The 144,179-nt window shown below is 40.9% G+C and overlaps 2 protein-coding genes and 1 long non-coding RNA gene across 3 annotated transcripts; all 3 read left to right on the top strand.

The window, feature by feature from the left end:
* Positions 1–12,691: 12,691 nt before the first annotated feature.
* On the top strand, positions 12,692–32,712 carry RIMKLB (ribosomal modification protein rimK like family member B). The gene is made up of 5 exons (XM_068971943.1): positions 12,692–12,866; positions 24,745–24,975; positions 27,412–27,498; positions 28,511–28,714; positions 32,249–32,712. The coding sequence occupies exons 1-5, from the start codon at positions 12,692–12,694 to the stop codon at positions 32,710–32,712; spliced, it is 1,161 nt and encodes a 386-aa protein (XP_068828044.1).
* A 2,754-nt stretch (positions 32,713–35,466) lies between these two features.
* On the top strand, positions 35,467–41,773 carry LOC138079226 (uncharacterized). Its single transcript, XR_011144835.1, has 3 exons — positions 35,467–36,782; positions 39,520–39,679; positions 41,697–41,773. It is a non-coding gene; the product is annotated as an uncharacterized lncRNA (long non-coding RNA).
* A 26,948-nt stretch (positions 41,774–68,721) lies between these two features.
* Positions 68,722–118,550, top strand: A2ML1 (alpha-2-macroglobulin like 1). The gene is made up of 35 exons (XM_068971672.1): positions 68,722–68,786; positions 69,899–70,082; positions 70,585–70,747; positions 71,480–71,532; positions 76,705–76,725; positions 77,459–77,618; positions 78,776–78,860; positions 79,550–79,676; positions 80,545–80,659; positions 81,438–81,547; positions 83,188–83,355; positions 85,233–85,457; positions 87,862–87,922; positions 88,449–88,594; positions 89,264–89,413; positions 90,482–90,676; positions 92,191–92,288; positions 92,692–92,790; positions 93,731–93,959; positions 94,503–94,629; positions 96,439–96,560; positions 97,516–97,567; positions 97,932–98,015; positions 101,027–101,203; positions 101,368–101,449; positions 102,222–102,378; positions 105,261–105,335; positions 107,170–107,332; positions 109,231–109,445; positions 110,683–110,898; positions 111,294–111,421; positions 111,591–111,681; positions 112,187–112,255; positions 117,409–117,511; positions 118,510–118,550. Exons 1-35 carry the CDS (start codon positions 68,722–68,724, stop codon positions 118,548–118,550), a joined length of 4,356 nt encoding a protein of 1,451 aa, XP_068827773.1.
* Positions 118,551–144,179: the final 25,629 nt, after the last annotated feature.

Below are 144,179 nucleotides of genomic sequence, written 5' to 3'. Positions count from 1 at the left end.
CAGAATGAATTGTTCCACACTTTGAGACATAACACTTTCCTCTGGGGAGCAGACAGAAAGCTAAATACAGAAAATGGGTGAAGAAAGAGCTTCTGTACCCATGAACAACCCACGAAGAGAGAGAAAATTGAGTTTTAGTGTATGTTGTTTGCTGATAGCGGTTTTCTTGGTGGGGGCGTACTTAAGTGAGGTAGATTTGTAGAGACTTTATGGCTGGTTAGTTTTTGAAGAGTGCTCTCTGCAAGTGGGACTGTCATAAGCATTTGAGAAAAGAACCTTTAGAAATGTTATTTAATTGAGGGGGTAGATAATGATAAGGACAATGAGAAAAGTAGTATTATCTGTACTGGCATGTGCAGTTGTTTCAAGAGAGGTTGAATAGGGGAGATTAGGCACAGAAGCTGGGTAAATTGTCTTGCAGTACTTGGGAATTTTCCTGCTTGTCATATTTTTAGGGTCATTAAGAAATAATATCTTCAAAAATATCTGTATATTATATACTTTAGATTTATGTGCCGTACATATCTGTGTAAATGTTCAGCTTGCAGAAAAGGACTGATTTTCTGGCTTCATGGTAACTGATGCCATGGTGTTAGTTTCAGTGTTTTCTTTTCCAGTGTTTTTTCCCTTTCAAAATTGGCTTGGAGGACAAAAGCCACAGAGCTAGCCAGCTCTACTCCCTTAGAGTCTGATCTGCATGGAACCCTGCTTATATCTGCTTATATCTTTTTTCCTCTCCTTTCTGACCCTAACCCTAGTCCCTACTTTAATTGTTAACAAAAGTAATTATTTCAATATTAGTTGTGTAACAAGGATGGGAAGTAGCAGTAGGTTTGGGTTGTTTGTTTCTTATGAGAAACTGAAAACTTAAATTTCTAACAGTTACATTTAGATATTATGTGGCACAGTTTGCTTGGTGTTGGTGTTTAATATTGAAAATAGCTATGTTTTTTTTCATCTCCAGTTATACTTCAGTATAACAAACTCCTTTAAAGTAACTCCCTGACTCTTAACCATGTCCATTCTGAGTTTCTGTGCTTCCCATTGGGGATATTAGTAGAGAATAAAATAGATGCGGATTCTGTCCTCGTAAAGTATATAGTTTTATTTCATTGTTCTCTGTCCTTTGCCCTGTCAGTCACTCTCTCTTCAATGTCTTGAGGAGTCTACTCTATCTGTGAATTGATGAGTTAGAAAACAAATTTGTGTGAATATTGTTATGCCAGTTGTTTTTTTTTTACTACTTCGCTTTCAAAAGTGACAGCGCACCACAAAATGTGGTAAAAACAAACAAACAAACAAAAACTGCCTCTTAAATGTTTTTGTTCAGTTCATCTTCTTAACAGTCCTCCTTTCTCTCTGTCTCTCTCTCTTAACCACTTCTAATACTAGCTCTTACCTTCATGTTATTAGAAATACAAAGATAGAGCATGGATTGGTTGTATAAGATCAGACCTTACTGCTCTGCTGTCCCATATTTGGCATTATTTCAGTCTTTTGATACTTTATCAGAAAACTGCATCTTGAAAATACATGTGAGTTTGCCCAATTATAGCAGCATTGGAATTCTTCCCTGATGTTTTGGAGTTCTCAACAGTTTCCCAATTGTTTTTTTCAATATAGTGTCCAGAAAGAAAATTTGGAAAGGCCCAACATTTAACATGTTAAATGTGATGAACTTTGAACTGTACTGTGCATTGCATCTCAGGAAATTTTTGAAATTTTGTGCCACGTTCCAGAGATACTCTGATGTAACATTTCTCTGTTAAGTGAAATCATTAGAAATGTTATTTGGATTCCAGAGAAAACATAGGTTTTCTTTATACCACAAAGTATTTTAGGAATTTTAGTAACTAACCTACAGATTATTTAACGGTAGTATTTCAGGCCCTTTAGTTGGGAATGTGTGAACATTTGCATGTTAATTTGTTCATGACAGTTTTTTCTTTTTCCAATTTTCTTTTTACGGTATAGTATACACCTAAATTTTACCATCTTAAAAAGTTAGTGGTACTCAGTACACACATATTTTGCAACCACCACTATGGCCATCTCCAGAACTCTTTTCTTTGTCCTGCATTATTGACAACCTGTACCCATAAAACATTAACTCCCCAATCTCTCAGTGCCCCAGCCATTAACAACCACCATTATGCTTTCTGTCTCTATGAGTTTGAGCACTCTAGTACTGGAGCATAAGATTCATTCATGTTAAGCATGTAACAGAATCTGATGTCTTTCAAAGGCATTGTGTGTATACTGCATTTTTATTTATTCATCTGGCATAAAGGTGGCTTGCATCCACCTTTGAGCTCTTATGAATAGTGTTGCATGTGTGTACAAATACCTCTTTAAGACTCAGCTTTCAGTTCTTTCGGGTATATACCTAAAAGTGGAATTCCTGGATTGTATGTTGATTCTATTTTTAATTTTTTGAGGAACTGCCATACTGTTTTCCATAGCAGCTGCACTATTTAACATTCCCACTAACAGTTTGCAAGGCTTCCAGTTTCTCCACATCCCTCCCCAACACTTGTTATTTTCTGTTGTTATTGCTCTTTTTTTTTTTTTTGATAGTAACCATCCTGTGTGTGAGGTAGTTTCATGTTTTTGTTTGCATTTTCCTAGTGCTTAGTCATACTGAACACTGTTTCTTATTCATGACATTTTAACATCAGCTCATTTTTAGTTCTCAGAGGGCTGGGACTTCATTTCTTACCATGATTTTCAGTGTCTTCAGATAAAGTGCATAGTAGATATTCATTAATTAAATGTACTGTGCAACTGAATGTTTAGTTTTGTATATTTAGTAGTTTATCTTTTTTGACTATAAAGGAATCCCCAGATATCTTTGACATAAGTTAAACTTATTTCTTCCTCATGAAAAAGAGATAGTAAACAGTTTAAGGCTATGACACTGTGCAGTCAAGTTCTTCTAACATGTAGCTGTGCTTTTCTTAGAGTTGACTTACTCCAAATGGATGTTAGAGATACATAACAACTTTGGAGCACGGACCAAGGAAGAGTACGTCCCTTTAGTATGCTTCCTGGAAGTTGGAGTGCAGTACTTTGACTCAGTGCTTTGATCATATTTAGTTGCGAGAAAACCTAGGGAATACAAATAAAGGTTCTTAGTTCTATGGCACTTTGCTGAGCTAAATATCAGATACATTATTGCTGAGGAGTAAGTAGATAGTGGATATTGGAAAGCAAGTGGCAGTCTCTGCTATCGAGTATGTGAAATTTGAAGTGACTCTGGGCTCTTCCTCTTTCTAATTTAGACAAGTGACCTCTCTGCTAGTTTAGCTTCACCTGCCAAATGACGATAATAATGTTTCATGAGGATGATTGTGAGGATTAAATGAGAAGATACAAATAAACTGTCTTAACATCATATTTGGTACATGTAATCACTCAAAAGTGAATTTATTTTCTTTATTTAAATTCCCTTCGATATCTTTAAGTATCAAAATAGTTCAGAGAAATTAAAAAACCTGAATCCTAGTCTTGGATCTGCTATTGTGATATCTTGGGCAGGTCGTTCCTTTAGGATGGGATATGTTATGTCTGTGTTTCTCACATAATTATGTACGGACTAAATGACAATCACATAATTGTGTGCAGATTAAATAACAAAATATAGGGACTTCCCTGGCAGTCCAGTGGTTAAGACTTCCCATTTCAGTCTAGGGGTGTATGTTTGATCCCTGGTGGAGAAGCTAAGCTCCCACATGTCTCTCCACCAAAAGACCAAAACATAAAACAAGCAATATTGAAGCAAATTTTCAATAAAGACTAAAAATAGTCCACAACAACAAAAATCTTAAAAAAAAAAAGGCAAAGTGGGAAATGTTTTGTGAACTATAAATGGAGAATGTTTTTAACCCCACTTGTATGCATTGTTTTGCTTTTGTCTTGCATGTTTCTTTGTATAAAAGGGGGAATTTATAGATGCTTGTTTATATATTCCAAAGTGTTGCCTTTCTTTATTACCTTCATTGTTTTCTGTTTCTGTGTAGACACTCAGTGTTTTAGTGTTTCTCTTATGTCTTTTGATGGAGGGTCCCTATTGAGTCTGTACAGAAAAATGGCTATCCTCTCATTTTTTCACCCTCCAAATCATATATATATATATATTTTTTAAAAGGGGTGTCATAGGTTAAAGAGCTAAATGGAGAGAGTGTGAATGAGTGTGTCATATAAAATTTGGAAAATTAGCTATTTGCTCTGTTTTTGAGGTATACGCTTTCAACAATAAAGAGGGAACTGTCATACTTTTCTATCACTGTAATCTTTGATTAATACCTAACCTCCTGCTCCTGCTTTCAAAGCTTTTCAGTCTACCTTAAAGTTAATGTGCTGATGAAAATGGTGTCCAAACAGTGATATTATTGTTAAAGTGGCACCTTAGCTAAAGGATGAGATTGTAGAGGAAGTACCTCTACAAGTTTCAAAGGAACAGTCGTTTTGTGGGTAATGGGGTAACAGGCATATAACACTTCAGAAAACTATATTCATTGATTTGGCTGCCCTGGGTCTTAGTTGCAAAAGATGGCATCTTTAGTTGTGGCATGTGGGATTTAGTTCCTTGACCAGGGATTGAATCTGCACCCCCTGCATGGGGAGCACAGAGTCTTAGCCATTGGCCCACCAGGGAAGCCCCCAGGTCTAATACTACTAATTGATTGTTTGAGACTCTTCTGAGATTTTCATTTTATCATTCATTTTCCTTTGTCGTGGTTGTTCAGTCTCTTGAGTTGTGTCCGACTCTTTTAGGCCCCATGGACTGCAGCACCATGCTTCACTATCCTGGAGTTTGCTGAAATTCTTGTCCGTTGAGTTGGTGATGCTATCTGACCATCTCATCCTCTATCGCCTTCTTTTCCTTTTGCCTTCAATCCTTCCCATCATCAGGGTCTTTTCCAATGAGTTGGCTCTTTGTATCAGGGTAATAAAGTATTGGAGCTTCATCTTTAGCATCAGTCCTTCCAATGAATATTCAGGGTTGATTTTCTTTAGGATGGACTGGTTTGATCTCCCTGCTGCAAGGAACTCTCAAGAGTCTTCTCCAGCACCACAGTTTGAGAGCATCAATTCTTTGGTGCTCAGCCTTCTTTATGCTCCACCTTTCACATCCATACACGAATACTGAAAAGACCATAGTTTTGACTATTTGGACCTTTGTCAGCAAAGTGATGTCTCTGCTTTTTAATATGCCGTCTAGGTTAGTTATAGCTTTTCTTCCAAGAAGCCAGCATCTTTTAATTTCATGGCTGCAGTCACCATCAGTTCAGTTCAGTCTCTCAGTCGTGTCTGACTCTTTGCCACCCCATGGACTGCAGCATGCCAGGCCTCCCTGTCCATCACCAACTCCTGGAGTTTTTTTAAACTCATGTCCATTGAGTTGGTGATGCTGTCCAACCATCTCATCCTCTGTCCTCCCTTTCTCCTCCCACCTTCAATCTTTCCCAGCATCAGGGTCTTTTCAAATGAGTCAGTTCTTCCCATCAGGTGGCCAAAGTATTGGAGTTTCAGCTTTAGCATCAGTCCTTCCAGTAAATATTCAGGACTGATTTCCTTTAGGATGGACTGGGTGGATCTCTTGAAGTCCAAGGGACTCTCTCAAGAGTCTTCTCCAGTACCACAGTTCAAAAGCATAAATTCTTCAGTGCTCAGCTTTCTTTATAGTCCAAGTCTCACAACCATACATGACTATTGGAAAAACCATAACTTTGACTAGACAGACCTTTGTTGGCAAAGTAATGTCTCTGCTTTTTAATATGCTGTCTAGGTTGGTCATAACTTTTCTTCCAAGGAGCAAGTGTCTTTTTAATTTTCTGGCTGCAGTCACCATCTGCAGTGATTTGGGAACCCAGAAAAATAATGTCAGTCACTGTTTCCATTGTTTCCCCATCTATTTGCCATGAAGTAATGGGACCAGATGCAATGATCTTGGGTTTTCTACATGTTGAATTTTCAGCCACCTTTTTCACTCTCCTCTTTCACTTTCATCAAGAGGCTCTTTAGTTCTTTGCTTTCTGCCATAAGGGTGGTGTCATCTGCATATCTGAGGTTATTGATATTTCTCCTGGCAATCTTGATTCTAGCTTGTGCTTCCTCCAGCCCAGCATTGTTCCATGTCCAGTTCTAACTGTTGCTTCCTGACCTGCATACAGATTTCTCAAGAGGCAGGTCAGGTGGTCTGGTATTCCCTTCTCTTTGAGAATTTTCCACAGTTTATTGTGATCCACACAGTCAAAGGCTTTGGCATAGTTAATAAAGCAGAAATAGATGTTTTTCTGGAACTCTCTTGCTTTTTCCATGGTCCAGCGGATGTTTGCAATTTGATCTCTGGTTCCTCTGCCTTTTCTAAAACCAGCTTGAACATCTGGAAGTTCACAGTTCACGTATTGCTGAAGCTTGGCTTGGAGAATTTTGAGCATTACTTTACTAGCGTGTGAGATGAGTGCCATTGTGCGGTAGTTTGAGCATTCTTTGGCATTGCCTTTCTTTGGGATTGGAATGAAAACTGACCTTTTCCAGTCCCGTGGCCACTGCTGAGTTTTCCAAACTTTCTGGTATATTGAGTGCAGGACTTTCACAGCATCATCGTTTAGGATTTGAAATAGCTCAACTGGAATTCCATCACCTCTACTAGCTTTGTTCATAGTGATGTTTCCTAAGCCCACTTGACTTCACATTCCAGGATGTCTGGCTCTAGGTGAATGATCATACCATTGTGATTATCTGGATTGTGAAGATATTTTTTTGTATAGTTCTTATGATTATTCACCTCTTCTTAATACCTTCTGCTTCTGTTAGGCCTATACTATTTCTGTTCTTTATTGTGCCCATCTATGCATGAAATGTTTCCTTGGTATCTTTGATTTTCTTGAAGAGATCTCTAGTCTTTCACATTCTGTTGTTTTCCTCTATTTTTTTTTGCACTAATCATTGAGGAATGCTTTCTTATCTCTCCTTGTTATTCTTTGGAACTCTGCATTCACATGGCTATAGTTTTCCTTTTCTCCTTTGCTTTTTGCTTCTCTTCTTTTCACAGCTATTTGTAAGGCTTCCTCAGACAGCCATATTGCTTTTTTGCATTTCTTTTTCTTGGGGATGGTCTTGATCACTGCGTCCTGTACAGTGTCACAAACCTCCATCTGTAGTTCTGTAGGTACTCGATATCAGATCTAATCCATTGAATCTATTCCTCACTTCCACTATATAATCATAAGGGGGTTGATTTAGGTCATACCTGAATGGTCTAGTGGTTTTCTCTACTTTCTTCAATTTAAGTCTGCAGTCACCATACACAGTGATTTTGGAACCCAGGGAAAGAAAGTCTGTCACTTTTTCCATTTTATCCCCATCTTTTTGCCGTGAAATGATGGGACCAGATGCCATGATCTTAGTTTTTTGAATGGTGTGTTTTAAGCCAGCTTTTTCACTCTCCTCTTTTACTGTCATCGAGGGGCTCTTTAGTTCTTTATTTTCTGTACCTTTAATAAATCGCACCCTCCACCACCACATATACATACTAAAGTGTTTCTTCCTTACTCTCATCCTTTTTGTCCCTGTGCCTCTTATTCCCACTCTTATTTGTAACAGTAATACAGTCCCACTTGTGGGATGGGTGACCTTTGGATAAGACAAGGAAAGGACAAAGGATAAATTTCATATATATTCCAAATTGTCTTTTGTTGGGTTTGAGGGCGTGGAGGGAAGCATTAGAATTTTTTTTTTTTAGCATTAGAATTTATTGAGAGAAAAGCATTGATAATCAGATCCTTGGTTAAAAACTTTAAGCATAACACAGTAGGTGTTAAAAGTTTTAATTGAAGTCAGTATAGGTGGATAGTATGATTTGGAGGGAGGCTGTTGGGACTGAAAGAACATCTTTGGAAATTCAGGCTATGCTATTTAGTATCACTTAATAAAGAAAATACATGCATTTCTTAATTGTATTAACATACATTTCTTAATCTGTAAATGTTTACTGTAGTCAGTTCAGTTTAGTCGCTCAGTCGTGTCTGATTCTTTGGGACCCCATGGACTGCAGCACGCCAGGCTTCTGTGTCCATCACCAACTCCCAACTCCCTGAGTTTGCTCACACTCGTCCATCGAATTGATGATGCCATTCAACCATCTCATCCTCTGTTGTCCCCTTCTCCTCCCGCCTTCAGTCTTTCCCAGCATCAGGGTCTTTTCAGATGAGTTAGTTCTTCCCATCAGGTAGCCAAAGTATTGGAGTTTCAGCTTTAGCATCAGTCCTTCCAATGAATATTCAGGACTGATATTGTTTAGGATGGACTGGTTTGTTCTCCTTGCAGTCCAAGGGATTCTCAAGAGTGTTCTCCAACACCACAGTTCAGTAGCATCAATTCTTCGGCTCTCAGCTTTCTTTATAGTCCAACTCTCACATTCATACATGACTACTGAAAAACCATAGCTTTGACTAGTAATACCCAAGGTTTAATTTGAAGTAGTGTTCATTTAACTTTCAGTTTTAAAATAATTCATTATTCAATTTGGAGTTTGATAAGGCATGCCATTCAATATCTTTAAACATTTTGATTCTATTAGATCATCTGTTTATAATATATATTATCACACACATACACAGACAGAGTTAACCCTTGAACAGCATGGCTTGGAACTGTGCAAATCCACTGATTCAATAAATATGTACTATAGTTCTTTGTTTGCTTAACTGAGGCAGTAGTGGGAGGCAGTGAGTTAGGGATGCCCATTAGGCACATTAAAAGAGGATCTGAAATTCAGTTCAACTTCTGGTTGGAAAAATATATTTAGTAGGTCAATGATAGTAGTTGAAACTGGGCTGAGAATGACTTTTCTAGAGAAGGGAAAGAAAGATTTAAGAATGAAGCCCTGGGGATTATGTACAGGAGGAGAGCTGACAGGAGGAAAGAGTTAGAGAAGATAATAGGCAAAGACTGACTGTTCACACATTTGTTATTTGTCTGTATAAACCGGATCCAGCTCCTGTATTTCACATCCAGAACGGAATAATGTCATTGAAAGCGCATCTGTGGTAATTGCCAAATGGAGTAAATCCTAGTTTTTATGTAAGTGTATATATATATATATATATATATTTCCAACATTTTTTCCTTTTCTGTGTTTTTAATCTGAGTTCATTTGATGTATCTTATCTGGAATAAAGAATTTTTCTAGTAGTAAGAGATGTCCTTAATATTATCAGATGGTAGACTGTGATTTTGCTTTTTCCTTAGCAGAATAATTACCACTGGGAAGAGGCCTCTCAAGAAAAATGAATGAAGAAGCATCTTAGGATTCTCATTTAATTAGCCTTGCCTGGACTATTGGACGATAACAGATAAAGATAAATTGGTGTGCTTATCCATAATTTTCACAGGAAAACTCTCTAATATAAAATTAAATTTTATAAATTTCCTCTATTTCAAAAACACTATTTTAGAATTCACTTAGTATCTGATATTTATATATCATTTTCCTTGGTACTTTTAGATGAAGAGGATGAGAGTTAGTAGATCTGATTTTACATTCTAAGAGAAAAAATAAGCTCCTCTGTGTATGTGGACATTTGCAAATGCTGTGTTTATCTTACACTTTTGGAGAATAAACTCTTCTCATACAGATATGTTATTGGGTAGCCAGACTTACTCAGTTAAATGTCAGGGGAAAAGGGGGAAACCATTTTATTTTACAACGGACCCTTTCTTGTCATTGATAAGTTTCTGTGTGGCACAGCTTGTAAGTTCTTAGTTACCCAACAAGCGATTCACTCCGTGCCCCCTGCAGTGGAAGCAGAGTCTTAACCACTGGACCTCCAGGGAATTCCCTCCTGTCTTTTAAAATAGTGAATATGATTTGAACTTCAAGGTAGTCCTTTTATTGGCATACTTTGGGATCCTAGGCGGTGTAGATTTACGGTTATGCTTTTGACTTTTTATCGTTTTCCTTCATGTTAAGAGTTTGGGAAAAAGAAAAGTAGATGTTTTAAAATGATAGGGAAGGAGACACCAATCTATTGGTCTCTGGCCCGTAGGAATTCGTTGGTGGCCTCTCAGGCCAGAAGGGGCCATATGGGTGGGGACAGTTGGGGACACAGAGTCTGTGCCTTTGTGGTTGGTGTCTTCACCTGCCTGTTTCCTGGGTTACACTGTCACATGGTTAGATGTGGATTCCAGTGGAACAGCCTGAAAAAGACAAACAGCCACTGTAGCAGCATCCCTGAGCACCAAGCCACTTACCCTCCTATGAAAACTGGAGTGGATCATTGGGCAAAGAAGAGGTTGTACCCTTTCACCCGCTGGCAATAAGTGGTCTCTGGAGATGACTAAGATTATAGTAGATAAAAATCTAGACAGGTGTCATTTGAAGATACCAACACCATTGGAACAGTAAGCTACGGATGGTTAAGCACACTTTGCCTTTTATAACCTGGTGATGCTATTTTCTTGGTGTACAGGAAGACTGAGTTGGAACACAGTGTTGCCACATATCTCTGTAAAACTTTACAAGAAAACCAGGGTATAACATAATATTCTGAAGATTTTTAAGTATTCTGCATGAACATACGTCAGTGCAGCACAGGGTGACAACCCCCATGTTGCCTGCCACTCAGGTGGGCTTTGAGGAGCCATAGCCATTGACATCATCAACGTAGTCTCTACCTTCTGCAGGGTAATAGCATTCTTCCAGTTCTACATTAGGGGGTTGAGGCACCCCTTCTTGAAAAGCTGGGGTCCAGTTGTGGCAGTCTTTGCTTCACCTCACCCAGACAGAGAGGGAACATCGTTTTCTTTCTTAAAACCCTGGGTGCAAGAGGATTTAGAGCCTCTTCTTAAAAAAGAAAATGAAAAGAGATAGGGAGCCTAATTTGAGCATGTAGTTAGTTGTTGGTCATGTACCAGGATATAAATACCCAAACTTTACTACATGAGGCTATCAGAGCTGTGGCCATGAGGCCAGACAAGATGGGTATGCTCACAAGCATCATCTCTTAGGAGTCTGCAAGACTGTATGAGACTGCAGTCTTGGGATGCTTTTTATTGTGTGATTAAAGAATCATTGGAAGCATCATGTGTATTACTCTTGTGGCCTGGGCATTTTCCTGAAAGCTGATTTACCATAACTGCTTCCCACTTACCAGTGGCTACCACAGCCCCATCCTGATTTCTACTGGGGCCACAACTGAACTAGTAATGCAGGGCAGTTCCAATCATAAAAATAGACAGTGGTCAAGACTTCAGCGTGAGTGGAGGTACAGTATTGGAGGTCAATGAGTGGGTGTTTCGAAAGCTACCCATTGTAAACACTTTAAGGGCATTTTTATATTAATAGTTTCCCTCTCAGTGGAGACTGGGCATCTCTCTGGTGTGACTTGTGGAGCTTTTTCTTCTGAGTGAGACCTTTTCCAGTGGTCTGGAAGGCCACATTCCATATTCCTAGTGTGTAAGTTGAGCTCAAAACTCAAAACCCCTTTCTTGTGCTTATTTACTGGTGTCAGTGACTGATGCCTTTGGGTGGGTCCTGGGGTAGGTGGGTCAAGGTCTTGACAGAGTGGGTAGTGTGAGTGTTTTTTGTGTGTATGCAAATGGTAGTGCCTCTGTCCCATGATGTTCTGCTCTTACTGTGTGCATCTGTGGAGCAGGCCCTTCTGGTTTAGACTGGCAAAAGCCCACGAATGGTACCAGTTCCAGCTGCTATGAAGCAGTCTTATCTGTAGGGCCGTTGCTTCCCCTTGTTCTTTCCTTTTGCGTTAGTTTTGCCATGTCATATGTAATAATACTAGAAATATTTTATTTGTTAAAATCACCTATTAATGCTTGTTAGTAAAACTTGTAACTTTTTGCTACTTTTCATGAAAATGATTTCCAATTCTGTTACTCATGATATAAACTCTTGAGAAGTAGCACTCTCTTTTTTGGTGGCATTCTAGTAAACAAGCTATATTTGTTGAATAAAATCATTGAATAAGAGCATGCTGTCTCTTGACTGAAAAATAAATTGTACTGAAGAGCTTTGGCGTTTATTTTGATTATTTAAAAATTTTCCGCCATGTTCTCAAATTTTTCTTTTGATTAAATGGTGATTTTCATCAGTAGTGATGCTCATTTAGTAATATAGGTACTACCTTCTCATTTTTAAACATACCTATAAAGATGTTTATAATAAATTATACATGTGCTGTGTGTGTGTTTAGTCATGTCCAACTCCGCGACCCTGTGGACTGTAGCCCACCAAGCTCCTCTGTCCATGGGATTCTCCAGTCAAGAATACTGGAGTGGGCTGCCATTTCCTCTTCAAGGGGACCATCCCGACCCAGGGGGTAGAATCCAAGTGTCTTGTGTCTCCTGCATTGGCAGCTGGGTTCTTTACTACTAGCTCTTCCTGGGAAGCCCAGCAAATTATACATACACGTATGGAATAAGGAAAGCAGTTGAACAGTAACTGCACAAGTGTACATTATTTCTTTGAGTTTGTAGTGATGGAAAAGATACAGGGATATAGTTTTCCCTATTTTTTTTTATGGTTAGTATATAATTGTGTTTATTTGTGTGTGTGAAAGGAAAAAAAAAGATTTCTTGATTTATTTTTTGTGTGTATTTTCTTTTCCATCTAGGAGGAGTCTATATTCAGGACGAAGTAATCCCAGGAAAGGAAGAACAGCAGATCAAGATGTGTAGCTCTGTGGCTGCCAAGTTGTGGTTCTTGACAGATCGTCGAATCAGGGAAGACTATCCCCAGAAAGAGATCTTACGAGCGTTAAAGGCCAAATGTTGTGAGGAGGAACTGGACTTTAGGGCTGTGGTAATGGATGAGTTGGTGCTAACAGTTGAACAAGGAAACTTGGGTAAGTCTATAGTTAAGTAATGGTCTGGATTTTTACCTAGAATTTGGTGATTCTTTTTGTTTTAGGAATAATTAGGTCAAAGGATCTGGTAATAGGCTTTATCATTACTAAGTATCATCTAGTCTAAATATCTAGTATATCTTACAGAAGAAATGAAAACAGCAGTATTTATTAAACCCCTCATTGTATTATTTATTAAATAGTTGTGAGGGAAGTTAAAGATAACCTACTACTTTTTCCCCGTTATTATTGTCTTCTAGTTTTTAAAAAGCTTTGTTTTTAAGATGCCTCTAAAGGAACCTGTACTCCAGTCAGGGGTCCGTCTAGTAAATTAATCAAAATCCATGTGCGATTCTTCTTTTCTTTAGCAAATACTTTGTATGTATAATGTAAAATATTAATAGTATTTTTAATGAATAAAAGGGTCTTAACTGAGTTTTTAAAAAATATTTCTAATAGTTCATATTATTTTTGGATGACTAGGGGAAGATATTTTGGAAATGTGTTGGAAATTCTTTAGGACTGTCTTTCAGAAATCTTTCAGGACACTGTTCCTTTGGAAAAGTTAGGATTTGTTACAGCTAAATTGGTCACCTCTGTTAGGGAAAGGTGGTTATTGGTGGCGCTAGTGGTGAAGAATCTACTTCAACTCCAGTATTCTTGCCTGGAGAGTTACAGTCCATGGGGCCACAAAGAGTCCTGCTTGACTGAGCAACTGAGCTCGCACAATAGTAAGGCAAAGTACAGGTCTGCTATTGTAGGGTAGTTTCATTCATGAGCTAGTTAATAATAGATCCAGAATCTTGCCTGATTTATACCATGATATCGGGTTTAAATAAGTAGAATCTTTTAACAATCACTGTCTATCTCAGTCTTCTTAACATTTTTTATTGCACCCTCATTATTTTTTGGCAGTTATTGTTTCTTTACAAATAACTGCATTAGAAATATTTCTAAATTATTTCACTTGAATTAATAAGTAGCTACTACCTTTATAAGAAGAATGCATGCCATGTTAATTCAGTCCAGTTTTTTTTTTTTAATACATGTTTCCAGTTGCAGCACCTTACATGGATTCAGAAAAATATGGGATAGAGCATGTGTCATTCGTTCATTAAATATTGAGTACACACTTTGTGCTAGTTAATTGGTATGGTGTATAAAATTAGACATTAACATTAATCAGTTGATCACACAAATAAATGTAAAATTATTATGAAAGGAATTGGATGTCACTGCAACTTCCTGTACCTATAACAGATAGATTTCCCTTGAAATCTTTTATGTAGTATCTATTACATGCTTTTACAACTTGATAATTGTAAGGTCCATACAACTGTTGTTGAAAATAAAAACTCAGGATACTTTATGTTAGAAGCATATTCTTGAAGTCTGAGTGAGAAGAGATCTCAAGGACAGTGTGGTATTTTAGCTCACTAAACACAACTTCCACAGGCTTCTGGTATATGTTTCTATGTTTTAAAGGTTGAAAGAGTCCCCTGTGTTCCTCATGTGACCTAGCTTCTGTCAAATAGGCACATTACAGAAAGATTTAGGAGGTTAGAAGATCACTATTTTTCAGCAGTTTTGTAGGTTGAAAACCATTGTGCTTGGTTTTTTCTTAGGTGCCTAATGGACATTTTTACTTTGTTCTCAACTGTTTTCCATGCCAGTCTGTCAAAACTGAATCCATGTTTTCCCCCTAAAACAATCTTCTTATTTCAGTTTCTCTGTCTCTGTAACATTGCCTTTTGGCCTTTTTATCCATTCATAATAGCCATTTATATGACAAAATATTGTTGTTTTTTCCTTCTAAGCCACAGCTATTCTAACACAACAGCCCCATATCTCTTTTTCACAGTCTTTCTTCTCCACCCTCTCTCATTCACAAATACTACCTTTATCATTTTAACATGATAAAACCTTGAGAAATGCTTGTTTCCCCATAACATTGAATCTAATTTTATATTAAAGACTTTTCACTGATGTACATCATATGAATCCAGGAATTCCTAGTTTTTGTTGTTTTTTTTTTTCTTCACATTTTGTATATTTTTTAATTATTTAAATCTCATACCATCTTGTAAGGAAGGTAATAGTATCATTTTATAAATGATGAAATAGATGAGGAATTAAGTGGAGAAATAATAATAAACACTATTTATATATCTTTATTGAGAGATTTATTTTTGCATACTACTTTGAGTTAACTGACAAATGTCCTGTCTTTTCACCTTGCAGCTCATAAACTCATTCAGTATTTGCTTTTCTATGAATGCCTTTTTTTTGAATTAGAGTTTTGCTGGGTATAGGAGTCCTAGTTGGCAGTTTTTTCTTTCAGCATTTTGAATGTATTACCTTCCTATCTTCTGGCCTCCAAAGTTTCTGATGAGAAATCTGCCAGTAATTTTATTGAGGATCCATAGAATGTGGTGATTTGCTTCTCTCTTGCTTTTTTCAGAATTCTCTTTGTCTTTTGAAAGATTGATTATAGTGCATCCCACCATGTGTCTGTCAAAAGGTGGAGATTGTTGAGCTTCTTGGATGTTTATGTTCACATCTTTCACTGAATTTGGGAAGTTTTCAGCCACTATTTCTTCAAATATTATCCTCCCCACAGTCTTCCTGGGACTCCAACAATGCATAAGTTTATTGATCTGTCTGCTCAAATCCACTTTGAATTCCTTTACGTCAATTTTCATTTCTGTTACTGTTCTTTTCAGCTCCAGAGTTACTTACTGGTTTCCTTTTATGTGTTCTGTCTGCTGATATTAACATTTTGTTCACACATTGTTTCCTTGCCTTTTTTCATTCTTTGAGTATCTTTAAGGTAGTTCCCCCCTTAAAAAAATTTTTTTTATTAGGTATAGTTGATTTACAATGTTGTGTTAGTTTCAGGTATACAGCAAAGTGAGTCAGTTATATCATATATAAGTATATCTGCTCCAAATTTATCTCCCCTGCCCCCCATAGTTTCTTTTAATGTCATTGTCATGCTCAGTTACTCAGTCATGTCCAACTCTTTGCAACCCCATGGGCTGTAGCCCGCCTGGCTCCTCTGTCCATGGGATTCTCCAGGCAAGAGTACTGGAGTGAGTTGCCATGCCCTTCTCTAGGGAATCTTCTTGACCCAGAGATCAAACCCAAGTCTTTTATGTCTCCTGCATTGACAGGTGAGTTCTTTACCACTAGCACTACCTGGGAAGCCCAGTGGAGAGAGTGGTATAACAAAAAGTACTGTGGCCTCTTTGTCTGCACCTTTGTGATCAGAAGCTGCATGCAGCCATCAGAGCAGAGATCCCAGATATTTTGAGGGCAGGTCGTTATAGTCACCCTGACTCCTGTAGGGTGTGTCAGGTGCACCAGAACCAAGTGCACAGTATGGCTAGAGAATGGGGGATGAGTAGTTGCTGCTGTTCTGAAATTGATCAAAATTAACTGCATTTATGATCCCAGTCTTTTTCTGAAAGTTGTGGTCGTTCAGCAAATTGACCAGGAGTTGTCTAGATGGCAAGACAGAGTCCTGATGCTTCCTACTCCTTGATCCTCCCAGAATCCTCTCTATACTTATTTTTGATTGAGGTGTATCTTTTTGTTTTGTTGTTTTATATTTTGGGAACAAGTCTCTTACAGGATTATGTGTACCATGGATATCTTTTATCTGTGGCTTGCTTTTTTCACTCTGTTAATGACATCTTCTAGTCAGTAAAAGTTTTGAATTAAGTACAGTTTATATTTTTCCTTTTTTTGATTGGTGCCTTTTGTGTTGCAGTTAAGAAAGCTGTGTGTGCCCAAGAGTCTTTATTTTATAATACATGCTGAAAATCTATTTGATAAAACACAGCATTATTAGGTGAAATTATTAAGAAAAGGGCATTATAGTGTGGTACCATTTTCTAAGGATAGGTGAGTGTTAACTTTTGCTGGCTTAAGAAATAATTAATAAAAGGATAATTTTCTAAGTATGGGCTTCCCAGGTGGCTCAGTGGTAAAAAATCCGCCTGCTAATGCAGGATATGCGGGTTTGATCCCTGGGTCAAGATGATCTCCCTGGAGAAGGAAATGGCAACCTACCCCAGTACTCTTGCCTGGAAAATCCCATGGACAGAGGAGTCTGGTGGGCTGTATAGTTCATGGAATCACAAAGAGTTGGACGTGACTTAGAGATTAAACAACAAGAACAACGATGATTACCTTTAGGGAAAAGAAAAGGATCAAGAGGACAGGGATGAGCAAGACTACTCTGACAAGTTTGGGCATGTATTGATAATTTTTGAAACTGGGTGATAGTACATTGGATTTATTATAATATTTTTATTTTCTATTTAGAATTTTCCTTAATAAAAAGTTGAAATGTTTGACCTGATGAAAGTTTGTTTGACTCAAGGTTAGAAGGAGAAATTTTGGAATTTAGTTATTTTTGGTATGGCACCTTGTTGAGTTTATAAGAAGCAAGTTCTTCTTGCTTCCTGGATTCCCAGAATTGCCCTGGTATTTTTTTTTACCCTGGTTTTTGCATTATTATTATTTTTTTTAATTCTGTGCATGATCCTATATACATCCATTATTATTTTTCCTGCTCAAGTTAACGAGAGATATTTTAATTGCTTACAAATCAAATAAGCTTCCCCAATACAAAAATTAATTCCAGAGAGCATGTTGCCAACAGTAGTCCTTCAGAGACTTGGTTACTTGGCATAGATAGGGCAGAAATCAATTAAGACTACCTTTCCAGAATGGGATTCTAATAACCCAAGGCACACAGTGGTGAAACTGGAGATTAAGTAATTACTTTTATTCACTTGGAACCATGGCCTCTTGATGAAAGTCAAAGAAGAGAGTGAAAAAGTTGGCTGAAAATTCAACATGCAGAAAACTTGCAACATGCAGATCTTGGCATCTGGTCCTGTCACTTCATGGCAAATAGATGGAGAAACAATGGAATCAGTGACAGACTTTATCTTTTTGGGCTCCAAAATCACTGCAGATGGTGACTGCAGCCATGAAATTAAGACTCCTGCTCCTTGGAAGAAAAGTTATGACCAACCTAGACAGCATATTAAAAAGCAGAGACATTACTTTGCCAACAAAGGTCCATCTAGTCAAAGCTGTGGTTTTTCCAGTAGTCGTGTATGGATGTGAGAGTTGGACTATAAGGAAAGCTGAGTGCTGAAGAATTGACGCTTTTGAACTGTGGTGTTGGAGAAGACTCTTGAAAGTCCCTTGGACTGCAAGGAGAACAAACCAGTCAATCCTAAGGAAATCAGTCCTGAATATTCACTGGAAGGACTGATGCTGAAGCTGAAACTCCGATACTTTGGCCACCTGATGTGAAAAGACCCTGGTGCTGGGAAGGATTGAAGGCAGGAGGAGAAGGAGACGACAGAGGATGAGATGGTTGGATAGTATCACCTATTCAATGGACATGAGTTTGAGTCAACTCTGGGAGTTGGTGATGGACAGGGAAGCCTGACGTGCTGCAGTCCATGGGGTCACAGAGAGTCGGACACAACTGAATGACTGAATGGAACTGATGGTCTGTTGAAGATAAACCTTTGCAGTCTGTTAGATACTGCTGCAGAAAACTTTCAGTTTAAAAATTATATTTCTTTTTACAAACACGTTAGTTTTTTAGGAACCAACTTTTATCTTGGCCGTTTTTTTCTTTAGATTTTTAGTTAGTGTTAGTTACCCAGTCATGTCCAACTCTTTGCAACCCCATGAACTGTAGCCCAACAGGCTCCTCCGTCCCTCGAATTCTCCAGGCAGGAGTTGGAGTGGGTAGCCATTCCCGTCAGGGGATCTTCCCAATGCCAGGGATCAAACCTGGGACTCCTGCATTGCAGGCAGATTCTTTACTGTCTGAGCCACCAGGGAAGCCCCAAAAGAAAGCTTGTTTCTGCCTGGCTTCAAATTGAGGACCTTTCAAGTGTGAGGAGAATGTGATAACCACTCCATTATGGAAGCACAGTTATTTTGCTGAACCTCGCCACATGCGGGACCTTAGCTCGCTGACCAGGGAGTTTGCTTTTAGTTCATTAATTTCTGTTCTTCCTTTTTCTTACATGTTAATATGATTTGATTTACCTCTGGTGTTTGAGTTATTTACATCTTGTTTTAGGCAGTTATGTCTTCAGACATTAAGTAAAACACATGCTCTGTGTCTTAAAAAATGGTGAGCAGAATTTCCCTGGTGGTTCAGTGGTTAAAACTCCAATGCATGGGGCGAAAGTTTGATCCCTGTTTGGAGAACTAAGATTCCACATGCCAATTTGTGTGTCCCACCCCTTCCATGGTGAGACAAGTTCAAATTTCAATATAATAATAATTATCTACTATATTCCAGGTAGTGCTGGGGGATGTAGCTTTGAACAAGATAGTATTTCCTACTCTAATGGGAATTTCTGTTTATTCTGACTCTCAGTCTCCATTGTGCAAAAGAGGAAGGTGGATGTCAGAAATGATTAAAAATTATTAAGTGCTTATTATTTGCCAGGTACTTCGAACTAATGTTAACAAGGTTAATTCTCATCACAACTTTATAAAGGGAATTACTTCTACTATTCTTATTTTAAAGAACCTGTGGCGCAGAGAGGTTCAGTAACTAGCCTGGGGTTACACAGTGGAGAAACAGTAGAGCTTGGGTTTGAATCAGATATGGGGTCGTTGTTGCTTTAGATCTGTTCACTTTCTGTGTTTGCCTTTGCTGTCCTTTCATTATCTACCTTTGATAATGAGCGAAGAACCTTAGTTTACTTACTTACCCTGTTGGTTTCTTCAGAGTTTTCTGTATTCGATGAGTTTAACACTGTTTCCTTCTTTGTTCTTTATTATTCTATAGCTTTAAATTTTATTTAAGGTTATATAAATATATATTTTGAATTTTACGTCAAAAAGTTCCAGATACCATGTAGTTATTTATGTCACCTGCTCTACTTTGCCAAAGTAGGTTGGAACAGACTTATACATTTGACTGTAACCTGGAGCTGTTAAAAAGTTTACTCTTTTTCAAAGTGGAAAGTGAGACTTGACATTTAAAGGACACCAAAAAGATACTTTGCTTCCCCTCTCCCCTTGTCTATACTAGTCTGTTGCTGGAAAACTTCAGTAAATTTTTATGACTGGTTTCATTAATAGTGATTAAAATGATACACTTCCCCACTTTTCTTTTCGCTCCATATATATTTTTAACTGTTTCCGAGTAGATTGCTATCTTATGAGGGGAAGAAAATGTATAGAGATAGTATTTCATACTTGGATAATAGTAAGGGAAAAAACTTCATAAAACTTTTCATGCTAAGTGAGAAAAATATGTTTATATCTTTTTGCTTCCAATACTGAGACCTTATGCATCAAGTATTAAGTAAATCAGGTTTGCTTGGGAGCTGAATACAAAGGGGGATAATCAAGTTCCCAAGATATATTACTAATAACAATTAATACATGTGCCATCAGGCTACCTCATCCTACCACTGTAAACTATAGAAAAGGTAAAGAGAATGTACTCTAACATGCTGAGCTTGAATACCAGCATTAAAATTTAAGTTTAATTGGAAGTATTTAGCAGCATCACATTTTTCTGTATTTGTTATATCTTACCTCCTTTTGGGGATAGAGTTGGTTATCTTCACTCCAGATTCTATAGTTTTTAAAGGCACTTAGAGTAGAAGCTAGCCAGTCATTGCCTTCAATAAAAGATGTTTTTAAAAAAGACAGTCATAATCTGAATGCTTGTTTGTTTGCTTCTACTTTCCTCATCTCTTTCTCCTTTTCTCTCTCTCCCTCTCCCTTTTTTTCAGACACATGACTGTCAGCTGCTACACAGCAGTGCTCAGTGATAATGAGGCACACTGTTAAAGTAGTCTTTTGTTTCTTTCTGGACCACTGATGAAGGACCTGGGAAAGAAATGTTATTAGTTCCTAGTCATTCTCCAAAGAGGACATCTTTGGAGAAAATTTGTTTTTGCTATTTGGGATTAATAGTGAGACAAGTCTTAGAAACAAATTTGAGGGGGAAAAGGATTACTGAGGATATTAAAGAGGGATGGTTTGATAGGAAACATAAAATTTATTTTGATGGGTAGCAGGTGAACAGATAGGAAACACATATATATTCTCAAAATAATGGATTCTTAAATTATGCCTGGTTTTTGATACTTGATAATTTCTAGATGTGTGAGTTCTAACCCAGCCTTAATAAAGATTTTTAAAGTATTTTGTATAACTCTTGAGAATCGTTTGACCCTTGGCACTACAGAGTTACTAATTGCCCTATTCTCCTCAAAATTTGGGCAACGATTTCTTCCTACATTTTTGGGACCTGTGGGGCAAATAAGCCAGTGGTTTTTTTTTTTTTTTTTTTCCTTTAAGTTTAAGAAGACCTTTCTGATGTGAAGATAGACCTGCATTTATGATGGGCAGCAGTCCAATGTGACCAAAGCCCTCTTGCTGCAGTCTTTTTTAATGTCCTATTTAAAATATTGAAAAGTAGATTTACAATGAGTTTTTTAAAGCATTCAGAATTATGTGGTTTTTTTTTTTTTTTAAGATTTTACATGTGGTGAATTTAATAGCTTTGTCAAGTAATGGATTCTAGGTTACTGACCTAAACAACTGAATGTGAATTTAGCAGGGTGTAGGGAGTGCTCAGAAGTTATGACTCTGTTATCCTGCCTACTTGCTATTTCCAGGTAGAACTCACAGCCTGAGAAAGAATATGTTAGATTTCTGGTCCAAAATTTGTTTTCGACTACCCCTTCCATTCATGGAAGCCCTTTCAGGCTGTCTAATGTTGTCATAATTCATCTGTCTTAAATCTTTGAGTGCTTCCTTGATTTTTGGCACAGAGATTATGTGGCTTTTAAATCATGTACAAATAGCACCTTCATTTCCAGTTAAGATACTTAAAGTTATGTCAGCTTTAAAAGATTCCTGAAATCCTGATGAATACTCCTGAACTCTAAAGGATGGAAGAAAAAAAAATGCCAGTCAGCAGGGAGCTATCAGTTGTCTGTTTCTTATTCCCTGAGGATAAAAACACTTAATCATGTAGCCAAACTAGACTCAAAAAGCACAGGAGTAGTGAGATTTCCCACTTAATTACTGGCAAGGAGATTATTAATATCCCAAAGGAATCTTTCCACTAGGAGAATAATCAACCCTTAGCACCTTCTCACTTTGCTGTGACAAAGCGGCAGCCTTTTAATACATAATACACTTTATACAAAAAATATAGGAACAGAAATTTTTCCCAGCCCCATTGCTATTCTAAGGTTAACTCATTACTGACTTTTGATGTTTAATCATATACTTAATTCAAAACTTACATCTAAAATATTTATATAGAAATCTCTATCCCAGTACAAAGCAAAGTTAGATGAATAGCATCATAAGTTACCATTTAAGATGATAAGCAAAAAAGAAGTTGAGTTGAAAGAACTGACTGGTGGCACATTCATTTGGAATGAATAGCTGTGGCCATAATAAGTAGAGTGCAGTTGTACCTGTGTATCATGAATAACAGAGATCTAAGGAAAAGAGTCATTTGCCCCATATTTCAGTTTCATAAGCTCTACATCAAAGATAAGTTGTTATTTACTGAAAGTACCCAAGAGATCAGTAGTACTTTGCCTTTTTTGGGGATTCACATTCATCTGTACCTGCCCCTGTTTTTCTGGGTAGCCTCAGATCACATTCTGCTTGCCTGGAGTAATAAAGTATTTTTGTCACAGGAGGCATTGAATTTTTTTCCATCCTCAGTAATATCCATTATAGTGTACTATGCAGATCTGACTGCTTTGGGTAAAGTACTCCCGTATTCCCAGTTTCTTTTTGGCAGCAGACTTAGAGTGAAACACTTCCATTCCCTTCTTTAATTCCTTTTCTTAAAAGTAGCAAAAACTCCAGTTTAGGGAAATGAGAAGATGAATTTTCTTTGGACAATTAAAGTGTCTTTTTTCTGCTCACTCTTCTTTTTACCTTTCATGTAACAAATTTGATTTTCTTCTGGTAACACTGACTTTTCTTATTTTTCATAATAATATTTAAGACTAGATATTTTGAGTTTTTTGACTGATTTTTCTTCAGATTTTTGCTTCTTTCTTGTTGCTGAGATTCATCAGGTCTTGGTCCTAGGAATTTCCATTTTTTCTTTTTCATTTTTCAGCCTATATGTCCCTATTTCTTAAGTCTTGGGCTGATTCCTATAGGTGCACATTCACACCCCACCTACCAGGTATGAATTCTGTATACATATGTGTATAGTTCCTATCTATACTTCAACTATTACAGAATAGTTCTACTTTGATGTCCTTATGTTATCACCAAGATCGTATCTATGATCCAGAGTCAGCATCTTCTGCCCTAAACTGAATTCCCTTTTCACCTTTTTTCATTTGGTCACTAGGCTTTTTTCTGATTTCAAGGAAAATGCTGTTTAGATCTTGCCTGTTGAGGCAAGTCAGCACAAAAGCCAAAGAAATGAGAAAATGCAGGATTGCAGAAATTTGCTGCTGCTGATCTCTAGCAGCATGATTATGAGGAGAACGCCTGGAGCCATTGGCCAAAAACCTCACATCTGCTGATGACCACAGCGCTACCCATAGCTGCCCCCAGAGAATAATGACTGCTACTTTGACCTTTAAAATTGTGTGTGATTATCTTTCATTGGTGAATTCTCCAAATTGGAATCCTGCTGGTAAGGGGGTCTGGGAAGTGTGTCTAGCCTCTGCCATATAGGAAAGGATTAAAAGATAAGGATGTATTAACAGGCAATGTCAAGTTCATTCCCTTATCAGAACAGATATAGTCTCTTTGACTCAGAATTGTGGATCCAGCAGTTTCACTTCTGAATATTACTTAAGGAAAACAAAATCACTATCTTGAAGATTTATCTGTTACCCCCATGCTCATAGCAGCATTATTTGTAATAGTTAGACATGGAAACAAAGTTAATGTCCATTGACAAATCAGATGAGTATATAAAGAAAATATGGTGTACACACACACACACTCCCTGTCTTGGGTATGTAATGTGTAGCATGGTGATTACAGGTAGCTGATATACCTTATTTACCAATCTTCCTAACTTTTAGAAAAGAACCTGACACATAGTAATTAATATTTATTGAATGGATATTCATGAGTAAGGGGTTGATTATATGGTGTATCTTTAAGTATAATTCCATTGAGCCCAATAAAGCTATATTTACATTGGCTTAGATGTCTGGTATAATGTTACATGATGAAAGAAAGTGCCACAAAATAATACAAACAAAATATTTGTCAAAATTACCTGCATATTTTTCTTTACTTAGTTAACATTAGGGGAAATACTAATAATAACCTGGGATGTTGGATGGGATAAATGTGTTATATTTTTATATTTGAATGTTTTAATAAGCATATATTTTTTAATGACTATAGGTTTTAAGAAGCAACTTGAGTACCTTGTTCCATTATTTGGGACCTTTTCAAAAAATAGAATGGTACTGGATAAAACTGAAGAAACTGCTCCTTTAAAAATTCTTTTTTTGTACTAAAAGCATATGTAAACACAAAGTTATTTGCTTTTTGAAAGCAAATCTCGACATGTTTCTGTCTTCAAACATAGCGATTTATGACAGTCTTTTTAATGAATACATAATATTTCATTGTATTGGCATATACCAGAATTTATTACCCAGTACATAAATTCTTCTCATTAATGTTTTTTTCTTACAAAAGGAAATCATTTAAGGAGGAATGTGTCTTTGTCTCTGTAAAATGTTAGCAGAATAGTAAATTTAGTTTTGAGACCTGAACTTTGGTCTGTATCTATTTCTTTGTTTTATTCTATATTCTCCTTTGATGGTTTTGGTTTTATTCCTGTGTATTTCAGGTCTGCGTATCAGTGGAGAACTAATCACTGCCTACCCGCAGGTGGTGGTAGTGAGAGTACCAACCCCTTGGGTGCAGAGTGACAGTGACATCACTGTTTTGCGGCATCTAGAGAAGATGGGATGCAGGCTGATGAACCGACCTCAAGCCATCCTGAACTGTGTTAATAAGTTCTGGACGTTTCAAGAGTTGGCAGGTCATGGTGTTCCTCTGCCAGATACTTTTTCTTATGGTGAGTTTACTAATAAGACTTTATTGCCTTAGTTTTAGAGCACTGATAATATTGAAAGCCCTACTAAACTGATAGGGTTATATGATACAAGGAAATTTGTGAACATGAAAGAACTTCTTATAGAAGTGACTTTAAGTTTTAACAAACTAGGCAGGAGAATTATGAGACTTATCTTTGGTATGGAGAAGGAAATGGCAAACCACTCTAGTACTCTTGCCTAGAAAATTCCATGGATGGAGGAGCCTGGTAGGCTACAGTCCATGAGGTCACAAAGTTGGACACGACTGAGCGACTTCACTTCACTTCTTTGGTGTAGGTAGAATGGACTTATCACACTCTTTCTGTAAAGGGTCAAATAGTGAATAGTTTTGGCTTTCGAGGCCATATGTTCTCTTTTGTGACCCTCAGTAAAGCTATTGTATTGTGAAAGCTGCTGCTGCTGTTTTTTGTTTAGTTGCTAAGTCGTGTCTGACTTTTTTGTGACCCCATGGACTATAGCCTGCCAGGCTTCTCCTGTCCATGGGATTTCCCAGGCAAGAATACTGAAGTGGGTTGCCATTTCCTTCTCTAGGGGATCTGTTGACCGAAGGATCGAACCCATATCTCTTACATTGGCAGGCGCGTTCTTTTACCAGTGAGCCATCAGGGAAGCCTGAAAGCTGCAGTAGACGAAGCTTAAATAGTAAATGTGGCTATTTTGTAGTAAAACTTTATTCCAAAAAGGCTATGAGCCAAATCTGTCCTCAGTTTGACAAGCCCTGAGGTAAAATAATCTGATAATCGTTCTATAGTTTCTGACATTTTCATGTTAATGCTTCATAAATATTTTCATATTTTGAATGAAAGAAAATGACACTAGATATGCTTTAAACCATTGCTTCTGAAGTCATCTGTGGGAGAGGACCTTTTTTATTTTTAAAAAAATTTACTGTGGCTTTCAATACTATAGTGCTCTAAAACCAATTTACAGTATGCATAAAGTACTGTAAAAATATTAGAACAATGTCAAATTGTTTTCTTGTGTTTACTCTTCTTATATTTTTCTGGACACATATCAGCAGCAAAGAAGTCACAGAGCCAGGGGTTCTGGACCACACTTGATGTAGCACTGTTATAAACATTGTTGTTTTAATATATTCCTGACTTTCCAGTTCTTCTAGTTTGGACAGAATCAGGCTTACTATAAATCACTATAGTTTTTCATTAAAATGTCCAGCCGAATGCTTGAAAAGTTGGAGAGGCTTTAAAAAGAAATTCTTGTCCTCTTGTTATTTTTAATATTTTAAAGAAGGGAACTTTGCCAGTTTGTATGGCATATGTAGATACCATTGCTCTTTTTAGCAATTGCACAAGAAGAGACAATATGAATAGTTCTTTCTTCCTCACAATTCTTCTTTTGAAATGTTACAGCTTACCTCATCAGTCTACAGTACTGATTTTAAGAGAATGGAAAGGAGCAAATTATATTAACCAAATCTGGCTTAAAATGTGGAGACTGGCTAATCATAATTTCTCTTAAGCTACAAATTTATGAAATTGCAGTTGTTTAATGAACTTTTCTTAGTCTGATTATTCTGTCAGCCATGCTGATTTTTTGCAACTACAATCCATTTTTGCTCTTTATCATTTGTTTCTAGGAAGTATAAACAGAAAGAACAAGACATAACCTGTGGGTTACCTGAATAGCTCATGGTAGAATGAACTCTGTTTTATAATAGAGAAAAGAAAATTTAATTTGTGTATTTGATAAGAGCGAGAGCACACACACGCATGCATGTTAGCATTTTTTCAACTTTGGATGAGTCTTCCCCAGTGACTCACTCTTCTTTCTTAATCCAAATAGAATGCTGTATACTAAAGTTGATCTTAGAGCTTCTATTACTTGTGTGGTAGAAGAATAAAGGATGAAATATGAAAAATAGAACTTCATTGGTGGTACAGTGGATGAGAATCTGCCTACCATTGCAGGGGACAGGTTCAACTCTTGGTCTGGGAAGATTCTACATGCTGAACAGTAGCTAAGCCTGTGTGGCAGCTGCTGAAACCTATGTGCCTAGAGCCTGTACTGTGCAACAAGAGAACCCACAAAAATGAGAAGTCCTACAATGAAGAGTGCCCCTTGCTTGCTACAACTAGAGAAAGCCCACACACAGCAATGAAAATGGAGTGCAACCAAAAATAAAAAATTAGGAAAAATGTTAATAAAACTAGGAGACTTTGTTTTAACTTCTTTGATTTCGATATTAGAATATTTATAGTTTAATAGTTTTTATCCATTTAAAAAGAAGTAGTTGTTTTAAACTGATAGTTAACTGAAGACAAAATTGAGCCATTAAGTTCTTACCTTCTACCTTCTTTGTCTTGCTGACTTTAGATAAAATTTATCATAAAACACCTCTGCTGCTATTCTTAAATTTTATTTTTTGCTCAAACCAGGTGGTCATGAAAATTTTGCTAAAATGATTGATGAAGCAGAAGTATTGGAGTTCCCAATGGTAGTGAAGAATACACGTGGTCATAGAGGTGTGTATGGGTTGTTGCTATTATACATAATATTGAAACTATTCTTCAGAACTTCTAAAGAATTGTAGGGAAATTGCTAGGTGTGTGGTACCTCAGACTTGTGGAAGGCTTTTGTGAGTTGGTGAGTTTTGCTCAAAGCTATTTCTGTTCGTTAAGTGGTTATCTTGGACATTTTAAGGTGCATACTTAATTTAGACTGAGTCTCAAGTTAATGATCTATCTTCTTTTTGAACAGTACAAGGATTCTAGATCACTAACACCATCATCCTCATCCCAATTTATGTTGTTTGAAAACAGTATATAAAATATCTTAATAACTTTGGATTAATAGTGATTTTTTTTAAGGTGTAAAATGATTCATAAATCCAAGTACTTCCAAGCTTTAGTGCCTTGACAGATAACTGGATGAGAGTTCAGCTGGGACTTTAATGCACTACTTCTACCTGACTTCTCCAGTCAGCCAAGAAGTCTCAGGGCTCTTACAGTGACTGCTCCAGGGAACAAAGAATCTGTGTGACCTTTTACAACCTAGCCTCAGAAGTCGGATAGAAGTCCTTACTCTGTATTCTGTTGGGTGAAGCAGTTACATCCCCTCCTAGATTCAAGCAATGGGACATAGATTCCCTTTCCTCTTAATGAGAAAACTGTCAGAGTATTTATAACTATGTTTTAAAAACAGACACTTCTATTGGCACAAAAGTAGTAATATACTACTATCTTACTAAATGCAAATATAGTATCTTAATATTGCATAATATATAAAACATATATTTTAACTCAGAAAAATGTTTTACTGATAAGTGAGGCTAGTATTATTGGCTAACCTGAAGAAATACAATTCACAAGAACCCAGCCTCACAATAAATTCTGTTAAGAGATTGGGGAATGCGAGAGTGACCATAAACAACTGATTCTGAGAAAGTAGATTGGAACAGAAGAAGATACAGGTAGCAGATATCAACTGCTCATAGTCTGATGACATACTCATTTCTTGCTCTTCTTTTGGTCACAGGCAAAGCGGTTTTCTTGGCTCGAGATAAGCACCATTTGGCTGATCTAAGTCACCTTATTCGCCACGAAGCTCCATACCTGTTCCAGAAGTATGTTAAAGAGTCTCATGGAAGGGATGTACGTGTCATTGTCGTGGGAGGCCGTGTGGTTGGCACCATGTTACGCTGTTCTACAGATGGGAGGATGCAAAGCAACTGCTCACTAGGTAAAAGCAATGCAGGAGTTTTTCTGTGATATAAAGTAGTATTATTTAAGCTTATTCAATGAGTATTTGTGTATAACTCAGATCTTTTACCTAATAAGTTGAAAAATATCTTTCATATGTAAATATCATTAATAGACTTAACATGAACATAATTTATGTATGTATAAATTTGCTTTCACCCAGGCTCAACTTGTAACCCAATTCACATATGTAGGAAATGTCTACCAGTTTCCCTCTTTGGTTTTATATTGAATTCGCCAAAAGGTTCATTTGGGTTTTTCTGTAAGATGTTACTGAACAACCTTTTTGGCTAGCCCAGTATTATTTTCTGTATAATTGAGGTTCATTTAAGCTGTGTCCTAACCTATTTAACTTGTTGGTCCAGATAATATTGCTGATTTTCATTTGTTTAAATGTATATTTTCTGAGATCTTTTAAGTGCCTCAGAGCATAGTCTCGGTGTTTTCCTCTTCTGTGTTTATTTTACTTTCTTAGTAATCTTACTTAGCTCGTGGCTTTAAATGCCATTTATTTGTTACTGTTTTTAAATTTATCTCTCCAGTTTAGGCATTCTTCTTGAACTTGGGCACACATATGTCACTGCTTGTCTGTAGCACCATATAGATAACTGTTAGAGATTTTAGTCTCAACATGTCCAAACCTGAACTCCCCATCTAGCTACCTCTTCCAGTATGTCCCACACACTGTTATCTCCTTATTGTTTATTGGCAGCTATATCTTTCTAGTTTAGACTAAATCCTTGGAGTCATCCTTGATCCCTTCACTAGTATAAGACTTCATGTCCAGACTCCTTGAAATCTCTACTCTGAAAATGTACCACCTATTATTCCCTCTCTCCCCCAGTGAGAGGATTAGAACAGTCTTACTTTACTTCCTGCTCCCCTCCTCTTGATTCATGTATTCACTGAACAAATATTTTTCAGCATCAAGTACTGTTTTAACAGTATTTTGTATATAACATTGTACAAAACAGACAAAAATTTATGCTTTCCTGGGTTTATATTCCATTGTTCTGGTAAAACCATTTAATAGTTTTAGTTCAAGTATGGATTAGAATTTCTTTTATTGAGTTATCTCTTCTGCTTCAAGAATCAAGCGCTTACTTTATCCATTCCCAGGCTGTGTTTATCTATTTACGGTTAATTGTACCCATATTGGGGCTTCCCCAGTGGCTCTGTGATGAAGAATCCACCTGCAATGCAGGAGATGTAGGAGACACAGGTTCAATCCTTGGATTGGGAAGATCCCCTGGCGGAGGGCATGACAACCTACTCCAGTGTTCTTGCCTGGAGAATCCCATGGACAGAGGAGCCTGGTGGGTTACAGTCCATGGGGTCCCAAAGAGTCGGACATGACTAAAGCAACTGGAAATGCACACACACATACCCATATTGCAAGAATTATTACTCATCACTCTTTATTCCCCAGCTGCTCCTTCCCATATCTTGAGTTTTCAGGATGATGTATTGGCTGAGATAGAATTCTGAAATTGTAAAAGTGTTGCTTCAGTTCTGCTGGTTTATAGTTGATGTGTGCATGCTTAATCATGTCCGACTGTTCGTGGACTTATGGACTGTAGCTTGCCAGGCTTTTCTGTTCATGGAATTTTCTAGAGAAGAATACTGGAGTAGGGTGCCGTTTCCTACTGTGAGTGATCTTCCCGACCAAGGGATCAAACCTCTCTCTTGTGTCTCCTGCATTAACAGGTGGATTCTTTACCACTAGTGGCACCTGGGAAACCTGCTTTATAGTTTACACTTTTACAATTGAATGTCCAAATCTACTCTGATTGGGCAGCGGGGGTGAAGTGGGGGGGGGGGTAGGTAATGTATATTCTTTGTAAGTTTTTTTGTTTTGTTCTCTTTTATTTTTGGTTGTTTTACTTGAAAAGCTCAATATTTTGTCAGGATATTTTTAGATATGTGTCTCTTCTCAGTCTGTCCAACCTGGATTTTAGTAAGCTGTTTCTATCAGACCTACTTGTTTTAAGCCTCAGGAAAACTCTTCTTTCCTTCTTGGGGAGGAGTTTTTCTGATTCAGTTAGCAAATTTTTTGTTTGTGGCTTCACCTCAGTGTTTTTGTATGTGCTTCAAAATATTTCTTAAGCTAGATTTTCCAAGTTGGAAGTTATACTCACAAAAGCAACTCTCCTTCATTTCTGCTACGGAAGTTTTTAACTTGGGTAATCATTTTTGTTTTAGTTCAGAGAGTTTTTTTGTGCTAAACTTGAACTTAATGCTTTTCTTTTATTCAAGTTGTAGGTGGCTTGTTGTTTTTGTTCTTGTTACTATCCCATCACATCAGAGTTCTGCTCAGGTTATTTGGAGCATTGCAGATGGTTTCAGAGCATTAAAGATCCATCAGTACTGTGGGTGCCGAGAAGCAGTCTTTAATTCGTTGACTAGTGTGTCATTCCCTTACTGAGGCAGTTACATGAAGCCCTCTTATTTCCTGGGCTTCTCTCCCTTCCTCTTCCAGCCTCACTGGTGGTGGTGGTGATGGTGATAGTGGTGGGCAGGTGGGGAGGGGTACCTGAATCCTACTCATGTGTGCATTTCCCTTTTGGTCTTTTCGGGGTCAGGCAATACTCACATAGTAGTGAGGTCAACTTTCCTTCTGTTGAGCTCTTAAAGCCAAGGTTTTGTCAGAGTTCTTTTGCTTTCTGGTCCTTATCTAAAGCTTCCTGAAGCTGGTCACCAAATTAGAAAATCTAGTTCTAATTCTTTACTCTCAGATACCAGCAAAGAGTTCCCCTCTACTCAGCCAACTGCCTTAAGCCCCAGGATCCTTTCAGCTTAGGGATGACACATAGAATAGGGGCTGTTGAGCAAGAGAACCATGTTCCTAGATTCTGTTCCCTGTTGCTGCTGCTGCTGCATCGCTTCAGTTGTGTCTGACTCTGTGCGACCCTAGAAACAGCAGCCCACCAGACTCCCCCATCCCTGGGATTCTCCCGGCAAGAACACTGGAGTGGGTTGTTGCCATTTCCTTCTCCAGTGCATGAAAGTGAAAAGTGAAAGTGAAGTTGCTCAATTGTGTCCGACTCTCAGCGACCCCATGGACCACAGCCTACCAGGCTCCTCTGTCCATGGGATTTTCCAGGCAAGAGTACTGGAGTGGGTTGCCATTGCCTTCTCTGAGTCTCTGTTACGCATCTCCATTATTTTTACAAATTAAAATCTGGAACTGATAGAGACCAATAACAATATTAAATAGTTAACTGTATTTTTGCAAAAGTTCCATGTTATTGCAAGTAAGATAGGCTTTAGTCAAAGTTCATTGTCTTCAGAAAATATAACATTGAAAAAGTACTCACTCATCAATTTCAAAGGGGATTCCCTAATGAAGGAGTCCTAGACCTCAGAGTCCCAGTTTTACATTAGCATAGCACTTTTGTTTTTGCTGTTGATTTAGAAGATTTTGAAGAGATGGTTAACCTTAGCAGGGTTATTTTTAAGGTCTGCTTTAGTTTTACTCCAAAAATTTATCATTTCTTTTTTTCTCTTTTGTCAGGTGGTGTTGGGATGATGTGCTCATTGAGTGAACAAGGGAAGCAGCTAGCTATCCAGGTGTCTAATATCCTAGGAATGGATGTGTGTGGCATTGACCTGTTGATGAAAGACGACGGCTCCTTCTGTGTCTGCGAGGCCAATGCAAATGTAGGTTTCATCGCCTTTGATAAGGCTTGTAATCTAGATGTAGCTGGTATCATTGCGGACTATGCCGCCTCCCTTCTGCCCTCTGGCCGGCTCACCCGGCGTATGTCCCTGCTCTCCGTGGTGTCCACGGCCAGTGAGACTAGTGAGCCGGAGCTGGGTCCCCCAGCCAACACTGCTGTCGACAACATGAGCGCAAGTTCCAGCTCTGTTGACAGCGACCCTGAAACCACCGAGCGAGAGCTGCTCACCAAGCTCCCAGGGGGCCTATTCAACATGAACCAACTGCTAGCCAATGAAATCAAACTCCTGGTGGAGTGATTCCACTGGTAAATAATTAACCAACAAAACCCTTGTAAAACTTTCTTTTTCTTCTTTCCTTTTTTTCTTTTTTCTTTCTTTTTTAAACCAACTTGCAATGCTGTTCATGAAAAATGCTCAGGAAGATGAGTAGGAGTAGTTAGGAGGGGAAAAGTGGGAGATAGACATGATCTCTGCTATTAAGATGTTACTTTTATTTACAAATGCTACAGATAGAGAGGCAGAAGAGGTGAGACACAGAAAAATGTCAGGCTCTTGTAGTTACTCTTTTAAGTTACTCAGAAATGTGTAGGCTCTCAGGCCATGAAGATCATAATTTTTTTCATGGCCCTTTTTGTTTTTGTACAGTTGGTACAAATTTCACAGGAGTGTAATTTCATATTGTGTTTTAATGGATGAGGTAAACATCCACCTAAATTATAATTTTTTCTTTTTTAAAAATCTGAAAATTCAGCCTATACAATATTAACTAGCAGCTTTATCTTCATATTTACGAAATTCTAAGGGACTCTCTTAGCGACTTTTTTCAACCCTTGATATGGGTGGGAGGGCAATGTGAGTGTGTCCCAATAAAAATTTCCTTTAATGACAAAATTGGCATGTTTGCATGATAAAAGGGAAATGAACAGTATTGCAATGTCTGGCACACAAAATAACATTTACTCCATTGTAGATAAAATTGCACTAGTTAAAAATATGTGCATTGACTTGTATTTGTTAGTGTTTTAGCCTTTTTTGAAAGACATATGCTCTGTTAATGTTGCATTTTTTTTAATACATGCTAGTCTTAACATTCCCTGATCTATGCCTGCATCTTTAACAATGGCCAAAGTGAAGAAAATGCTACCTTTTTTGTTAACAAGACACTGACTTGAAACATGTGCATTTAAGCCTTTTATTTTTTCCTTTTTTCTTTTGGTGGTTGGGCATTTAAAGAATAAGGACAAGGTAAAATGTTTTGGGGGGGCAAATCAAGGGCCTATAAGTTCCTGAGTATAAAATTGAAGTGATTCCATCATTATTTATTTGCATTTTTCACATTTTAAGAGGGTGTTGTGTGTGTGTGTGCATGTGTGTGCATGTGCTTGCACACGCATGGATGTTTATGTGTTTGCTTTTTGTTTACACCAACCATCAAAAAGGATAGAAACTAGAAAATGGAGCATGATGGGAAACACAGTTTTTTACTTAAAAAAAAACAAAACAGTCAAGTTGTTTTCATAACTGTACTCTGCTGGGTAGAGGTACTCACCTGAAAATATGAGGAGAATAGATGCTTTTTAGGCTTTTGTGTATATGTGTGTTGTTTGCTTTTTTTCTTTGATTCTAGACTGTCCAGTGTATGATTTATTCAAGGCTACATGCTTTCCCTCTGCTTCTTGCTGTGCATTTTTTCCTATTACACATAGATTTTGCAGTGGGGTAGACTGAACATTTTTTGTTTGGGGACTTAGCAGTCTCTTATAGCCCTACTCTGAAGCCTTCAATATTCTCTTTATATTTCTTTATTTCTGAATTCATAAAAGCCCCCAAACTGCATATAATATGAGCCTTTAAGCATGGGAAACTATTCCAACGAATGGTTTGGAAGGTGTGTTAAGAAGTAGAGATGATCCAGAGTTCAACGTAATTTTTTTAAGCAGCAAGTTCCATCTCCCTACAATCCTCTGAAGCTTTTTACCCAAGTCCTTTCTTGCCTCTCCAGTGCTTTTTTTCCTTCAGATGGACCTTAAACATAATTTCTTGGACACTTACTAGAGAGACTTCGAGGCAATAAGATCAGTATTAACCAGTTCTAACAGAGGTTTGATCATGCTTACTTGTACAGTTTTTCCCCATTTAAAACAAAAAAAAGGAATGTAATAAAATTTGTTTTCTTTTCCATAGAATTAAATAATATTAAAATGGAGTGAAAGGTTGATTGTTGACAAATAGAATAGTACCTCTAATCTGTGCAGTGTCTCATTTCACCTTAGAAAAAGGTGTATAAGAGGAGTTTCTGGTTTACTTTAGGATATTCTAATCTCATCTAAAAAAATTTGACTTGTACAAGGTTATCGTGGGACATACTGTGGCATATATAAGTACCTCTGGCTCACTTGGTACTTGTTTTACTGAATGACCGTACTTTGGAAGATGCACACTATTTGGGATAGAGAACTGAAAAGGGAGAACTTTAATTAAATCATCATTCATATGTGTATAGAGACCATCTGGTTGCCACATAGATTATGACACATACACTTGGAATAGTTACATACTACATGTATATAGGTCAGTTAATTTTAAAACACAAGTAGAACAGCCTCTCTATTTGATGAAAAACTCAAGGTTTCTGTTGGATGGGATAAGACACCAGGAAAGATATAGGTGTAGCCTTGTAAAAAATTATCAAATTGACCAACTACATTAGAAAAAGTATCTGAGATTATTTCACTGTTACTTTTGCTCACTATCCATCTTTTGTGCATTCACACTCTTATTAAAACATAGCCTTACCAACCTACTTCTAGATCATACACTCATATGTTAGAATGAGAAGGGCAAGGATGGTCATCTTAGAGTTAAAGAACACAAATATCCTTTTGAATTCTCTCAAAAAAGTAAAGACTATGAACAAACCATACTGGAAGAACCCAAATAAACCAGCCCAGATATTTAAGTGAAAGTTAAGTATATTTTCATATTGTTTAGTAAATTTCTTAAAATCTTTATTGCTATTATGAGAGTTAAAAATGTGTATTAGCCAAATATGTATAGTTGTTATCATGCAAAAATCTGAATTATTGTAAAACTATTATATATTGTTAAAATTGTATTCTGAATTGTATTTAAACATAATTCTTTCTGATATTGCTTTTATGTCACCCATGATGAAAAGCGGACTATATATATATATATACACAAACATACAGATATGAACTATTCCATTTAAAAGTTTTAATAGTTATTTTCTTTTGATTGGTCATTTCTGCTGGCTCTAACTCCACTGAACTTTGAAATATTTCTGTATATGCTATCAAATAAGAAAACATCCTGGAATATTTAGGAAAAAATCCATTGAGAGACTTGTTTTCATCAACCACTTTATCAGACTTTTGAGAAGGTATTGAAGACATTGAAAGAAGTCATTGACTTTCATGATCATCTCTTCTTTTTCTCAAGAAGAAAACAAGGAAAAAGAAATTCTCTTCCTTCAATGAATCCCCAGTTTGGGGTCTGGGGCGCTTAGAGACGTTGTGAAATCCAATCTTGTGTTACATTTTTCTCCTGGCTCACTCACTCTTTTTGAGAAGGTTTATGGGCTATATGGCTGGTGAGACACGATCCCCTCCTAAGAAAATGTAGGTGCTCAGACAGGTAACCTCTGCTGCTACTGTTTTTATTTGTTTGTTTGTTTGTTTAATTTCTTTTAAAATTTGTTTTTGTTGTACTAGGATATTTTTTAATGTAATATATTGCAGGATTTATAACCAGGTACTGCTTTCTTTCTTTCTTTTTTTTTTTTCTTAAAAAACAAAACAAAACAATTTCATTTAAGATACATTTAGGCGCCTTTGAAGCTTGGATTTTGGAATGTTTCAGTAGTGGACAGAAATCTGCTGTTGGAATCTCCTAGTCTTCCAGGTTTAATTTGAAATGTTTTTAGTTTTGTTTTGGATTTTTGTGTGGTATTTTATTTCCTTTATACCAATTGCCCTTTTGCCATGCTGTTTTGGGGTGGCTGCCTAACTCTAGTGACAGCTCTTTCTACATTAACGAAAATGTGGTGTTTTAAATTCCATAATGTTTTGCATTTTAAAAATTGTTTTTAAAGAAATATTCTAACTGCTTGCACTATTACTGTTCTTTGCCAGCCTTTTCAGGAGCCAAAAAAACAAAAACAAACAAACAAAAAAATACCCAGAGAAAAAACTTTCCTTCTTCCCCCTTCCTGATGATGAGTGAGAAGTATTGAGAACTTTCGGGGTCAGTGCCCTTCTAAACTCCCCTTCCCCCAATAATGCAGCTGTAGAGTGAATGGTAAATGCAGCGGTTTGGATTCAGGCACAGCCCCAGCCTGCTGGCAGGTAATTTGATTCTCCTTTTTTTTTTCCATCACAAGGCTAACCTTACTTTCTTTTTAAAAGTTCCTTTCTTTATGTACTTTGAAGCACCCATGGGTTTGTAATTACTTTTGTTTTAAAAAACAATGTGTAAATTCATCTAGCAAATAATTTGGTTATAGAAAAACCTTTGGGGGTAAAGTTTGAATTAGTTGGGATGAACTCAGAACTTTCTTGGGGGATTTGCTTTAGCCATTTAGATCTTTCCATTTCTTGCATATATGTCTATGATTATTTCAGAGTGTGACTTTTTTGGCTTTGTTTTTGTTTTGGGTTTGTATGTTTCTTCCATTGTGCTACTCTGGCTTAAGCTTTTTCAGAGGTTGGTGTTCCGAATACACAGTGAGCTCACAGTATAAAGACATCAATTAGGAGTTGACAGGTATGGAAAACTAGAGTTTTGAAAAGGTAAAATTAGGTTCTAGGTTATATATATGGTAAAAACTCATCATAGCCTTCAGTTGACCGTAGTAGTGCTTCTCTTTCTCTGACTTCATTATAAAAGTGAAAGGTAATGAAACCAAGATAATAGAGAGTATTTATTTCAGGAGCAGCATGATTTCAAAACAAATGATTTTAGTGTTTCTGAAACACTAGTTCTCACAAAGAGGTAGATGTCAGCAGACATCATAAAGTAATAGTTTAAACATTCAAACAGTTATAGGTTGAATAGATTGGAGGGCACTTCTGAAGCACAAGATCTTGAAGCAATTTACTAAAAAAAGTTAGTGGCAGAAATAGGAATATAACTTAGCCATTTTAACAGCCTTCCTGTTAGTTAATATACTATCCCCTCCTCTGTCTATCCCAGTCCACCTACCCTTTTCCTTTTTCCTGTCCTTCCTGAAGTTTTACCTCTAATAGGAGTTTTGGGAGATAATCCTCTTTCTAATAGGTAGGATTTTAGTGGCAGAAGTCAGGACCTTTCAAAACTTCTCTTTGGATGTCCTATCCAAGCAGGCTATAAATCTGATAACCCGCCAGGTTAGTGAATAGGGAATCCTGGCTTGTAATGTGGTTTCTACTGCTAAAGGCATATAAGAAGTTACTAACTTGTTTTGTGCTTCAGTTCATTCCTGTGAGGTAGGGATAATCATTCCCGTAGCATCTTAAGATTTAAAATATTTATCTCTTGAACTGAAATTTACTAACCGAGGAATCCCACTGCACTCCTGCAGTAATTTATGATGTATACTAAATAGGCTTGAATGGAAGGACCTTGTTCTGTTGCTGATAAGAATGGCCAGCATTAGGGTGTATGCACTATGTGATTACTTGGAACGTGGAGGATTTGTGAACCTCCATTCCACTGCCTTCCCCACTTCCCCCTCCCTGAAGATCACTTACCTGTTAAGAATGATTACTTTCAGATTTCACCATATTCAAACTATATTAGATGGTCCTTATATAGCGTATTACCTGGCTGCTGTTGTGGGGTTCGGGAACATGAGGGGTGGGGTGAATTGTTGTTGTTTTAGGTTTCAGTCAGACAGCCATCCCTGTGCCCCAGTTCCCAGAAGCACAGCAGGCCTCTAGAAGCATCCGTGGGAACGGCGCAGTCCTGACATCAGCAACTCTCCTGCTCAGGCTCATCCTATATACAGAGGTCAAAGGGTGGGGCTTGAGATGGGGGAAGGAATGAAAAAGAAGAAACAATGTCACTGCAGTGCCACTGTTGACCAGCCTTTCTTTAGTGCTTATGTCAGTGTTTGCTTTATTTTTTTTAAGTTAACCAAAAAAGATTTTACTTGGGAGTAAAGGTAGTGGGAGGGTGGAACAAAAACATGTCATTTTTACTAGTTCATTATTATCACTAGCTCATTCTTGCATATTGTTCTTTAGTAGCTAATAAAGAATAAATGAAACCTAGACCTCAGTAATAAGGGGAATCTGAATACAAGTGAATCTCAGGATACTAAAAAAGAGAAAAAGCATTTTTGTGGTATTAATTTCCAGTTCTACAACAGTTATTACATTTGTCACTGTGTCTCCCTTTTTTTTGCCCTAATTCTTCTATGTATGTTTAGAGTGTGAGAAAATGTGCCTTTTTTTTTTTTTTTCTTTTTTTGGTGGTCAGTCCTTTTAAAAGGACCTAATGAAATTACTCTTTTGCAAAAAAAAAAAATACACCCATTGCTTATATGGGCATACAAATGCTACCCTATTTTAAATGTAGGTGGCGTATGTGTTCGTGTTTTAATGTATTCAGAGCCATTGGGCAATAAGCAGTCCAGAACATTGAAAACTCAAGCAGGTAAAGCACCTAACACCCTTAGTTTCTAGAATTACTTTAAAATACTCCTTTATTGCTGCATCTTCCACAAGTCTTTTGGTAGTCTCTGAACTTAAAATTTGCAGGAGTTGTAGACTACCTAGTTAAAATGTTAAGTTATGCATTTATTATTTGTAGGGACAGGTGAAGAAGAAAAGTGTTAACAGACAAGAAATGGCTCCTTGAGATGGCAACTGCTGAGTGTCTGAATCTCTCCCCCTCCCCCTCCCCCAGCTTAGCATGAACATTGATCATACCTGTTTTGATTTTCTGTGATAGGGATTTTTGTTGTTTTAACTTTTGGCGGGGAGGTTTCAGGGAAACAGGAAGTTCATGCACATGTGAAAATATGAAATATTAAACAAAGGAAGCTTTCTATTTAATGTGACTAGTAAGCGAGAACCTTTTCTATATACTCTTCTGCTGCAGCAGAGAAATAAACTGGTAGGTGGCAGCAGAAGAAAGAATTCTTCAGATTGATGGCTACTAGCAGTCTGCATAGGAGAAGAGAGAGCACGTGACATACCATGTCCAGCAACAGGGCAGAAATGGAAACAGGACTGCAATTGCTGATCTTGACTCTAAAATGGTAAGTTAATTTCAAGAACGTGTTTTCAGTCCGGTACCAGTGTTACATAATTTACTGTGGTGTGTAACCATGAATGGCTATAAATTTTTGATGTGGAATGAATTTGTCCTAAGTAGAGTACTATCATTCTTTAAATTAGGGGAGAAAAATAGCAATATGTAAAATTAGAGATTTCCAGTATATTGATACATGTAAAATTTTTTAAATCTCAACTTTATTGAGGTATAAGTGACAGATAAAATTTTAAGAAAGTGTACAACATGGTTATCTGATACTTACTGTGAAAAGATTTCCCCCATCAAGTTACTAACATATTCTATATGGGGACTTTAATGATGGTAAAAATTTATGCTATCTCATGGTAAATATAACCTCCCATTATTAGGGGGATAACTACAGAAGTATGTAATTTGACAAAGTTTGGGGCTGAAAATGATCCTGCTATCTCTTTCCTTTCTAGTCCTATTTCTTTATCACTGTCTGCCCATCAGTCCCTCTGCACATACATCCGGCTTCTCTCTTGCTTATTTGGCTCTGCCTTCCCTCTCCTCTTTCTCTGGTTGTGCTTCCACTTTGCTGGCTTCATATTTCTCTTACCTCTGTCTCTCCATGCTTCTCCTTCTCACTCAGTCCCTGTGGATTTTACTTCATCTCCCCTCTGGCCTTCCTTTGTTTCTGTTCTGGGAAACAAAACAATCTGCAACAAAGATAGAACATTATATTCTGAATTTCTTTTTCTAACAGATTTCTAGGCTAGCAATGGGAGAAGTAGATAGTTAAGTAGACTGATTGTGTATACTTGGAAGAAAGGATTTACAGTAACATGAAGCCGAAATAACTGATATAATCGTTTAAATACATGGTGAATTTTATTTTTTAAAAAAATGGTATAAAAAGTCACCTATTAAAAATTGATTAATGCTAAACACAGCTTTACATATATTAGAATGGAACATAAGAATACATGGCTTCAGTTAATAAGATTACAATTTCTAAATTTTTAAAAAGAGTTCAGTCATATTTTGGTTAGTATACGGAGATGTCAGTGCTTTAGAGCTGAAAGAAAATGAACAGATTGGATCTTAATCAGAGCCAAAATTTATTGCTCATTGAATAACTTACTGAAAATGTAGTCTGGAGCACTAGAGGAAGAACCTTTTAAATTAAATTTTGTTTGTTCAGGCATTTTGTTAGAGTAACTTTCTGTGATATTTTTTCTCTTCTTGGTGCTGACTAAAATAAAACACTGTTGTCTATATGATAAGATTGTTAGGGAGTAATATTACTGACATACTTATTGTATAACTTATTTTTTAATTAATATAAAATTCAGTGTCTAAAATTAGGTTGATTTTTGTAAGATAGCACATGTCTTTATAAAGTGAAGTTGCTCAGTCGTGTCCGACTCTTCAAAATCTCATGGACTGTAGCCTACCAGGCTCCTTTGTCCATGGAATTTTCCAGGCAAGAGTACTGGAGTGTGTTGCCATTTCCTTCTCCAGGGGATCTTCCTGACCCAGGGATCGAACCTAGGTCTCCCGAACTACAGGCAGACGCTCTACCCTCTGAGCCACCAGGGAAGCCCATATCTCTATAGTACAGTTTAAATCGGTCACTAGAAAAATATGCTTACTTGATGTCTAACTGAAATAAGTCACAAAACTCCAGGGACAACAACAAAATTTTGGCTGTGGTGTTGGCAACATCTTGAAAAAAATAGATAAAATAATGGACAAATTCCAGGAAATAAGAATAGTTTCTCCTGAAGAAGAGTCAAGTAAATTTGAGAAGTAAGGATGATATACCTTAGACCTTTTGTCAGTTGAGACCACCAAGGTAAAGTGTGGTGATTACGGAAAGATATGGTTATGGTTTTTGGCAGCAGTCTAGACAATTTACTATTTTTTATTGTTATATTAGCTACTCTGTGTATCTTCTTTTTCTTTTTTCTCATCCTATTCATAGGTAGTGTTTAAATCTGTGGTTTGAGTGAGTTGTATGTGTTTTTGCCCTCTAGGTTCTTTTCATGTCACAGAATGGATGAAGATTGATCTTGACTGGATACTTTTTCAAATGGAGGATAGAAGTAACACAAAACAAGGCAACAGTAGCTCTCCAGTGTTTAGTTCAATGTGCTTTCTTTCTAAAATAAAAACACCAGAACTGGGAATGAAACAGCATGGGGTGTGATTCATTCTTCTTTCAGTTATCCCTGCCCACTACATTTTGTGTGAATTCACTTGAGTCCGTATTTCTAGGCTTGTTCCACATGGGTGATTCCTTGTTTCTTTTCTTCACTTTTTGCAAGCTGAAACTCCTTGGTTCTTGACAGACTGATCTCTGTATAATATATTCTGATATGGTTATTACTTTTGGCAGAAAGATAGACACTAAAACATGGATTATGTGGAATTTCTCCTACCTCTTTCATCTCAGTATATCTGTCCATGCTGAATAATTGTTGCCATGTTTTTGTCTCTGAAGAAGTGCAGCCTTTTTCCTGTCACTCTGACAAGGCTCTGGCGCACACCTGTCATAGCACTGCTCAGTACGTTTTAATCTTGTGACTGGAGACCATGTCTGACCTAGTTTATGTGAACTGTAGGAGATCTGATAACATACGTGTATATACAGAGGCAGCTGTCATACTTTTGGTAAAGAATGGCCTTTGTATTTGATACAAATTCTGATTTCATTACTTACTGTTTACATGGCCTTTGATAAGTCACCTGCAGGCCATAAAGGAGTGTTTATAAGAAGAAAAATGGAAATAATTGTACTTGCTTTACTAGATTAATGTCTAAGTAGTAGCTAAACTATAATACATGTATAATTCTTAGCATATAGTTGAGTATTTAATAAATACTGTCCTTGGATTCTATAAATTTTGGTTATTGAAATCTTATTCAAGACCTGCTGAATCTGAATTTTTCTTGCTTTCCTTTCAGTTTTATTATTTAAGCTCCTTTCACATGATCTTTTGGTTGGATCACTGTGTGTGCGCATATGTGTGTGTGAGAGAGATTTCTCAATACAGACAGGATTATTTCCACATTTCATTGGCTAAGGAATTTCATATTAAAGAAAAAAAAAAAAAAGCTTTTATCTTGGGACTTCCCTGGTGATCCAGTGGATAAGACTCCCGGTGCAGGGGACCTGGGTTTGATCCCTGGTCAGGAAACATAAGATCCCACATGCCAAGACTAGGCCCGAGTGCCATAATTACCGAGCCTGCATACTGCAATGAAGACCCATTGCAGCCCAGATAAATTAAAACACAAAATCCTTTTATCTCATTTTTTCCCCCGTTAGCTCATAACAAAAATATTCTTTTCTTTGGATTTGCCTGGTCATCCAGTGGCTAAGACTCCACACCCCCAACACAGGGAGCCTAGGTTCCATCCCTGGTCAGAGAACTAGATCCTACATGCTACAAGTAAGAGTTTGCATGCCACAACTAAAAGCCTGCATGCTGCAGCTGGGACCTGGCACAGCCAAGAAAATTTTTTATACTGTTTTCATTACATGCAACCAAAGAATTCTACTAATGATACAGGGAAGGAGATAGATTTTTCTTAGGGTAACCAATTGAAAATAATTTGAGCACAAATTCAACCTTGCTAGAAGAGTTAGTATTTTCAGGGGGTAATATGTATACAATGGTAAAAAATAAAGCACAATCTGGAATCAAGATTGCCAGGAAAGAGATCAATAACCTCAGATATACAGCTGACACCACCCTTATGGCAGAAAGCAAAGAACTAAAGAGCCTCTTGATGAAAGTGAAAGAGGAGAGTGAAAAAGTTGGCTTAAAAACTTCAACATTCAGAAACCTAACATCATGGTACCTGGTCCCATCACTTCATGGCAAATAGATGAGGAAACTGGCAGACCTTATTTTTTTGGGCCACAAAATCACTGCAGATGGTGACTGCACCCATGAAATTAAAAGACACTTACTCCTTGGAAGAAATGCTATAACCAACCTAGACAACATATTAAAAAGCAGAGGCATTACTTTGCCAACAAAAGTCCGTCTAGTCAAGGCTTTGATTTTTCCAGTAGTCATGTATGGTTGGTGAGAGTTGGACTATAAAGAAAGCTGAGCACCAAAGAATTGATGCTTTTGAACTGTGGTGTTGAAGAAGATTCTTGAGAGTCCCTTGGACTTCAAGGAGATCTAACCAGCCCATTCTAAAGGAAATCAGTCCTGAATATTCAGTGGAAGGACTGATGCTGAAGCTGAAACTCCAATACTTTGGCCACCTGATGTGAAGAGCAGACTCATTTGAAAAGACCCTGATGCTGGGAAAGATTGAAGGCGGGAGGAGAAGGGGACAACAGAGGATGAGATGGTTGGATGGCATCACCGACTCGGTGGACATGGGTTTAGGTGGACTCCAGGAGTTGGTGATGGACAGGGAAGCCTGGTGTGCTGCAGTCTATGGGGTCACAGAGAGTCAGACATGACTGAGTGACTGAACTGAACCCTGGAAAACTATTGCTGGAGCTTTCCATGGTTATGTTCAAAGAGAATCCCACAGTTTGGTCATGTGATTTATCATCAAAGGATGGGGTGGTAAACATGAGTTTTAAAAAGTAATGGCTCAAAAAAAAAAAAAAAAAAAGTAATGGCTCAAGTCCACAAGCCAGACAGATTATTGGATTGGCCTGAGTGACACTAGATCTGATGGAGGGTCACTGGCCAATAATAGGAATGTGGTAGGGTTAAAGAATTGCCAGATCTAGTTAATAACCAGGAAGTAAGGTGCCAATAGGGATGGTGAAGTCATTTGTACCAGTTAATAAAATCAGCTTGAGTATTTAAGCACACACCTGGAATATTTGCAACATCCATATTTGGCGTAATTAGGGTATTTTATACTAAAAGCGGAAAAAATAAAGTTGCCAGTCAATATTTCCAAAACAATTTTTATTATCTCTTTAAGTATGTACTCCCATCTACTGGAAAACCCATTTGAGTGAAAACATATGACAGCATTAGTCAGAAACATTAATATATATTTGCTAGCACAAGTAATAAGCTTTTTATAAATTCAATTTATGTGTAAATAAATGGATTAGCATAATTCCAGACCACTTTATGTAAGTCATCTGTGCCAAAGAGCCTGAAATGTACTGGGGCTGGTTTTCGCTGGGCCAGTCCTGACTTTGGATGACACGAATATATTATACCTAGAGTAGATTTATACAGATTTCTAAGTTCAAGGAATTTGCAATGAAGTGAAGTAAGACCAGTCAAGCCTATCATTTGTCCAATAAGTCTCTATAACCCTAGCCTAATCATTTGACAAATACTATAAAAGTCAAGTTAAAACAGTCTAAAATTTAGCTTTGCCACATGCTAATTCTGTGATTGTGGAGAATTTATCGCACCAATTTTTCCGTCTATGAAAATGATCAATGATAGGTTTTTCTTAGATTTGAAAGTAAGCCTAATAGCATTTGGAACTAAATACTAAATGGCTCAGCTAGAATTTCTCCCTTTTTCCCTTAACTATGTGATAATCTATAAAAGAACTATAAGTGATAATCTCTGTCTTCCATTATCCCAAAATTCAGCTGGAAGATGGGAAGAAAAGACACTGTGAACAATTAAATTTGCATAATATCAATAGTAGAAATGGGAGAAAATATTTGCAAACCTATATCTGACAAAGGATTAGTATGTAGAATTGAGAGTTTCTAAAACAACAGCAAGAACAAAAATCTAATTCAAAAGATGGACAAAGGACTTGAATGGACATTTCTCCAAAGAACATGGACGAGTGGCCAGTAAGCACATGGAAAGATGCTGACATCACTAATCATTTGGGAAGTGCAAAACAAAACTACAATGAGATAGCACTCCATTACAATGGCTCCCTCCTAATACGTAATAGAGGAGAAGGCGATAGCAACCCACTCCAGTACTCTTGCCTGGAAAACCAAAAGGACAGAAGAGCCTGGTAGGCTGCAGTCCGTGGGGTCGCTAAGAGTCAGACACGACTGAACGACTTCACTTTCACTTTTCACTTTCATGCATTGGAGAAGGAAATGGCAACCCACTCCAGGGTTCTTGCCTGGAGAATCCCAGGAACGGGGTAGCCTGGTGGGCTGTCGTTTCTAGGGTCACACAGAGTTGGACACGACTGAAGCGACGCAGCAGCAGCAGCAGCAGCAACAATACATAATTAAATGAGTTTTCCACAAGAATAAAAGGGAAAGAGGGTGGTTTTCTTCTCTAAAAGGAGCCAATGAATGGAATGAAAATGGAGAATAGTAATATAGAGATTATTTTCTTGTTTTACTGGCGATATAATATTTTAAAGGTTAAGACAGATTTAGAAGATTTAAGTGATCTTCCAATGGTTACACAGTAGCAAAGCCTAAGTATTTAAAAAGTACCCTTAGTCTCGGTTCTCATAGTGGGAATTTGAAGCATTTTGGTTTATTATATGAAGATCTGGTAAGTGGAAATGAATTGGAATAGCTCTGGATACTCAGGAAGTGAGAAGAAAGATATTTCTGCCATTAAGCCCCTAAGATTCCCACCCTCTGGTATGTATGTGTGTGTTAGTTGCTCAGTCTTGTCCAACTATTTGTGATGCCATGGACTGTAGCCCACCAGGCTCCTCTGTCCATGGAATTTTCCAGGCAAGAATACTGGAGTGGGTTGCCATTCCCTTCTCCAGAGGATCTTCCCAACCTAGGGATCAAACCTGGGTCTCCTGCATTGCAGACAGCTTCTTTACCGTCTGAGCCATGAGGGAAGCAAGCTCTTATTTCCCTTTCGTTTTTAGAAACTTTTATTATTTATTTGGCTGTACCAGGTCTTTGTTGGGGCATTTGAACTCTTGAGTTGCGGCATGCAGGATCTAATTCCCTGATCAGGCATCAAAACCAGACCCCCTGCATTGGGAGCACAGTCTTAGCCCCTGAACCACAAGGGAAGTCCCTATTTTTTTCTTAACATGTATTTATTCATTCATTTATTTTTGGCTGTGTCTTAGTTGCAGCACACAGAATCTTGTGTACATGCTTAGTAGTTGTGGTGTGCAGGCTTAGCAGTTGTGGTGCACGAACTTAGTTGCCCTGTGGCAAGTGGGATCTTAGTTCCTGGACCCAGGATCAAACTCATGTCCCGTCCATTGGCAGGCAGATTCTTAACCACTGGGCCACCAGGGAAGTCTATATTTCCCGTTCTTTAAATGGGACCTGTGTATATGGTGGCATAGCATTGTGTGATTAGGTTATGTTATATGACAAAGGTCCAGGGACTTTGTAACTATAAGACCTGTAATCAGTGGCTTTAAATTAATCAAATGGCAACCTAGATGTCCATCAGCAGATGAATGGATAAGAAAGCTGTGGTACATATATACAATGGAATATTATTCAGCCATTAAAAAGAATACATTTGAATCAGCTCTAATGAGGTGGATGAAACTGGAGCCTATTATACAGAGTGAAGTAAGCCAGGAAGAAAAACACCAATACAGTATACTAATGCTTTTGAAATGTGTTGGAGAAAACTCTTGAGACTCCCTTGGACTGCAAGGAGATCCAACCAGTCCATTCTGAAGGAGATCAGCCCTGGGATTTCTTTGGAAGGAATGATGCTAAAGCTGAAGCTCCAGTACTTTGGCCACCTCATGGGAAGAGTTGACTCATTGGAAAAGAGTCTGATGCTGGGAGGGATTGGGGGCAGGAGGAGAAGGGGATGACAGAGGATGAGATGGCTGGATGGCATCACTGACTCAATGGATGTGAGTCTGAGTGAATTCTGGAAGTTGGTGATGGACAGGGAGGCCTGGTGTGCTGCGATTCATGGGGTCACAAAGAGTCGGACACGACTGAGCGACTGAACTGAATTGAACTGAACTGAATGCATATATATGGAATTTAGAAAGATTGCAAGACAGCAAAAGAGACACAGAGGTATAGAACAGTCTTTTGTACTCTGTGAGAGAGGGCGAGGGTGGGATGGTTTGGGAGAATGGCATTGAAAATGTATATTATATGTGAAATGGATCACCAGTCCAGGTTCGATACATGAGACAGGGTGCTTGGGGCTGGTGCACTGGGATGACCTAGAGGGATGCGATGGGGAGGGAGGTGGGAGGGGGGTTCAGGATGGGGAACACATGTACACCCGTGGTGGATTCATGTCAACGTATGGCAAAACCAATACAATACTGTATAGTAATTAGCCTCCAAAAAAATAAAGTGAAAAAGAAAAAGGAGTTCACTAAATTATAAAATAATAATTCAGAAGTGAAAAAAATTAATCAACGGGATGAGATTAATCAAATGAGTCTGAGCCGACTCATGCCCAGACTCCCTACCCATTAACTGTGAGGTAATAAATGTGAGTTGTTTTAAATACCTAAACTTATGATAGTGAGTTATGTAGCAGAAGAAACCTAATAAGGACTTGCCTGGTTGTCCAGTGGTTAAGACTCCAAGCTTCCACTGCAGGGGGCATGGGTTTGACTTCTAAACAGGAAAATTCTGCATGCCTTGTGGTGTGGCCAGAAAGGAAAAGTAAAATCTACTGTACGTATACAAAGACTAGGTCTGAAAAGAGAAGCAGTAGAGACAAATTTACGAGAAAGATTGAGGCATGAGGACAAGATGATGCGGGGATGGGGAGATGGGAAAGAGAGAACTTACAGAGGTCAAGTCTGGAAATCAAGGGAGAAGTGAGCTTCTCCATGCAGCTGGGATGTGTTTTAAGAAATCAAACTTGCCAATTTGGGGCCACTCAAAGGACGACAGGCAATAAATGTTCTGTGCCTTTTATAACTCTGGCCTAAATGGGAACACCAATGTAATTGCTACCCTGAAAAGCAGAAATCATCTTTTAGAGCTTCTATGGGTACTGCATGCTCCTCTGTCTCCAGTAGAGACCTCAGCCCACACAGACTGCTGCTGGCTTCACATGAGGTGGCCCTCCGTGTAGAGCTCCACCTTTGTCTAGACCAGGAGAACTGGTATTGGCAGCCATCACAGAATAAAAGAATGGATGACCTGCCACGCAGCCTTCCTAGTAAGGTATATTTGAAAGAGAAATGAGATCTGGCGTTTTGGAAGGAGGTTGAGTGTAGCACACGTTTTTCTACTTAAACAGAGCTGTAAGCTTTTCTACTTCAAAGACAGAACACATGGAATTAGATGGGTCTCTGGGCTTCATTTACACTTTCTTCTGGTTTTACTTATATAACTAATCCCTTCAGGATACTGAAGGAAGAAGTTTCTTCTTAAGCCAACAATTATATACGTACATAAATACTTTTAGGAAAAAATTATTGTTGCACTTTTTTTTTTTCCTTTTAAGAATGGTGGTATTGGGAATTCTCTGGCGGTCCAGTGGTTAAGACTCTGAGCTTCCACTGCAGGGGTCACGGGTTGAATCTCTGGTCGTGGAACTAAGATCCCACATGCCTCAGTGGTGTGGCCAATAAATAAATGAGAAAACTGATCTTAAAAAAAAAAAAGGAGGGTGGTATTGAAACCGTCTGGAGATGGATAGTGGTGATGGTTGCATAGCAATGTAAATGTACTTACTGCCACTGAACTGGACACTTTAAAGAGGCTAAAGGGGTAAATTTTACGTTTCGTATAATTTAGCACATTTTTTAAAATAAAAGTTTACAGTTCTACCATTAGTTTCTAAGGCCCCCTTTCACATCTTCAGTGGCATTAAAAATCTTGACGAATTCAGTTTTTAAAGGAGCCTGATGGTATTATATAGCAAGTCTTCAAATATTTCTAGTAGGAATAATATTTTCCAAGTACACATCTGAGCTTCTCCTGAAGTTCTATTAGACATTTTTACCCTTTGAAGTTATATTTTTGAGGCATTTCAGGCTGAGCTTAATATCAGATCCTGCTTCCCACAGTTTGCGTCACTTAGCCCAATCTCTAGGTTAAACTCTGATCTCTAGTAAAAGCACATTAGATATCTCTGGTCCAACAATAACACTTGGCATCTAAGAATCTTTTTTTACTGGCCAGACTCTGATACTGTACTCCGTGTTTGATAACCAGATCTCTGTTTTGTCTCTTGTGGCTGAGTGTCTGTTCTGTAACCTTCCTAATACCCTGAATGCTCTATGATTAGGTTTAGAGTCTCATTCCACAAATATTTACAGGATCTACTACGTGCCGCACACTATTTTAGATGTTTGGGTTAAATCAGCAAAAAAAAAGAAAGAAGAAATCCTCATCATTTGCTTTATATTACAGTAGGGGAAACAGATAGTAAATGGTAAATGTTATTAAGCTGGAAGTGTGCCTGGAATGTTTGAGGAACAGCAATGAGGCCAGTATGGACGGAACACAGAGCAATGGTAGAAGAAAGGTAATTAAGGGCTAGATTAACAGGCCTTCAGAAAACTAGAGACACTGTTTTATGTTGTAAGAAATTGAGAAGCATTGAACAATTTTGAGCAGAGAAGTAATATGGTCTAACATTTTTAGGGTTTTTTTTTTTTTTTTTTTTTGGCTATGTGGCATGTGGGATCTTAGTTCCCTGACCGGGAATCAAACCCAGCCCCTTGCATGGGAAATGCTAAGTCTTAACCACTGGATGGTCAGAGAAGCCCCTACAAGGGCAACAAAAGAAGCACCTCAAATTATTAGTAGGAACAGTCCCCCAGGTCACAAAAGGACTTGAACAGTTTGTATTCCCACCAACCAGAATGGAAAACTCAAATATATCACGGGACCAAAAGTAGGGAACTCAGAAGTGTATTGCCTCAGCAGTGGGAAAAAAATTGCCGTGGTTTAAAAGCCATTCGACCACACTTTACAAAGCTCACCAATAAGCCTTACCAACAGGGACCTACTATATAGCACGGGGAACTCTACTCAGTATTCTGTGATAACCTATATGAGAAAAGGATCTTTAAAACATGAATATGTGTATATATATAACAATCACTTTGCTGTACCCCTGAAACTAATACAACATTGAAAATCAACTGTACTCCAGTGAAATGAAAATATATTTAAGGGGGAAAAAAAAAAAAAGCAGGTATTTTCCTCTTGGTCCTTTGGCTAAGACTCCATGCTCCCAATGCAGGGGATCCAAGTTCAATCCCTGGTCAAGGAGCTAGATTCCAAATGCTGCAGCTAAGACCTGGCTGCTATATAAAATAAATAGTGTTTTTAAAAAACCAAACTTTGATCATAGCTGGGGCAAACAATAGATTAACCAAAAAGCTAAAAAAGGAAAAGCTGAAGAGTGAATTACTCATAAGGGCTTTGAAAGCTTCAATATATCCTGGAATCTAGGAGGCCATATTCATGAGTCAGGCTGTACATGCAAGAAAGACCTGAAGAAGAAAAAAAGAAAAAGGGACCACCCTGGTGGCCCTGTGGTTAGGACTGGGCGCTTTCACTGCTGTGGTCGTGGGTTCAACTGCTGGTCAGGGAACCAACAACAGTGAACTGGGAAGAGGGGAGAATCTGGTTGCCAGAGTTGTTACATTATGTTATTTGATACACCTAGTTTCCAAAAAAATATTAACATATATTAAATTAGCTATTTGAAATATGTTCAAAGAACTAAGTGAAAACTTTGTCTAAAGAACTAAGGTTTGAGAACAGTATCTCATCAAATAGAGAATATCAATAAAGAAAGAAATATTATAAAAGGAGCCAGGTTACCTCGCGGGTGATCCAGTGGTTGGGACCCTGAGCTTCCACTGCAGGGGGCACAGGTTAGATCCTCATCTGGAAATTAGGATCCCGCATGCCCTGTGACCTGGCCAAAAAATAAAATAGAAGGAGTCAAAGGGGGACTCTGCCCTTGGAAAATGTAATAGCTGAAATGAAGCAAGCACTAAAGGAGTTTTAAGCAGAAATAAGAATCAACAAACTCAATTAAGCATAAAGGTAGGAGTTCAGTTCAGTCGCTCAGTCACGTCTGACTCTGCGGCCCCATGGACTGCAGCACGCCAGGCTTCCCTGTCCATCACCAACTCCTGGAGCTTACTCAGACTCATGTCCTTCGAGTCAGTGATGCCATCCAACCATCTCATCCTCTGTCATCCCCTTCTCCTCCCGCCTTCAATCTTTCCCAGCATCAGGGTCTTTTCAAATGAGTCAGCTCTTCGCGTCAGGTGGCCAAGATATTGGAGTTCAGCATCAGTCCTTCCAATGAATATTCAGGGCTGATTTCTTTTAGGATAGACTGATTGGATCTCCTTGCTGTCCAAGGGACTCTCAAGAGTCTTCTCCAACACCACAGTTCAAAAGAATCAATTCTTCAGCACTCAGCTTTCTTTATAGTCCAACTCTCACATCCATACATGACTACTGGAAAAACCATAGCTTTAACTAGACGGACCTTTGTTGGCAAAGTAATGTCTCTGCTTTTTAATATGCTCTCTAGGTTGGTCATAACTTTTCTTCCAAGGAGTAAGTGTCTTTTAATTTCGTGGCTGCATTTACTATCGGCAGTGATTTTTAAGCCCCCCAAAATAGTCTGTCACTGTTTCCATTGTTTCCCCATCTATTTGCCATGAAGTGATGGGACTGGCAATGGCACTCTTGCCTGGAAAATCCTATGGATGGAGGAGCCTGGTGGGCCACAGTCCATGGGGTCGCTAAGAGTCGGACACGACTGAGCGACTTCACTTTCACTTTTCACTTTCATGCATTGGAGAAGGAAATGGCAACCCACTCCAGTGTTCTTGCCTGAAGAATCCCAGGGACGGGGGAGCCTGGTGGGCTGCCATCTATGGGGTCGCACAGAGTCGGACACGACTGAAGTGACTTAGCAGCAGCAGCAGCAGCAGCAGCAGATGGGACTGGATGCTATGATCTTAGTTTTCTGAATGTTGAGTTTTAAGTCAACTTTTTTACTCTCCTCTTTCACTTTAATCAAGAGCCTCTTTAGTTCTTCTTCGCTTTCTGCCATAAGGATGATATCATCTGCATATCTGAGGTTACTGATATTTCTCCCGGAAATCCTGATTCCAACTTGTGCTTTGTCCAGCCCAGCATTTTGCATGATGTACTCTGCATAGAAGTTAAATAAGCAGGGTGACAATATGTAGGATAAAGGGAGTGGAGCTATGTAAGAGTAAAGTTTCTTTAAACTATTGAAATGGACTTTGTATTAATCCAAGTCAGATTGCAACCGATTAAAATGTTAATAATAATCCACGGAGCAACCATTAAACACACAATTTAAAAATTTGTAGGGAATTCCCTGGTGGTACAGTAGTTAGGAATCTCAGCTTTCACTGCCAGCGGCCTGGGTTCCATCCCTGGTTGGGGAAGTAAGATTCTGTGGCCAAAAAAATAAAATTACATAGTAAAGAAACAAGAACATTTAAGTGGCCCACTAGAAAGCTATAGCAAAGAAGAATGCAGTAATGAAGGAAGTGAGGAATAAAAAGAATAGTAAACAAATGGTAAACTGGCAGACATAAATTCTAACTGTTCCTTTAATACATCCAATGAAAGTAGATTAAATTATCAAAAAGCTGAAATTAGCATATGGATATATAAAAGGAAAAATGTGATCCAATTATATGTTGTCATGTTTGATTCAAAGGTGCAAGTAGATTAGAAGTAAAGGAGCAGAACAGGCTATGCCGTGAAACAGTAACCAAAAGAGAGCTAGAGTAACTATACCAATATCAGACAATGCAGTCTTGGAAGACAAAAATCGTTACTAGAGACCAAAAAAAAAAAGTAATGAAAAAGGTCAATCTATGAAGAAGAAGTAACAATTATAAACATATAACCTAAAACAGGTCTGAAAAATAAAAATGGACAAAATTGAAGGAAGAAATAGACAATTCAACAATAATGACTGTAGAATTTAATACCCCACTTTCAATAATGGTTAGAAGAAGTGCAAGGAGAATCAACAAGGAAATAGACTTGACCAACTTTACATCTAACAGACATCCATGGACTACTTCAACACCCAACAGTAGCAAAACACATTTTCTCTACTGCACACAAGGGCTTTCCAGGTGGCACTAGTGGTAAAGAACCCTCCTGCCAATGCAGGAGATATGAGAGATGCTGGTTTGATCCCTGGGTCAGGAAGAACCCCCTTGAGGAAGGCATGGCAACCCACTCCAGTATTCTTGCCTGGAGAATCCCATGGACAGAGGAGCCTCTAGGACACAACTGAAGCAATTTAGCAAAAACAAAAAAGGGGGGCATGTAAAACATTTCCCAGGATAGAATATATGTTTTTCAACATCAAAATCTCTATCTAGATCCTTTAAAATTTTTTCTCTCTTTTTCTCATTGTGGCTGCACCCTGCACCATATGGGATCTTAGTTCCCCAACCAGAGATCAAACCCATGCTCCTTGCATCAGAATCCACAGAGTCTTAACTACTGAACAGTCAGAGGAGTTCCCCAAACTTTCTCTTTATTGATATTCTCTGTTTGATGAGACATCATTCCCATACTTTCTTTAGTTCTTTAGATGTGATTTGATCACATTTAAAATAATTGGGGGTGTGCGAGGGAGGCTCCAGCAGGAGGGGACAATACTTACAGCTGATTTACACTGTTGTACAGTAGAAACCAACACAACATTGTAAAGCAATTATTCTCCAATTAAAAACAAAATAACACAAAGTTTTTACCTAGTAAGTACATCTGGACTTCCTCAGGACTATTTCTATTGATTTTTTTCCCACTGTGTATAAATGATACTTATTTATTTCTCACAAATTTTTTATTGAAAACGAAACATCTCAGGGCAGCTCTGCAAAGTAGATTCTGCTGCCTCCTTGGGGTTTATCATTTTGGTGCTTCTTAAACTTGTTATTTGTTTGTTCTGTGGTTTTTCAAAATAATTCCAAAGAATTTTTCAATGTCAGGCTTTTTCAAAGCCCCTATGGATACCTCATTCCTCAGCTTTTCTTTTTAAGCTTTGCGGTTAGTCTATTGTGTGTATCAACATCTCAGGCAGCTGTGATGTTGAAACATTCAGCAAATGCTCTTCCCTCGGTCCCCAAGGTGGTTAGCTCTGGACAAGTTTGTGTGAAGTTACAGAGCCTTGCCAGTGGTCTTCCAGGGAACCCCTAGCGAATAGATCAAATAATGACGTTTCTTTGGGAATAAGATCTTTTCTGCTCCCCCACCCCCAGGTGGCGCTAGTGGTAAAGAACCCCCGTGCCAAGGCAGGAGGCTTAAGAGACACCGTCGATCCCTGGGTCAGGAAGATACTCTGGAGGAGGGCATGGCAACCCTTTCCAGTATTCTTGCCTGGAGAATCCCACGGTCAGAGGAGACTGGCAGGCTAAGGTCCATAGGGTCGCAAAGAATCCAACACGACTGCGACTTAGCACGCAGTCACACACAGTATTAGAAATGCAGGCTTTATTTTTAAGGCTGCCACAGAACTGGGGAGTGGGGAGTGGGGTTAAGATAAGTTAAAATGCTGCAAAGTTCATTGCTGTTACCAGGTTTGGCTCTTTTTCTTTACTACATGTCCCTTGGATACATCGTTACCATTTGTGCCAGGCTGTTTTGGTCGCTTTTATGGAAGAACAAATTTTTGGAGGGTCTTACTGTATGATTTTTGCTGAAATTACCTTAATTAGGACTCTTTTTGTTCTCTCTTTTTTTTTTTTTCACTCTTTCATATTTATTAAATACCTCCCACAGCAAGACACTGTTCTAAGTGGCCTGAGGTTACAGCCTGTTCTTCCCTGGGGCTCACATATTATTAATACATAACCACAGTAATAAAATAGTGGTGGCTGGTGTAGAGTGTCCAGTATCTTGCTGTGAAGTGTATAGGTGCTATTGGTTCACTTCAGCAGTCAACAATAACATATTGAATGCTTCCTATGTGCTCGGCATTGCTGACTTTCTAGGAAAACGTTTGTTGTACTCTCGTATCAATCTCTTATAGTCTGTGCCTCCAGAAGGAAGGTTATGCTTTACTGGAAGCACTTACATCTGTTTTACTTCTCCTTTCTCTCCTTCCCCCTCTCCCAAATCACATTCAAGTAGAGTGGCTTAATATAGGTAAATCAATGCCTCATAGACAAAATAATATGGTTATAACTGAAGAGGAAGATCCTGTCTTTCAAAATGGAAGATGTTCTTTCTTTTTGGCTTTGGTAAAGGATTTAAAGTTAAAAAGTAAGAGTGATAGGGCTTCCCGGGTGGCTCAGTGGCTAAGAATCCACCTGCCAATCTTCCCTGATCCGGGAAGACCCTTCATCACACAGAGCATCCAGGCCTATGCTCCACACAAGAGAAGCCACCGCAGTGAGAAGCCCACTAGAGAGAAGCAACTGGAGAAAAGCCCGAGCAGCTACGAAGAGCCAGCATAGCAAAAAATAAATAAGTAAATAAAATTACATATAAAAAAATTAAAGGCCATAAAAGTCCAGTGAAAACCTGTATGAAAGAGGTTCCCTGAAACTTCTCAGTCACACACTGTGTTCCTTTGAACTTTTCCTTTCAACTCTAACCCAGCCCACAGATTTGTCTTCTAAACAAGTATTATCAGTAGCATGCTTTAGGTATTAAATCATTCCAGGGATGGAGAGGGAGCCCCCTGCAGTGGAAGCGCAGATTCTTAACCACTGGACCACCAGGGAAGCCCCACAAGGCATTTCTTTAGTACTTTTCTCATTAATTATTAGACTTTTCATGTGTACGATATGTTATGAGATATTTTCTTCGAAGTCAAAGAAAAGGTCTTCAAATACTTTCCCTATTATGTTTAACATGCTGAAGATGTTTTTTATATATAAATCAAATTCACGCACACACTCAAACACAATTTACAATTGGCTTATATGATTGTGGAGACATGTCCAAAATCTTTAGGTTCAGCTGGCAGACTGGACCCCATCTCCAAACACAGTCACACTCTGAGGTACTGACTGGGGATAGGGCTTCAGCATACAAATTTTGAGGGAGCTCAATTCATCCTATAACAGTGATCAATAGATATTTATTGAAAAAAAAAAAACCCTTTTCCTATATCTGAGCATGTGATCTCTCTGTTTCTCCTTTGCCTCTTGTAATAGGCACATTCAGTTTTCTTTCTTTTCTTACTTCAGGAAACTAAATGTTAGTTTAGGTACTGTCGAAGCTTGGGTGGGGTTGCGTGGGAACCACATTTGCCCTGATGCATTCATATCTGAACTTTGACACATTACATCCTTTGCTAGAACGGATTTGGAAAAGAAAAGAGTTGAGCTTATGATTAGTCGAGAAGGGTGGAGGAGACACAGAAGCAAGCAAGGAGTGGCCCAGCTCCGGGCGGTTCCTCCCTGCTTTTTCCCCAAAAGCAGGACTTAATTTAGTTAGTCCCTGATCTCCAGAGGTAGTCTCTGCTCAGCAGACTGACAGCGGGACAGAAACACACCCCTCTCTTCATTCTTCTCAAACGAGGAGAGCAAAACCTAGCTTGCTGAGAATACCATAGTACCAACATGTATCCTAGGAGACTAGCAAGCAAAGAAAGCTGGTCACATTTGGACAACGAAATTTTCAAAGAAAATGTTAGCAGATGGAAGATCAAAGAATATATGTGAAAAAGTGGAAATAACCTGAAAATGAGAAAGGGACATTTTGGAGCAGAAGGGTGTGGGATAAAATATAAAATATAAAGAAAAGGATTGGGAACGCTAGGATAACATAAATTTTAAAAATTCCCTACACACCAGAACAAATTTTTTCCTTAGCTGTACTGAGTACTTGTTGTTTAGTCACTAAGTCGTGTCCAGCTCTTTGTGACCCCATGGACTGCAGCATGCCAGGCTTCCCTGTCCTTCACTATCTCCCAGAATTTTCTCAAACTCCTGTCCATTGAGTCAGTGATGCCATCCAACCATTCATCCTTTGTCGTCCCCTTCTCCTCCTGCCCTCAATCTTTCCCAGCATCAGGGTCTTTTCCAATGAGTTGGCTCTTTGCATCAGGTAGCCAAAGTGTTGGTGCTTCATCTTCAGCATCAGTCCTTCCAATGAATATTCAGGATTGATTTCCTTTAGGCTTGACTGATTTGACCTCCTTGCTGTCCAAGAGACTCTCAAGAGTCTTCTCCAGCACTACAATTTAAAGCATCAGTTCTTCAGCGATCAGCCTTCTTTATGGCCCACCTCTCACATCTGCACATGACTACTGGAAAAACCACAGGTTTGACTATAAGGACCTTTGTCAGCAAAATCATGTCTCTGCTTTTGAATATGCTGTCTAGATTTGTCATAGCTTTTCTTCCCAGGAGCAAACGTCTTTTAATTTCGTGGGTGCAGTCACTGTCTGCAGTGATTTTGGAGCCCAGGAAAATGCAATCTGTCACTGTATCCAGGTTCAATACATGTAATGTAGGGACTTCTCTGGCAGTCCAGTGGTTAAAGCTTTGCCTCCCCATGCACAGGTTGCAGGCTTGATTGGGGGACTAAGATGCCACATGCTGTATGGCCAAAAACAAGCAAACAACAAATACTTGTAGTGTAGATCAGAACCCCTCCCTAGCCTAGGCATTACTATGTTTTCATTGCACAGTCAATATTTTACTGGATATGCAGCTAAATCATTCTTACTTCTTACCTGCCTCCATTCTCATTTTTCTTTTAGATCCACAGGGTTAGAAGATGTTCAACAAGATCCCACAGTTAATGAATTTTATCTACTAAAATCAAAGGGCCAGAGTAAGAGATCGTTGGCTGAAGAGAATGGAGGTGTATTTCTGGGATTTTAGAAAAGGAGAGAGAAGTAGATGTGGATAGTGGTAGGCTCTGACATCTTACAAAGGGAAGAAGTGGAGAAAAATTAAGGATTAGAAAATTCAAAGTAGGAGGAAAGAAGGAAGAGATACATGCCAGAGGGATTATGATAAGCAGATTCTGTAAAGTTTCTTTCTTCATTATTTATTTATTCGTTTTCCGGCTGTGCTGGGTCTTTGTTGCTGGGCGAGGGCTTTCTCTAGTTTTGAGGAGGGCGGGCTCCTCTCTGTTGTGGTGCAAAGGCTTCTTGTTGCGGCTTCTCTTGTTGTGGGGTACAGGCCCTAGGCACGCAGGCTTCAGTAGTTGTCACACAGGCTTTGTTGCTCTGAGGCATGTGTGATCTTCCTGGACAGGGGACTGAAGCCGTGTCCCCTGCACTGACAGGCAGTTTCTCATCCACTGTGTCACCAGGGAAGTACTCTTTATTTATTCATTTGCAGTCCCTTTGTTTTGACATGTTAAAAAGTACCTTACTCCTACATTACAGCTCAGAATGAATTATTTTTTGCTTTAGGCAGTCATTTGTCTTTTAGAGTGATTTAAATTGATCTATATGCCTTTTATATTTTGATACCATATCCAGAGATCTGCATTTATTTGTGCAGTTTTTGTATGATGTCTTATTCTAGGAGTCAGCACAGTTTTTCTGTAAACGATGAGGTATAAATAATGCAGGCTTTGCATGCCACATAGTCTCTTAATAATCCTTCAGCTCTACTACAGCACAAAATAGCCACTGATAATATGTAAGCAAATGAATATTACTGTGTTCCAATAAAACTTTATTTGCAAAACCTGTGAAAGGCTGGATATGAACAGCAGGCCAGTTTATCAACTCCTGTTTTATTTCTTCTGCCTTAATTAAGAACTCCCTTTAATGTGGTTTGTAGAATACATCTTCTGGCAATAAATTCTCTCAGCTTTTGTTTGTCTGAAAAAAACCTCTTTTCCCCCTTCCTTATTAAAAGATACATTTGCTGAGTACAGAATCCCCACCCCCTGCCGCTTCTTTTGATGCTTTAAAGATGTCAGTCCGTTGTCTGCTGGATAGTTATATTTTTCAAGAAAAGCTTGCTGTAATTCTGACCTTTGTTTTTTTAATATGCAATATATATAAAAATATTTTTTCTCCGCTTTGGCCACCTCCAGGACTCCTATTTATCTCTGGTTTAGAGAAGTTTGAACATGATGGGTTAGGTGTGTTTTACGTTGGCATTTATCTTGCTGTGACTCTTGGATTTAGTATTTGATACTTTTCATCACTTTTGGAAAACTCATCTGTTATCTCTTCAAACATTTCTTCTGCTTGTTTTTTTTTTCTCTTCCCCTAGGATTCTAATAACATGTACATTAAACGATTTGATATTTTGCCATAGCTCTTGGATGCTCTGTTCAATTTGTTCGTCCTCTTTTTTCTTGATGTTTCAGTTTGGGTAATTCCTATTGATTCAAGGGTCAATAAATCAAAATTGATTTATTATTTCCTCAGCTCGGTCAGGTTTACTAATGAGCCTTTAGGAGGAGTTGCTCATCTCTGATACCATAGGTTTTATTTTCAGTATTTTTGTCTTTTATCACGTATGTCTTTCTTTCAGAATTCCCTATCTGTTCATAGATGCTGCCCACCTTTATCATTAGATCTTTTGAAAAATCACTTATTTTTTTGGCTGCACTGGATCTTAGTGTGGCACGTGGGGTCCAGTCTCCTGACCAGTGATTGAACCCAATTCTCTTGTGTTGGGAGCTCAGAGTCCTAGCCACTGGACCACCAGGGAAGTCCTTATCATTAGATCTTTTATAAAATTTCTCCTAGCCATTTTAAATTCCCTCTTTGACATTACGAACACGTGGATCACCTCTGAACCTGGTTCTGTCAATTGTTTTGTATCTAGAAGGCAAGGGGTTTGTCTTCTTTGTTCTTCTTCTTTTGATAGATCATATAATATTTTTTAAATATGTATTATTTTGATTTATTTGTTTGACCAGGTCTTAGTTGGCCAGGTCTTAGTTGTGGTGTGTGGAATTTAGTTCCCTGAGCAGGGATCAAACCCAGGTCCTCTGCATTAGGAGCACAGAGTATTAACTCCTGGACCATCAAGGAAGTCCAGATCATATAACTCTTGACTGAATGCCAGACATCTTGTGTAGAATAGGAGAGATTTAGGTAAATACTATTTGTGCCTCTTCCCAGGCAGGTTAGCTTGGTGAATGGAACCATCTAGTTAAAAGGTGAGGTGGAATTAGGTTTTGCTATTGCCAAGATTACTTCTAGGGCACCATAAGTTTTAAATTCCTCTTATGGTGTCTTAGGCTTAGGGTGGGGTCTGAAATGATGGAAAGATTTCTCAATGTTTGTTCTCCACCCTCAATTCTCAACATTCTTTGTGTACCTTGTAGGCTTATACAGAAGTAGTTTCTCTCCTTGTTCTTGCTCCTCTGCCAGTGGCGGATGCTACTGCTCGTTACTTGGTGCTTGCTAGTGCTAGAGCAGTGGTGAGGGGGTAGGGTGGTTCTCTGTGGCCCTCTTCGTCTTCAGTCTTAGATGGCTTTTATATACCTGGGCCTTGGAGAATGAGGTTTCTCAGCATTCCTGCCTACCTCTGCTTTCTATCTGTGGCAGGTCTTGTGTGGGAAGGATTTTCTTGCCCCTCCGTCGGTTTTAGGAGATCTCTAAAAGCACCAACAGTGCTTAGAGTCCCTGGTGGTCCAGTGGTTAAGAACCTGCCTGCCAATGCAGGGGCAAACAGCATTCGACCCCTGATCTGGAAACTAACATGCTATGTGCCTCAGAGCAGCTGGGCCTGTGTGCCATGACTACTGAAGCCTGGGTGCCCTAGAACATGAGCTCTGCAACGAGAGAAGTCACCACAATGAGAATACTGAGCTCAACTAGACAGCAGCCCTTGCTTGGCACAGCTAGAGAAAGCCCGCATGTGGCACTGAAGACCCAGTGCAGCCGAAAATAAATAACATACATGTACATACATGCATAATGAATAAAAACACTGGCACAGAACTCTTCACTGAGAACTATTTCTTTTCCCTCCCCCAGGGTAGATTTTTTTCCCTCTTATTCCATCTGTTGGCAACAGTGGGTTTTTGCTGTTATCCTTCAGAGGCTTAAGACTTTTGAGAGAAGAGTAAGGGTAGCTGGCCCTTTCAGGCAGGGATAGATAATGCCTATACTATTAAGTGAGCCTTAATTTACTCTGTCATCCTCACTTAGTCTTTCTTGCGAGCACCTGGTCAAAGTCTCAGGAAAGAATCTGTGAGTAAATGCAAGTTCTTTTGCTTCTTTGGCACACAGAGATTTTTCACTGGAGTTACTCAAGCCCACAGTTCAGTTCAGTTCAGTCGCTTAGTCGTGTCTGACTCTTTGGGACTCATGGACTGCAGCACACCAGGCCTCCCTGTCCATCACCAACTCCCAGAGTTTACTCAGACTCATGTCCATTGAGTTGGTGATGCCATCCAACCATCTCATCCTCTGTCGTCACCTTCTCCTCCTGCTCTCAATCTTTCCCAGCATCAGGATCTTTTCAAATGAGTCAGTTCTTTGCATCAGGTGGCCAAAGTATGTGAGTTTAAACTTCAACATCAGTCCTTTCAATGAATTTTCAGGACTGATTTCCTTTAGGATGGACTTATTGGATCTCCTTGCAGTCCAAGGGATTCTCAAGAGTCTTCTCCAACACCACAGTTCAAAAGCATCAATTCTTGAGTGCTCAGCTTTCTTTATGGTCCAACTCTCACATCTGTATATGACTACTGGAAAAACCGTAGCTTTAACTAAATGGACCTTTGTTGGTGAAGTAATGTCTCTGCTTTTTAATATACTGTCTAGGTTGGTTATAGCTTTTCTTCTAAGAAGCAAGCATCTTTTAACTTCATGGCTACAGTTACCATCTGCAGTGATTTTGGAGCCCTCCAAAATAAAGTCTGTCACTGTTTCCACTGTTTCTCCATCTATTTGCTGTGAAGTGATAGGACCAGATGCCATGATTTTAGTTTTCTGAATGCTGAATTTTAAGCCAACTTTTTCACTCTCTTCTTTCACTTTCATCAGGAAGCTCTTTAGTTCTTCACTTTTTTCCATAAGAGTGGTGTTGTCATCTGGATATCTGAGGTTATTGATATTTCTCCTGGCAATCTTGATTCCAGCTTGTGCTTCATCCAATCCAGCATTACTCTGCATAGAAGTTAAATAAGCAGGATGACAATATACAGCCTTAACGTACTCCTTTCCTGATTTGGAACGAGTCTGTTGTTTCATGTCCAGTCTAACTGTTGCTTCCTGACCTGCACACAGATTTCTTAAGAGGCAGGTGGTCTGGTATTTCCATCTTTTCCGGAATTTTCCACAGTTTGTTATGATCCACACAGTCAAAGGCTTTGGCATAGTCAACAAAGCAGAAGTAGATGTTTTTCTGGAACTCTCTTGCTTTTTCGATGATCCAGTGAATGTTGGCAAGTTGATCTCTGGTTCCTCTGCCTTTTCTAAATCCAGCTTGAACATCTGGAAGTTCATAATTCATGTATTGTTGAAGCCTGGCTTGGAGAATTTTGAGCATTACTTTGCTAGTGTGTGAGATGAGTGCAATTGTGTGGTAATTTGAGCATTCTTTGGCATTGCCTTTCTTTGGGATTGGAATGAAAACTGATGTTTTCCAGTCCTGTGGCCACTGCTGAGTTTTCCAAATTTGCTGGCATATTGAGTGCAGCACTTTCTCAGCATCATCTTTTGGGATTTGAAACAGCTCAACTGGAATTCCATCACCTCCACTAGCTTTGTTCATAGTGATGCTTCCTAAGGCCCACTTGACTTCACATTCCAGGATGTCTGGCTTTAGGTGAGTGATCACACCATCGTGGTTATCTGGGTCATGAAGATTTTTTTTTGCATAGTTCTTCTATGTATTCTTGCCACATCTTCTTAACATCTTCTGCTTCCATTAGTTTCATATCATTTTTGTCCTTTATTGTACCCATTTTTGCTTAAAATGCTCCTTTGGTATCTCTAATTTTCTTGAAGAGATCTCTAGTCTTTCCCATTCTGTTGTTTTCCTCTATTTCTTTGCACTGATCACTGAGGAAGGCTTTCTTATCTCTCTGTGCTATTCTTTGGAACTCTGCATTCAAATGGGTATATCTTTCCTTTTCTCCTTTGTTTTTCACTTCTCTTCTTTTCACAGCTATTTGCAAGGCCTCCCCAGACAGCCATTTTGTGTTTTTGCATTTTTTTTCCCATGGGGATGGTGTTGATCCCTGTCTGCTGTACAATGTCATGAACCTCCGACCATGTTCATCAGGCACTCCATCTATCAGATCTAGGCCCTTAAATCTATTTCTCACTTCCACTGTATAATCATAAGGGATTTGATTTAGGTCATACCTGAATGGCCTAGTGGTTTTCCCTACTTTCTTCAATTTAAGTCTGAATTTGGCAATAAGGAGTTCATGATCTGAGCCACAGTCAGCTCCTGGTCTTGTCTTTGCTGACTGTATAGATCTTCCTCATCCTTGGCTGCAAAGAATATAATCAATCTGATTTCAGTGTTGACCATCTGGTGATGTCCACGTGTAGTCTTTTCTTGTGTTGTTGGAAGAGGGTGTTTGCTATGACCAGTATGTCCTCTTGGCAAAACTCTATTAGCCTTTGCTCTGCTTCACTCTGTACTCCAAGGCCAAATTTGCCTGTAACTCCAGGTGTTTCTTGACTTCCTACTTTTGCATTCCAGTCCCCTATAATGAAATGGACATCTTTTTTGGGTTCTACAAGGTCTTGTAGGTCTTCATAGAACTGTTGAACTTCTTCATTGTTACTGGTTGGGGCATTGGCTTGGATCACCTTGATATTGAATGGTTTGCCTTGGAAACGAACAGAGATCATTCTGTCATTTTTGAGATCGCATCCACATACTGCATTTTGGACTCTTTTATTGACTATGATGGCTACTCCATTTCTTCTAAGGGAATCTTGCCCACAGTAGTAGATATAATGGTCATCTGAGTTAAATTCACCCATTCCAGTCCATTTTAGTTCGCTGATTCCTAAAACGTCTATGTTCACTCTTGCCGTGTTCTGTGATTGGGGAGATGGCACTCAAGCCCACATAGGCATTTAATAGTTAATGTGAGTGAGTGAGTGAAAAGTCACTCAGTTGTGTCCGACTCTGCCACCCCATGGGTTATACAATCCATGGAATTCTCCAGGCCAGAATACTGGAGTGGGTAGCCTTTTATTTCTCCCGGGGATCTTCCCAACCCAGGGATTGAATCCAGGTCTCCTGCATTGCACACAGATTCTTTACCAGCTGAGCCACAAGGGAAGCCCAAGAATACTGGAGTGGGTAGCCTATCCCTTCTCCAGCAGATCTTCCCAACCTAGGAATTGAACCAGGGTCTCCTGAATTGCAGGAAGATTCTTTACCAACAGCTGCAAGGGATAGTTCATTATAAAACTTCAGCTGGTCCCGAATCTGGCTGCCAGCGCAGGGGACATGGGTCCAGGAAGATTCCACAAGCTGCAGATCTACTAAGTCCGGGTGCCCCAGCTTCTGAAGCCCTCGTGTCCTGGAGTCCATGCTCTGCAGCAAGGGAGGGCAAAGCAATGAGAAGCCAGGCACTGCACCAAAGAATGGCTCCCGATCACCAGAACTAGACCAGATCACATGCATAGCAATGAAGGCCCAGTGCAGCCAAAAATAAATAAATACATAAAACGAAAATAAAAACTTTTAGCTGTATTATTCTTACTGCTTCTGGGATGGCTCCAGTACTTCGCACGTACTGACACAGATGAAACATCCTGTCTTTGCTCTGGAGGAACCGTGCCTCCTTAGATTTCATGCTGTTTAGCCGACTTAACTTTGACTCAGCTCTCTGATTCAGCTTTTTGGTTCAAGAAAAGCTTTAATCTTGCAGTTTGTCTTGCTTTTCCTCATTGGCATTTTTGCAACCATAGAGGAAGTGGAAATTTCTAAAAATTAATTTGTCTTGTTACTTCCTCCCCCCACCCCTTCAATTAGTATTGCAAATGATTCTCTTGGTCACAAAAACATTATTTTAAATAGCTGAACTGTATTAATTTATATTACTATTGCAATGTTTCAACCAAACTCATATTATTGGGCATTATAATAGACATCATATTTTTTGTCCCCCAGCATCTTTACCCCAACTGTCTTCTTTCTTTAGAGGGTTTCTCATCTCCAAGTCCATGTGGTCTCAGAATGACCCAATAACTCCCTATCATGCTATAAGTAAGCAAGCAAGTAAGTTCAGTTGTGTCTGACTCTTTTGCAACCCCATGGACTGTAGCCCACCTGGCTTCTCTGTCCATGGAATTCTCCAGGCAAGAATACTCGGGTGGGTAGCTGTTCCCTTCTCCAGGGGATCTTCCTGACCCAGATATTGAACCTAAGTCTCCTGCATTGCAGGTGTATTCTCTACATTAGTTCCACTTGGGAAGCCGTTTCATAGTATCCTGGCTACAATAGGTGATTCAGAAATGAGTGTATGAAAGAAGGAACAAAATCTTTCTTTAGAAATTTATATAACTTAGATGAAAATTTTTGTCCACTGAAATCCTAGAGCTGAAGGAATATGGATTGAGGACATACAGTTGTCATCTTCCTCATCACTTAAAGGAAATCCTCTGTGTGGCAGGAGATGAGCAAATAAGATGGAAAAATTGGGGGTGGGGGAAATGAATCCTGGCAGCATCAAGGCCCCAATTCCAGGCCATAAAGTTTTCAGAGTTTCTCTAGTTCAGTTCTTTCTTTCTTTTTAAAAATATTTTAATTTGTTTATTTTTCTGGATCTTGGTTGCTCAGGATCTTTGATCTTTGTTACTGCTTGCAGGTCTGACTATAAACAAAGTTGAATGCTGAAGAATCGATTCTTTTGAACTGTGGTATTGGAGAAGACTCTTGAGAGTCCCTTGGACTGTAGGGAGATCCAACAAGTCCATCCTAAAGGAAATCAGTCCTGAATATTCATTGGAAGGACTGATTCTGAAGCTGAAACTCCCATACTTTGGCCACCTGATGCGAAGAACTGATTCATTTGAAAAGACCCTGATTGTGGGAAAGACTGAAGGCAGGAGGAGAAGGGGACAATAGAGGATGAGATGGTTGGATGGCATCTCCGACACAGTGGACATGAGTTTGAGTAAACTCTGGGAGTTGGTGATGGATAGAGGCCTATGTGTGCTGCCGTCTATGGGGTCACAGAGTCTGACACGACTGAGAACTGCTTGCAGGATCTTTAGTTGCTGCACCTGGGATCTAGTGCCCTGAGCAGAGACCAAACCTGGCCCTGTGCACTGGGAGCATGGAGTCTTAGCCATTGGACCACGAGGAAGTTCTCATTCTTTCTTTATGTCTGAAAAGCGTAAGTGTAAGTGTAATTCACTCAGTCATGTATCACTCTTGGTGACCCAATGGACCATAGCTTGCCAGACTACTCTGTCCATGGATTTTTCCAGGCAAGAATACTGGAAAGGGTAGACATTCCCTTCTCCCAGGGATATTCCCAATCCCAGGATTGAACTTGTGTCCCTTGCATTGCAGGCAGATTCTTTACCATCTGAACCACCAGGAAAACCCTTTTTTTTAAATGTCTTATTCTCCCCAGTTATTAAAAACTCTTTTTTGTTTAAGTAGGCTTGATTCAGGTTGGTCACTGTTGTTAGAAAGTATCCTAACTAATTTATACTTTAGGTGGCTTAAAAGTCTTGCCATTGTGAAGAGCACTGGGAAGAAACTCAGTGGATATATTTTCTGCATATGTGCCTGTTCTAGTTTCCCATAAAAATATGTTCTCAGAGTAAGAGTCACTGGGTCAAAGAATATGCAAATCAGTGAGGCTCTTGACCAGTATTGTGAAATTGCTCTCTGAAAGTTGTCCAATTTATATTTCCTCTATGATGGGTGCAGAGTACATCATGAGAAACACTGTACTGGAAGAAACACAAGCTGGAATCAAGATGGCCGGGAGAAATATCAATAACCTCAGATATGCAGATGACACCACCCTTATGGCAGAAAGTGAAGAGGAACTAAAAGCATCTTGATGAAAGTGAAAGAGGAGAGTGAAAAAGTTGGCTTAAAGCTCAACATTCAGAAAACAAAGATCATGGCATCTGGTCCCATCACTTCATGGGAAATAGATGGGGAAGCAGTGGAAACAGTGTCAGACTTTATTTTTTGGGCTCCAGAATCACTGCAGATGGTGACTGCAGCCATGAAATTAAAAGACGCTTACTCCTTGGAAGAAAAGTTATGACCAACCTAGATAGCATATTCAAAAGCAGAGACATTACTTTGCCGACTAAGGTCCGTCTAGTCAAGGCTATGGTTTTCCTGTGGTCATGTATGGATGTGAGAGTTGGACTGTGAAGAAGGCTGAGAGGCGAAGAATTGATGCTTTTGAACTGTGGTGTTGGAGAAGACTCTTGAGGGTCCCTTGGACTGCAAGGAGATCCAACCACTCCACTCTGAAGGAGATCAGCCCTGGGATTTCTTTGGAAGGAATGATGCTAAAGCTGAAACTCCAGTACTTTGGCCACCTCATGAAAAGAGTTGACTTATTGGAAAAGACCCTGATGCTGGGAGGGATTGGGGGCAGGAGGAGAAGGGGACGACAGAGGTTGAGATGGCTGGATGGCATCACTGACTCGATGGACGTGAGTCTGAGTGAACTCTGGGAGTTGGTGATGGACAGGGAGGCCCGGTGTGCTGTGATTCATGGGGTCACAAAGAGTCGGAGACGACTGAGTGACTGAACTGAACTGAACTGATGATGGGTATAGTTTCCTATTTTCATACAGTCATGATAATCATGAATAGTATTAAAAAAATCCACCATTAGGTAAACGCCTACTGCTTTGAATTGATACTGCTCCCACACCTGTGTTTCCAAATACATCTTTATAGAATAATAAGAGGAAAAAAAAAGATCAAATGTGAATGGGAATTTGGAAAGAAATCAGAAGGAAAGGGAAGGACCTCAAATGTGTTCTGAGAGGTTTACCGCTGTGAATACATCAGCCCTGGTTTTTCCCCTAAACAGGTTTTTGAGACTGGCTGAGCCAGTATGAATGTTTCAGGGAGAAATAAATGTTAAGAAGTGAATAGAAGCCCTACCCTGCTATACCACCTCTGCCTGAGGCCCCAGAAGGTGATTGGCTGTGGCATCCTCATTGCTCCACATCCTACCTGGGGGGTAGCATATATATATGCTACAGGGGGTAAGCCAACCTCTGGCTCCTGCTCCTGAGGACTCTGTCACCCACAAAGATGTGGGCTGAGCTCCTTCTAGGAATATTAGCCCTGTTGCCAGCCTCGGCAGGAAAATTTCTCCCGTAAGTGCTTGGTGTGTCAGTGTTGATTTAGGGCAGGTGGCGTCTTCGTCCATCTTTCTAAGACATAACTATGGAGGGGCAGGAGATAACTTTTGGTTTATTTTAATGCCCTTTCATCTTTTTCTTTGTTTGGTTTTATTTCTCCTTTACCCAGAGAGAAAAGCTAAGTCGCCAAGAAGAAACTTTTAAAAATATGATAATATCGAAATATAGTAGCCTCCCACTGCCCTGATCTCTGTTGTTCTGGTTGTTCAGTTCTTGTTGCTCTTTCTTTATGTCTGAAAAGTGAAAGTGTGAGTCACTTAGTCGTGTCCGACTCTTTGTGACCCCATGGACTGCAGCACTCCAGGCCTCCCTGTCCTTCACCATCTCCTGGAGCTTGCTCAAACTCATGTCCATTGAGTTGGTGATGCCATCCAACCATCTCAACCTCTCCTTCTCCTCTTGCCCTCAATCTTTCCCAACATCAGGGTCTTTTCCAATGAGCTGGCTCTTCTCATCAGGTGGCCAAAATATTGGAGCTTCAGTTTCAGCATCAGTCCTTCCAATGAATATTCTGGATTGATATCTTTTAGGATTGACTTCCTTTAGGATTGACTGGTTTGATCTGCTTGCAGATCCCAAATGGAACTCACTTCCTCCTTGGTACCCTGGGCCTAGGTTCTCCATGGTGGCCTATGGTCGGGGAGCAGGGGGAAGGGTGTGAGTATAAGGCTGATTTGTTATTTTTCTCCTTCTCCCTTATAGAAAATAAGGGTCATAATGGCAGGTGCTTTGTCTCTTTAATTCTTTGCTACATGCTGAGTACTCAGGAGAGGGATTAATTAATTTTTCATTGAATAGATGAGTCATTACTGCCCTGAAATCCTTTTGCTTCTTTAGTAGAAGTGTAGTTCTGAGAGCTTAGATGGTAAAGAGTCCACCTGCAATGCAGGAAACCTGCGTGTGATCCCTGGGTTGGGAAGATCCCCTGGAGGAGGGCATGGCTACCCACTCCAGTATTCTTGCCTGGAGAATCCCATGGACAGAGGAGCCTGGTGGGCTACAGTCATGGGGTTGCAAAGAGCCAGGGAGACAATTAGTGACCAACACTTTTTCCCTTTCTTTAGTAGAAACTATCTGGTGGCATTGCCAGCCCATCTTAAGTTCCCCTCTACTCAGAGGGTTTGCCTGGATCTGAGTCCTGGGTACAGCAATGTAAAATTCACTGTTACTCTGGAGACCAAGGGCAAAACTCACACATTGCTGCAACAATTTGGACTAAAGACGAGACACTTACACTGCTCGTCCTTTTTGGTAAGTACAAGCTTAGCCCAACTCTCGTCCTCAGTTTTCCTATTCTCCCTGGATGCGCTACAATTTGTCTTTAAGAATGTTTTTTGTTATCTTACTTTTTGCCATGGCTTCTAAACTCATCTCTCATCAACTTCAATTCCTGGCCATAACTTCAGATATTATTCTCTGGCAACTTTTTTTTCTTTCTTTATAAAAAAATTTTTTTTAATTACAGAAATGTACAATAACACATTTACAGGTGACTTGGAAAATACAGAACAAACTTACATAGAGTTCCACTAGATATTACAATTATTTTTTTAAGTAGATAAATTAAGATTTTTACTTGGAATTTTAATATCAGACTTCTGGCAACTTTTTCTTGGCTCCAACCTTGCCAGCCCCATCGACTCATTCCTTTCCTTTTAATTCCTCTCTTGGGTTAAGACTAGTTGGTTCTGTCCTCCCCCACCCCACCCCCAGTCTCCTGTTCCTCTCCAGAGCGCTCCCCTGTCTTGGCCAGGTACCACTTCCTTCTGGTGGCACAGAAGAAGTAGCCACCGTCCGGGTGAGAGGAATTGGGAATAATGTCTACATTGAGGAGAAGAAAAATGTTCTGATTCAGAGGCAGCAGAATGGCATCTTTATACAAACTGACAAACCTGTCTACAGCCCAGGGCAGGAAGGTAAGAGGCACAGAGGTGGGATGAGACAAAAGCCAGGGAGTATCTTCACACGTTCGCAGAGGGACTTTGCGGAATGGTGGTAGCCCCATGGACCAAGGAAGAGGTGGAGGGATGGAGGAAGCCTGGAGGGATAAAGGGTTATAGGTGCTGAAAGCAGGCAGTGCTGCACAAGCAAAAGAGTAGTGGGTGGAGCTGCTACTCTGTGTGTGTGTGTTTGTGTGTGTGTATAAAACAAAATACAGGGAATTCCCTGGCAGTCTAGTGGTTAAGACTCCGCATTCTCACTATCGTGGGTCCGGGTTCAATCCCTGGCTGGAGAACTAAGATCCTACAAGACCCAATGCATGGCCAAAAAATTCCGATAAGTAAATAAGTAAAACAAAATACAGATTTCTTCTGGAAAGGAATTTGGCAGGTTTAACTGGATCGCTGGGTCTCATAGCAAGCTGCCTGTGTAAGAATCAGGAAACATCAAGGGCATTTGGCCCAAGCCCTAGGATTTATATTTGCTCCCTCTTCCTTTGAAGCGGATTCCATCCTGGACTTTCAAAGTCAGGAGCCGTGACGGTTGGGGCATTAGCTGTCTCTCAGACTAGGTTTTATTTCAAAAGTAAAACCTGGTAGGATTTTGCTGACTCAGAAGTATGTATGAGGAAGCAAAAAGGTGGAAAAAAGAAAGATTCTGAGGTGAGGGGAAAATCCCTTTTGCTAATGACGCCCATTTCCTTCTAGTGCATTTCCGTATCGTCACCCTCACCAGCACCTTTGTTCCAGTGAACGACCAGGTAAGAGTTTCACTGGGAAGAAGGAACTGGCAAGGGAACGCGTGAGGGCAGACTGGAGAATGAGAGAGGAGACACTCTTTCCAGGGGAGGAGGCCCTTTAGAAGCAGAACACTTGTGAGTTCTACAGTCAGGGAACTAGTCAAATCTCCCAGCCCCTGTCTGCCTGAAAGCAGGCAGTGGCATCTCGCTCTCAGGTTTGACATCTGAAAGCATTAATTAGGTTAACACTCTTAAGAGACGGTTCCATTTGCCTCTGTTAAGAGCTTTTTTCAAATGTCAAGACTTTCCCTCCAGGAGTGACACCTAGTGGCTCTGCAGATCAAAGACTAAGAAGGAATTCAGGAATACTTTTAACAAAAGGAAGACATAAGGATCTTCTTCTTCTTCTTTTTTTTACTACAAGGCAAGGTGATTTATAGCATAGACAATTTCCTTAAGGCAACGTTTTGTGCCAAAGGTAAAAATGCGGTAACATTTGGCGAATACTTAAATTTTCCTTGAACAACTGGATCACTAGAATCACAAGTCATATGATTTGATTTGCTCTGAATTTAGGGCTTGTGTCATTTCTACACGCGTTTGAAATACTGGGTTGGCCCAAAAGTTCGTTCGGATTTTACATACCGTCTTACGAACTTTTGGCCCAACCCAATACCTCTCAGACACCCCCAGCTGCCTTCTTCCTCCTTCGGTCAGAGCCCAGGTAGTCAAATGAAAAATTTAAAGATAGTCATGGAGAAAGCATTGCTTATATTTCCATCTCCATGTTCCCAGGCTGCTGTTTCCTTTCCTGATGTACAGGGAAGCTATAAGTTTATTGTTGATCAGTAGCCTTCTCCAACCACTACTTTCTTTCCTGATTTAGAATTGGTGTTTTAGTTTCTCCTTCCTATTGCCTGTATTCTTTCCTTATCACTTCGGTATAATATTAAGTTGTTGTTTAGTTGTTCAGTCATGTCCGACTCTTTGTGATCCCATGGACTGAAGCCCACCAGGCTCCTCTGTCCATGGGATTCTCTAGGCAAGAATACTGGAGTGGGTTGCCATTTCCTTCTCCAGGGGATCTTCCCGACACAAGGATGAATCCCAATATTCTGTTTGGTGGGGATTCTTTACCACTGAGCACCTTGGAAGCCTTGATTCTAGAGCTGGGATGAGGGTCAGTTCAGTTCAGTTGATTAGTTGTGTCTGACTCTTTGCAACCCCATGGATTGCAGCATGCCAGGCTTCTCTGTCCATTACCAACTAAACGAAGGAGTCAAAGTGTGGCCACAGTTAGAGTTATTTTATTTTATTTTATTTTTTTTAGAGTTATTTTAGACTCTACTGCCCCCTGGATGTTGATCTCATTAGCTACCCCTCTTACATTGTCTTGCCTCTGTTCAAATTGTGCTGAATTACAAGTACTCTGATTTCCGTACTTCTGTGTTCTCTTTCTGTTGTCAAATTACTCTTTTCTCCACATACCATTTCTCTAGTCAGCCCCCACTCCAAGTTGCAACTTGGAGCCCTGAAAACCTGAAACACAGAATTTGGAACTCCAAATGAAACATTGCAATTAACTAAAAATGTTTTACTAAGAAATGGAGTGGTAGGACTTCCTTGGTGGTCCAGCGGCTAAGACTTCACTGTTCCAGTGCAGGAGGGCCCAGGTTCAATCACTGGTTAGGGAACTAGATCCCACATGTGGCAACTAAGAGTTTGAATGCTGTAGTTAAAGATCCCACATGCTGTACCTAAAGATTCCCACATGCTGTAACTAAGACACGGCACAGCCAAACAACTTTGAAAAAAAAAAAAAAAAAAGAAGGGGAGTGACAAAAACTGTGAGTTTACAGAGTTCAATATTTCATCCTCAAACAACAAAAGTATACATGCTAGTAACTGATTGTATATAGCTTTGCTGCTTACCTAGTTATTCAGAAACTTCAGGTAGCTTCCAGCGAAAATGCTACCTTTCTGGTTGAACACTTACTGGTGTCCAAAGCTGCTTCTTGACTCTTTAAAAAAATTATTTTGTTCTCGAAGGAACTGTTGTTTTCCCCCCTAGGATTTGCAGCAATGGCAGTAATCTCGGTGACACTTGCCTTCTTATCATGTATATAGTCAGGTTTGTGCATGTCCTATCTATTTTTCCCTTTAGGAAGAAGGGCAGAATGTCCCCCCACCGTATCCCCCAGCCCCAAATGTACCACTTGGGCATGTGGATTCTTTTGAGCTGAAGGCTGGGTTCATTGAGAAAAGAGCTATTACTGAGATAACTTTTTTCCTTCCAGTCTTATTGAGATGCAATTGATGTACAGCAATGTATAAACTTAAGGTGTACAGCATAATGATTTGACTTATATACATCATGAAATAATGACCATAATAAGTCTAGTGAACATCTGTCATCTCATATGAGAACCTGCCTGCTATGCAGGAGTCACAGGTTTGATGCCTGGGTCAGGAAGATCCCTTGGAAAGGGAGTGTCAACCCACTCCAGTATTCTTGCCTGGAAAATCCCATGGACAGAAGAGCCAGGCAGGCTACAGTCCACAGGGTTGCGAAAGAGCTGGACATGACTTAGTGACTAAACAACACCCATCTTATATAGATACAACATTAAAGAAGTAGAAGACAATGTTTTTTCCTTGCGATGAGTAATCCCATTTAAAAAATTTTGCCTGTGTTCCCCTTGCCTGAGGAGATATCTCCAATAAAATATTACCAAGACCAATGTCAAAGAGTTTACTGCTTATATTTTCTTCTAGAAGTTTTATGGTTTCAGTTCGATTGTTTAGTAACATATTGGTTAGACTTAGTGTGTTTGTGTGTGTTTTTTTTTTTTTTTTGTAGTTGATTTTTAGTCTCATAGTGTTGTGGTTGAAAAAGATTCTTGATATGATTTCAGTTTTTTTAAACTTACTGACTCTCTTTGTATTCCATTGTGTGTCTATCATGTCACAATATTCTATTTACACTTGAAAAGAATGAATATTCTGCTTTGGGATGAAATATTCTATATTGTATAGAATGTTCATTTGGTCTAATAAGTTGCCAAAGGCCATTGTTTACTTACTGCATTTCTCTCGGAATGCCTCGTCCACTGATGTACATGGGGTGTTAAAGTCCCCCACTGTCGTTGTGTTACTGTTAATTTCTCCCTTTGTGTCTGTTAATGTTTGCTTTCTTTAGGTGCCTGAATCTTTTAAAAAGAATATCTTAAAAAAAATATTATTATAACACCTGAGGAAATTAACAAAAATTATTTAATATCATCTATATAATACTAATTTCTAAGTTTTCCAACTAACACATTTTTTTTCCCAAACTAATCTCTGATCTGCTGCTGCTGCTAAGTCGCTTCAGTCGTGTCCGACTCTGTGCGACCCCATAGACGGCAGCCCACCAGGCTCCCCCGTCCCTGGGATTCTCCAGGCAAGAACACAGGAGTGGGTTGCCATTTCCTTCTCCAATGCATTAAAGTGAAAAATGAAAGCAAAGTCGCTCAGTCGTGCCTGACTGTTAGCGACCCCATAGACTGCAGCCTACCAGGCTCCTTCGTCCATGGGATTTTCCAGGCAAGAGTACTGGAGTGGGGTGCCATTGCCTTCTCTGATCAGATTCATGCATTATATTTGGTTGTTACATTTAAAAACGTTCTCATATTCTAAACATCCCCTTTATTTCTTTTATTAGTTTGACCTTTTTGAGAGAGAGAGCAAGCGATGATGTCAGGCTAGATGACTTATAGAATGTTCCCATTATGGAATATAATATTTACTTTTGAGAAAGCCTAGGTGGAAGGGCTTCCCAGGTGGCGCTAGTGGTAGGAAAAAAACAAAAAAACAAAAAACCTGCCTGTCAATGTAGGAGGCAAAAGAGATACAGGTTGTTCCCTGGGTTGGGAAGATCCCCTGGAGAAGGGAATGGCTAACCACTCCAGTATTCTTGCCTGGAGAATCCCATGGACAGAGGAGCCTGGCAGGCTATGGTCCATAGGGTCTCACAGAGTCGAATACAACTGAAACAACTTAGCATAGCAGCATAGTTGTCTTATGGAATATTCAATATTCTTGATTTGCCTGATTATTTCTCACTGTGTAATATAACTTGTTCTTTTATCTTCTGAAGGCAGTTCTGAAGTCTTAGGTTTAAACTAAACTTTTTGTAAAAATATTTGGTTAAAAAGATAGATAATGTTGGGAACCTCAAATATGTCTCTTCAGGAGGTACATAATGTCACGTTGCCCCGTTATTAATGATGGTGAGTTTGATTGCTTAGTTAGGATGGATGGTGAGTTTGATTGCTTAGGGTGGATGGTGAGTTTGATTGCTTAGTTAGGGTGGATGGTGAGTTTGATTGCTTAGTTAGGGTGGATGGTGAGTTTGATTGCTTAGTTAGGGTGACGACAGACTAATTTCTCCAGTGGTAAGGTGTGTTCTTTTTTTTTAATTAACAAGTAATTTGGGATGACACTTCGACACCTCGCACAAGGACTCCTTCTCCAATTAAACTTAGTGGTTTTCATGTCCATTTCCTTGAGGAAATGACACATGATCCTTTGATGGAGCTATTTCAAACATTTTTAAAAAATAAATTATTTTGCACTGCTTGAAAGTAAGATTCTTGCCCACTGGTGTTCAGAAAGTAGAGGAGGAGGCTAGGAGATAGTTGGCTCCCAAGAAGAGGTTCAAATATGAGGGAGTCTCCAGAGAATGAGATGGTGGATAGCGTCACCATGATTTGATGGACATGAATTTGAGCAAACTCTGGGAGACAGTGAAGGACTAGGGAGCCTGATGTGCTGCAGTCCATGCGGTCACAAAGAGTCGGACACAAGTTAGCGACTGAACAAACCACCACCCACCAGATACTAATACTTTCCTTTAGGACATGTATGGAAAAACTCAGTCACAGAGCACTGAAGGATGCTGAGGGTCAGAAGTTCCATTTCTTCAAAGGTTTTGGAGACTAGCAATCCCTTTAGGAAAGCTCTTCTTTCTGCTCTCCCAACCCATAAGGCTTTGCCTCGTTGTTACTCTTACCAAGGCATGAAAGAGCCATTTAGAAAGGAAGGGGTAGGTAACAGAGAAAGAGAGAGGCCTTTGTGAACTTTTTGCTTTCAGCAAGCCTACCCTTATTGCTAGCTCTGCTTTAACCCTTATTATCTGGTTTTCTTTTTCAGTACTCCATTGTGGAACTGCAGGTAAGTAGAAGTTTCTTTCTTTTTTGCTGTCCTCTGTGCAGAAGGTGGTTGATGCTAAGCCCCCAAACCAGCAACAATCATGGGATCTTGGTCCAGAGCCTGAGACTTTGCACTGGCCCCAGGCGCCTGCGATTCCACCTAAGCTGTGCCTGTTCACTTGCCTCTGCCCACCCCGCCCCTCAACCTCTGTAAATAAGGACAGCAACCTCTACAGTGATGAACGTCCCTATTCTGATTCCTGCAACTTCTTTCTCTGTGCTGTGTCAGTCCAGCAGAGCTTGGTTCTGTACCCCTCTTAGTCTTTGGGATGGCTAATATCACAGACACTCAGCCACTGAACATGACAAGGATACCTGTGAGAAGTGTTAAGAAAGAGGCAAGAATTCCCCACAATACCCCCTCCATTTTCCCATCAAATTAGCTCTCTTTCAGGTAGTCAGTCCTTCAGAGTTACCTGTCTTAAGGGACCAAGAATTAGCATGCTTTGTAAAGAATATCTTACATAAATAATGTTATCCTGGATAACATTCTGAAACTGGATAACATTTTAAAGAACCTAGTCTAACTATTTGAATCCACCGAGGGTTCTTTTCTTCCTGGATGCAGACCACAGGGGTTATGAACAGCAGGTGGGATTCTTTACCTGCTTTTTGCTTCTTTACCTGCTTTCTGCAGTGCAGGGTGGGAATCAAAGAGGCAGGCATGTCATGAGATTTCTTTTTCTTGAGCACAGGATCCAAATAACAATAGGATTGCACAGTGGCTGAACGTGGTGCCCAAGCAAGGCATCGTAGACCTGTCCTTCCAGCTGGCACCAGAGGCAACGCTGGGTACCTACAGTGTGGCTGTGGCTGATGGCAAGACCTTTGGTACCTTCAGTGTGGAAGAATATGGTAGGTGGGAGAGTTAGTAGGTCAGAGTGTTGGACATGATCTTGTGTAAGAACCAGCAAAGGTCAAGTGAAACTTACTGTGGAACTAGGTCAAAGATGGCAGAAGATTTTACTTCCAGTGGAGCCTCATCACCAATCCAATGGACATGAACTTGGGCAAACTCTGGGAGATGATGAGGGACAGGGAAGCCTGGTGTACTGCATTCCACGGGGCTGCAAAAAGCCAAACACGACTTGGTGACTGAACAACAACAACAATATACACTCATTGTAACACATTAGCATAAGCTAAGTGACACACCCACTAGCGCCATGACAGGTCCCAGGCTGGCCATCAGAGATAAGAAAGTGGGCTGTGAACCAGCCTGGAAATCTCCATCTCTTCCCCAAAATAGTTGGATTACTCTTCCTGCTCATTAGCCTATGAAATTTTTGCTGTTGTTTAGTTGCTAAGTCATGTCCAACTATTTGGTGACCCCATGGACTATAGCCCTCCAGGCTCCTCTGTCGGTGGGATTTCCCAGATAAGAATACTGGAGTGGGCTGCCATTTCTTTCTCCAGGGGGTCTTCCTGACCAAGGGATCAAACCAGCATCTCCTGCATTAGTAGGTGGATTCTTTACTGCTGAGCCACCAGGGAAGCCCAGCCTATGAAATTACCCAGCCCATACAAACTAACCATCCCATATTTTCACGCCTCTCCCCTTCTGAGATGGCTCACACTCTGTCTGTGGTATGTGTTTCTCTTTAAACAAATCTAATTCTTACTTTTATTTTAAAGGGATTATTTATTCATTTTAGTGCTAAATCAGTAACTTGGAGGATTTTCCCTTAATAATGCCCCATTAATTTAATTAGCCGGGCTTCCCAGGTGGCCCTAGTGGTAAAGAATCCTCCTACTAATACAGGAGTCCTGGGTTCCATCCCTGGATCAGGAAGATCTCCTGAAGTAGGAAATGGCACCCCACTTCAGTTTATTCTTGCCTGGAAAATTCCAAGGACAGAGAAGTCTACAGTCCACGGGGCTGCAAAGAGTTGAACGTGATTGAGCAATTTAAGTAGATAATTATTATCACTGTTTTATACCCCTCTGTTCACTACCTGTGTAGTAAAACTTTCTTCCTCTTCATTTTCCATCTCTCTTTCTACTCTTTCCAGTGCTGCCTAAGTTTAAAGTGGAAGTGGTGGAACCCAAACAGTTATCAATGGCGGAAGACTCATTCTTAGTGAAAGTTTGTAGTAGGTAAGAATAAAGCTTTGGATCCACTGAGGATGAAAGCTATATTGAGAGATGTTGTGATCGAGTGTTATGAGGAGAGGATTGTGGAGGTAGTGGTTAAATTTTGTGATGTTTTATGTGGCTCAGAGTCACAATTTCTGCAAAAACACACTTTTTTAAAAATTTGTTTTTATGTGGACCATTTTTCAAAAAGTCTTTATTGACATTTGTTACAATATTGCTTCTATTTTATGTTTTGGTTTTTCGGCCATGAGGCATGTGGGATCTTAATTCCTGGACCAGGGGTTTAACCCGCATCCTCTGCATCGGAAGGTGAAGTCTTAACCACTGAACCACAAGGGAAATCCCAGGGACACATTATCTGCATTTTTGTGCTTACTTTCCTCTGCTTTCTCAGCTGGCATTATTGGTTTAGAATCTACTTTGTGCAGAGCACAGTATTGAATCCCATGGGAAGGAGGAGTAAGGAAAAAGAAAGACACTGTTGTCCTTTGGATGGTATTTATTGTGCAATGGCAATACTCTAAAGCTTTGAGTAGAGCAGAGATGTGAATGAGAGCCGGAGAAAGGTGGGGCTGTCAGAGCGCTTACAGAGATGGGCATGCGGAAGAAAGGAAAAGTGTTTAGGGGAGGAGGGCCTGGATCACAGGTGGATTTGCCCCTCTCTGATTCCTCATGTTTTTCTGGGTTAGGTACACCTATGGAAAGCCCATGCAAGGAGTAGTGCACGTATCAGTGTGTCAAAAGCCATATATTTACCGGTATCCAGATCCAGAACGGGAACATTTACCTGACAGATGCAAGAAAGTCTCTGGACACGTGAGTAAAACAAGATGTAGAAAAGGAACCTTATTCTTATGTCCTAAAGAGTAAGTAAGCAAGCACCGATATAGAAAAGTGGTTAAAAACACCCAGAGTAGAAATAATTTCATGTGATTAGTACCTCATTTCTAAAAACACAGAAATCTTTTTATCCCTCCAAAGATAAAGCTCTTTTAGAATCTGCCTTGGGATCAAGAGATTAACCTAAACCCTTGGAAGATACAATTTTCCTGTTCTGAAGGTGGTTCTTTTCTCCTTCTCATATCTTGGAAGTTCCAAGTCATGTATGGGTGTATGCTTCATGTTATGGAATACTTTTTCTATCTTAAAGATGGAGAAACTGGGAATTCCCTGGTGGTCCAGTGGTTAGAACTCCATGCTTTCATTGCCAAAGGCCCAGGTTCAATCTCTGTTTGGGGAACTAAGATCCCATAAGCCATGTGGCACACACACACAAAAAAATTTGAGAAACTGAAGTATAGAGATAAGAAATAATTTTCTTCTACAGGACATCATGAGTTAGAAGTAGAGATTAGGGTCTTCCCTGGTGGTCCAGTGGTTAAGAATTTGCCTTTCAATGCAGAGTATGTGGGTTCAATCCCTGATCAGGGAACTAAAGATTCCACATGCTGCTCAGCAGCTAAGCCTGGGAGCCGTAACTATTGAAACCCTGCACCACAACTAGAGAGCCCGTGTGCCCTAGAGCCTGTATAATCACAACAGATAGCCTGTGTGCTGCAATGAAAGATCTCCTGTGTCACATCTAAGGCCAGAGCAGCCAAGTAAATAGATAAACTTAAAAAGAAGTAGAGATTAGGTTATTCACCCTCTTTCTTCCTCTCTCTCTCTCTGATTGCCTCACTAGATTGACAAAGCAGGATGCATCTCAACTTCTGTGGCCATGTCCATGTTCAACTTCACTGGGTATTATTACAGACAAGACATCAATATCATGGCTACTGTGGTGGAGGAAGGGACAGGTAAGTGGGATGTTCCTTGCTTCATTAAGAAAAGGGAAGGGAAAAGAGTTATCCAAGAGAGAGACCCTGTATAGTCAAAGCTATGGTTTTTCCAATAGTCATGTATGGATGTGAGAGTTGGACCATAAAGAAGGCCGAGCGCCAAAGAATTGATGATTTCAAATGGTGATGCTGGAGAAGACTCTTGAGAGTCCCTTGGACTGCAAGGAGATGAAACCAGTCGATCCTAATGGAAATCAACCTTGAATATTCATTGAAAGGACTGATGCTGAAGCTGCAATACATTTGCCACCTGATTCAAAGAACCAACTCATTGGAAAAGCCCCTGATGCTGGGAAAGATTGAGGGGAGGAGAAGGGGGTTGACAGGATGAGATGGTTAGATGGCATCACTTACTCAGTGGACATGAGTTTGAGCAAACTCCCGGAGTTAGTGAAGGACAGGGAAGCTTGACGTGCTGCAGTCTGTGGGGTCGCAAAGAGCTGGACATAATTTAGTGACTGAACAACAACTCGGACGACACAAGACTCGCCTTCATCAGTGCTTAGAAGGGACTCCGTTCTAAGTTCACAGTCAATGGGAAATGTCAGATTTCATCTGCCATCCATTCCCTATTTCCCCAAAAGTTTGGGAAGGAGGAGTTAGTTTAGATCTTTGGTCAGAATGATAGTCATCTTCTCACTTCCTGCGGCATCATCCTTTCAGGCAGTCTTATGTTAAACATGAAGATGAGGATGTTAGGTATTTAGATCATCATACATCTGGTTTCCCTCTGCAGGAGTGGAGGCCAACACCACTCGGGATATACACATTTCTTCACAAATGGGATCCATGACCTTCGAAGACACCAATGACTATTATTACCCCAATTTCCCCTTCAGTGGAAAGGTATGTTGAAACTCATCTCTGCTCAGACAAAAAATGCTTAACCACCCTGTCAACTCCTTCCTGAACATATATTAACTTGGCATTTTTCCAAGTATTCCATATGTATTCACTTTAATCTGTAAAACAATCCTGAGTTGGACATTATTATTGGCCCCATTTGACAGACAAAAAGGCTGAGACACAGAGAGGTTAGTGAAGTTCGATGATTTTCCCAAGGTTATGCAGCTCATAAGTGGTAATTATGGTCAGAGCTAGGCAGCCTGCCTCTAGAGCAACAGTCCCCAACCTTTTTTGCACCAGGGACCGCTTTTGTGGAAGATGTGGGGGGGATGGTCTTAGGATGATTCAAGTGGATTACATTTATTGTGCACTTTGTTTCTATTATTAGTGCATCAGATCTACTTCAGATCAGCAGGCATTAGATCCTGGAGGTTGGAGACCCTTGCTCCAGAGTATGTGCTTAACTCCTGGCACTGTGTGTCCTTAATCTCACGTGAGATGTGCCTTAAATACTAATGTGACTTCAATGACCCTCCCAATGCCAGGGGTTCCCCTCCTCCTGTGTCAGTCTTTGAATTTTAGAGCTGCAAGTTACCTGGTGAGATCATCTAGTCTGAGTTTCTGCATCTAGGCAAGGTTAATATCAAACTTCCTGCCACAGAGAGCCACTTATGGCTCCTTAAGCATCGTCTTTAGAGATTTAAAAAATTGTAGTGTCTTCTCTCTGATTCCTAGCATTCCACCCCTCTCTCTAGCTTATCTTCTTCACTTCCCAAATAATTGTTGAACACCGTACTATTGTACATATTCAGATCCGTTATTCCTTGGTCATCTCTTCTTTAGACCAAGAGTAGGTCCACACTGTCTTAGAGCCTAAGGATTATACAATTTAGGAGTGGAAGAGGATGCTCTGTAGGAAAATGAAAGCAAAAAAATATACAGAGCTTTGGCAGCGGGGTATGAAAAAGAGGAGCCCTGATGTTTCCTAAGCCACGTGGCAAATCTACTTCTTTTGCGTTCATTCATTTTTTTTTTTTTTAACATTTTATTTTGTATTGGGGTATAGGTGATTAAAAGTGTTGTGATAATTTCAGGTGAACAGCAAAGGGACTCAGGCATACATATACATGTATCCATTCTCCCCCAAAGCCCCTTCCCATCCACTGTTACATTATGCTGCCACATAACACTGAACAGAGTTCTCTGTGCTATACAGTAGGTTCTTGTTGGTTATCCATTTTAAATATAGCAGAGTGTACATGTCCATTCCAAACTCCCTAACTATTCCTTCCCCACCACAGCCTTAAGTTGTGAGCCTCTAAGTCTGTGAGCCTCTGTTTTGTAAGCAGTGCATTTGTATCATTTCATCTTAGATTCCACATATAAGGGGTGTTATATGATATTTCTCCTTCTCTGTCTGACTGACTTTACTCAGTGTGACAATATCTAGGTCCATCCTATGTGTGGCAAGTCTATCTCTGCTCCAGGTCGAGCTACTTCTGTGTGTTTCTCCGTTCCTCGTAGAGCCTCATTTACGACTCTCCACATCACATTTACCTTTTTCTGGACTCTTTCCTGAAATGTCTCCTTAGAATTTTGAATGTATTCCAAACCTGACTCTAATGACCTTCGCCCCTCAGATAAGAGTGAAGGGCCATGATGGCTCCCTCCTCAAGCATCATCCAGTGTATCTGGTGATTCCTGGAGAAAATGGAAACATCAACCAGATCCTAACTACTGACAACAATGGCCTCGCTGCCTTCAATCTAGACACAGCTAATTGGAACGGGAAAAGCATTTCTCTGGAGGTAAGCACTGGGAGTTCCCCTTTCCAGCACAGAAGACCATCTGAAGGAAAACTTCAGAATGTCCTTGTTTCTCTCTCTGCCCTCCTGGTAAGTCCATCACCCCACTTACTCACCAGTTCTGCCCTCCCTGTGACAGAAAGTTTTTCTTAGACACCACCATTTTTAATTCTCATCAAATAAATGACCCTTCAAATTACAAAAATTGCTATTTCTATTAATTCATTTTATAACTTAACTGCCTCTCTATCTGGTTCTCTATTTGAAATCAGATTCAGTTCAGTTCAGTTGCTCAGTCGTGTCCGACTCTTTGTGACCCCATGAATCACAGCACGCCAGGCCTCCCTGTCCATCACCAACTCCCGGAGTTCACTCAGATTCACGTCCATCGAGCCAGTGATGCCATCCAGCCATCTCATCCTCTGTCGTCCCCTTCTCCTCCTGCCCCCAATCCCTCCCAGCATCAGAGTCTTTTCCAATGAGTCAACTCTTCGCATGTCAAATTAGGGAGGAAAAAATGGTTCAGAATCATCTTCTTCCTCTCACTCCCCCTTTCCTTCTTCTTATTACTCATAAAACAGCAAAGAGAATTCTAGATTTTGCACAACTTAGAAGGTTATTTGTACCAGTTATCAATTGCTGCTTCACAAACAACTGCAGGGTAATTCCCTGGCTTTTCCATGGTTAGGATGTGCTTTCACTGCTGAGGGTGACAGGTTCAATCCCTGATCGGGGAACTAAGAAACCAAACAAAAAAACAAACTACAGAACTTCAGTGTTACACAACAGGAAGTATTTACTGGTCTTCGTGGAGTTCCCTATGTCTGTGGACCAGTTGACTGTAGGCTTGCGCTCCACCTGTCTCATGATCTGCTGAGACAGTCCAGGTATACCAATGGTTCAGTGGGTAAAGAGTCCACCTGCAATGCAGAAGACACAGGGGATGTAGGTTCGATCTCTGGGTCAGGAAGATTCCCCTGGAGGAGGATATAGCAGCCCACTTCAGTATTCTTGCCTGAAAAATCCCATGGACAGAGAAGCCTGGCGGGCTACAGTCTACAAGGTCTTAAAGAGTCGGACACAACTGAGTGATTAAGCACATACCCATTCTTATGGCAGTGAAGAGATGCAAAAGACATACAAAGACTTTTCTGAGCCTCTAGTTAGCTCACATATTTGAATATCCATTCCCCAAAACAAGTCACCTGGTGGGTCCACAGTTAGACCAAAAGGGTCTATGATTCCTTGGTAGAGGATGTTGCTGTGGGGAAGGAGGAAGAACTATAGCCCATAAGCAAATATGTACTATTTCTGTTGTGACTAATTTGCCTATTTCTGTACTCTAGGCATCACTCAATCACTCCTCTTAGAAACGATTATTTTCAGTCTTTTTTTGTATGTGTGACTGTTTGGCACGTGGGATCTAGTTCCCTGACCGGGGATCAAACCCATGCCCCCTGCATTGGAAGCATGAAGTCTTAACCACTGGACCACCAGGGTAGCCTGATATTGATTGATTGATTGCTTTTCAGTCTTATTATCCTCTGTATCTAGTTTTCTTAGATTTGAGATACATTCTTTAATCTCTTAGTCAAACTTCTCTCTCCTTTGCATCAGTGTATGAAGGTATATCACCGACAATTTTCTATTACCTGACGGCTATAATTCAGCTCTTACTTTACACCCTGACATACCACAATGTTGCTTCTAGTAACCACTGTTATGGAGTCCTCAAACATTCTTGGTTGGACCTCTAGCGAAATATCTACATGCCACTCTTAGGCAGTACCTATTTGAGAATCACAACAGCCCTACCGGGTTGATATAGTTGGGGTACATGCCTTTAAAGGTCTTTTTTTCCCTCTCTCTCTCTTTCTCAGGGCAGGTTCCAATTGGAAGAGACACATGATCCAAAACAAGGGCCTCGTTACTACCAAAATGCCTACTTGCACCTGCAGCCTTTCTACAACACGACTCGCAGCTTCCTTGGCATCCGTCGATCAAGTGGCATCTTGGAATGTGGCCGGCCCCAGGAAGTGCTGGTGGATTACTACATCCATCCGGCTGATGCAAACCCTGACCAGGAAATCACCTTCTCCTACTATGTGAGACTGGGAGACGGGGGCTGGAAGGAAAGGGAATAAGGACAGTGAGTCAGAGCAAGTGAACAGTCTGGATAGAGATATAAGACAGGACTTCCTTGGTGGTCCAGTGGTTAAGACTGCTCTGCCAGTGCAGGGAGTGCAGGTTCAGTCCCTGGGTGGGGAACTAAGATCCCACAGGCTGTGAAGTACAACCAAAAGAGTTTTGTAGAAAACTGTAATGCAAGCCATATAGGTAATTTCTAAATCTTTATTTGCCACATTAAAAAATTAAAATAATGGGGGTAACTAACTTTTATAGGATATTTTATCTAACTCAACATATGATCATTTCCACATGAAATCAACATTAAAAATCATCAATAAATATTTTACATTTTTTTGTTTCAACCGTGTAGCAAAGTATGCATTAGAAATTCAAAGTATGTATTTTATACTTAAAGGAGTTTGGACAAGTCACATTTCAAGGGCTCCAGGAGTCATATGTGCCCAGTGGCTACTGTGTTGATATAGGTATAGAAGATGGGAGGACATGGGTAATAAGGAGATTTTGAACAGGAGTCCAGGGAAATAATGTGTGAGGAAATAATACTAGGAGTTAATGAGAAAATGTTGCGGACACGGGCTGAAAGGGAGCAGGGTGGGTCGGTGGGAGGGAGACTGAGGAGAGGATGGGGACTCAGAATAAATTTCCGTATGTGTTTCATTGGTCAGTGTTTTAAAATAGATAATATAGGGTTAACTTTGATAGCAACTTTCTGGAGAAATGTGATTACAACTTGTAGTCTGAAAAAAACTGTATAAAGACAAGCAGTTTGGTGCCTTGCCTGGTGGTCCAGTGGTTAAGAATCTGAGCTTCCACTCCAAGGGGCATGGGTTTGATCCCTGGTCAGGGAAGTAAGATCCTGCGTGCCCTGCTGTGCGGCCAAAAAAACCCAAAAAAACAAAAAGAAAAACCAAGACTAACAGTTTTACTGGTCACCATGAGTCTAATTCCTCAGGAAGTCCTCAAGAACTGGACTCATGTGAACCTCGGGTTTGATGGTCCAGAATTTTTTTTATTCCTTTATCACCTTCTTAAAGCATTTTCTCCCCCTAAATCATTTCAGTGTCTCCATCAATCTAAAACAATCATCCAAATAACAGAATGAGGAGGGGTGGGTGGGAAATAATAAGGTACAGTTATAGTATGTGTACTGAGTTCAGGACAGAAGTGTGGGAGGCTTACGAGAAAAGTGGAATTGGAGCAGATCAGTGCAGACTTGACTGAAGCCTGAGGAGCTGGCCTACTTAGAAACCATTGCACTGAGTTCATTTTCAAGGGAGAGTGAACAGGAAGGGAGAGATAAAAAGAGATTTCTTGCCAGAGAGTCAAATGTCAGAGGACTCAAGACAGTTCAAGATGCATTCATTTCCACTGACTTCTTTAAAAAATTTTTTATTTATGTATAGTTGATCTACAATGTTGTGTTAGTTTCAGGTATTTAATTACACACACACACACATATGTATATATATTCTTTTTCAGATTCTTTTCCCTTGGAGGTTATTACAGAGTATTGAGTAGAGTTCCCTATGCTATACAGTAGGTCCTTGTTGGTTATTTATTTTATATATAGTAGTGTGCATATATTAATCCCAAATTCCCAATTTATCCCCACCCCCCCACCTTTAACTTCCACTGAATTTTGAATTGAGTGATAATTTTTTTAAAGTTGTAAAAACAGAAACAGACTCACAGAAAGAAGGAACAGACTTGTAGTTGCCAAGGGGGAAGAGACTTGTTGGAGGGATAGATTGGGTGTTTGGGATTAGCAGATCCAAACTATCACATGTAGAATGGATAGAAAACAAGGTCCTATTGTATAGCACAGGGAACTATATCCAATCTCCTGGGATAAACCATAATGGAAAAGAATGTTAAAAAAAGAATGTATATATGTGTATAACTGAGTCACTTGGCTGTCCAGCAGAGATTGGCACAACATTATAAATCAACTATACTTCAGTAGAAAAAAATGTTTTTTAAAAAGGTTGTAAGGATGGATTTTAGTAGACATTATGTTACAAGGATCATAAAAGAATAAACCCTAGAGATCTTCAAGAAATGGTGTCAGCTATCTGTTGTGAAGAATGGTTTCTGTTCTGTCTGGTTCCAAAGCCATGGTGGCCTGTGTCTCCTTCCACCCACCCCCTGGTTCTTTGCAGACCCCCAACTGGAGGAAGAGTCATCAGAATTCTGGGTACCATCAGACATGACAAGCTGAAGGATGCTCCACAAAGTACTTACCTGGACTCCTGAACTATGAAAGAAGCCTCTCCTTACAGAGAGGTGTAAGGATTGGACTAAGGCTAAACTCCTCTAACTTCTATGTTGTTGATGATTTTTATTTTTTCTCTTCTTTAGTTAATAGGGAAAGGAAATTTGGAGATGGAGGGGCAGAAACACCTGAAGTCCAGGATGCAAGGTGACTGTTCATGAATCTCTTGGAAGACTTAAACTTTAAATTTCCAGTTGAATTGGTTTATAATGCTTTTCAGATCTCCTTTATGGTAGTTTCCTTCTACTTTTTGTGTATTCATTCTGTTAATTTTTGAGAGTTTGATATTGAAACACCAACTGAAAATCTTCATTTATCTACTTAAAAATAATTGTAATATATAGTGGAACTACATGTAACTTGGTTCTGTGTTTTCCAAGTCTCCTGTAAATTTACATTACATTTGTAATGTAAAATTGTTTTTACATTGATTCAACAAACAAAAAAGAAAGAAAAAAGAAGAGAGACAAGAAAAAACTTTAAACTTCTAGGAAACAGTTCTTATACTAGAAGCAAGAGCAGGAATAGCAAGAACAGAACAATAACCACAGATCGGAAAAATGAGAAACAATTTGCCCGTGGTTGGCTCAGGGAGAAGTGCAGACACAGGGTTGGATGTCACTGGTAGGTGAGCATGTACTCTCATGCCTGAATATCCCCTCTTCTCTTTCAGGACTGAAAGGCTCCTTCTCTCTCCCACTGGTCTTCAACTCCAGATTAGCCCCTGATCCTTCCCTGGTGGTCTATGCCATTTTTCCCAGTGGAGGTGTCATAGCGGACAAAATCCAGTTCTCTGTGGAGATGTGCTTTGACAATCAGGTAAAATGGCAGTTAAGGCGGGTGAAGGAAAGGTCTGGGCAGAGAGAGGGAGCTTGTGTGTCCTGGGGGTGGAGGGAGATAAGGCAGGGCCAATGGGAAAGGCAGGGGAGAATGTTGAAGCTGGATGCCATGTTCTGTATCTTTAGCATGGTTTGTTGAACTGTTTCTCCTGCTTCTTTTAAAAGGTCATGCTGGGAAGTCACATGTTCTGTAGACCTATTCCATAAATTCTCTTTCTACTTTGCATCTTTTAAACTTTCTGTATTATTTTACTGTGCTGCTTACTTTTTCCAACTGTATCACAAGACACTGCTTCTAAAGGGCAAGACTTTACAAAGAAAAATCAGTATAAAAGTGAAGGACTTGGGGGAATTCTCTGGCAGTCCAGTGGCTGAGACTTCATCTTCCAATGCTGGGGGTTTGGGTCAAGGAGTTAAAATCCCATATTCTTCGTGGCCAAAAAACCAAAATATTAAACAGAAGCAATATTGTAACAAATTCAATAAAGACTTTAAAAATGATCTGGATCAAAAAAAAAAAAGACAAAGCGACTCTAAAAAAAAAGTGAAGGAGTGGGCTAGGGACCGTACTTAGGGCATATGGCTGATGACTGTTTCTCCTCCTCTCCAGCCTGACCTGATCCCCGTGTTGTCCTTTTCTCTTCCCCAGGTTTCCCTTGGCTTCTCACCTTCCCAGCAGCTTCCAGGAGCAGATGTAGACCTCCAGCTGCGGGCAGCCCCTGGGTCCCTGTGTGCAGTCCGGGCCGTGGATGAGAGTGTCTTGCTGCTTAGACCAGAGAGCGAACTGAGCAATCGTTCGGTGAGTGGCCTACTGACATGGCAAGAGGGGATCGACAGAAGATAGTCTGGCTGCATCAGGATAAAAGATGGATTCCAGGGAGCAGGAAAGAGAGTCTCAGGGAAACAGTGGAGGCAAAGTTGGTGTGGACATGAAGGTAGAAATGATGATATGGGAAATTCCTAGAAATCCAGTGTTTAGCACTCAGGGCTTTCACTGCTAGGTCCCAGGTTCAATCCCTGGTCAGGGAACTAAGATCCTGCAAGCTGCTTGGCATGCCCCAGCCCCAAAAAACACGATATGAGAAGGGCATGGTTAATATGATCATAGGGATCAGGAAAGATGAAATAGGAGATAAAGATCAGATTATGAGAAAAGATGAACTAGAGGAAGGGGCTTAGGATGGAAGAAACTAAAAGACGCTTACTCCTTGGAAGAAAAGTTATGACCAAACTAGATAGTATATTCAAAAGCAGAGACATTACTTTGCCGACTAAGGTCCATCTAGTCAAGGCTATGGTTTTTCCTGTCGTCATGTATGGATGTGAGAGTTGGACTGTGAAGAAGGCTGAGTGCTGAAGAATTGATGCTTTTGAACTGTGGTGTTGGAGAAGACTCTTGAGAGTCTCTTGGACTGCAAGGAGATCCAGCCAGTCCATTCTGAAGGAGATTAACCCTGGGATTTCTTTGGAAGGAATGATGCTAAAGCTGAAACTCCAGTAACTTTGGCTACCTCATGCGAAGAGTTGACTCATTGGAAAAGACTCTGATGCTGGGAGGGATTGGGGGCAGGAGGAGAAGGGGACGACCGAGGATGAGATGGCTGGATGGCATTACTGACACGATGGACGTGAGTCTGAGTGAACTCTGGGAGATGGTGATGGACAGGGAGGCCTGGTGTGCTGCGATTCATGGGGTTGCAAAGAGTCAGACACGACTGAGCAACTGAACTGAACTGAACTGAACTGAGGACAAAGAATACAAGGACATCAAACTGTGCCCACAGAAGCTGAGAGAAGTGATTTCACTGTGTCAATATTTCATTTGCTTAAGAAAAAAAGATTAATTTCCTTTCCTGTCTTTTCTCAGGTCTATGGGATGTTCCCATTCTGGTACAATCACTACCCTTATCAGGTGGCTGAATACGACGAGTGTCCAGGGTCTGATCATTGGAACTTTCCGCAGCCCTTTATTGAGCCAGTGCTTGAGGAGCGTTGGAACAACCGTCTTGTCATGTGGAGGCCTCGGCTCTCTGAAAAAATAGACGTTTTCAGTTTTTTCCAGGTCGATGTTCTTACCCATTTTGTTCTCATAGAAACAATGGTGGGGCGGGAGGGGTGGGGAGGAAAGTCCATATAGACAAAAGCATGTGGGCTCAGGTGGGCACTGACAGGGGCAAAATCTTGAAAGAAACTCCTGGGTGGCAAGGAGCCTCTCTTGGTTCTTATGCTTGAAGAAGTTTCCCACATGTGAGGCCATACACCTATCCTCTCTCTGGGGTCTGCAAACATTGACTTTCATGGGATCAGTATAGAAGGAAAAAAAAACAAAAACAAAAACAAAACTGCAAGGAAAGGTAGACCAGAAGTCTCCTACTATTACAAAAGATTTTGCATTTATTTTATCAGCAAAGTTTTGGGATGCTTTGGCCCATGTCTGGCCATTGGTTCTCTGAGGTCAGGAAGCAGGTCTTGTTCAATCTTTTCGTTCTCTCTAATACTTTATCCTTCAGTATATTTTTGAGCCTGATCCACTCAATATATTTTTATTGAATTGATCAAGTTGATATGGTCTCTGCCCTCAGAAAATTCATTTCAAATCAAATAATAAGGATACAGTGACTAATATTTGGAAGAAGTATTAAACATATCGAACAATGAAGTACGTGGAATACTACTATTTAGCCAAAAAAAGAATGAAATCTTGTCACTTGCAACAACCTGGATGGACCTTGAGGGCATTATGCTAAGTGAAATAAGTCAGATGGAGAAAGACAAACCTTGTATGATCTCACTTATACGTGGTATTTAAAAGCAACAGTTAACAACCGACCCATAGATACAGAAAAGAGACTGTAGTTGCCAGAGATGGGAGATAGGGGGTGGGCAAAATGGGTAAATGTGGTCAGAAAGTACAAGCTTCCAGTTGTGAAATAAACAAGTCTTGGGAATGTAATGTACAGCATAGCGACTATAGCTAGCGATACTGTATCTTGTTGTTTAGTTGTTGTTGTTTAGTCCAACTCTTTTACGACCCCATGGACTGTAGCCTGCCAGGCTCTTCTGTCATGGGATTTCCCAGGCAAAAATGCTAAAGTGGGGTGTCTTCCTGACCCAGGGATCAAACTTGAGGCTCCTGCATTGCAGGTGGATTCTTTACTTCTGAGCCCCTGGAGAAGCCCAATGATATTAGGCTTGAAAGTTGCTAAGAGAATAGATCTTAAAAGTCCTCATCACAAGAAAATAATTTTTTTAAATTATATATGGTAATGGATGTTAACTAGACTTATTGTCATGATCATTCTGCAAAAACGTATGCGTATGTGTGTATATACACATGCATAATACATGCATATATACATATATAAATACAATGAAATAAGTTTCACTGAGAGACTTTCATACTGACTGGAATAGAAGTGAACCAGTCTTGGTGGCTGAGTATAGGTCTCACAATTAATAGGCAAAAAATATGTTGGTTCAATCCTTTGAGGGTGAAATTTCTAGGCAGTAGCCTTTGTAGTAAGGGAAAGGACCCCCTCTAACACTTCATTCTCTGGTCCCTTTGGTGCCTATCAGGACGTGGGCCTGAAAATACTGTCCAATGCCAAAATCAAGAGGCCAATAGATTGCAGTCACCAGAATTTAAGACACAGAGTTACGATGGCTGAAGGTAAGCTGCCTCTGATTCACTGAAATATTTAGAATCACGGAACTCTGAAAGCTCCCTCTTTGCCTCCTCTTCTTGCCCTGAGCCTCTAGCCAGGATGATAATGGATTGTGGGTTATAGATGCAGGCAGTTTCCCCAAGCATTTCACTCTCTTTCTATGGGGTGGGCTTTTGAAGCCTGAAGTTCTTATCTATTCATTCTCTGGCCAAACATCCCCACCTGTCACTTTCCCCAATAGCCTTGTGACCAGTTAGTTCCTCAGTGGTCCTTCCTCCTCATCTATGACTTGCATTTTCTCCGCTTCCCTCTGAATGTCTTGCTAGTAGTCCCTCTACTTTGACTTATCGTGTGACTCAACTCTTCTGCTTTTTCCCTTATTCCTTGTCTCCTTAGCAGTGAATGATGTTAGTCCAATGGCTTTCAAGTCAACTCCATCAGTTCGGCTGGAAGAGTCTCAGGTTCGCCAGTACTTTCCAGAGACTTGGCTGTGGGATCTGTTTCCTGTGGGGTAAGTGATACCTCAAAGGTATAACAAGATTATATATATACAGCGTGGAGTCAGGAGAGAACCCAGACTCAGATAATTTTTTAAAATTAATTAATTTGACTGTACTGGGTCTTAGTTGTGGCATGTGGGCCCTTTAGTTGCAACATGTGGGATCTAGTTCCCTGACCAGGGATCAAACCCAGACTACCTGCATTGCGAGCTAGACTCTTAGCTACTGGACCACCAGGGAAATCGCAGACTCAGATAATTTCTAATGAACCTAAGTCTCAAGCCAGAGAATAGCGAGGAAAGATAAGAAAGCCTTCTTAAGTGAACAATGCAAAGAAATGGAGAAAAGTAATAGAATGGGAAAGACTAGAGATCTCTTCAAGAATACTGGAGATACCAAGGAAACATTTCACACAAAGATGGGCACAATAAAGGACAGAAAGAGCAAGGACCTAACAGAAGCAGAAAAGATTAAGCAGAGGTGGCAAGAATAAACAGAAGTCTCAAGCCAAGAAGGTTTAATGGAAATATGAGAATGTTTTTCTTTCCCTGGATTCTTAAACAATTGTATATAATCATTCAAAACAAATCCACACATCTTCACATTTGCACAGTGCAGACAGGGCAGGGCCACACCGACAGAAAGGCACATCTTGATGTTAGTTCAGTTTGTGCTCACTCCTTTCCTGCTTGTCCTGACAAACCATAAGGATGCGTATTCTCACAGATTCGGAGGGCACTGGGCTGTCATACAGATACGTTTACACACATATCGCCTCCCCCAATCCTCAGACACATGCTTTTCCCATACTTGTACAGCCTCACCGGAAGACTCACAGTCTTGACATTCACTTAGGCCTCCAGTCCAGTTGCTTTCCCCCACCATGCACAAGAGCAGCAAAATAGTCACTTCTGTAGGCGAATTTGTAGCTGAGTTCTTGTGTCCTTGCAGCTACTCGGGACAGGAGTCTGTCCACATCACCATTCCTGACACCATCACCACGTGGAAGGCCATGACTTTCTGCACCTCCCAGTCCAAGGGTTTTGGCCTCTCACCCACTGTTGGAGTGACTGCCTTCAAGCCGTTCTTTGTTGATCTGACGCTCCCTTACTCAGTGGTTCGTGGTGAATCCTTCCGTCTGACTGCCACCATCTTCAATTACCTGAAGAAGTGTATCAGGGTAAGAGCTGGGGATGTAGGAAGCAGGTATCAGCCCCTACACTGGAGGCATACCCATCTCCCCAGAGAAAAAGATGAGACATCAGTGTCTTGGCCCTCCCATCTTCCTAACCTTCTGGGCATTGTCTGCTTTACTCATATCCTTTATTATTTTTTAAAACTTATTTTAGTTAATTGATTTATTTTGGCTGTGCTGGGTCTTTGTTGCCACTTGGGCTCTCTCTGGGAGGCTTTCTCTAGCTGCTGTGAGTGGGGGCTACTCTTCACAGTGGTGTGCGAGCCTCTCATTGTGGTGGTCACTCTTGTTTCGGAGCACAGGCTCCCTGCAGGCTTTAGTAGCTGTAGCACGTGGGCTCAGTGGTTGTGGCTCCTGGGCTCTAGAGCACAGGTTTGTGGTGCATGAGCTTAGTGGCCCCTCGGCACATGGGATCTTCCCAGACTAGTGATCGAACTTGTATCTGCTGCATTGGCAGGCGGATTCTTGACTGCTGGACCACCAGAAAAGTCCTATTTATATCCTTTATCTTTCAAATATCCTCTTTAGGTTCAGACTAACCTAGCTAAGTCAGAGGAGTACCGAGTGGAAACGCAGACAGACCCTCAGGCCTCCACCTGTCTGTGTGCTGACGAAGCAAAATCCTATCACTGGAACATCACCGCTGTCAAACTGGGTAAGAGCAGGACGTGGCAGGTAGACAAGGAGAGAACAGAGGTTAGGAATGCTACCTTTCCTGTACTACATTTGCTTTGTTTGCTCCTTCCTCTCTGTATATTTGCCTCTATTTTTCTCCCTCTTAAGTCTAGGTTATAAATAAATGAGCAAATATTCTTTGATAGATGACTCCAAATTATTCACATCGGACTATTTCAAGTGTGAAAGGGCGAGCTTTTAAAATTTACACCAAGGACTTCCCTGGTGGTCCAGTGGGTAAGGCTCCACACTCCCAGTGACCAAGTTCAATCCCTGGTCCGGGAACTAGATCCCACATGCTGCAGCTAAGAGTTCACATGCCACAGCTAAGAAAATACCCCGTGTGTCCTGCCTGTCACAACGAAGATGATCAAAGATCCCAGGTGCGGCAACTAAGACCCAGTACTACCAAATAAATAAATATTTTAAAAAATATATTTATGCCAGGACAAGGGATATAGTTTCATGTTACTAGTCAGACACTAACTATGGGCCAGGCATTGTCCTAACTGTGTCACATTTATTAACTCATTTAATCATCACAATTTGGGCTTCCCTCATGGTGTAGTGGTAAAGAATCAACCTGCCAGTTCAGGAGACACAAGAGACCCAAGTTCTATTGTTGGGTTAGGAAGCTCCCCTGGAGAAGGAAATGGCAACCCACTCTAGTATTCTTGCCTGAAAAATTCCATGGACAGAGGAGCCTGGTGGGCTATAGTCCATGGGATCCCAAAGAGTTGACTGGTCGCATGCACATGTGGGCACACACATACACACACACACACACACAATCATCACAATAATCCTTTCAGATGTCATTTGCTCTCAGATTAAATCCTTGCAACTCAAATTGTGATCTTTGGGTGAATTAGTGATCTACTGCTGCTTAACAAATTACCCTAAAATTTAGCAGCCTTAAAGAATGTTTATTATCACAGTTTCTGTAGGTCAGTGATTGGTATGGTTTAGCTGAGTGCCTCTTGCCCAAGGTCTCTCATGAAGTTCAGCCAGGGTTGTGTTCTCCTCCAAAGATTTGCCCAGGAGAGAACTTACATCTAGGGTCATTCCAGAGCCTCTGATCCTCATAGGCTGTTAGACTGAAGGCTGCAGTTCTTGGCCTCAGGTGTTGGTTGGTGGGCTCCCTCTGTTTCCTAACCCATGGCTCTTCCCACCGGACCGCCTCCTGACATGACAACTGGCTTCGTCCACAGTGAGTGACTCAAGGGGAAAAGGGAACCCAAGACAGAGCTGCAGTCTTTTTTGGCTGTGCTGAATCTTCATTGCAGCTTGCGGACTAAGTTGCTCTGCAGCATGTGGGAACTGAATTCTCCAACCAGGGATCGAACCCACGTCTTCTGCACTGGAAGGTGGATTCGCAATCACTGGATCACCAAGGAAGTCCCTGCAGTCTTTTTTTAACCAATCTCAGAAGTGACATCTCACTGCTTCTGCTCTATCCTCTTCTTTAGAAGTGTATCACTAAATTCAGCCCACAAGCAAAGGGAGAAGATGACAGAGCAGTGTAAATATCAGGGCAGGGGTTGTCAGGGCCCCTTAGAGGCCGCCTACCACACTAGACCAGCATCAGTGACTCCTGGAAGCTTCTTGGAACTGCAGACTGTGGGCCACACCCCAGATCCACTGATGCAGAGCTCTTATTGTAACAAACCAGAGCCACAGGTGACTTGCATGCATCAAGTTTAAGAAGCAACAGTCTAGTGGGGAAGAGACCTCACTGGTACCTGTGCCAGTGGGGCCAATATCTTCCTTTCTCCCTCTTTCTTCTCAGGTCATGTAAACTTCACTATCAGCACAAAGATTCTGGACAGCAATGAACTCTGTGGGGGCCAGAAGGCGTTTGTTCCCCTAAAAGGTGGGAGTGACACACTCATCAAACCAGTTCTGGTCAAGGTGAGTTTTCTGCAGGTCTAGCTTCAGAGGCAAAGGCAGCTACCAAGCCGGGGATGTTCAGCATGTGTCCAACCACATCAGTGAGTCTGTTGCAGCATTCTAAGTCCAGCTGCCATCAGGTAGCTCACCTTTATCCTTCCCTGAGCCGTTTCTGCTCTTAAATACTTGCTAAATCCACACCGATGGCCTATGAAAGTGTCTAATACAGTACCTGCACTTTTTTTTTTTTTAAGAAAGAAATGGAAAATTTTGTTCAAGCCAGATTTGAGGATTATACCCTGGGAAGAGCTTCTCAGAAAGCCCTGAGAACTGTCCCGCACTTTGGAAGTCAAGGCACAGTTGCATGAGTTTTCTTTGAGACAGAAGACTGTATATCAAATGATACATTATTGACAATTTACATAATCTGGATATAAGGGTCATCATAGCGGGTCATGTGACCCCTTATAAGATTAGGAAGGAATGTTATCTTTTTTTAAAAAAATTGGAGTATAATTGCTTTACAACGTTGTTAGTTTCTGCTGTACAGCAACACGAATCAGGTGTATGTATACATACATCCCCTCCTTCCGACTCCTCCCTCCCACCCCTCTGATACTTGGTACTTTGGAGACACTCAATGAATGTTAGTTTCTCCTATGAAAATCCCTATGTCAGCATTAGCTGCGTCACATCACCATGAATTCCATTGCCCGTCCTGTCTCCTAGAAGTGTCCCAAACTTGTCTTTAGCTCTAGCCCAGAAAGAATCTTACTGAGAGGCCCCTCCCTGGGTTGAAAATGAGTCCTTCTGAATGTCAAAGAGAAGCTCTCTTCCCCCCAGTTGTGAGCGAAGCCCTCGGGGTGCAAGCAGGGCCTCTTTTTCCCGTTTCCCTTCCCTTTCCTATCCCTCCAGGGCCACCTGCCCTGATGCTCATCTAGTTTTTCTCACCCATCCTTGTCTCTTTTCCTGTCAGCCGGAAGGAGTCCTTGTGGAGAAGACACACAGCTCACTGCTGTGCCCAAGAGGTGGGTGAACACAGAGAGGGGTTGATGTGAGAACTCCCTTAGCAACAGATTTTCTTAGGCAAAAGGAGGAATCTACAGGACAAGGAAGAAATAGGAGAGTCTAGGGGTGCCATTCCCAGGGGAGCCAACTAGCAGAGAGGCAGGAAAAGAAGAGAAATCATACAGTACATTATGGTGCTGGCTGGAATTTATTTTTAGCAAAGACCGCTATGAATAGTAATAAAAAAAAAAATCTACCTCCAACCCACAGAAAGCAGTGGTTACGGAAAACCCTGGGTGATGGCAAGCTTTCCTATGGTTTGGGCTCGAGAAGCGCCACTGCGTCCACCTTTCTAGTGTTTTACCCTTTCTCTGCCCCTCACAGGAAAAGTGGCTTCAGAATCCATCTCCCTGGAGGTCCCTGAGGATGTTGTTCCTGATTCGGCCAAGGCTTATGTCACTGTTCTGGGTAAGCAACCAGAGATTCTTAGCTCAAAAAGGAAAAAGTGGGGCCAGCAGCTCTCAAGGTGTGGTGTGAGTTGAAGCCTATGGACCTACCTGAAGGAAGGTGTGGAGGGCTAGAAGAGACAAAGGAAGAAGAGCTTATTTTACAAACTGAGTGCATACAGCCTGTGCAGTGTGGATGGGATTATACAGACATATACCCAGTTAAAACCAGAAATGAGGGACTGTCCCAGTGGTCCAGTGGTTAAGACAACCTGCATCCACTGCAGGGGGCCTGGGTTTAATCCCTGCCCATGGAACTAAGATCCCACAAGTCATAAGCCAGGACCCAAGAAACAGAGAAACAAAGACAAAAAACAGAAAAGAGACTGGGAAGAGGAAGTTAAAGCTCATTAAGTTTTATATGTATTTAGGTTTAGGTCTATAAATTAAGTAGAGGGGAGACAAAATGTTTGTGGTAACCATTTAAGAATAAGAACTTTATCCATTTGAATATAATTTTGGAAAGATTCAACCATGTTTAAAAGGGCATGCCACTTCTTTGGGCAAGGAGAGGGAGCCAATAGGAAAACATGAGCTTGAAAATTGTAAAATTGTATCAAACTGGTTTAGGATCTCAGTTATGCCACTTAATAGCCATGTGACTTTGGATAAGTTAGTGAAGGATTTTGGTCCCTCTTTTCCCTTCTGTAAGACAGGGACAATAACCTACCTCTCAGGATTGGTATAAAGATTAAATATAATATAATATCAAGTTCCCGGCACAGTATCTAGCACATAGTCAAAGGCTATATGTGTTATTCTTTCTTTACTCTTACCCCCTTCCCGGATCCCTTCCAGGTTAAAATGTCCGTTTTTTTCTGCGTTTGATTCTAGTATAGCACTCAGCATCCTGAATTACAAGTCACTATCTTTCTGTGTCTTCCACACTGCATCGAGGACTCCTCGAGGATAAGGGTCCTGTCTATTTATTTACTTAAATTTTTTTATTATTTATTTTTTGGCTGCCCTGGATCCTCGTTCCTGCACGAGCTTTCTCTTACTGTCTAGGTGTGCACAGGCTTCTCAGTGTGGTGGGCTCTCTTGTTGCGGAGCACGGGCTCTAGGGTGCCCGGGCTTCAGTAGTTGTGGTGCATGGTCTTAGCTGCCCCGTGGCATGTGGAATCTTCCCATATCAGGGGGATCAATTCCACACATTGGAAGGTGGATTCTTTTTTTTTTTAAGTGGAGATTAATTGCTTTACAACATTGTGTTGGTTTCTGCCATACAAAATGTGAATCAGTCATAACTAGGCATATGTCTCCTCCTTCTTAAACCTCCCTCCCATCCCCTACCCCATCCTACTGCTCTAGATTGTCAGAGCACCTGCTTGAGCTCCCTGTGTTATAAATCACCTTCCCACTAGCTCTCTGTTTTACATATGGTAATGTATATGTTTCAGTGGCAGGCGGATTCTTAACCACTGGACCACCGGGGAAGTCCCAAAGGCCATGTCTTTTTCATTTTTGTTCTTGGAGCAGTTCTTGCAGTTGACATTCAGGACATATTTATACATTCAAATTGAGCTCAATGACTGAAATGAAGATGTTCATGAATCACTTACATCAGGCTTCCTGGCTTGTGAAGTATATGGAGGGGTCGGGAAATTTAACATGGAAAAGCGTGCCAGGAGGATGTGTGTGTCTGAGTGAGACGTGGTGATTCGAAAGGTGATGTAGTTATATGCAGTGGAGGCACTTAGAGACTGAGACTAAGGATTGCAGGTTTTGTTACATCCCTCATCAGCGTTTTAAAGCCTTGCACTCCTTCAGGTGGCCTATGGACCTGTCTGTTTACTCCAGTACCTTGTACATACCTAATGTTATAGTACTATGTTATAATTGCTTATAATAAGTTAGAATAGTGATGTAGGGACTTCCCTGGTGGTCCAGCAGCCAAGACTCAGAGCTCCCAATGTAGGGGGCCCAAGTTTGATCCCTGGTCAGGGAACTAGAGCCCACATGCTGTAACTAAAAGTTCACATGCTGCAACTAAAGATCCTGAATGCTGCAACTGAGACCCAGAGCAGACAAATAAATAAGCAAATATTAATATTAAAAAAAAATTGTGGGACTTCCCTGGTAGTCCAGTGGGTAAGAATCCACCTTCAGTGCAGGGAAAGTGAAACGTGAAAGTGAAAGTTGCTCAGTCATGTCTGACTCTTTGTGACCCCATGGACTATACAATCAGGCCAGAATCCTAGCGTGAGTAGCCTTTCCCTTCTCCATGGTATCTTCCCAACCCAGGGATGGAACCTAGGTCTCCTGCATTGTAGGCAGATTCTTTACCAGCTGAGCCACAAGGAAAGCCCAAGAATACTGGAGTGGGTAGCCTCTCCCTTCTCCAGGGGATCTTCCTGACCCAGGAATCGAACTGGGGTCTCCTGCATTGCAGGCGGATTCTTTACTAACTGAGCTATCAGGGAATTTGGGTTCAATCCCTGGTCAGGGAACTAAAATCCCACATGTCTCTGGGCAACTAAGCCCACATGCCACAACCAAAGCATAGCCAAAAAAAAAAAAAAAAGAAAGAAAGAAAGAAAAAAAGCCAAAACAAAAGAATTGCAGTGTATTGTAATTGCTTGCCCCACTGACTACGGGCACTTCGAGGTGGAGACTGTTGTACCTGGGGTCACAGAGTAATGACTCACAAAATGGTAAGTAATATGTGTTCTTTGGAGGGCTTCTCAAGTGGTGCTAGTGGTTAAGAACCTGTCTGCCAGTGCTGGAGACATAAGAGACGTGGGTTCCATCCTTGGGTAGAGAAGATCCCCTAGAAGAGGGCATGGCAACCCACTCCAGTATTCTTGCCTGGAAAATCCCATGAACAGAGGAGCCTGGTGGGCTACAGTCCATGGGTTCTCAAAGAGTCAGACATGACTGAAATGACTTGGCACACACGTATTCATTGAGTGATAACTCTTCAGGGTCCCTGCTTCTCCCACCATCTTCTCCCCCTCTCCTTTTGGACCCCAGGAGACATCATGGGCACAGCCCTGCAGAACCTGGACAACCTGGTGCAGATGCCACGTGGCTGTGGGGAGCAGAACATGGTCTTGTTCGCTCCTATCATTTACGTCCTGCAGTACCTGGAGAAGACAGAGCTGCTGACGGAGGAAATCTGGTCTCGAGCAGTGGGCTTCCTGAAGCTGGGTGAGCTGGCTCACCCTTTCTTCTTGGACACTTGCTTTGGGGCCTATGGTTGGGTTATTAAGACACAGGGAATTTTGGTGTCTGAAGTGTCCCTCATCCTTGCAAGCCATGGGAGTGTTTTTTGAAGTTGTCGCTCTCCTCTAAAACCACGTCTGACTTCCCAGGGTACCAGAGGGAACTGATGTACAAACACAGTAATGGCTCCTACAGTGCCTTTGGGGAGCAAGATGGAAATGGAAACACATGGTAATGTTGCCCAATTCTCAGTGAGTTCTGCTCCCCAGAGAATAATTCCAGAACCCTTTGGAATTATTCCTCTACCCTCCCCTGCACCCCATTCTTGCTTTCTATCCTTTACCACTTAAACATATTTTTTAAATTAATTTTATTTTTTAATTTATGGCCGTGTTGGGTTTTTGTTGCTCTGTGGGCTTTTTCTAGTTTCGGTGTGGGGTTTCTCTTGTGGCGTGTGGGTTTCTCTTGTGAAGCATAGGCTCCAGGTGTGGGCTCAGCACTTGTGGTACATGGGCCTTAGTTGCACTGTGACACGTGGAATCTTCCCGGACCAGGGATGGAACCCATGTCCCCTGCATTGGCAGGTGGATTCTTATCTGCTGTGCTACCAGGGAAGTCCTCCTCTATCACTTTAATACTATTTATTTCAGCTTCATGTATGGTCAGATCCTTTACCCTTCTCCCTCACCTTGTACCTACCAGTTTTTGTCCTCATGAAGGCCAAGTAAGACCTCCCTTTTCCAGGCTTCCTATGGCATTATGTTTTCTCAACTCCTTTTCTGGAACTACACACCAGAACACACTGTAGAACTGTTGCACACCCTGGAAGAGGAAATGGCAACCCACTCCAGTATTCTTGCCTGGAAAATCCCATGGACAGTGGAGCCTGGTGGGCTATAGTCCATGGGGTGGCAAAGAGTCGGACACGACTGAATCGACTTAACACATTGAACCCTCACCTAGAAATCTGCCTTAATGTACATTTCCCTCTTTACCCATATAGGCTGACAGCCTTTGTCACCAAATGCTTTGGCCAGGCTCAGCAATTCATCTTCATTGACGACAAGAACATCCAGGATGCTCTTGAGTGGATGGCAGGAAACCAGCTCTCCAGTGGCTGCTACGACAACGTGGGAAATCTCCTTCACACAGCTATGAAGGTGCGGCCTGCCCAGGGGCCTGGAGTCCCTAAGAAGAACTTGACAGAACTTGATTGCACAGAATCAAGAGAGTGCTGGCCCAGGGTTTGGTTCTTTAGGTCTCTGGCCTGGCTAAGGGGTGATCTTTGTCAATATTCTTAGCCAGTTTGAGCCTGAGCTTCCATGTCTGTGAAATGAGAATATGTACTAGGACATGGTTCTCAAAGTGCTGTCCCCAGGTTCAGCAGTACCGGCACCACCTGAGAACTTGTTTGAAATGCTTTGACCAGCTCTCACCCCAGACCTGGTCAGAGGAACTCTGGGGAATGTGGGCCAGCATTTGTATTTTAACGTAGCCCTTTGGGTGATTCAAATACTTGCTAAAGTTTGAGGACCACTGGACTAGAAGGTCTCTGAGCATTTTACTAACTCCCTAAGTCTGAAGCAAAGCCATTTGCTCTGGTGGGGATTCCTAGGCAGCCCAATACCTCTTTTTTTTTTTTTTTTCTTTTTAAAATAATTTTGCTATTTAAAAAAAGTAATTATTTGTTTATTTTGGCTGGGCTGGATTTTTGCTGCAGCACAGGCTCAGTAGTCGCTATGCACAGGCTTAGTTGCCTCAGGGTATTTGGGATCTTAGTTACCCAACCAGGGATCAAACTCAAGTCCACTGCATTGGAAGACAGATACTTAACCACTGGACCCCCAGGGAAGTCCCCAGCCCAGTTTTTATTGCAAGGGGGTCTATTCTCTGCCAGGCGCTATGTACTCCGTTTATTTGATGTTTAATGTTCTTGTTTAGTTGCTTAGTCGTGTCTGACTCTTTATGACCCCATGGACTGCAACCCTGCCAGGCTCCTCAATCCATGGGATTTCCCATGGGTTGTCATTTCCTTTTCTGGGGGATCTTTTTGACCCAGGGATCGAACCTGTGTCTCTTGCATCTCCTGTTTTGGCAGGCAGATTCTTTACCACTAAGCTACCTGGGAAGCCCATTTAATGTTTACAACAAATCAATACGCTGAGTCCTAGCATGGGGCTTCCCAGGTGGCTCAGTGGGTAATGAATCTACCTGTGATGCAGGAGATGTGAGTTTGATTCCCGGGTTGGGAAGATCCCCCGGAGAGCGTGGCAACCCACTCTAGTATTAGTGTCTAGAGAATCTCATGGACAGAGGAACCTGGCGGGGCATAGTCCATAGAGTCACAAAGTGTTGGACATGACTGAAGCAACTGAGCATGCACATACAAGTCCTGGCATACCATTTTTAATTCCATTTTACAGATGAAGAAACTAGGTGCAGGGGTTAAGTGAAGTGCCCAAGGTGATTGTGGGCACAGGACTGTCATTTGAACCCCAGCAGTTGGACTCCAGGGGCATTTCTCACCTCCATTCACTGCACTGCCTGACCCCTCCCAACACAGGGTGAAGTGCTGGGGTGTAAGCAGCTCTTATTCAATTCAGAACAGACCCAGTGAAAGAAAGACTGAACCAACTTTCCTGAAGGAATCATTATTGCTATTCCAGGCCCTGGATTAAAAATCTTGAGTGTTGAAAACAAAAGCTGTGTATGATTCATTAGTATTCCTTATGCAAGGTCCTTGCAGTGTCCCCCATGTGTATAGTACAAGCCTGGATGTGACTAGAACAAGATTCTAGAGGTTTTTCCTCCTCCTGTCTTACCAGAGCTGGCCAGTCTGTCAAGAAACACATCATTTGTCTTGTCAAGTTTGGTGGTTTGGTCCTTAGCGGGAGCTCTGGACTTTAACTCCTTGGGCTCAAATCCCAGCCCTTCAGCTTATTAGTTGTGTATTCTTGAACAAACTATTTCACCTTTTTAAGTGTTTGTTCTTTTATCTATTGTTACAAAGATCATAATTTAGATTACATATTTTTTTAAAGAAAAAACCAATATTCTTCTGTGAAAGTCATTAATCAAGGACAGGTGTCACCTAATGTCTCCTGGAAAAGAGGCTGAGCTTTGTGCCACTTGAGGGAAACATTCATCTGGGGAGGCTCAGATTCAGTAAAAACCTGAGAATAAGAAATTCTCAGATTCTTCTTATCCCCTGCTTCCTTCTTTTTTTTTTTTTTAAATCTGTTATGCTTCCTAACCCCTTCTCTTGGGTTTCCTAAATACCACTCAGCGCTGAAGACCTCATGTTACTTCTTGAAGGTTACTTGAAGGTCACTGTTGGAGGCTGGGCGTCACTGAAGTCCCTCCAGTCCTCCTCCCCGCCCCCACCCACTGTCTGTCCTGGAGTCTTAAAGTCCAGTCAGCCTCTGCAAAGGAGCACTTTTTTATTTTCTTAATTCAAAAATTGAGGAGTGGAATGGGGTGGGAGGTGGGACAGAGGTTCAAGCGGGAGGGAACATATGTATACCTATGACTGATTCATGTTGATGTATGGCAGAAACTAACACAATATTGTTAAGCAATTATCCTTCATGTAAAAAATAATGATAAATAAATAATTTTGTTTTAATTGGAAGATAATTGCTTTACAGTGTTGTGTTAGCTTTTGCTGTACAACAGTGGGAATTAGGTACATGAGTATATATGTCCCCCTCCCTCTTGAGCCTTCCTTCTACCTCCCTCCCACGCTCCCACCCCCATCTCACCCCTTTAGGTCATCACAGAGCACTGAGCTAGCTCCCTGTGCTATCCAGCAGCTTCCCACTAGCTATGTATTTGACACAAACCAGTGTATTATATGTCAATGCTACTCTGTCAATTCATCCCACCCTCCCTCACCCCTGTGTCCACATGTCTGTTCCCTGCATCTGCTAATTCATCTGTTCAGAGGGGACACCTTTTTGTAGTTTGTAGTTTGCACACAAGTCTTGCATGTGCTGGCTGCGGCCTTGACTTCCTGTCTTCCTGTCTCCCTGTCTCCCTCCAGGGTGGAGTTGATGATGAGGTCTCCTTGACTGCCTACATCACGGCTGCATTGTTGGAGATGGGCAAGACCACAGATGTGAGTTTCTCTAGCTGCTCCCCTTGACACTCTCCGGATCATGCCTATTTCTAGCGAAAGTTACCTAGTTTTGTCCCTCTCCAGCCAGTAAAGGACAGAAATGGTAGGGACCTAACAGAAGCAGAAGATATTAAGAAGAGGTGGTAAGAATACACAGAACTGTACAAAAAAGATCTTCATGACCCAGATAATCACGATGCTGTGATCACTCACCTAGAGCCAGACATCCTGGAATGTAAAGTCAAGTGGGCCTTAGGGAGCATCACTACGAACAAAGCTAGTGGAGGTGATGGAATTCCAGTTGAGCTATTTCAAATCCTGAAAGACGATGCTGTGAAAGAGCTGCACTCAGTATGCCAACAAATTTGGAAAACTCAGCAGTGGCCACAGGACTGGAAAACGTCAGTTTTCATTCCAATCCCAAAGAAAGGTAATGCCAAAGAACGCTCAAACTACCACACATTGCACTCATCTCACACAATAGTAAAGTGATGCTTAAAATTCTCCAAGCCAGCCTTCAGCAATACGTGAACTGTGAACTTCTAGATGTTCAAGTTGGCTTTAGAAAAGGCAGAGAAACCAGAGATCAAATTGCCAACATCCACTGGATCATGGAAAAAGCAAAAGAGTTCCAGAAAAACATCTATTTCTGCTTTATTGACTATGCCAAAGCCTTTGACTGTGTGGATCGCAATAAACTGTGGACAATTCTGCAAGAGATGGGAATACCAGACCACCTGACCTGCCTCTTGATAAACCTGTATACAGGTCAGGAAGCAACAGTTAAAACTGGACATGGAACAACAGACTGGTTCCAAATAGGAAAAGGAGTACGTCAAGGCTGTATGTTGTCATCCTGCTTATTTAACTTATATGCAGAGTACATCATGAGAAACACTGGGCTAGAGGAAGCACAAGCTGGAATCAAGATTGCCGGGAGAAGTATCAGTAACCTCAGATATGCAGATGACACCACCCTTATGGCAGAAAGTGGAGAAGAACTAAAGAGCCTCTTGATGAAAGTGAAAGAGGAGAGTGAAAAAGTTGGCTTAAATCTCAACATTCAGAAAACGAAGATCATGGCATCTGGTCCCATCAGTTCATGGGAAATAGATGGGGAAACAGTGGAAACAGTGTCAGAATTTATTTTGGGGGGCTGCAAAATCCCTGCAGATGGTGATTGCAGCTATGAAATTAAAAGACACTTACTCCTTGGAAGGAAAGTTATGACCAACCTAGACAGCATATTGAAAAGCAGAGACATTACTTTGTCAGCAAAGGTCTGTCTAGTCAAGGCTATGGTTTTTCCAGTGGTCATGTATGGATGTGAGAGCTGGACTATAAAGAATGCTGAGTGCCGAAGAATTGATGCTTTTGAACTGTGGTGTTGGAGAAGACTCTTGAGAGTCCCTTGGACTGCAAGGAGATCCAACCAGTCCATCCTAAAGGAGATCAGTCCTGGGTGTTCATTGGAAGGACTGATGTTGAAGCTGAAACTCCAATACTATGGCCACCTGATGTGGACAGCTGACTCATTTGAAAAGATCCTGATGCTAGGAACGATTGAGAGCAGGAGGAGAAGGGGACGACAGAGGATGAGATGGTTGGATGGCATCACCAACTCAATGGACATGGGTTTGGATGGACTCCAGGAGTTGATGATGTACAGAGGGGCCTGGCGTGCTGTGGTTTATGGGGTCACAGAGAGTCAAACATGACTGAGTGACTGAACTGAGAACTGAGAGTCTTATAAACTCAAAAGAGGATATTCCTTATCACCTCCACTTTTTAAAGGAATGCCTTCTAAATTCAGTTCTTCATCTTTACTTTTCAGGATCCAATGGTGAGTCAGGGGCTGCAGTGTCTCAAGAGTTCCGTTTCCTCTACCACCAACCTGTACACACAGGCCCTCCTTGCTTATACATTCTCTCTGGCTGGGGACACAGACATCAGAAACATTCTTCTTGGAAAGCTAGATCAACAGGTTATTGTCTCAGGTATGTTGGTCCTGTTAGCTTTTGCTTTGTTTTTTTTTTTTTTTTTTTTTGCCACACTGCATGGTATGCAGAACTTCCCAGACCAGGGATCAAACCCCCTCGGATGCCAGGGAAGTCCTTTTTATTTTTTGTCATGACATATGGCTTGCACGATCTTAGTTCCCTGACCAGGGATTGAACCCAGGTCTACAACAGTGAAAGCTCTGGGTCCCAACCACTGGACTCCCAGGGAAGTCCCAGTTTTTTTGAAATTGTGAAAAGATGTGAAAAATTTCCCTAGTCTCCATAGTCCCACATATGTTCAGTTCTAGGATTCATTTTAGTAAAAGTTAAGTCATGAAATCACTACTAAGAGTTTTGTGGGAAAACCCCTGAAAGTCCTCAATAAGCATGTTATATTTTTAACATGAAGAGAAAATAGATGGTAGAAGCTGGTCAGAAAATGTACTGGCATTGGAGAATCCCCAGTTTAACAGTTCTTTGGTGTAAAGCCACTGAGGTTGATGGGGTAAGATGAACTTAGAGATTTCTTGAGGTCCTTCTCAAACTTTGGATATATTTAAGAATAATTTGCAATATTCTGGGAATTCCCTATTGGTCCAGTGGCTAAGACTCCGCACTTTTACTACTCTAAGATCCCTAAGATCCCGCAAGTCCTATGGCATGGCCAAAAATAATTAGATATTCTAACAGATCTTGTAAATAAAATATTAATGCATTTTATTTACCTAGCTCTTTATTTAAAATTATACTGCCAGGCAGAAATTTAATCTCAGCTTTCATTTATACAAATGTCATTGCTGAATTGCTCTCTCATCAGGGCCCTGGGTAGGTTTTTGGCCTGTGTATAAGCAACTCCAGTCCTGGAATGGGGATCTCAGACAGTGGGCGGAGTTATATCCGCTCAGGCATATATCAACTTAATGTGATTGTCTCTTCCTCATTAGCTTGCTTTGTAGGCTCACATGTTTTCTTTTGTTCTTCCACTTAGATTGCCTCCTTTGGGCTATGTATTTATTATCTCTGAACTTATATATTTATATTAAAATGTTATTTTTTGGCTGTGTCAGGTCTTAGTTCCTGTATGCAGGATTTTTCATTGAGGTTCACAGACTGTCTAGTTGCAATGTGGGCTTAGTTCCTCTGTGGCATATGGGACCTTAGTTCCCTGAGCAGGGATCAAACCTTTGTCCCCTGCAATGCAAGGCATATTCATAACAACTGGACCACCAGGAAAGTCCCTAAACTTATATTTAATAAGACTTCTAGCTTCCACTCCTCATTTCTACTTGCTGTTCTTTATCTTCAATTTACCATTGTGGCTGTCATAGAGATGGGATTTGACCTCATCATCTACTTGCTTGCTCTCATTAGCATTTCTTCTGTGATTTCTCAGTGTTTTTATGCGTATTCTCCCATATGTTATCATTGCTGGAGGCATTTACTGATGCTCCCAGCTTTACCCAAGGGAATTATGTGTGGGTGTACACACATTCACACACAGACACAAATTTTTGCATATACATTATGGCCAGTAAGTCAGAAGATTTGAGAAATATTTTTTTCTGACTGGTGATTCATTTTTGGTTGTTACTTTCTCTGATTTGGGGCTTCCCAGGTGGTTCAGGGGTGAAGAATCCACCTGCCAATGAAGGAGACACAGGTTCGATCCCTGGTTGGGGAAGATCCCCTCGAAAAGAAAATGGCAACCCATTACAGTATTCTTGCCTGGAGAATTCCATGGACAGAGGAGCCTGGTGGGCTACAGCCCATGGGGTCACACAGAGTCAGACATGACTGAAGCAACTTGGCATACTTGGTGCACACACATTTACAAAGTGAAAATGGGAAAGTCATTTCCTTCCAAGACTTTGCTAATCATGCGTTTTTCTCCATAGGAGAATCCATTCACTGGAGCCAGAAACCTGCTCTGACTTCAGATGCCAGCCCTTGGTCTCAGCCTGAGGCTGTCGATGTGGAACTCACGGCCTATGTATTATTGACCTTGCTTAGCAAAGACGACCTGACTCAAAAGGAGCTAGGCAAGGCCGCCAGCATAGTGGCTTGGTTGAGCAAGCAGCAGAATGCATATGGGGGCTTCTCTTCCACTCAGGTAAATAGCTTGGTCCTCTGCCGTTTATCAGGTAGGATTGGATCCCACATGGAGAGAGAGGAAAGACAATAACCCTTGCCCTCTAGGTCTGGGGACTAATCATTGTACAGCAAGGGGGAAAATCATGTTTGAAAAAGACATAGAAGAATTCATAAAATTAAGTCACATGAGCACACAAATAGTACTATACGTATTTAAGTCTTAATTTGTAGAGTATGGAACATCACAAGATCCATGTTTTACATGTAAAGAGGACATGTTTAATTATGGCTAAATTTACATAGTCACAAATTGGAAAGCCAGTTATGGGGTCTGTAAGCATAAAGGCATGACTTTATGGGCATACCTCCTTCTTCTATTTCAGGTACTGGAAATCTGGTAAGACATAGTCTTTAAAAAGTTTACAATCTAGAAGGAAAGCTAGGAAAAGTTGTATATACTACAAAGTAGGATCTGCCTTATTCCCAGATGATGAAAAGATTGTCACATGGCATAATGGTTAAGGGACGCAGGTGGCTCATACGGTAAAGAATCTGCCTGCAGTGCAGGAGACCTGGGCTCAATCTCTGGGTTGTGAAGATCCCCTGAAGAAGGGAATGGCAACCCACTCCAGTATTCTTGCCTGGAGAATCTCATGGACAGAGGAGCCTAGCGGGCTTGAGTCCATGGGGTAGCAAAGAGTCAGACATGACTGAATGACCACACACACACACACACACACACACACACACACACAATGGCTAAGAAAGCTTGTCCTTCAAGGATGGATTTTCCAAGGATCCTGTGATACCCTGTGTCACAGAAGATCTTTATGCAATTTAATAACTTGGAAGAACATGCGATTTTTAGGGCTATCAAGCTACTGCTGTTTCCCCCCCCCAAATAAGGAGACTGCAAAACCGATATTAAACAATGATCCACTCACTCCTAATAATAACCTGTTCTGAAGCTAGGCTTCATTGCTGAGTATGAATATATGAAATTAAGCCTAACAACCTATGATGTCTGATAATAACTTGATGGTGATTTTCTATGCAGGTAAGATGCGATTTCTATGAGCTCTATGAGATTTCTAAAGCTCTATGAGCTTTCCCAGCATGGCTGAATGTGGATCTTAGAGTCTTAGAGGAGGTATCATTCAAACTAGCAAACACTAATCAGGTGTGTAGGCTTGAGGGTTGTTGGAAGTTACTTCCAGTGGCTCACAAAACAGTAAGTACGTGCCTATTGTTGTCAGGACACCGTGGTGGCACTCCAAGCTCTTGCCAAGTATGCCGCCACTGCCTACGTGCAGTCAAAGGAAGTCAACGTGGCAGTGAAATCCGCTCAGAATTTCCAGCACACCTTCAATGTTCAAGCTGCCAACCGTCTGGTGTTTCAGCAGAAGATGTTGCCCCATATCCCTGGGGTGTACACCTTGGAGGCCTCAGGCCAGGGCTGTGTTTATGCGCAGGTAAGCAGAGCTCTGGGCTTCCCAGGTGGCTCTGTGGTAAACGATCCACCTGAAATGCAAGAGACATGGGTTCAATCCCTGGGTTGGGAAGATCCCTAGAAGAAGGGAGTGGCAACCCACTTCAGTATTCTTGCCTGGAACATCCCATGGACAGGGAAGCCTGGCGGGCGACAGTCCCTGGGGCCGCAGAGTCAGGCACAACTGAGAGACTAAACAACAACAAAGCCAAGCTCCAGCAGGACTAGTGTGAGTTGGGGAGGAGAGTCTGAGAGTATCTCGACCTCCAGCAGAACCTTCTCTATCTGACTTGTAAGGAAAGTCATTCAAACCATACAATCTTTAAAAATTCTCCCCAACCCTGATTTCTCTAACTGTTTTTTGTTTCCTCCACCTAGATCGTGCTGAGATATAATATCCTCCCTCTGATAAATGTGAAGGCCTTTAGTCTTAGTGTGAAAACAAGGAACACTCAGTGTAAGCAACATACTTCACTTGGATCCTTGGTGCTGACGATCCAAACCAGGTGAGGAGAGCAGAGAGGGTTTGGGGGGCATCTAGAATGGGGTGGCTGAGCTGGAGTGTGTGTGTACGTGTGTCTGTGTGTGTGTGTGTGTGTGTGTGTATTGTGAACACACAGGGTGCTGAGAGGGAAGACAATGGGCTGACACAGGTTTGCTCCTTTCTGCCCTCAGTTATGTGGGGAGTCGCAGCTCTTCCAATATGGCTATTGTGGAGGTCAAAATGCTTTCTGGATTCAGTCCTGTGGAGGGCACCAATCAGTTAGTAAGTTGTTTCTGTTTTTTAGTTTTGAAGGGGGACTAATGATCATAGCTTTTAATTATCATTAAAAACCTGTTGAGTTGGGCATGATGGTTTATACATGCAACTAACTCATGATTATAGTTTCTAAATGGGCTACAAAGATGCATTGAGTATATGAGATTGAGGGCAGGTGGAGAAGAGGGCAACAGAGGATGAGATGGTTGGATGGCATCATCAACTCGATGGACAAGAGTTTGAGAAAGCTCCTGGAGATGGTGAAGGAGAGGGAAGCCTGGCATGCTGCAGTCCATGGGATTGCAAAGAGTCATACATGACTGAGTAACTGAACATAAACAGTATGATATGGAGCCAGTTACTGTCTTGGTTCCTTTTTCTTATGTTTTTCCATGTTAAGAAAACATATATTGCTTTTGTAACCATGGCAGAGCTTTGCAAGATGACCCTAGAGGATAAGAAAGGCTCTGGCTCTCAGTCTCTCTCTTTTTTTCCATCCTTTCTTATTCAGCTTCTCCAGCAACCACTGGTGAAGAAGGTTGAATCTGAAATTGACACACTCAACATCTACTTGGAAGAGGTATGGGGTCAGGAACTGAACCAAAGTGCTTAATTGCTATGTGTCTTTTCAGCTTCCCTTCCAATGTACATATACTAGTGTCACACACATGAGGCTGAGCAACCTGAGAGGGTCAGTGTTCACAACCACTTTGGAGTAAGCCCTGTATAGTTTCTTTTGGAACAGCTCTGCTGAGTGAACAACTCTGGGGTTTCCCTTGTGGCTCAGATGGTAAAGAATCTGCCTGCAATGCAGGAGAACTGAGTTTGATCCCTGGATTGGGAAGATCCCTTGAAGAAGGGAATGGCAACCTACTCCAGTATTCCTGCCTGGAGAATTCCATGGACAGAGGAGCCTGGCGGGCTGTAGTTCATGGGATCACAAAGAGCTGAACATGACTGAGAGATTAACATACACACACACTGCTTAGCGTATCAGGAACAACCCTGAAATCATCATTCTGTAGTTTAAATGATGCTTTCATACACACCTTCCCTGAGTCTCACATACCACCCCTCCTTCTACGTAAGGAGACTGAGGCTGAAGTGACCGAGTAGGTGTGCTTCTCAACTCAACCTTTTTGTCAGGAGTCAAGGTGGGAGTTGAACCTGGGGATACTAATTTCCACAACACCATTCCTAAGACTGCAGTGGCCAGATGGTCTGGGTACCGAGCCAGATTTGTCAGTCAGCTTCTAACTTGAGACATCAAGTCCAATGGTCTAAAAGCCAATCATGATTATATCTGTGACTATTTCCTTTTTTCTGTATCTTCTCCCCTTTTCTCTTTACCAGTATCATCAGAGGGCAATCTTATTCACATTTGACAAAAGTTACTTTTGGCTTTATATCTCTTCTCTGTTGTTCTTTGTTATTTGATTATTTGGTTTTGGTGCTCTGTTTAGTTAATTTCTTCCTTTTAAAAAATTATTATTATTTTGGGGCCCAAGGCTTGAGGGATCTTAGCTCCTGGACTAGAGATTGAACCCGGGTCCATGTAGTGAAAGCACTGAGTTGTCACCACCAGACTACCAGGGAACTCCTTTTTTGTTTTGGGCTGAAGACAGGAGAAAAGGATATTTTCTGTCATTCTTTTTCTAACTTCTTAAATTGAATGCTAAATTTGTTTATTTTTAATCTCTTACTTTCTGATTAATTTAAACTATAAGTTTCCCTCTAAGTATATTCATTGTCCAACAATTTTTGACATTCATTGTTTTCCTTAACTATTTACTTTATATTTTAATTTTTTGAAAATTCATGGGATATTTAAAGCCACTTTTTTGTTACTAATTTCTAATTTTATTCCACTATGGTCTGAGATCATGATAGTGAGCTTCTAAAATGCACTGTTTTCTTTTGTGACCTAATATGTGGTCTGTTTTTGGAAATGTTCATTGTGTGCTACAAAAGAATATCCAGGTCCTTTCTCTTGGGTCGGGAAGGTCCTCTGGAGAAGGAAATGGCAACCCACTCCAGTACTCTTGCTTGGAAAATTCCATGGATGGAGGAGCCTGGTAGGCTGCAGTCCATGGGGTCTCAAAGAGTTGGACACAACAGAGTGACATCACTTTCTCTTTTTCTTTCTCTTCTCTTGCGTATGGATTTGATCTAGATCTAAAAGTCTAAAATGATTATTTCTGTTGTTCATGCCTTTGTTATCCCTACTTATTTTTTCTGCTCCATCTATCAGTTTTTGGAAATTTGTCAAAATTTGCAATTACAGTGGTTGATTGGTCCTTTATCCATTTAGCTATGCTATTCTGTCAGTCATTTCTTGATATATTTTTTGATTGTATAATTAGGGTTGTATGTTTTATGAGCATATCTTTTTCAATTTCCTTTTCATTAGTATATACTGTCCTTCATTTACATTATATATATCTTTGCCTTAGATTTCTACACGTTCACTCTTTTTTCTTTGCCTTAGATTCTATCTGATCAGATATTAAGTCTGCTATCCCAGCTTTCTTTTGGTGTATATTAGTCATTTGCCTTAAATCTTTATGATAACTAAATTATTGATGAGAACAGTGGTACCAAAGACGTTTTTTCAGGACCCCTCTATACTTTTTTTTTTTCATTAAAATTTTTTTTTTTTTTATTTTACTTCACAATACTGTATTGGTTTTGCCATACATTGACATGAATCCACCACGGGTGTACACATGTTCCCAATCCTGATCCCCCCTCCCACCTCTGTCCCCATATCATCTCTCTGGGTCATCCCAGTGCACCAGTCCCAAGCATCCTGTATCCTGTATCGAACCTAGACTGGCGATTTGTTTCTTACATGATAGTATACATGTTTAAATGCCATTCTCCCAAATCATCCCACCCTCTCCCTCTCCCACAGAGTCCAAAAGTCTGTTCTATACATCTGTGTCTCTTTTGCTGTCTTGCATACAGGGTTATCATTACCATCTTTCTAAATTCCATATATATGTGTTAGTATACTGTATTGGTATTTTTCTTTCTGGCTTACTTCACTCTGTATAATCGGCTCCAGTTTCGTCCACCTCATTAGAACGGATTCAAATGTATTCTTTTTAATGGCTGAGTAATACTCCATCGTGTATATGTACCACAGCTTTCTTATCCATTCATCTGCTGATGGACATCTAGGTTGTTTCCATGTTCTGGCTACTATAAACAGTGCTGCAGTGAACACTGGGGTTCATGTGTCTCTTTCAATTCTGGTTTCCTTAGTGTGTATGCCCAGCAGTGGGATTGCTGGGTCATAAGGCAGTTCTATTTCCAGTTTTTTAAGGAATCGCCACACTGTTCTCCACAGTGGCTGTACTAGTTTGCATTCCCACCAACAGTATAAGAGGGTTCTCTTTTCTCCACACCCTCTCCAGCATTTATTGCTTGTAGACTTTTGGATCGCAGCCATTCTGACTGGTGTGAAATGGTATCTCATTGTGGTCTTGATTTGCATTTCTGTGATAATGAGTCCTCTATACGCTTAAATGATCTCAAAGAGCTGATGATAGCATGGGTTACATCTATTTATCTTATTAGAAGAGATAATGTCTTATCTTATTAGACATTTATCTTATTAGAAACTAAAAATGAGAAAAACATTAAAATATTTATTAAGCTATTTAAAAACAATAGTAATAAGCTCACAACATTTTAATATAACATTTCATGAAAAATGTATTTCCCAAAACAACAAAAAAATTAGTGAGACTAGCAGATTGTTTTACATTTTTGCTTTAATATCTAGCTTAATCAGAGAGAGTGAAATTCTCCAGTCTGCTTCGGCATTCAATCTGTCAAAATATCACACATCAAGTAGTCCCCTTCCACTAGTACAGTGAAAGAGGATGAGAATGAAAAAAGTAAATAATGTCTTAGTATTATTCCCAAAATAATTCTGCTCTCACAAATTGCCAGATAGTCTTGGGCATTCCTGAGAATTCCCAGACGATGTTTTTAGAAGCCCTGTACCCACTCCAAGAGAAGGCAATGGCAACCCACTCCAATACTCTTGCCTGGAAGATCCCATGGATGGAGGAGCCTTTTAGGCTACAGTCCATGGGGTCGCACAGAGTCAGACACAACTGAGCGACTTCACTTTCACTTTTCACTTTCATGCATTGGAGGAGGAAATAGCAACCCACTCCAATATTCTTGCTTGGAGAATCCCAGGGACAGAGGAGCCTGGTGGGCTGCTGTCTCTGGGGTCGCACAGAGTCTGACACGACTGAAGCGAGTTAGCAGCAGCAGCAATACCCACTCCAGTATTCTTGCCTGGAGAATCCCATGGACAGAGGAGTCTGGCAGGCTACAGTCCATGAGGTCTTGAAGAGTCAGACAGAACTGAATGACTAAATACAGAGAACATATGTAAAAAATCTCTTTCAAAATTTCTTCCACTTCAGCATTTATAACTTCACGTCTAAATTTATACCATAAATCTTATTTTTTCTATTAGATTAATTTATACAATTGTCTTGAACTCTCCATTCATTCATTTATTCAACAAACAGTTTTTGAGCGATCAACATATACAAGATACTCTTCAACATGATAGAGATGTTGCAATTAAAGTCATAGAAATGACTCCTGTCCTCATGGAGCTGATATTCTAATGGAGAGACAAACAATATGAAAATTAAAAAATACATATGTATGCACAAACATACATATTTAGGAATAGTTTTAGTAGTCATCAGTGCTATGTAGGAGTGTGGTGGGGCTAAGCCAGGATGTGACTTTTATTTTATTTTATGTATTTGCCTGAACTGGGTCTTAGTTGTGGCACTCAGGATCTTTGAACTTCATCGTGGCATGCAGGATCTTTAGTTTCGGCATGTGAACTCTTAGTTGAGGCATGTGGGATCTACTTCAACTTCCCTGACCAGGGATCGAACCCAGGCCCCCTGCATTGGGAGCTCAGAGTCTTAGCCACTGGACCATCAGAGAAGTCCAGTGTGACTGTTTTAAAGTCAGGTGGTCAGGAAAGGCCTCTGTGAGGAGATGTCATTGGATCAGAGAGCTGAATGAAGAGAGAAAACCAATCATGTGTATAAAGCTGTTGAAGGATAATGGAAGCTTCTGTTCCTTTGGCCACTGCACTTAATTTAGTAGAGGAGCTGTAGGTTAGACCAGACCAAGAGTGGACCCATTTTACAGAAGGACCGGGAAACTGTAATATGCTGAGAAGAAAGAGCCAGAAAGACAGCAAGAGGCAATTTTGGGAGTGGCAAGAAGCAGAGGTAGAAGGGTTTCAGGAAATCTATGTGAAGACAGCAAGAGTCTTTTTTTTTTTTTTTTTTCATTTTTAAATTTATTTTAATTGGAGGCTAACTACTTTACAATACTGTGGTGGTTTTTGCCATACATTCACATGAATCAGCCATGGGTGTACATGTGTTCCCCATCCTGAACCCCCCTCCCACCTCCCTTCCCATCCCATCCCTCAGGGTCATCCCAGTGCACCAGCCATGAGCACTCTGTCTCCTGCATTGAACCTGGACTGGCGATCTATTTCACATATGATAATATACATGTTTCAATGCTATTCTCTCAAATCATCCCCCTCGCCTTCTCCCACAGAGTTTAAAAGTCTGTTCTTTACATCTGTGTCTTTTTCAGCAAGAGTTTTTCAATCGCAGAGATGTTATTTTCACTTTTGTTTTCATGGGATGTTTGTCTGTCTTACAGCTCGGGAAGGAAACTCAGACCTATACCTTCACCATCAGCCAAAGTGTGTTGGTCACCAACCTCAAACCAGCGACCATCAAAGTCTATGACTACTACCTGCCAGGTGAGGCCCAAGATTTACCTGCATCTCCTGACATAGTTCTGCCTCCTTCTTCATGATCTCTGTCTTAATTTTCCAAATTCTCTTTCCCAAGCCAAGTGCATATCATTATCTGATTTCCTAACACACTTTGATTCAGTTATATGCCATTTTTAAAAAGTCTTCTGAACTAGACATATTTTATACAATGTGGTCCATAGACCAAAAGAACAATATTCTCTAAGGACGAACCATTCTTAATATGTTTGCTTAGATGAATAATTTACTGCAAGCATGCAAATATTAGTCATTGAAAACTTGCTGTATTCTGAATATGCTCATGAAATGAAGTCGAAGTGAAGTCACTCAGTCGTGTCCGACTCTTTGCGACCCCATGGACTGTAGCCTATCAGGCTTCTCCATCCATGGGATTTTCCAGGCAAGAGTGCTGGAGTGGATTGCCATTTCCTTCTCCAGGGGATCTTCCCAACCCAGGAATCAAACCCGGGTCTCCCGCATTGCAGGCAGACGCTTTACTGTCTGAGCCACCAGGGAAGCCCGAATATGCTCATAACCTATAGAAATCTTTTGGAAAGGGTTAAAGCGGTAACTTTTGTTCTAAATGGATTTTTTTAAACAGTAGCTTTTAAAATGTGTTTATTTTAATTATTTTATTTTTGATTCTACTGGGTCTTCATTACTGTGTGTGGGCTTTTTCTAGGTACGGCGAGCAGGGGCTACTCTTTGTTGTGGTGTGTGGGCTTCGCATTGCGATGACTTCTCTTCTTGTGGAGCTTGGGTTGTAGAGCGCGGGCTCAGTAGTTGTGGCCTACTGGCTTAGCTGCTCTTTGGCATGTGGGATCTTCCTGGACCAGGGATTGAACCCGTGTCTCCTGCATTGGCAGGCAGATTCTTCTTATGCACTGTACCACCAGGGAGTCCTAAACCGATAACTTTTATGTAGTTTCTCTCTGAATGTATGAGGTCTGCAATATAACGATATATGTTATTTAATTTTACAGATGAACAGGCAACAATTCAGTATTCTGATTCCTGTGAATGAGGTAAGCCCAAAAGAGAGAAGGGTGGGCTTTGGGGGTTGGGTGGTAAGATTTAAAAGATAAGGAGTCCCTCTGAGTTACTAGTATTATCTTTTGGAAGCTTATATTTGATGAAAATGAACTTTCCTTTTTTGTCCTGAATTCTTTTATTTAAAAAAATTGAGGTATAGTTGTACACCATGTCCTGAACTCCTGGAAAAAAGAGTAATCATCTCTATCGTTCACACCAGAAAAAGTTAATAGCGGTAGTTGTGTGAAGGGGTTCTATGTGATTTTTAAAACCACTGGTTTTTTATTTTTCTTAGCTGAAAAATCTTCTAATTATTAATTATATATCTTTTTAGATAAAAATACTAAAGCAAAAGTAAAGATGGCCTGATTCTACTTCCCTGAGATAACACTCTTGCTAATAATCCCATCCTGTGTTTTGTGAGATTCTTTTTTTTTTCCCTAGACAGAAAAAAGCTCCTCTATAACTGTGAAGACTTTCCAAGTATCATGATATCTTCTGTCTTTGTTTTTCCCCCAGGAGAGAAGTTGGAAAGAGACTAAAGAAATCCTCCATGATGTCGTGGAACAGCATTCTGCTGTCTCTGAAAGCAGAACTCATTCAGTCAAACAATTTGATTTCTCTTGTTAAAAAATAAAATGTAACCAAGTTAAACTGATGATTAAATTGACTCTGTGAGGTGATTAATGAATTGGGCAGCACTCCATCTAGCAACCAGAAGGGTGCTCCAAGGCATTATTGTTGTTCAGTCACTAAGTCCTGTCTGATTCTTTGCGACCCCATGGACTGCAGCACCCCAGGCTCCCCTGTCCTCCGATATCTCCCAGAGTGTGCTCAGATTCATGTCCATTGAGTCGGTGATGCTGTCTAATCATCTCATCCTCTGCTGCCCCCTTCTTCTCTTGCCCTCAGTCTTTCCCAGCATCAGGGTTTTTTCCCTGTGAGTCAGCTCTTTGCATCAGGTGGCCAAAGTATTGGAGCCTCAGGTTCAGCCTTAGTCCTTCCAATGAATATTCAGAGCTGTACAAAAGGAAATTAGCAAAAGAAAAGAAAGGATTATTTTTAGGCCAGGACATCTTCTTTTAGGTGGGGTTGGAGGGGAGAGAATGACAAGGGTTTTACCACATAGATTGCCTCTTCTTCCTCTGGGGGATGGAGAGGACCCACGTGGCAGATGATCTCTTTGGTGGTGAGCAGAAAACTCTGGATTAGTTGATTAAGATTATATTCCGGGGGAAGGTCAAGACTGCAAGTAGGTCAGGTATTAGATTTAGATTTGGTGTCAGAGGCTTTAGCACAAGTGACACCATTTTGGGCCTGTGGTTATTCTCTTTAACAGTCTGGTTGACTAGTGAGTGGGTAATGGATGTGCAGATCTGAACCTCAGCTACTTTCTATGGCTTCACAGGTACAGAGGTGCCAGAATAAAGTGCTGGGGAAGATGGCCTAGGAATCACCACACGCAGGAGGAATTGTACAGGAAAGCTCCTTGGGGTAGGATCATTGGTTTAACCATTGTGTTGAGCCATCTGGGACTCTCCAGAAAGGAGATGATGGTAGAAGTGTTCCAGGGAACACAAAAATGTCTTCCTGGAGTTTCAATCTAAGGGAAGATGTGATTTAGGTATTTGGAATAGACTAAAAAGATTCTATTTTCTTCTCTTTGAAAAGAAAATTTGTGCACTTGACTGCATATTTCCATGGATACTAAAGGTTCTGTTTAAATCTGATGATTATTCTTTAACAAAAACTCACATTATAGTTTCTTTAAAACTTTTGACCCAGACTTCGCCAAGAATCGAGTTAAGTATTCAGAGAGCAATCCAAAGAGAATCGTAATTAAGGGATTGCATTCAGCCAGTTGTCACTGCAGGGCAAACAGTGATCAATAACAAGAAAAGTGGCTGCCAGAGTTCCCCTACTTAGTGGCCTTGCTTTTGTTCAGCCTTTTCCCATTTGGGTTACCTGTCACAGGGTAATCTTCCTTGGGGAAATGTTTTTGTTTTGGAAACAAGTTTGGAGGCAATGGGAATAGCAGAGGAAGACAGAAGATATTTAAACAGAGAATAGTCTCAAGGTAATTACACCCTTTTACCCTGGATGTCCACACTCTGATCTTGCTCCTCTAGGTCAGAAACTCTGACCAAAGAATCAGGGAAAAGTCCATGATGTAGAGATATTTCCCTAAACCCAAAGCCATGCTTGCATAAGCTGTTTGTCCCTTTTCTCCACCACCCTAGACGTTGCCCTGCTCCTCCTAGGAGTTCCCAAAGTGAGAGAAGATGGAGAACGTATCCCAGAAGGCCATCTCTAATCCTGCCTTACCCTTTGGTATTGTGGGAAGAGAACAGAGAACCCTAAAGAGGGCAGTCATGGGACTTCCCTGGTGGTCCAGTGGGTAACACTCTGCACTCCCAGTGTAGGAGGCCCAGGTTCAATTGCTGGTCAGGGAACTAGATCCCACATGTAACAACTAAAGATTAAAGATCCTAAGTGCCGCAACAAAGACCGGCACAACCATATAAATATAAATAAATAAATATTAAAAAAAATAAAAAGGAAATAGTGAATTCTCCTACCCAGTGAAAGTTCTAGCCCCCTACTTTTGCATCTGTAGTTCCTGACAAAACTTCTCCTTTTTTTGCAATGGACAGATGCAGTGGTCTTCAAGATTTAGAAAGTTATGTCTGGGCAAAAAAACCCAAATCAAATGATTATAAGAATAATTCTTGTATCTTTTGGATGGGAAGAATTATCTCATGATTTAAGACCACCAACTATATTGAATGAAGAGAGGTTCATGAGAATATTCACATCATTCAACTTATTGAAATATAAACATTTGTGCATATTTGAGAAGCAAGGTGATTTTAAGGATTAAATAGCTTTTAGCATTAAAGTGATAGAGAACTTTCCTGGTGGTCCACTGGGTAAGACTCCAATGCGGGGAACCTGGGTTCGATCCCTGGTCAGGTAACTAAATCCCACAACTAACAGTTTATATACTGCAGCTAAAGATCCTGCATGCCACAATGCAGACCCAGAGCAGCCAAATAAATAACATTTTTTAAAAAAGTGACAGTGTTCCAGCATATATGGTTAAATATTCAATACATGCATTTATTAATATGCCAGGTACTTTGCCTATCCTGGGAATACAAAGATAAATGAGGAGCTCACAAACTAGTGGAACGAGAAAACAAACACCTTAACAGTTGTGATACAGTGTGACAAAAAATAACGATAGAACAAGTACACAAAGGTACGAGAGTAGAGAGGTATCTTCCCAGGCTAAGGTGATGGGGTGTCAGGAAAGACTTCAGATTGGTGCCTGAGCTGGATGAGCAACAAAGCAGAAAAAGGGAGCAAGTTTGGGCAAAGTGAGTAAAGTGAAGTGAAGTGTTAGTCAGCCATGTGCGACGCTTTGCGACCCCATGGACTGCAGCCCGTCAAGCTCCTTCGTCCATGGGATTCTCCAGGCAAGGATACTGGCATGGGTTGCCATTTCCTTCTTCTGGGGATCTTCCTGACCCAGGGATCGAACTCGAGTCTCCTGCACTGTAGGCAGTTTCTTGACCATCTGAGCCACCAGGGAAGCTTGGGCTACATACGAAAGACAAAGGAGGAGAAAAAAGCATGGTATTTCACCAGAGTAGTTTAGTGTCTTCCTGGGTGGTATATTTGTGTGTGTGTGTTTGTGTGTGTAAGTAGTAAGAGGTTAGGTCAAAAATTGCTTTTTAGAATGATCATTCTAGCAACAGAGTAAAGAATGGAGTAGAGAATGGTAAAGCTGGGACTTCCCTGGTAGTCCAGGGGTTAAGACCCTGAACTTCCAATGTAGGGGGCAAAAGTTCAGTTCCTGGTGGGGGAACTAAGATCTCACATGCCTCAAGGCTCAGCCAAAAAAACAAAAAGAGTAAAACTGAAGTCCTCAAAATCATTTAGGAGGCAATACAGCAGTCCAGGTAAGAACTGGTAAACTGGCAGTGAGGGTGAAGAGGAGGGAACCTATTCGAAAGTTACTCACTGAGGAAACTCACTGAGGATATTAAAGACAAAATACCCCAGACAATTAAGCAACTGGCTTTATTCAGGGTGTTGCAATGGAGAACATGTTCATTAATGAAGACAGTCTCATGGAAAAGAAAAGGGATCTGAGATTTTACAGAAGGAAAACTTCAGGCATTGTGTATGGAACTGCAGTCATGAGAAGGGCTGACATGAGACTTTCAGAGAATATACAAGAGTAGCAGGATTCTTTGCTTTGAGCTGTTTTCCTTGGCACCAAAGGTTTTGGGGTTTGGAAAACAAAAGGATGGTGGGATTTCTTAACTGGCCTATTTTCCAGGAACACAGGCTCAGATAAAACTCGATCCTGTCAGTGACTGCTTGGATGTAAGACGAGAGTCATGGAAGTGTCTGGGAAGCTATCAGGATGCTAAACTGTAAGAGAGGAAAATCTTTTCCTCTACCCTCTTAGATTCAGTGCCTGGAGGCTGTGAATCAATTGGCAAAAGATAGATTAACAGGAGATAAGGCTTCTTTCGTGTTCACGTCATTGTTTGAATGGAAAATAAAAAAGGAAAACCCAAAGAAGCTGTCAAGCCTAATTTAAGAGAAATGACAAAACAGAGGAGAAGGGATTTAGGCTTCTAGGGGTTGTCAATGGTGGGATGGTAAATATACAGGCAAAAAGGAATAGGAGATGAGGGTTATTTTAGTAAGGCTTTTTTATGAAGATGAAAGTCAGTGCCACTTCAAAAAAATATTTATTTATTTGGTTGTGCCAGGTCTTACTTGTGGCATGCAGAATTTTCACTGTGGCGTCCGAGATCTTTAGTTGCGGTATACAAACTGTTAATTTCAGCATATAAGATCTAGTTCCCTGACCAGGGATCGAACCCAGGCCTCCTGTATTGGGAGCCCGGAATTTTAGCCACTGGACAACCAGGGAAGACCCAACCTTTCCAAATTTTTGAATAGGAATTACTCACAGAATTTCTCAGTTCATGGTCATCATCTTGAATATGCAAGAATGTATCCTGTGACAAAGCCCTTCATCATATTAGTGGTCTTAGGGAGGGACAGCTCTGTACTATTTTTTGGTTTTTAGGAGATGTGATTTAGACTGTTTTCTGAATCCTGGATAAAGTTCATGAACTGCTCACCATTGGCAAAAGATAGAATTATAGTTTATTTAGAATTAAAAATGTCTTTAAAATCACCTAGTAACTAAAAAAATGAGGAAACAGATACAAAGAACAGAATTCTTTATTATATCCAAGACTAGCTGCATAGGAGACCTGAGGGCTGTGGAAACTGAATGGGCTGTAGTATCACAGAAAATCTGATGTGCTAATATGTCTCCCTAGCAATGGGCATTCTGCAGTGTGTGGAAGGTGTAGATGATTTGAAACAAAGGACAAGATACCTTGGCTCCTTTAAAAAAAAAAAACAAAACAGAAAAACTGTTTCTCTGGAGAAATTCTAAACAAATGTTCAGAGAGGGTCTCTTACCCTAGGGATGAGGAATTTCTTTAATTAGGTCTCAGTTTTGTTTCCCAGGAAGGACGCACCAGTTCATGTTCTCTGTGACTGTGGCTCCGCCCTCTGGGAGATCCTTCTATGCTAATTTCCTCCTTGGCCTCATCTGAAGAGAGCATTGGACCACTGAGCAGGTTTATATCACCTGCAGAAGCTGAAGTCCAGGAGTCATTATCCAATCCCAAATACTCACAGATTTCTTTTTTTTTTAATTGAAATTTTATTTTCTGTTGGGATATAGTTGACTTACTCCCAGGTTTCTTAATCCATGGTCATGGTTTCAAAATTTAGGTGGCTTCCTAATCTTAAAAATTAAAAATTTTTTTTTCTTTTTTTTGTGGTATAGTTGCTTTATAAGTTATGTTAGTTTTTGTGTACAACCACATGAATCAGCTATAAGTATATATATATACATACATATATACACACACATATACATACATATATACACACATATATCCCCTCCCTCTGGAATGTCCCTCCCACCCCCCTTCTTATCTTTTTATTCTTGTAAGCTCTATATGTCAATAGTCATATCTGTATTTCTTTTTTCCAAGACTTACCTCTTGGGACTTCCCTGGTGGTGCAGTGATTGAGACTCCATGCTCCCTATGCAGGGGGCACAGGTTCAATCCCTGGTCAGGAAACTATGATCCCACATGCTGCACAGTGTGGCCAAAAAAAATAAAAAAAGACTTACCTCTTAATTGTGAGTGCTTCAGGACTCTAAACTTTGGTAGGAAGTTATACCCTAAGCCATTTTCCCCCTTAATGCTTTCATAAATTTTGTCTCGTGGCTTAATCCTTTAGTGTTTCTAATGCAAGAATTTGCTGTGCAATACATTAATCCATCCTGAAGTTTTGACAACTAATGGGACTACCATAACTTGATTTGACCTTTGCCATAAGGCTAAGATTGAATCAGCTTTTATTATTCAAAAGCTTTTCCATACAATTGCCTTTCCAATCCCATAACCCACATTTCTGCACTTTTTCCCTTTTCACTCCTGATTGACAAAAATGGCCAGTTCTTTGCTATGGTCATCTCTCGTAGATCCTATTCAAATTCCATCAAATGCAATAGCCGATACACACTACTGACATTCTATTTTCCAACTTCTTCTAGAACTATAATATCATCAAACCCATTATCTGGCTTTAAGTTATTACGGATAAAATAATATATTTTCCCAGACTTTCAGTCTCCAATAAATTTTGTCATCACCTGCTGACTGGTCCTGAAGCTAAAGTGACATATTTTAGGAATTTAATGAGAACAGCACCTTATTCCTAGTGCTACTGAGTCAGGATTGATTAGGTAAAGTTGTCAAAATAACTTCAAAGGTGAATGATTCAAGTAAAAGCAGGGCTTCCCTGGCTACCCAGTGGTAAAGAATGAGTCTGCCGAAGCAGGAGACACAGGTTTGATCCCTGGTCTGGGAGGATCCCACATGCCACACAGAGCAAATAAGCCTGAGTGCCACAACTATTGAGCCTGGGAGCTACAACTACTGAGTCCACGTACTGCAACTACTGAAGCCTGAAGGCTCTAGAGCCTGTGCTCCACAACAAGAGAAGCCACCACAATGAGAAGCCTGTGCACAACTAGACAGTAGCCCCCATTCTCTGCAATTAGATAAAAGCTGGAGCAGCAACAAAGACCCAGCATAAATAAACACATTTTAAAAAGATACAAAACTGTTTTAAAAAAAGGTAAGAGCACTGACTCCTGATTTTAGATGTCCATGGAAGGATGGATAGGGCCTCGGCTCCAGGCGATCTTTATTCCAGGACCCAAGGTGACTGAACAGCTGCTCTATTTACTGATTTATTGGTATACATTGTAGCAGAGGAGAGGAGAGCATGAGATTAGCACTGGCTCTTGAGGCTCCTGCCCAGAAAGGATGCACATTGCATCCACTCACATTGCACTGGGCAGAGCAAGTCACAAGTATCCAACTTCCAATGGATGGGGAAGTACAAGCCTATCAATTGCCCCAAAGGAGAACTGATCTGGAACCTTTGAGACACGTCTTCAAGGCTGCCTCGTATGTTAAAAACATACGAGATTTAGAATTTGATATGAGAGTCTTCATCTGTGTTCAAACTAATATTTATGTTACCATGAACAAATCATTCAGCATATCAGCACTGGTAACCTCATCTATAAAAATGGAGAAAACAGTCCTTAATTCAGTGAATGCCTGGAAGGAACAACTAAGACATCACATGTAAAATCACTTAGCCCACTATTAGTTCCCCTGTTTTCTTCCATTCACTGCCTAGATATAATGTATCATTTGGTTTTAATACATTCCATAAAGAAGAATTTGTACCTGTTGGTTGGCTGCTGCAATTCACACGAGTAATTTCCTTCGACCACACCATACTACAAGCTTTTTGAGAACAGGGGCAATTTTTTTTGGTAAAATTTTGATTCAGTTCAGTTCAGTTCGGTCGCTCAGTCATGTCCGACTCTTTGCGACCCCATGAATCGCAGCACTCCAGATCTCCCGGTCCATCATCATCTCCCGGAGTTCACTCAGACTCACGTCCATTGAGTCTGTGATGCCATCCAGCCATCTTATCCTCGGTTGTCCCCTTCTCCTCCTGCCCCCAATCCCTCCCAGCATCAGAGTCTTTTCCAATGAGTCAACTCTTCGCATGAGATGTCCAAAGTACTGGAGCTTCAGCTTTAGCATCATTCCTTCCAAAGAAATCCCAGGGCTGATCTCCTTCAGAATGGACTGGTTGGATCTCCTTGCAGTCCAAGGGACCCTCAAGAGTCTTCTCCAACACCACAGTTTAAACACATCAATTCTTCACCTCTCAGCCTTCTTCACAGTCCAACTCTCACATCCATACATGACCACAGGAAAACCCATAGCCTTGACTAGGCAGACCTTAGTTGGCAAAGTAATGTCTCTGCTTTTGAATATGCTATCTAGGTTGGTCATAACTTTTCTTCCAAGGAGTAAGCGTCTTTTAATTTCATGGCTGCAGTCACCATCTGCAGTGATTCTGGAGCCCCAAAAAAGAAAGTCTTGACACTGTTTCTACTGTTTCCCCATCTATTTCCCATGAAGTGATGGACCAGATGCCATGATCTTTGTTTCTGAATGTTGAGCTTTAAGCCAACTTTTTCACTCTCCTCTTTCACTTTCATCAAGAGGCTTTTTAGCTCCTCTTCACTTTCTGCCATAAGGGTAGTGTCATCTGCATATCTGAGGTTATTGATATTTCTCCCGGCAATCTTGATTCCAGCTTGTGTTTCTTCCAATCCAGCGTTTCTCATGATGTACTCTGCATAGAAGTTAAATAAGCAGGGTGACAATATACAGCCTTGTCGTACTCCTTTTCCTATTTGGAACCAGTCTGTTGTTCCATGTCAAGTTCTAACTGTTGCTTCCTGACCTGCATACAAATTTTGATTAATGAAGTAATTTTTATCTCTAATAGGTCTTTGTTGCGGTGAACTGGGGCTACTTTTCATTATGGTGCCTGGGCTTCTCATTGCAGTGGCTTCTCTTGTTACAGAGCACTAGCTCTAAAGTGTGTGCTCCGTAGTTGTGGCACATGGCTTTAGTTGCTCTTTGGCATGTGGGATCTTCCCAGACCAGGGATCGAACATGTGTCCCCTGCATTGGCAGGTGGATGCTTAATCCCTGGACCATCAGGGAAGTCCCAGGGCAATGTTCTTCTGTATCTCTTACATTGTCTAATACAGTGTTGAAAACATTATTTGGGCCACACATATATTGATCATTTTCTCCTGCAAAGTGTCTGACTTTTAGGGAACTGGGTCAACTCACAAATGAAGCTTTCAATAAATTTCAATTTACTCTCCTAGAACTTGTTGCTTTTGTTTTACAGCCCTTTCCAATTGATTATTTTGTTTTACACTTAAAATATCATGGGAACACAAAGGAGATATTATACTCATTTACAGTTAAAGAATAAACATTGGGGGTATTTCCTGAGTTCACCCTACAGTTTACAGTTTGGCACAAGGAACCTTAGAGGTTTACAACCCAAGAAACCAATGACATGACTTGGGCTGTGGTTGCTGAGGCAGAGGACAGCCAGTAAATCAATTATGCACTGCTTTTTTTGCAGTGGTTCTATCTGGCTCTCTCTAAGGACTTCCAAGAAGCCAGACCAGAGACAGATCTGGAGTGCAGGCTCAGTAACAACCTCCAAATCTAGATGAGACACTTCTGACCAGAAACCAATAGACTGTCAGATATTTTTCCAGCAAAGATGGATTTATTCTGGATTAGCCCAGAATTGCAGTTTGGGGTCTGCTATCATGATGAGCCAAGGGCAGGTCCTTGCACATCAAAGAAAGGAGAACACTTTTACAGAGAGAAGAAAGTTGGGAGGGCTACAATAAACAGAGCCCATGGGTTTTCATTGGCCAAGTCCTTGCCAGGAAAGAAGAGAAATCTTTCTTCTTCCTGTTGGGCTCTGCTGTGACCGCAGGGCATGAGGTCTCCCCCTTCTTGTCTCCCAGCTGTATTTATTTGTGGTTTCTGATTATTATTTTTTTATCATCCTGTAATCATGATCTCTCAGGATCAATGTGAAAATTAAATGGGTAATAAGTAAAAATCATCTGGCACAGTTAGTTAATATAAACGCCTGTCAAGTTTGTGCCAGTTTGATTGAGATAAAATTCTATGAGATATTCCCTCTGATTCCTTCATATTCTGACCAAACTTTATCTCAAATATTATTTTTCTCTTTTTTTTGTAGCAAGGGCAGCTCTTCTGGAGACCAGATGGGAATTTCATATCTTTGAGTATGCATAGTCTTTTTATAGAGACTGTCTTACACTCTGTGTGTGTGTACTCAGTTGTGTTCGACTCTTAGTGACTCCATGGATTATAGCCTGTTAGTCTCCTCTACGCGTGGAATTTTCCAGGCAAGAGTACTGGCATGGGTTGCCATTTCCTACTTCAGAGGATCTTCCCGATCCAGGGATTGAACCCATATCTCTTGTGTCTCCTGAACTGGTAGGCAGATTCTTTACAACTAGTACCACTTGGGAATCCTGCCTTACACTCTAGTTGACTGTTCAGTTGTTCAGTCATGTCCGACTCTTGGTGACGCCATGGACTGTAGCACGCCAGGCTTCCCTGTCCTTTACCATCTCTTGGAGTTTGCTCAAACTCATGTCCATTGAATTAGTGATCCATCCAACCATCTCATCCTCTGTCAACCCATTCTCCTCCTCCCCTCAATCTTTCCCAGCATCAGGGTCTTTTCTAATGAGTGAGCTCTTTGCATCAGGTAGCCAAAGTATTGGAGCTTCGGCTTCAGTTTTTCCAATGAATGTTCAGGATTGATTTCCTTAAGGATTGACTGACTTGGCCTCCTTGCAGTCCAAGGGACTCTCAAGAGTCTTCTTCAGCAGCACAATTCAAAAGCAGCAGTTCTTTGGTGATCAGCCTTCTTTATGGTCCAACTCGCATATAGCTACATGACTACAAGAAAAACCTTAGCTTGGACTGTATGGACCTTTGTCAGCAATGTAATCAACTCTAATTGATAATTAATAATAAAATAACAATCAATATTTTTGGATACTTACCAAGGACAATCAATGGGCTAAATGAATACTATGCATTACCCAATTTTCACAACAATCTTGCAAGGTTGGTAGACCCCCCTCATTCTACAGATAAGGAGAATGAGACTTACAGTAGTTGTATTACATGCCCAGGACCATGTAAGTGACGGAACCAGCAGAACCAGGATCCAAACCCAGATCTCAGAGTTCACGCCCTCAACCACAGACTTAATATGTATACCTGACTTTATTTCCTAATTATATTGTTATTTGAAAATGAATGAATATTCTTATCCATTTTAATACATCAATAACATCTAGCACAATGCCTTAAACGAAGTCAATAATTAAATCACAGGAAATATTTACTAATTCTTTAAAGGGTGTTATGTTTGTGTAAAGAATTTTAGATTCAGGTATGTGAATTCAGGGTTTATAAGTGAGACATCTGAAGATTATTAGAATATGCCACTACAGGAAATTCCCTGGCAGTCCAGCTGGTTATGACTTGGTAACTGTGGCCCAGGTTCAATCCCTGTTCAGGGAACTAAGATCCCATGAGGTGTGTGGTGCAGCCAATAAAGAGAAAAAAGCAACACTATCAAAAGTGTGTATTCTGTTGATAGTAATTATCTTTCTGTGGGAGTATAGCTTAATTTTAGTTAACTAGTGTCCACAGGAGATATGTTTTCTGTGTGTGTGGAAGTGAGTGGGATTGGTGGGTGTGTGTATGGAGGGTTAGAAAGGCAGAGAGAAAGAGAAAAAAATTTAAAAGATAGGAAAATAGCTATAAAATTGCAAGGCTTAGATAAGAAGTCATCTAAAACTGAGGGCTTTTTTAAAAAAAATCATTTTTCTACTTTACCATGAATAAGAGATGACATTTTACATGCCATCCTTGCACTTACTCATCTCTGTTAGGAGACCTAAGGTTATCTCTACTTCTGGCTTTCAGAATTAATCAATCCACTTAGCAAAATATGAGTGCAACCTCCATGGATAGCAATTTTGCAATAGTTACTAAAATATAAAATATGCATACAGTTTGACCTAACAACTGCACTTTAAGAAATTAATCTTAAAAAAGAAAGAAAGAAATTCATCTTAGGGACTTTCCTGGTGGTCCAGTGGCTGACTCCATACTCCCAATGCCAGGGGCTCGGTTTCAATCCCTGGTCAGGGAACTAGATCCCACATGCCACAACTAAGAGTTTGCCACAGCTAAAGATTCCACATGCTGCAACTAAAAAAAAAAAAAAAACAACAAACTCACATGCAGCAACCAAGATGGAAGATTCTACATGCTGCAAGATCAGCCAAATAAACAAGTATATATTAAAAGAAGAAAAAAATTCATTTTGCAGTTATGCTTGTATCTATCTGTACTGATACATGTTTAAGGAAATTATTACAAGTAGCAAAAATGTCTATCAATGTGTCTATATTATAGAATGACAAAGATGTCTATTCAATGTAGTGACACAAGGGAATACAATGCAATCATTAAGGAAGAATATGGCAGCTCCATGCAGGCTGTTATAGAATAACCTCCAAGGTCTATTCTTAGGCCCCAAACCTTGGAGGTGCCTTTGTTTCTTTTTTTTTCTCACATCCAGCATCCATTACATCAGTAAATCCTACTGGCTCTAGCTTCAAAATATATCTGATACAGGAGCACTTTTCATCATTTTTACTCTTGTTACTCTAGTCTACTGCAAATTCCTCCTCACTGATCCTCATCCTTGTATCTCAAGCCTGCTCTTATCCTGGCAGCCAGAGCCATCCTGTTAAAAACATAAACCAGGGAATTCCCTGATGGTCCAGTGGTTAGGAACCCCCTCTGTCACTGCCAGAGGCCCAGGTTCAATCTCTGGTTGGGGAACTAAGAACCCACAAGCCTCGAAGCACGGCCAAAAAAAAAAAAGAAAACAGTAAGTCAGATCATATTACTCCTCTACTAAACCCTTGCAACATTTCTCAGCCAGAGTAAAAGCAGATCAGGTTTTACAATCATTACTTGTTTCCTCTCTCCCTCCCTCCCTCCTCCCCTGGCATGCTCACGCTTCTTTACACCTCTAACCCCATCTCCCATTCCTTTCCTCCTGCCTCACTCTGGTCCAGACACACTGTGCTTGCTATTCCTGTATCAGAGGAAAAAGCTTCCTGGCTGGATCTGAAAATTAAACTGACAAAGATAGGTTAACAGAAGAAAGTGTCAGTCACTCAGTCCTATATGACTCTTTGGGACCCCATAGACTGTAGCCTACCAGGCTCCTCTTTCCATGAGGGTTCTCCAGGCAAGAATACTGGAGTGGGTTGCCATTTCCTAATCCAAAGCATACACATTTATTGAATATAATTTTGATGTGACCAGGGAGCCTTCATAAGGAAATGGAGACCTGTAGAAATGGTTAAACTCAAGTACTTTTATGCTAGGTTTGATGAAGAATGACTAGTCAAGGAGATCTGAAAGAAATCTGACAGGTCAAAGAGTATGAGAAGAATGTTGTCAACAGGGGGAAACTCAACAAGACCTGTATGTTAGGCTGTTTCTGGCCTCCCTGATTTCAGAGGTAAGGATGCCCCTTTCCTCCAGGTATAGGGAGAGGACCTCTCAGGTAAGAGTTTATAACTTGTTTCAAGGGAGAAGTGTGGGGAGAAGGTCACTCTGCTGTTTTCTCAGAAGCCTTCAGCTTAAAAGATTCAATATGCCAAGGTGTCTGGAGCCAGTGGTAAAGAATCTGCCTGCCCATGCAGGAGATTTAAGAGACAAGGGTTTGATCCCTAAGTTGGGGAGATCCCCTGGAGTAGGAAATGGCAACCCACTCCAGTATTCTTACCTGGAAAATTCCATGGACAGAGGAGCCTGGCAGTTACAGTCCATGGGGTGGCAAAGAGTTGGACACGACTGAGCACGCATGCACACAAGGTGTCATATTTTGGAGTATCATGTCTGCCTCATTCTTTAACACACTGGCACATGATGCCTCTGATTGGAGCAAATATACACATGACTGCCTCTGTTCCTTCCTTCATCTCTCTCTCTCTCTCTTTTTTTCAGTTCAGTTCAGTTCAGTTGCTTAGTCATGTCTGACTCTTTGCAGCCCCATGGACTGCAGCATGCCAGGCCTCCCTGTCCACTTCCAACTCCCAGAGTTTATTTATTTAGCTGCACCAGGCCTTAGTTGTGGGATTTGGGCATGCATTTTAGTTGTGGGCATGTGAACTCTTAGTTGCTGCATGTGGGATCTAGTTCCCTGACTAGGAATCAAACTCAGACCCCCTGTACTGAGCCTGTTGCCACTGGAACACCAAGGAAGTCCCATCTCTATTCTTAAGTACCGCCTTCCCTGTGAGGTCTTCCCAGTCAACTGTATTTAGATTCTATCCCCATCTCCAAGTTCTCCCAACTTCTTTCCATTTAAGATTTTTTCTCTATTGTGTTTGTCATCATTAACATTCCATATATTTTAGATTTGGTTTCTTGTTTTCCTCCCCCACCAGAAAGCAAACTCCATGAAAGTAAGGATTCTTGTCTGTTTTGTCTACTAATAGACAAGCATGAGAGAAAAAAGTGACTGTCCAACGGTAGGTCCTCAAACTATTTTTGAAGAATACCAAATATATTAGAGGTATTAGATGTAGGCTATGAACTAAAGAGAAGACCTGAGGTCGATTCCAAGGTGTCTTGGCTAGACATCAGGGATTGCTGTTTCCTGAGCTGAGGAAGTCTGAGAGAGGAACAGGCTTGCTGCACTTGTTGGGTGGTCTGCCCTCCTCATCTTTAAAATGCAGGGAGGAAAACTCAGGCAGGGAGCTTAGGTGAGGAGAGCTATTCTCCCTGACTTTGCCAACTCTAACAGTTTCTTTTTCTTTCATTATTAAAAAATTTTTTTTCTTAAATTGTGGAAAAGTCACATGATATGAAGCATACTGTGCACAACTGTACCCTTCAGTGGCACTAAGTACATTCACACGGCTGTGCAACTCTTACCATCACCCATCTCCCCTGGCATCTACCACTTTTTTAAAAAATTATTTTTAATTGAAGGATAATTACTTTACAATATTGTGTTGGTTTCTGCCATATATACATCAAAATGAATTAGCCATAGGTATACATATGTGAACCATGAACTTCCTGATGTTCAAGCTGGTTTTAGAAAAGGAAGAGGAACCAGAGGTCAAATTGCCAACATCCACTGGATCATGGAAAAAGCAAGAGAGTTCCAGAAAAACATCTATTTCTGCTTTATTGACTATGCCAAAGCCTTTGACTGTGTGGATTACAATAAACTGTGGAAAATTCTGAAAGAGATGGGAATACCAGACCACCTGTCTTGCCTCTTGAGAAATCTGTATGCAGGTCAGGAAGCAACAGTTAGAACTGGACATGGAACAACAGACTGGTTTCAAATAGGAAAAGGAGTATGTCAAGGCTGTATATTGTCACCCTGCTTATTTAACTTCTATGCAGAGTACATCATGAGAAACGCTGGACTGGAAGAAACACAAGCTGGAATCAAGATTGCCGGGAGAAATATCAATAACCTCAGATATGCAGATGACACTACCCTTATGGCAGAAAGTGAAGAGGAACTAAAAAGCCTCTTGATGAAAGTGAAAGAGGAGAGTGAAAAAGTTGGCTTAAAGCTCAACATTCAGAAAACGAAGATCATGGCATCCGGTCCCATTACTTCATGGAGAATAGATGGGGAAACAGTGGAAACAGTGTCAGACTTTATTTTTTTGGGCTCCAGAATCACTGCAGATGGTGATTGCAGCCATGAAATTAAAAGACGCTTACTCCTTGGAAGAAAAGTTATGACCAACCTAGATAGCATATTCAAAAGCAGAGACATTACTTTGCCGACTAAGGTCCACCTAGTCAAGGCTATGGTTTTCCTGTGGTCATGTATGGATGTGAGATTTGGACTGTGAAGAAGGCTGAGTGCCGAAGAATTGATGCTTTTGAACTGTGGTGTTGGAGAAGACTCTTGAGGGTCCCTTGGACTGCAAGGATATCCAACCAGTCCATTCTGAAGGAGATCAGCCCTGGGATTTCTTTGGAAGGAATGATGCTAAAGCTGAAACTCCAGTACTTTGGCCACCTCATTCAAAGAGTTGACTCATTGGAAAAGACTCTGATGCTGGGAGGGATTGGGGACAGGAGGAGAAGGGGACAACCGAGGATAAGATGGCTGGATGGCGTCACAGACTCAATGGACGTGAGTCTGAGTGAACTCTGGGAGTTGGTGATGGACAGGGAGGCCTGGCGTGCTGCGATTCATGGGGTCGCAAAGAGTAGGACACGACTGAGTGACTGAACTGAACTGAACTGATACATATGTCCCCGACTTCTTGAACCTCCCTCCCATCCCATCCCACCCCTCTAGGTTGTTACAGAGCCCTAGTTTGAGCTCCCCGAGTCATACAGCAAATTCCCATACCAATGCTCTTTCTGATTCTATGAATTTGACTATTCTAGGTGTCTTGTATAAATGGAATTAAACAGTATTTGTCTGCATCTAATGAATACTGAAATGCATTTTTAAGATTATATGTCTTACAAACAGATTGCACCTTTTTTTTTTTTTCTTTATTCAGATTTACAGACTTCCTTGGTAGCTCAGATGGTAAAGCGTCTGTCTACAATGAGGGAGACCCAGGTTCGATCCCTGGGTCGGGAAGATCCCCTGGAAAAGGAAATGGCAATCCATTCCAGTACTTTTGCCTGGAAAATCCCATGGATGGAGGAGCCTGGTAGGCTACAGTCCGTGGGGTCGCAAAGAGTTAGATAAGACTGAGCAACATCACTTTCACTTTCACAGTTGTAAAAAAAAAAAAAAAAAAAAAAACCAAATCCAAAAACTAGAAATAGCAGGAAGAGGTTCCTAGGTGTTCTTTCAGTTTGATACTGAACTTGCGCCTTGCAATGATTACCTGTTGATTGAGTTACTTTACAACCCTGAAGAGGCAGAGATGAACTCAAACCTCAAATAGTTCCTGTCCAGTAGTGAAAAAGATAATCTTTAAGGTATGGTTTATGGTCGGATACAACATTAACCAATTTTACATCCAACTCAGCAATCTTCTCTAACATTCCTTTATCAAATTACCTTTAAACATCCAATTTCTCAAATTTACTTTTCAAGAGAAAAATTTTTTTGATGTGGACCATTTTTAAAGTCTTTATTGAATTTGTTACAATATTTCATCTGTTTTATGTTTTGTTTTTTTGATTGTGAGGCATGTGGGATCTTAGCCCCCTGCCCAGGGCATGAACCCACATCTGCTGTGTTGGAAGGCAGTCTTAACCAATGGACTGCCAGGGAAGTCTCTCAAAGGTATTTTGAACTGATTTTAGCATCTCATCGATTCTTTCATCAATTAACAAGTTATATACAATCTTTGACACACGTTCATTTTATTTTTGTGTGAGAGTTATGATTCTACTTTTTTGAAAATATACTTGAATGGCATTTTCACAGAACTGAAAAGCTGCCATTCTAAATAATTCCTCAGCACTTTCTCATTGATTAGCTCAAGCATGTGATACGATAAAATTTTCACTTGTTAGCAAACAAAGAGTAAAGAAGTTGGCAACTGGCTGGACTTTTAGGCAGCAGGAAAGGTAGAAGATTAGCTTCTGCTTTTTGAAATAACAGTTAGCTTATGTGTTCACGTTCCATTGCTGCTGTAACAACAATTTGTCACAAGCTTAGTGGTTGCAAATAATACAAATTTATTGTATTATAGTTCTGTAGATCAGAAGTGGGGCATGCATCTCACTAGGTGAAAACCAAGGTGTTATCAGGAGGCTTTTCAGTATGCTATAGGGAAGAACCCATCCCCTTGTTTGGTTTTTTTTTTTTTTTTTCAGCTTCTAGAGGCTTCCTGCATTGCTCAGCACATGGTCCCCTTCCATCTTCAAAGCCACCAATGGCAGGATGCATCTTTCTCCCATCATATGTCTCAACCTGTCTCTTCTCCCTCCCACTTATCATTTTAAAGAACTTACAATTACAATGGGCTCTTCCAGATAACGTAGGAGAATCTTCCTATGTTAAGGTCAGGTGATTAGACACTGTCAATCAATAAAATAATGTAGGAGGCTACAAATAAGAGTTCATTTGGGGGCTTCCCTGGTGGTCTAGTGGTTAAGAATCCGCCTTGCAATGCAAGGGACACCGGTTCAATCTCTGGCTTGGGATGATCCCATTTGCTCTGGGGCAACTAAGTCTGTGTGCCACAACTACTGAGACTGTGTACCTCCAGCCTGTGCTCTGCAACGAGAAGCCACCACAAGGAAAGGCTTGTGCACCACGACTAGAGAGTGCCCCCAATTTACCACTTAAAAAATCGAGGGGCTTGAGTAAATCTCTGTGTGTGTGTGCGCACACTTGCTTTAGAAATACTTTGTTGTTCAGTTACTAAGTTGTGTCAGACTCTTTGTGACCCATGGACTGCAGCACACCAGGCTTCCCTGTCCTTCACTCTCTCCCAGAGTTTGCTCAGATTCATGTCCATTGAGTCAGTGACCATGGACCATTCATGTCCATCCAGCCATCTCATTTTCTGCTGCCCTCTTCTCCTTTTGCCTTTAATCTTTCCCAGCATCAGGGTCTTTTCCAATGAGTGGGCTCTTCACATCAGGTGGCCAAAGTACTGGAGCTTCAGCTTCAGCATCAGTCCTTCCAATGAGTATTCAGGGTTGATTTCCTTTAAGATTGACTGGTTTTGTTGTAGGAAAGGCCCACCCCCCCCCCCCCCCCCATCCTGGGCCCCAAGAGCAGGCTTTTGTCTAACACTGGGAAAAGAATTGTTCAAGGAGACACGTGCTGACAAAGCAAGAGACTTTATTGGAAGAAGGCACCTGGGCGGAGAGCAGCAGGGTAAGTGAACCCAGGAGAACTGCTCTACCACATGGCTCGAAGTCTTGGGTTTTATGGTGATGGGATTAGTTTCTGGTTGTCTTTGGCCAATCATTCTGACTCAGAGTCCTTCCTGGTGGCACATGCATCTCTCAGCCAAGATGGATGCTAGCGAGAGGGATTCTCGGAAGTGAATCAAAAGGTCTCCTTTTGACCTTTCCCAAACTCTTCAGGTTGGCGGTGGTTTATTAGTTCCGTATTCCTTATCAGGACCTCCTGTTGTAAAACAACTCATTCGAATGGTTACTAGAGAGCCTGGCCAGGTGGGCGGTTTCAGTCAGTATGCTTCCCCTAACAGTTTGATCTCCTTGCAATCCAAGGGGCTCTAAAGAGTCTTCTCCAGTGTCACAATTCGAAAGCAGCAATTCTTCGGCACTCAGCCTTCCTTATGGTCTAACCCTCACAACCGTACATGTCTACTGGAAAAAACATACTTCTGACTATACTTTCTCAGTAAAGTGATGTCCTTGCTTTTTAATATGCTATCTAGGTTTGTCATAGCTTTCCTTCTAAGGAGCAAGTGTCTTTTAATTTCATAGCTGCAGTCACCATCTGCAGTGATTTTGGAGCCCAAGAAATCAAATCTGTCACTGCTTCCACTTTTACCCCCATCTATATGCCATGAAGTGATGGGACCAGATGTTATTTTAGTTATTTGAATGTTGAGTTTTAAGCAAATATAGGAGTCTATAAATCTTCTTAATCTTCATTTTCTCCCAACTAGGAGAATCCCAGGGACGGGGAAGCCTGGTGGGCTGCCGTCTATGGGGTCGCACAGAGTCAGACACGACTGAAGTGACTTAGCAGCAACAGACCTTGAAGTGGCATATAGAATCATGGTGGAATAAAATTGGTTAAAGCAAAGGTTATGGGAGGGAGGTGGGAGGGGGGTTCAGGATGGGGAACACACGTACACCTGTGGTGGATTCATGTCAATGCATGGCAAAACCACTACAATACTGTAAAGTAATTAGCCTCCAATTAAATAAATTTATATTAAAAAAATAAATCAAAACACTCAAAAAGTAAAGGTTATGTTTTCTCCCCCTACTTCTCTCCCATCCATATTTGCATAAAAATGTGATCACACACGCTTACTTACTTGGTTATTTGTAAATACTTGACACTAACACCTCTCTTGCTTCACAATTTATTGCACATTGCTGGGTTTAGAAGAGAAGCCTGATGAATTCAGTAGCTATGCAAAATCATATTCCTTTCTATTTGTTTTAGTTGCTGCCCAATGGTTGATTTCCTTCAAATCCTGATCTTTCTTTATTCAGACAAGTTTTGCAGGGGGAGGGCTTCAATTTCTACACACCAGGTAGAATGCATTTCCTTTTCACCCATTTAGGTTAATGGCCTTCAGTGTTATGCAGAATAAAGAAATTATTTGGCCTCTATTCAGAAGACTATTTGGTTTGAAAAAGAAAAGGCTAATTTCAGCATAATCATTAAATGAAAATGAGACAGTTTAGCACAAATTCAAAAAGACAAAAGGAAAGAAAGGAGTCAGTTGAGGATTTTCTAGGGATCACAGAGTGTTTTGCTCTGTTGAGGTTGAGGTAAGCATTTCAGTAGCAGTTCCCAAGCTGATTGAGCCTTTGATGAGGATTTTATGGGTGGAGGTTTCTCTAATACTTCACTTTGCTGTTAATACATCTCTTCTTTTAAGCGGAATTTGTCTTTGGAAAATTGGCTAGGCTTATGACCCTGGAAGTCTGGTCTGTCTTGGAGAGAGAAATGAACTTGAAAATAATTACTGTGACGTGCAGGATACAAGCCTTTAACATATGAAAATTAAACTAAAGGCCCATAATCAATATGGCATGCCCTGTGATGAGTATCTGTAGCCTAGATTTATATCAGAAATTCAACAAAATTATATAACATCACTACCTTATTCCCTAACATTATCTAAATGTATAACTGTTAAATATATAACTGATATAGAGGGGTCCATGAGCCAGGAAAAAGAAAAAAAATCTTTAGGGATGGAATAAAATTATATAAAAAGGTAGTGATTCTGTTCTACTTCTGTGTGTGCGTGCTATGTCACTTCAGTCATGTCCAACTCTGTGCGACCCCATGGACTGTAGCCTGCCAGGCTCCTCTGGTCCATGGGAGTCTCCTGGCTAGAATACTGGAGTGGATTGCCATGCCCTCCTCCAGGGGATCTGATGGCTTTGGAATAGCCAGGTACCCTCTAAGTACGAAATCCCACAGGTTATTGGAAAAATGAGTGCATGCACTCTGGCATCTGCATTCCTCTCCTTGGGATATATTACAGGCCTTCTTTAAACACTTCACAGTGATAATTCTGCCATGGAAACATGAATAACGTTTCTTGACCTGAATGTCTTAGAATCTAAAAACTGTCTATAGATAGAACTTTTTCATTGGTGCCAGGAAATTCAGCTTAGGCTCAATCTATTCATTCTAAGCCTCTGCAAGAGACCTTTAAACTTCTTAGGCATGCCAAAAATCTAGGTTTGAATTAAATGACTAACGCTTTACCTAGTTTCTACCACCAGTTCTTTGCCAGAATCTTTTCAATTCATCCTCAGCCAAAGCTGTTACCCATCCTGACAACATAGCCTTTCACCTCCTCACACCTCCTGTCTTTGCTTTTCCAGTCCTTTGGCTGCCCTCCTTTTTCTTCCCTCACATACTTGTCTGACTGGTTCCTAGAAGCTTGGCTGAGATTTTTCTCTGACATAAGTCTGGCTACCACAAATTAAGCACCGCCCCCCCCCCACCCTTCTCAATGCAAATCTAAATAGATCTAATTTATAAACAAAGAGAACACTTCTATTTTCTTTACAAAAATAAATCACGTCTTGGCTTTTAAAGGAAATGAAGAGCTAGTTGACAGAACGGTGATTAGGAAAAGATAGGAGGTTAAAAAAATAGCTACTCAACTATGATAACATCAGAAAAAGCATCAACTTCGTTATTTATCCACAGGGCAGCCTTGGCCCGATCCGTACAGGTTAATGAGTTATCTTTGTTCTGTGCTCTGATGTAATTTAAGCCTCCAAAACCGAACTGCACTTAGTAGGTGCTCTAGAAATGTGTTGAATGTTCAAAGGCTGAGAATTAAAAGCTGATTTTTAAAAAAGTGACAAAAGCCACAGCTTCATCAAATGTTTAGCCTTCGCAAACACAGCCCCATTGTTCTACTCTCTTTATACTCCTTGCCTTCTTCCTTGTTTTTGTCGTTCTTTCACACACACATTTAAATCTAAGAATAGAGACGAACACCAAACCCTGAAATAACAGACTTAAACATGTAATTCAAAGCAAGTTATATTAGGCGGAAGCTTTTGAGGGAATGTCAACTCCTAACGGGTTCACTGTTTGCCGTACAGCTTTTCCCGCCTTCTCCGAGTGGAGGTGAGGGGTGCGGAATTAAACCATCAACATTCTCTCTCCTTTGCCTCAATCGTTTTTTTTTTTTTTTTCCCCTGTCCTTTTCTCTCCTTTCCTCGGCTTTATTTCCTTCCCCCGTCTACCGTTTCTCTAGGGTCCTTGCTTGGCTTTCTCCCGCTCAGCCTGTTGGTCCCTTTGATCCTTTCTTTCTATCCCTTATTCCCAGAAGCTCCAGAAAATACCTTTTCCCCCCTTCTTCACGTCACTTCCCTCCCTTCTCCCATCTCCCTCTCCTTTTCTGAGAGAGGTGAGTTTTCCCCGCTAGAGGCCACCACTTTCTCGGTTTCTTCCCTCCCACCGACGAGCAGCGCTCAGAGAGAAAGAAGGGAAAAAAAGAGGAGAAAGAGCGAGAGAGGGAAAAAAAAACCCCGAGGCCTAGAGCGCGGAGGCCCGGCAGCGGCGTCGTCATGGCAACGGGCGCCGGCAGGAAACGAGGGACGCGCGGGAGGGAGGGGGGAGGCCACGGAGGGGAGGGGGAGGGACGGGGGAGGGGTCCGGCTGCCCCGGAAGCACCTCCCCGCCAGCCCCCTCCTCCAGCCGGGCCCGCAGCCCCCGGCCTGCCGCCCCCACCCTCTCCGCCCGGCAGGAAGTGACAGGCCCCGGAGCGAGCCCCGGAGGCCTGGCGGAGCCGCGGCCGGCCCGCACCCGGAGCGGCGGGAGGGGCGGGGAGCCGCGGCCGCGCCGGGCGCCTCCCACCCCGCCCTCGGCGCCCCCGCCCCTCCAGGAAGGGGAGGAGGCGAGGGGAGCCCGCCGCGGAGGCCGAGCGCGCCCCCCACCCGGCCCGGCGCCCGGGGACCCCGGCACGTGAGGTGGACGCCCCCCACCCCCTATCCCGGGAGCGCCCGGGTGCGGAGCCAGGCGCGGAGGTAAGCGGGCCGCCGCGGCGGGGCAGGGGCAGGACCTCCGGGGGCTTGGCCGCGCGGGGATGTTTCTGCAGCCGCCGCGGGCTGTGGAACGCCCCAGGTACCTCCCCCGGCGTCTTTCCCTGCCTACCTCTGGCGCTCGCCCTGCGGTCCTTCGCTCCGCCGCCCGAGCCTCTCACTCTTCTATTCATTTTCGCTGTGCTCGCTGCTGTCCGTCCGTCACCCTAGTTGCTCCTGACCGCTCCTTCTCTCATTCATTTTCCCTCCTCTGACTTTGACTCTCCCATCCAAGCGTGCGGTCTAGTTCTCTCCCTGCTTTTTTCTGGTCCCCTGGGTTCCTTAGCCTCCCAATTCCTCGATTTCTGTCTCCCTCCTGCCTGTCTCCCCGCTATCAGTAAGCACACTTCTCTGCTCACTTGGGGTCAGTTCACTCCTGGCACCACCGCTCCGTGAGCCCCCCTTCTCCCGGTGGGGTTGATTTCCTTTTGGGAACTCCTTCTCATCAAGGTTCTAGATACAGGGACCCCTGGGGGCGTCTACTCTCCTATTCTTCAGATGGCTTCGATTTCTGTGGCACAGTCTCCCCCGAACCCACCCCCTTCTCCTGCCCCCTTCCTATCTATGCCCCATCTTTCCTGGGAGGCAAGAGTTTCATGCTTGGGGAAATTGATTTCCTCCAACTCTTGGCTCAGGAGGCCCGGTACCTGGTCCACTTCATTATCTTCCTCTAGCTCCTTTCCAAAGATCTGCTCCAATCCAGCCACACACCCCCAAATACTATCTTTCAGGACGACCCCAGTTTAGTGATTCAGGGGACCTCTGTGGTTCAGCTTTTCATGCTTTCTCTTCCAGTTAAATTCTGAAAATTTAAATTGACTGTGCCTCCCAGACTTTCTGTTGTCTTCATTTTCTGTATTTGATTTTACAGTCCCCACTCTGAGCACAAATGAATAGATTTATGTGCTTGGGATCCAGGAATCCTGGTTTTGATGAGTTTCTCCTGGTTTTAAGACTTTAAGCTGGTCTCTTTCCTCCTCTTTTCTATTTCACAACCTGAAAAATTATTAAGACTTCCATTTTAGGGGGAGATGGGGATCATATAGTTTATTAGCCTTTTCATCTATGAAAGGAATTCATGTCCCCTCTAGCTAGTAAAGGGGGGGGGTCGCCTCTCTCTCAGTCCAGTGAACTAGGTCCTGTTGTCTATACAGCTATGCCGTGCTGCGTCTAATGCTTACTCACTTTTTTTCCTCCGCATGCTGATAATGAGGATTCATGGGTCTGTATCTGTTTAGTGCTTTGATATTTTGGCAAAAGATGTGGGGTGAAGATAGACTAGACTTGAAGCCAGTGTGATTTCTCCTGTATACTTAATGAGTTGTATCCATGTTTGCAATGACATTTGTTCTTCCTGGACAACTGAATTCTTGGAGGATAAGGATGCAATCAGATTATAACTGGAAATGGACCCATAAGAAATCTCCCCAACTCTAATTTCCAAGGCCAAGCAGTTTGATTTTATTTAGTTTCTTTGTTTTGGATGGTATCATTAAAATGGGTTCACCTGAGTGAAACTATTGACACACCTTAGCAGATATTCTGATTTGATGTTTACCATTCCTAAACCAAATTGTGCTGTGCTGACCTGGTATTTACAATGGCTCCTCCATGCCTCAAAAGTAGAGAAAAAATAGCAAAAGAAGGGGACCAAAAAAAAAAAAAGTAAGAACCAAAGAAACTTATTGTCATTTAATGCTGCTTGGATGGCATGTTTCTTCTTACTTCTCATCTGTCTCTTTGCTGTGTTATTAGCAATGTTTTCATGTGTTCTTTGCAAATTTTAGAGTAGACCCCAGAGGATAGATTCTGGTTACTAAGTGGATGAAAACGTTGAATCTTACTTTCTTGAAGCTTTGATTGCTGTCTTTACTATGTTTAATACCTGTAAGTCATTTGTTACAATGATGTGTTACATTTACTTGGGAATCCTCTGCATCCAGAGGAACTGAGGTATAAGAAGATAAAGTAACATGGCCAAGGTGTTATTAGTAGCCCCAGCTCCAGCCAGGCAGCTCTTTGGGTGAGATGGGCTATAGGCTAGTTCTTCTCCCTCCCAGTTTTGTGACTTTCTATGTTGCTTTGGTCCTTTCTGTAGCATAAGCCCCTCCTTCATAGAATGAAGACAATGGGTACTCAAAGTGAGTGACATGGCCTTAACCACAGATTGTTTTTGGTTTGAAGACCTGTGTCCTAGTGTAAAGATTTGATACTTAACT

This window comes from Capricornis sumatraensis, chromosome 4, assembly GCF_032405125.1.
Source record: "Capricornis sumatraensis isolate serow.1 chromosome 4, serow.2, whole genome shotgun sequence".
In the NCBI taxonomy this organism is placed as follows: Eukaryota; Metazoa; Chordata; class Mammalia; order Artiodactyla; family Bovidae; genus Capricornis; species Capricornis sumatraensis.
Note: the sequence above shows the minus strand (reverse complement) of the source record. Positions and strands in the feature narration are given on the sequence as shown.

Coding starts and splice junctions, on each gene's coding strand:
- A2ML1 (XM_068971672.1), top strand. CDS start 68,722: ATGTGGGCTGAGCTCCTTCTAGGAATATTAGCCCTGTTGCCAGCCTCG. Junction 90,677..92,190: donor ACGTTTTCAGTTTTTTCCAG/GTCGATGTTCTT, acceptor GGTGCCTATCAG/GACGTGGGCCTGAAAATACT. Junction 105,336..107,169: donor AGATGGGCAAGACCACAGAT/GTGAGTTTCTCT, acceptor TTTACTTTTCAG/GATCCAATGGTGAGTCAGGG.
- RIMKLB (XM_068971943.1), top strand. CDS start 12,692: ATGTGTAGCTCTGTGGCTGCCAAGTTGTGGTTCTTGACAGATCGTCGA. Junction 24,976..27,411: donor GCCAGATACTTTTTCTTATG/GTGAGTTTACTA, acceptor TGCTCAAACCAG/GTGGTCATGAAAATTTTGCT. Junction 28,715..32,248: donor GCAAAGCAACTGCTCACTAG/GTAAAAGCAATG, acceptor CTCTTTTGTCAG/GTGGTGTTGGGATGATGTGC.